This window comes from Lonchura striata, chromosome 6, assembly GCF_050655825.1.
Source record: "Lonchura striata isolate lonStrDom1 chromosome 6, ASM5065582v1, whole genome shotgun sequence".
Classification (NCBI taxonomy): domain Eukaryota; kingdom Metazoa; phylum Chordata; class Aves; order Passeriformes; family Estrildidae; genus Lonchura; species Lonchura striata.
In genome coordinates this window covers 17081352-17225530 of record NC_140708.1, presented here as the reverse complement: position 1 = coordinate 17225530, position 144179 = coordinate 17081352, and the positions used below count along the sequence as shown (strand labels likewise).

The window sequence follows — 144179 nt, the reverse complement described above, 5'->3', positions numbered from 1 at the left end:
CCCTCACTTCCCGCGGGGGCTGCTGCTCTGGGGCAGCCGCGCCTCCAGCTCCATCCTGTGTTTTGCTGGGCGCTCCTCGCGCGGTTCCTTGGAATCCTGCGGGTGTCGGTCTCCCGGGGCGCTGCCTCCTCCTCCAGCCTCGGGCTGCACGTGCAGCGAGGCAGCAAGCTCGAGAGCCGGGTACCAGCTGGCTCCATCCCTACAGATCCTGTCTCTGAAATGCTCGGCCGTGTAAAGAAGGCCTGAAGAGGAAAACGTCTGTAATCCCCCTTCTTAAAATAAAAAAAAAAAGGGCCATGAGCACTGTGTGCCACGTTCTGCACACGAGACCTTAGGGCTGGCATGTGTCTCAGATGGATGGGAAAGGTTCTGTGTTCCAGAACCACGCACTGGAGAACAAATGAAGCTCTCAGGAGCGCTGCCTGCTGAGGGTAGTCAGTGTGGCCTTCTGCCTCCAGCACCCACCTTGGGTCTGTATTTGTAGAATTTTTAAAAAACGTTATTCATCGGAGTGCTCTCTAAAAGAGGCTCCTTTGAGACTAGAGTCCAGTATATTTTTATTTATTGATTGTGTTAGCATATGAATAAATTGGACTGTTCCAGCTCTTGTGCTCTCAGGAGGTAGTGTTTCAGGCAGTCATAGGTAAAAATATTACTCTTCAAGTTCCTTATTCATTAATGAAAATCTGGGTGGTATAAAAAATAGCATTAATGTTCCTGTACTCCTTGTGGTAGCATTTAATGTCTATGTTCAAGTTTTTTAGTGTGCCCAGTTTTCAGAAAATCTGAATGAATTGCAGCATCATTTTGAATTTTTTTTGTTAAGTTGTGGTGATCTTCAGCTGCAAATTATAGTCATCTGAGAAGAGTAGCCTGGGGAAGGAACATTAAGTTCTTATTGCAGACATGCTGTTTCTAGGTGTCTGCTGCTGGTCATTGTCAGGATGTAAAACTTTGGTGTGGCTGGTACAGCCACTTTTATGTCCCTTTTAAGGTTAGTAATAAGATGTACAGTAATCAAAATCAGAAGTTTTCATTGGTTGCAAACATGTATGTAACATCATACATTGTTTTTGATGTTCAATTTCTGCTTTTCTGTTTCCTTTGCCTTTTCTGTCGTTTTCAACTTCTGGTTCTGTGCAGGGAGCGGAGGAGGACTTTGGTCTCTCTAGTTGCATCCAAACTCTGATCTTTGGGGTCCATAGTGAAGGTTCTTCTTAGTTACTGCTCAATTATGTATTGATCAATTAAATCATTAGACACTGCTCAAGTGGCTCTTCATTAAGTGGCTAAAAGTTTCATTGAGGGGGTATTTTTCATTGCTGGCCAAATGCTTGGAAAGTTTTGAGGTATTCATGAAGTTTTTGATGTTTTGTGATTTCACATAACTCGCCACTTTGGGAAGGGGTTTCAGTTGTACCATGTAAATGTCAATCTCCCGTGTAAATGTGTTTCTATGTACATTTGAAAAGTCTGACTTATTAATTTGTCTATTTTTAACAGCTGAAAGCTGATGTGGTCCCAAAGACAGCAGGTGAGGCAACATCTTCAGAATTTCATACTTAATTAGTTAAGCTATATATTGCGATTTGCAGGAATGAGAAGGTTATTTTACCCTTTACAACTGTTTTTCATGTTCCATGTCCATTTATTATATGGAGAAATATGACAGGAAGTATTAGTGAGGAAATGGAATTTGTAATTTTCCAGATAGTTTCATTTTGCAGTTTGCACCAAGATAGTACAGTTCATATATTGGGTTAACAGTGCTGAATAAAGATGTTTAAAACCATACTTGCTGGCATTAAGATCAAACCCCAGAGCAAATGGGGAAGGGCAAACTAAAGGGATGGTCTTTCTTAGAGTTTCCAAAGAGTATGTGGGGTTTTATTTTACTGGTCACTAGTGAATTAATTTTGGAAAGTTCTTGTGGTTTGTCATTTGTTTCCTTCCTTGTCTGATTATTTAAGGGTCCTGAAAAAAACTTGTACTTTTTAGTTCCTAGTAGACAAATATCCTTAAAAAGACATAGTCCTCATAACTGCTATAAAGAACAAAGGCATAAAAGTCAGAAAATGAAACCTGTGACTGCAGGCAAAGGTGGAGGGAGTTAGGGAATTGGAATCACAGCAAAATAAAAGGGAGATGAGATGGAAAAGGCTTATGTTTGTACCCTGTTCTGAGGCCAAATAAGCTTTGTTTTCTTGGCTTTATTACCAGGGTTTTGTTAAAGTATGGAAATAACTAATAGATTGATAATACTTTAAAGATGCAATCAAGTTTTTGAAGTGTATAATCTTGGGATATGGTTAATTTAGTTGTGTTTGTATTGTCACGTCCGATACAAAATGCAATACTTCATACTTTGTTTCTACAGAAAACTTCAGAGCTCTTTGTACTGGTGAGAAAGGATTTGGATATAAAGGATCCACTTTTCACAGAGTGATTCCTTCATTTATGTGCCAGGTAATGTTGGGGATTTAAAAAAGTTTTGTTATTAAATTTATTTTTATATTATTTACATATTTGTATAAACAGACTAGTAGTGACATTTGAAATGGCTCTGCTCTAATCTTTGCTAACAAAACAACAAAGAAGTGATAGCATGACTAGCATTTCTGATGTTTTGCAATGGCTGTTGCTTAGCTCATCTTTTGTACAAATAAATGTAAGTTATGTGTAGGTGGTCAAAGAAGCCTGTCTGAAGGCTTTCTGCTGTAGTAGAGCAGTGTACTTTAGTGTGGGGCAGAGCTGACAACATGGCACTTGCTTGGGAGAAGCACCTTACTGTTCTCTGTGAGCTAAGGAAACGTCTCCATTCCTTATTCCCAGTAGAATAATCTGTTCACAAGAGACAATGTGTTTTAGTATTTTTTTTTATGTCTCTGTAATGTGGAGGAAACAGGGAAACCAAACCAGTTGGTCAGGGTTGTTTTCTGGGGTGATGCACCTCAGATGGATTTTGTTTTGGTTTAAGGAACAGATCTGAAATCCTGGACAACAGCCCATGCATATGAACATTTTTTTTTCTTAAAGAGCAGCAACTAAAATAACAACAATCCTTTTTGAAAGCCTCTTTATCTACTGTGCTTGGCAGATGAGCAGGATGGAGCTGCTGTAGTGCACTGGATGGTGGTGCTCTTACCTTAAAAAATGGCACATTTCAACAACATTGCATTGTTAAATGGCTTTGTAAAAAATCTGAGAAAATTTAAAGAACGTTTGAAGGTTATAAGTAAGCTTGCTTTATTTATTAACTGATGAATGTGATAGTCTCCCATCCTCAATTATTTTTTTAAGCAAGAAACACATCTGTTGGAACAAGAGGCCTTAGCTGTATGACCTATTTTTAAGAAGAAAAAAGAGGGACAGGTGTGCTGTAAAGGACCTATTTTCCTGCCTTTCAAATACAGTCTAAGGGTTTGTGATATTGACAGAGGGATAGAGTTTAGAAGTCTTTCTGGTTTCAGAAACACAGAAAAATGAAAAAAATATAAACCCTACTTTGAATTCTGTCATGAATTTTTGAAGTTCCATGTAAGTCTGTTCTGCTTGCCTGCCCTGCTTTGGCCCCCAAGATGGACTGGAAATCAGGATATGAGATGGTATGGTGAGATAATGAATTGATGTTTAGGAATTACTCAGAGGTCATTGCTGAAGTGGAAATACTGTCATAGGTTTCAGCAATTTTCAAGTGAGAGAAAACAGTAGTGACTTCTGCACTTGTTGGGATGGATTGTTATTGTGATTCAGGCAGTTGGTATGGCCTAATTGAAGGCCATCATATCCGGGACTCGGCAATTCCATGTCTGCACATGGCAGGCAGCACATAGCTCTGGGACTGCGTAGGAGTAGCTGTGACACCACCTGTGGGAGGTTACTCAGGGTGACAAGGGGAAGCTGAAGGTCACATGCACTACCTGTTGGGTATGAGTTCTCTCTGGCACAGGTGGTGTCACTCCTGCAGAGGAGATGGCACGTGGCTGGGAGCAGTGGTTAGGAGCCACCTTCGCGAGTCACCATGGCCATGTTTTTGGTTTGAACTGGTTTTTTGTGTTTAACCTGAGACAGGTGGTCACATCTCTTGGTAAGCAGCATGGAGTCAGCTAACATGAGCTTAACATAGCCCTGGTGTAACAAACAACAAAACCTAGACATAGCAAAGGGTAATAATGGAGATCCTGACCAGTGTTTATACATGTTGGAAGAGAGGAGGGGGAAAAAGGAGCTGGGAGATCTTTCCTGTGGTAATGAGTTAGGTGATTTCGTTTTGGGGCCTTTGAGGTGTTTCTTAAAATTACTGCTGTTTCTTGCATCACTCCTGGGACAAAGACTGGTAACACAGAGAGATGGTTGTAGGAGTTATGGAGAATATCCGCAGTATCTGGAGCAGAAATTTTTAGCCTGACTGTATCTTCATCTGGTTCTAAATTGAGTGGCCATGCTCATCCTTAACCTGAAGAAAATTTCTTAATGTTGTCACTTTTAAATTAGAGCAAGTGTGTGTATTTGCAATAGCATTACTTCTGATACAAAATAGTCCATGTGTGTTAGTAGAGTTAATACCTGTTTCTGTTTCAGGGTGGTGACTTTACAAATCATAATGGAACCGGTGGAAAATCCATTTATGGCAGTAGATTTCCAGATGAAAATTTCATACTTAAGCATGTAGGACCTGGTAAATAGACATATTTTTTTTTTACCTTCTGATGACTATAACCTATAATTAAGCATTGTTTATGAAGATGTGTTTTTAAAAAATAAGGTTTTTTAGATTTGTGGGTCACTTGGTAATTACAGAAGTATCAAAGAAATTTAACAATGTGTTGTCCCTGGCATATGCTTATTTGTGTGGACTGCTCTACAAATATATGCCAGCCCATAAGGGGCTTAAGAATTCTCCAAAGGCATAATTACTGCTTTCATAAGTCATAGACTTCAGTTTTTACTTGAAGATTACTGCAGAAGTAAAACAAAGCGATCTGGAATTTCTTGTTTAGTAGGTAACATAGGTATATTCTTTTAAGCTCAAATTAACACCAGAGAAGCAAAGAAAAAGCCATACAGAAGAATATCTGATTAAATTCTGTAGTATCTCTTTTTTGAATTGTTACTTCCTTGTCCCAGGAGACTGCTGCTGTTGAGCCACAGGAGACGTTAGCTGGTGTTAATTGCATTCAGGGCGTGTACAGTTAATTCCATTGCTAACACTGTTTCTCTGGAATCAAGAGAGGCTGGGCAGGAGGGAATAGTCCATGGCAAGAAGCTGGAATTAGAAATTATTTGGAGATACTGTGAGACTATCACATCTTCTGTCAATCTTTAGTCTAAATGTGCAGAGGAAAATTGTCTTTTCCACTGCATTGCTGTTACACCAATCTAACGAGCTGCTGCTGCTGTTCCAGGTGTTCTTTCAATGGCCAATGCAGGACCCAACACAAATGGATCCCAGTTCTTCATTTGCACTGCAAAAACTGACTGGTAGGTTCTCAGCCCTGCAGATTAACCTCATTCATTGATGCCTGAATCTGGAGGGTTTGGGGTTTTCTTAGGGCCGTTTTTAAGTTGCTTGTGGGTTTATATTTTTTGTTTGTTTGATTGGTTGATTCTTAGTTTTGTTTTTACTTCTGAGTTACTTCATTCCAATGGAAAATAAATAAATTGGTTTTGTTACTTGAGGGAGGAAGGGCTGTGACAGCAACAAGGCTGCTATCCCTCAGAATGTTTCTAAGGTCCATGTTGTAAAGCTTCATGTCACTTAAAGGGCAGTTGAGCCTTTGCCATGGAGTTGGTCAGCAGGTGAGAACTATGAAGATCTGCTAACACTGTCTTTATGCTGTTTTAAGTAAAACTGCCTTTGTGTATTTGTTTTACAGGCTAGATGGAAAGCATGTTGTTTTTGGGCATGTAAAGGAAGGAATGGATGTAGTGAAAAAAATTGAGAGCTTTGGTTCCAAGAGTGGAAAGCCCTCCAAAAAGATTGTCATTACTGACTGTGGCCAGCTGTCCTAACCTTTTGCCCTACCCTTCATGACAACTTGGATGCTGTGAAAAATGAATCATAAAACCAGGCAAACATTTCTTATCTCACAAGTAGCACCTATGGAACAGTGTTTTTTATTTAACTTGGTCCGACTTTTATACTTATATTGAATAATATTGACTGAAATCGTAAAATAGTAACTGAAACATGCTGTAACTTCATCACCATGGTAGTCACACTGGTTTGGTAGAGTCCCCTTGTGTTTTGCAAGAAGTGCTGAAGTCACCCAGGGTATACCTGACTGCAGTGTTGATACTGTCCTTAGAATTTGGACGTTTCAGCTGTTAGAATGGGTGGTAGAGTTGACAGCAGGGGTTCTGCAGTTGAGGGTTAGGTATAAATTGAGAAATGTGATGTTTCCTTTGGTGCTAATAAATGCTTATTCTGTTGTCTCATAATTTTGAAGCCATACTACTGACCAGTGCTCTCAAGGCTGTCTGCAACAGCATTGGCATTTTCTTTGTCTCAGTTCAGTTCAGTAGAGTCAATGAGCAACTGTGGGTTTCTTAAAAATTAATTCTGGTTTAGTCTTTCCTACAGTCTCAGATTACTTTTTAAAAATAAACTGTACCTTACCTGCTTCAGTGGAGCAATTTGACTTTTGGGTTAAGTAAATTGCTTTAGGTTGAGTTAGGTTACTACTGAAGCTCTACCCGCCAATGAGACCTCACCTCAATCCAGCCAAAGGATCTCAGGACTTTTATTATTATGGTACTGTGAACTTGAAGTGTGCTTCTGCTCTGGGGTCTGGTTCTGTGAGGAATACAGCTCAGTTCTCAATATATGGCCTATTTTTGTACTTTGAGAATATAATCAGTATAGTGAGCTTGTTTGAGTGAGAAATAGATTTGATTGCCTTTCTATCGTGTCGATCCTGTGAAGTCAGCCCAACTTGGGTATTACTTGGATTATGATTTCTTATGCATCATCGTCATCATCATCAGTCAAAACTGGTCACCACAGAATCACAAGGCCTAATCAGCGCAGCAAAATCATTATTGTTGGGGTTTATGCATGAGAAGGAAAGAATTCAGTGGATCAGCTCAAGACATTTCATTTGTATAAAGCAGGATGTATGTTCTATGTGGCATGCTTGAGCAGCAGCAAATGCTGGAATCTCACACCATTACCTTTGGAATCACTAAGGCTGTAAGTATCAATGATTGTGGGGAAAAGCACATGATTGTTCTGTGCAATAATCTCATTAGAGATGAGAAAAAATGCAATGGCTTTCTTCAAATGTGAATTTATTTTCATTGCAGGATGATAAGTGGGTTTTAAACTATTTTGAACTGGATGTTTTTTGCACTGGGGGTTGCAATGTAGTATTTAGAATGTAATTTTGCAAAAAATTGAATTGAAAAGCTTTTTATTCTTTCCACTGTAGCTGCTTAATCTCTACTATTTTTTAAATATTAAGTTTTGTTGGTTTGGCTTATTTCACTTTGATACAATAACAATTTTTTTGTGCATTCTCTTAATTTGTATATGAAAATTATTAAATACACTTCTGCCACAAAAAAAAAACAACCAGTCTGTTCTTTCCTTGAAAGCAGGAATATGACAAGCAGAAGCCTCTTGGGATCACCTGCGTTGTCCCACTCCATTCCCTGTCTGTGCCTGTCCTGCGGGGTCACAGCGCTCGGTGTCCCGTTCCATCCCTGTCCTGCGGGCTCACAGCGCTCGGTGTCCCGCTCCGTCCCTGTCCTGCGGGGTCACAGCGCTCGGTGTCCCGTTCCATCCGTCCTGCGGGGTCACAGCGCTCGGTGTCCCGCTCCGTCCCTGTCCTGCGGGGTCACAGCGCTCGGTGTCCCGCTCCGTCCCTGTCCTGCGGGGTCACAGCGCTCGGTGTCCCGTTCCATCCCTGTCCTGCGGGCTCACAGCGCTCGGTGTCCCGCTCCGTCCCTGTCCTGCGGGGTCACAGCGCTCGGTGTCCCGCTCCGTCGCTGTCCTGCGGGGTCACAGCGCTCGGTGTCCCGTTCCGTCCCTGTCCTGCGGGGTCACAGCGCTCGGTGTCCCGCTCCGTCCCTGTCCTGCGGGGTCACAGCGCTCGGTGTCCCGCTCCGTCCCTGTCCTGCGGGGTCACAGCGCTCGGTGTCCCGCTCCGTCCCTGTCCGGCCCCGCTGCCCGGCAGGTGGCGCCCCGCGCCCGCGGCCGCCGTGCGGGTTCGGGGCCGGCTGCCCGCGGGGCCGGGGTCGGGGAATCGGAGTGTATCGTCCAGAACAGTTTTTTGGGGAAGTCGTGTTTAGAAATCCTGCATAACTAATAGGTCACAGAAGACAGAGGTACTTACTACGGAGCTGTGGCTCTGAGAAAAGCAGAGGGATGGCAGGTGTGCTACGGCCAGTTTTCACCTGGATGTTTACCATAAGCATGTGTACACTGTCAGAGAGGTTGGCACATCCAGACTGCTTCTGGAATGAGGCTGGGGCACTCCAGGAAAAGAGCCTGCAGAGAGCTTCACGTGGCTACCACTGATGTGCTTCCAGATGCAACACAAATAAGAAAGCACACCCTTAAGTAAAGTGCAAGTAAATATACACAGAAAAAATGAGTTTATATTTCAAAGTTGTTTCAGCAATCTCACAAATGTTTTTGTTTAGTCTCGTGTTTTAATTATTTGTTCCAGACTTTCTGCTTACATAAATTGCTTTCTTTGGTGCTAGACTGAGACTATGTATCTTTGTTTATAAAGTTTAAATGCTTTGAAGTCAAGACATTTGAGGTACAAAGTTGTTCTCTTTTGTAATGCTGTATACTCTGCTGGTAGTAATATATCAACAATCAGAACCTCAAAGAAGTGAATTACTAAAAGTACAAATCATTTTATGTGGCATTTCAAGGCCAATCTGCATGTCCTGCTGCTAGATGAGAAAATGTAGTTGGACAAGCACATTCTGCCCAATTTAGAAGCGACGAGGCTAAAAATCCATTGCCCTTCAAGTGAAACACTTTCAAATCTTGACCTGCAGATGGACCAGCTGGTCACAGGTGAATTTTTGCCCTGGATCTTCACAGCTCAAAACATCAATTTGTTGCACTATGGAACTGGAAACTGAACCTTGGCAACAATTGTCCCGAGCCTTGACATTACTTCTCCAGTACCAGCTCTGATTTTTCCAGTGCAGCTCTGGATATGCCTTTTCCTTGCTCTCCTGCCTCCATGTGGTCCCTACATCTGTCATGGGGTACTGCAGCCACCCACAGCCTGCACCTTGCATTAGCTGTGGGTGAGCTGCCAGATGTGGAGAGAAAAGAGCTGGAGCATGAGGAAGGCACAAGTGCCTCACCCACAGAACTCCTTCCCCTTGCCCTGGCCGTGGTCTGGGAGCCCCACATCAGGGCCAAGCCATGCCTCAGGCTGGCTGAGCCCCTGTCTCACTCCCCAGTCCTTAATTTCCATCCTTGTGGCAGCAGACTGAGGACACTTTGCTTCTTGTGGGCAAAACTGGTTTCCCAGCAGTAGGCAGCTGGGTGAAGGCAGACAGAGGCACGTGCATATCAGCAGTTGTTTTTACTTCTCCCCAAATACTCCAAGAGAAGGAGCTCCAGCTCCAGCACAGGTCACTCATAGTGCCCTGGCGCACTGGAGAGGAAGGCTTGGGGGAGCTGTAGGACAGAAAGGCTGGTGGTTCACTGCTTTGGGAGGCAAACGGGAGCAAAGAGGTGGTTTTTTCCTTTCATCAGAGCTGAGGCCAAGAGTGTCAGGAACTGGTGCGGGTGTGATTTAAGAGCTGTGGGGTGCAGGAGGACCTTCGCTGTGGGCTATAAATGGTGGAAGAGGAAGGGAGATAACTGTGAGGCAGGAGAGGGATCTGGTTCTGTTACAGTGGATCTGAATGCAGACAAGCTTGTTTGTCTGTAGATGCTATATCTACATGAGAAAGATTTGAGGACCTTGCTGCAGGGGGTTGTCAGCACCTGTTGCTTGCTCTGTCAGTGGTGAAGATGTCCTGCAGCATAGCTGGAAATAAAATTGCTAGTGGTTTTTTGTTGGCTTGAGTTCAGAGCAATCATATCAGAAGATAATGCTGACTCAAAGTGTTTGTTATTTATTAGCTAGTTAAGTGAACAAACCCCAAAATTCAATAATTTTTGGAATTCTTAGATTTTCAGAAGAGTGGAGGATAACTTAGAGGCACAGTTCATCATCTCTCAGCAAAATGGTCAGGTCCCAAAGGTCCTGGGAAAGAGCAGTATAGATGAGCAGGTAACTGAACTTCAGGCTCCAGAACTGCTGCTCCAGTCTACCTCTCACCCCTGAGGAAGCAATTCATCTGGACTGGTAGCACTCCATGCACTTTGCTTGGTGTTAGCCTCCATTCTCTATGCATATATATATGTTTTTGGGAATTAAAACTCAGGTTGTGTGTAAATGTCAGCTCACTTCCAGCATCCATGCTGTGAGTGCTTTGGTGTGTCTGTGTGCTTCAGCAGAGCCCCTGTTTAACCGCAGGGCTCCGAGGGGGTTTCTGCAGGTGTGCTCCCCCCTCCTCGCCAAGCACAGCCGCTGCACCTGTGAGTGAGCAGCTGCAGGGTGGGGGGACAGGCACAGGGACCTCCCTGTGCCACTGCTCCTTGGGGCACCTCCATGCAGAGGCAGGGCATCGCTGGGACCCACGCTGGCACATGCTGGAGAGAAACCCTGCTTCACCTCGTGGGAGGGAGCCATGGCTTCACGGCTCCCTTCATTTCTTATTTATTAGAAAGCCACATTTCTTTTCACAACCACATCCTGCCCCTGCAGGTCTGAGGTATTGTGCAGGTATTGTGAGCAGGTATTGTGTCACTCCATCCTTCCCTGACAGGTCACTATTTTTAACCACCCTTGAGAAACACTGGTGTGAATTTTCATTCCTTTTTGCCAGCCAGGACAAAAACCCACTTAACTAGGGAAAATAACAGACTGTGCCTTTAAGTTGGGATCAAGGGGAAGTTAAAAATGTGCAGATACAGAGGGTTTTTTTTGGGGGGTGAGGGGAAATTTTGTCACCGTTCTCATTTTCACTCACCTCCTACTTAAAATTCATCCAGGAAGGTAGGCAGAAGAACACAACAGCTGCTAAAATTACTAGGTGGGAATCATTTTTAGCAGGCACAAGAGTCTTGTGGTTTTCCTGCTCACGCTCTCCCCTGCGCTCCTAGCTCATCCCCAGCTGCTTGCACTTTCCTGCCGAGAGTCTGTGGTGTCGCTGGTGTCTGTAGCAGCGGCCAGCCCGAGGCGATCTGTCAGCGATGTGTGGCAGCTGCCCCGCCGGGACCGGCCCCGGGAGGAGCCCTGGCCGCGGCTCCAGGGCCCTGGGGGGACTCGCTGCTCCGACCCCACCACTGGCACAGCTGACACGAGATCCTCGGAGATGCAGAGGAGTGCGAGGAGGAGGCAGCAGCTGCTAATGTTTAGGTTTTGCCAAAGCAATAAATTTTGCATTAGTACTAAACAGTGTATGCTCCAAATGATGCAGTATCTTAGGGTTTTTCTTCCCTGACAAAAGTCAGTGTTTGGTTAGAATTTTTTTTTTTTTTTTTTGGAAGCAGCGTTGCTATTAACTTGATGGTTGCCAAGGCCAAACAAAGTGCGAAGTGTCCCTTGAGAAAGCTGCGTGATTCTGTACATTAAGAGCTGGGGCCTGCCAGCACGCAGTCTCAGCCTTGCAGCCTCTCACGTGCTTTTCTGATGTTGCCAGGATCCTATAAACTTTTTTCTGCATTTTTTAAAAGAACATGTCCTTGCCTAAACTGCAGCAGCTCGAGCTTTGCATTCTTTGGTCTGATTCTTGCTTGGTAGGGGACTGCTCATGGGAGGAGTGGCAGCGGCACCGAGGAGGGCTGGCTGGGCAGGGTGGAAGGGTGACAGCTCGGGCCAGCACACACCCGAACACTGGCTGCAGCCCGGGTCCCCAGCCCGAGCTGGCCATGGCTACAGAGCTGCTAACCCACTAACCCTGGCCCCCTGACTCACTGCTGCGTGCAAACGATGGCTGGCCCTGGGCAGTGGGGAACGGTGCCCATTGCTGCCCGGGTGGGTGTCGGCAGCGCTGGTTACCTGGGGCTGACAAGAGTGGTCTTTGGGTCTGTGGAGACACCTCGCATCGAGAGCTGGGACAAATTTTGGAGGGCACACTATGCGTGCTCCAGGTCAAGCAGTTTCTGGCCGGCAGCCGCCTGAAAAATTACCCCTTGGCTTGGATGCCTCCCTCCTTGCTCCCTGCTTGCCACCGCCCTCTCTCCTCTGGGTACAGCCAGTGATGTCAAGCAAGAGAGCAAGGGAGCTGCAGGGCAGAGAACTCTGCCGTGACTCCTGCTCTGAGGCCACACGGATCACACCGTGCCCAGACACCTCCTGCCTCCAGCCCGCGGCAGGAACCTGAGGCAGCTGCTTAGCTCACCGCCAGGAGATGTGCTCCGACTGTGGCTCCCTGCGGCCAGCGCGCTGCGGGCAGAGCTTTGTCGGGCCCTGTGAGGAGAAGGTGTGCTCAGATCTGCTCTCTGAAAGCGTGACCGTCCTCCACCACCTCCGGAGCGGCTCCCAGCCCCGGCACGGCAGCCGAGCGGCTCTGGGCAGGGCTGGATGCAGAGCTGCAGGCTGTGGCCGCTGCTGCCTGTCCTTCCCCGGCTGTGGGCTGGCAGGATGTTACGGTGGCAGTGCTGTCACCGCTGCTGGTTGTCACAGGGAATGGTGAACACATGTGCTGCTCCTTGTGCTGTCCTTACTTGGGCATTGGGACGCCTGCAGATGCGCGGCCAGCTGATACCCGGCTGGACTTGGCCTGTGCTGAAGGAACCCCCCCAGTCTGCAGCAAGAGCACACAATTCCTTTGACTGCCTGTAAATCACCAGCCTGAAATCACATCTTAGTACCATCTTCTTTCCAGTCAGCCCGGCAGCAGTGAGATGCACATGCTGCTGAGAAGCTGAGCTCCCACAAGCACAGTCAGTGTTAGCTGGCCATCGCCAGTCTGTGCCCCTCATGCAGTAGCTGTGCCCTCAGCGGCGCTCAGGGTGTCTGCCCTCAGCCTCTGCAGGGAGTCTCCTGGCACGGCTGCAGCTCCGGGGCTCTTCTCATTGACACATCTTTGGGAGGCAATAGGGGATGCAGCTGCCCTGGCTCTGAGCTGTGCTCCCACATCTCCTTGGGTTGCAGGCATGCTCCCCTCTGTTATAGGGTGGCTTGCCTGTCTGAAAGCAACAATCCCAAATCACTGAAGCTAAAAAAGATGCAAGGATTTAATATATGGAGGAAAAAAACAACCACTCCGAGAGTTAAATGCTTTCCTTTGACTGCAGGGTGAGCAGGATCACACAGAGCTTGAGGACCTGAAGCATGAGACACCAGATGGAAGATCACCAGGGGATTGGCTGTCTCTGGGGTAGCTGCTGTTACAAACTACTTGTTGTGACTCACTATGTCATGTTGGGTCAAAGCAGAGCAGTTAATTTTTCTAGTGCTTTCATCGATTGTGTTTCTTTGGCTGTTGTTTTGAAATTAATTGTAAAATTGGTTTAATGCCCCTGTATTTTGTAAAATAGTATTCATGTGCACAGATGAAGGAGTGCACAAAAAAAGGAAAGCCAGGTATTTATTTTAGTTGTAAAGATGACTTCATTTCTGGGGTGAACTAGAGGATTGTATGGTAGTTACAAAAAGCATAGAAACTGGTATGGAGCAGTGGGCAAGACAATCACATCTTGCGCTTCTCCACCTTTTCAGCACCATTCCCTTCATGACAAAATGAAAGGAAACGTTTTTTTCTCTTCACAATAATATGAAATAATTTTCCAGAAACCATGCTGGCCCAGATCGCCTTAAGCAGAGTTATAAAACTGCATCTGGTTCAGCACACAATTCACAAGAGAGGAGGCCAAACTGTACCCTGACAGCTGGCTGACATGCCCTTCCTGTGGGGTCCTGCTGAATGCAAAGCCAAAGCCCTGGCCAGCCCCTATTTGTACAACCCCCCTTCGTGGCCATGCTCAGAAATGTGACTTTTGCAGTTTGCAGCTAATGCTTCTCTCTGCTGTTATGATCTGACTCCTGACTAAGGTGGAGGAGGCAGAGGGAGGCAGGGGCTGGTTACAGCACAGCAGCATTTCCCAGATGTTGATGATATTTTTACTCCTATTTAATTACTTTCCTCAGTTAATGAAGTTTATGTCATCTCCTTCCAAAGCTGTTTCAGAGGGTGTCTGAAGAGCGGGGTGGGGGGCACAGGAGGGAATGTCCTTTGCTGCCCATGTCACCCCCGAGGTATGTCACAGCACCCTGCATTGTGAGGGCAAAATAACATTTTCCTTCCACCTTCTGTTTCATTGCTTTCTAAACTCAAAACACAAGTGAAAGAGCAAGGGTGTCACATTGAAGAGAAGCAAAGCTGCAGTAACATACACCAGAGTGCCAAGTGGGTCAGTGAAACAAATTTGGAAATGAAGGGTTCAGTATGGATGCAGTACATTAGAATATAGAAGAAAATATTTTGTATCCACAGGAGAAGAGTTGACACATTATTTAAGGAAAAAAAAAATTGAGATAAGCCAAACCTAAATGTACTTCAGGAGCCATGAAAATTAAAAACTGAGAGCAGTGATGTATTAGCCTGGAGATCAGCTGTGTATCTGAACCTGCAGCTGCAGAGGAGACACGAGCAGAGCACACTGCAGGGCTGTAAAACTTCTCATCCCCACGTCCCCATTCCTCCTGCCAGTGCTGGCTCACAGGGGTCTTCACACTGCCTGATCCTGAGCTATCCTGCTTTGCTGCAGCAAGGGGCTCTGCAGATCTGAGTGTAAGCCTTCCCCTTTCTTCTGCCTGCTGGAGTTGGGAGGAAGGCATGGGAATGGGACTCTTCCAGCATGGTTAGGGGTTACTTTGGGAGCTGGCCTGGTGGTTCCCATCCAGCTGACAGTCTTCTACAGTGGTATGTCAGCATTGCCTCCTAAGCCTTGAAATATAACTTAAACTTACAGCGTGAGGGTTCTGCCTTGCTATCAGTGGGATTTTGCAGCCATTCTTATCCCATCTAAGAGAATTCAGTTCCTTCTTTTCCTCCTTTTGGGACATTTGGAGCATGGACCACTCCACCTTTCCAGAAGTTGCTTCCTCAGGAATGAAGCTGGCAGTTTTTCAATGGCTACTTACAGCCTGCAAATAACACAGGTTAGTACCCTGTTGTTCTTTGAGAGCAGGACCCCTCAAAGAGCAGGCTGAACTCTGTATGAAGGAGTCAAAGGGTTAAAATAATATTGCCCAAGTGTGTCATTGCTGACTAAGGCCCTGGGCTTAACAAAACCCCAAATTGTTCCTGTTCCACTGATGTAATTCATTATCCTGAATTTTTCCCTGTTTTATTATTTTAGTACTCCTGTGTCAAAGTCACAGCTTCAACATGTATTCTTTAGTTGTTCTCTCAAAACCTGGCAGAAATATGAGCTGGATGATAAACCAGTTCTGATCTTGTCTCTATTTGACATCATTCACCTGCTGAGCCAGTTTCCTGCTGATCAGAGTTCTGAGGTGGATTCTGTCCCCTCTCCAGGTGGCTCTAGCTCATTCTCCCCATCTAGTCATGTAAGTGGGATGTGCTGGGAAATGGTAGTGGTCCCAAAAGGGGAAAAAAACCGGGAGAAATTACTTGAAATGTCACTGTGAGTGTGGTGAGGCACTGGACCAGGCTGTCCTGGGAAGCTGTGGGTGTGCCATCCTTGAAGATGTTCAAGGCAAAGCTGGATGGGGCCCTGAGCAACCTGGTCCAGCAGAAGATGTCCCTGCCCTTGGCTGGGGGTTTGGAACTGGATGGTCTCTAAGGTCCCTTCCAATCCAAACCATTCTGATCCTATGATTCTCTGACTTACGGCCATGTGGTGTGATCTCTAAGCTGATACAGACCTGCAATAATCAGTGAAATTTGTATTCGATTCCAATCCAGTGTAACTTACTAGGACAAGACTCTCTCCTCCTGGTGAAGCATTTAATATATAAGCAGTTATTTCTTAGCTTTTTTTCAATAGTCTTACAGCTGGGGCATCCCAGTTTTAGGGTCCTAGTGCTGAAGTGGTTTCATTGATACCAACAGACCATTGACATAAATGAAGACAGAGAATATTTTACATGTATTATGTACTCTCTGGCAAAGAGCAATGGAAAACTGGAAAAACAAAACCACAGACTATAGAGCAGAATGAATAAAAACAACAAAAAAACCCCTAGGTCCTTTATTTTAGGAAACTCTCCAACAACCTTTAGTATGCGTTAGTGAGATATCAACTTTCTGCCTTGCAGAAAGAACTATAAAAAATTATATCCTAGCCCTGCACACTCTAAACTTCCTTGTCCTTTATTAGAGCCACTGGTTTATTAAAACTGGAAATGGACCTAGACTAAACCTCTACCCAACTATGTCTGAATGGCTGCATCCAAACCCTGCACCTTTTGAAAACTGGTCTCTAATGTTTAAAACAAACCCAAGCCCAATGCAATAGCAAACAGCTTCTCATTTCTCCTCCCTTAGATTCCTCCCTGAACAAAAATCCCTGCACCTGGACATACAAAGCTGTTAGGCTCATGGGGTAACTCCTTACCCACTAAAAGGCAAAATGCCCAGTTTGCAGTATCTCAGGATTAAAACTCAATGCCACCTGAAACTATTCCCAGGCATATATGATCAATATTGAGTTTGAAAGTATATATGTATATATTTTAGGTCTACTGATGTGATTTATTCTGTTTTTAAGACCAACTGGCAGTAAAAGTTTTTAATTTCCTATCATTTTTTTGCATATTGCCATTCATCTGTCCTTGTACTTTATGGTCTCTATTAAGGAATGTTGTCCTCAGGATCATTTTTATTTACTTTGCTTTTTAAAAATCAGTATTCATGCTTAATATAGCAGTTTTTCTGGTAACAAAATTCATAGATTAAAACACACAAAGCAGTCCCTCTTTTCTTTGGACAGATTTGAAATGCAATTACTTTTATAAGCTATAAATAAAGGCCTAGTAGTTGATGTTTAGTGGGAAACTCTCCCAGTGTATTTCAGAGCCCTGTTTTTCAGTCTCCTCTGATAAGAAAGCTGCTGACTTGGCATTTTGGGGAGCTGTTCCTCGTGCTTTGTGTTCCTGCTGTAGCTGCCAGAGGTTAGCCAAGCTCCAGACTGCAACGTGGCCAAACCAGGAGCTGCCTGTGCTGCTGGGCTGCCTTCTAAGGGTAACACCATGCTGGTGGCTGCTGGGCTCTGCCCACAAGCTGCTGGATCAGGCAAGCTTGGACCATTGTCCCCTGGATCCTGCTGTTGGTGGCATCTCCACCAAGACCTGGGAGGGGGGCTGTGACAGCCTTTCCTGCACCTGGGCACAGCTCACCCCCTCACCATTAGGTCATCCAGGACTGTATGTAATGATGGCTGATTTTTATCTTTACAGCTGCCACAGAGGGTTTGTTCAGAGGAGGTAATGCAGCTCCACACTGTTCCGTGTTGTCATTTTGTCCCATGGTAAGACACTGGCATAAGTGTCAGGCTTCCAGGACGCAGCCCCTGGGTTAGCAGGGACTGGCCAGCCCTTCCTGCAGATACCCTGCTGCTGGCTTCGTCTCCAGGCTGATGCAGGGGTGTTTTGAGGAGAGATAGGAATCCTTAGTGACAAATTAATGGGGAGAGAGAGAATTCTCTAGTAGTAAATGAATGGGATAGAAATCTCTACTGGTGAATGAGTAGCTTCAACTAAAAGCAGCCACTGACAGATATGAATGAATTACTACATTAGTTTTGTAAAGCAAAGTGAAGGGTTTGAAGCAATTGAAATGGCACCTATAAGCCTTGATTTGCAATACCAATGTTTTCTCTTGGCCTCATTTTGCGAGATCCTTTTGTACCAAATCCAAAGAGCATTCATGGACCCAAAGTTTTCCTGAAGGGTTTGTGATTTGGCAAAGGTGCCACTAAATAACCTTGCAGAAGTATTGACTTCTGAGCAAAATGTGCTGTGTTATCGAGGTTCCCTACCAGCCTGTGCTAGTTATTTATTTTTTTTTTTCCTTCCTTCTCCATAATCTGCTCCGGCAGAGAAGTAGCCCAGGATAGTTCAGTGGGGAAGTAAAGGAATCCTTGTCAGATAAAAAAGAGCTGTAAAAGCACTCTGGTTCTAGTGGGTAAGGGCCCAGTAAAAGAGATGATCCAACTCAGAGTCTGTTTCAGTAACTAAAAAGAAACTATAAGGAACCTAGTATTTAAAATTGAATTAATTTTCACTTTGGATTGTGGTCAGATCGGAATCAAGTCTAATTCCTTCAAGCTATGCTTTCCCTCAAACACCATTAGTCTTTAGAAGCTTTCCCAGGGGAAGCCAGTTCATTTGTCTCAGAGCACATCTTGTTGCTGGACTTTGTCTCAGTGGAGAGGGAAGGCTGGGCTGTAACTGCAGTCTCTCCTAATGAGCTCATACTTGTCACACATCCAGGACTAGATGGGCTTGTCTGCCCCTCACACCCACCCAAAATGTAGCTGTGTCCCAGGGAAATGACCTCCACCCTGGGCCCCTCGAGGCCTGGGCGATGCTGAGGTACGCACAGGCTGATGCAGCCCTGCCTCGGGACTGCCCGGCTTGTGTACTCCGAGGCGTTTTACAAGGATTACAACATCTTAACCAGTTCCCAGTCAGTCCTTTTCATCAATACCAACATAAACACACTGCTGACAAAACATATGGACAGAATGATGATAAACAGGTAATGATGATGGCAGGAAAATCCAGGACAATAATGAGAGTGACCTGATGATTTTTACACAGCCAGCTGCAAAGCTGTACTTCTGCAAGCAAGGACTCACCACATCTAGAGCGAGCACAGCATCCTAAAGTCTGCTCATCTGAAAGAGCTAAGGGCTGCTGTGGAGTCAAAACCCAGCATGAACTTCCAAGATGGTGCTGTGGCAAAAGGGCTATTTGAATTTCTGGGAATAGGAAGCAGAAAGAGGGGAAGTTTAAACGGGAGAGACAAACAAAGGTATGCTCTTTGTGGTTCAGGGACTGCTTTCAAAAGCTGTTGAAAAATTAGGCAAATGACAGAAAAGAGCAACAGAAATTATTTGGAGTAAAAGAAAATTACTTAAAGAGACTCTTTAGCTTAAAGGAAAATAAAATGGGAGGGAGGGAAAGAAATACCGGAATGACATAATATAGGTGGAATGTGGGAAAAAATTACCTGGTACTTAATTTGCTGTATGAAAGCACAAAAAGACACACCTGGAATCTGAGGTGTGCAAATTAATATAGGAAATGAGGATAGGTTCTCCTCTTTGAAGATTGCTGGAAGAGGTATTATGCTATGTAATATAAGAATTACTGGCTGAAATATAATGACTTGTAGCATATGAGCTGTCACAATAGATGCTTTAACGCTCCACTGTGGCCTCTGACCACATTTAAACCCTCCTTTCCTGATGTAAATCTTGGCTTCCCAGCACTCCTTATCATTTCTTTCTACTCTTGTTCTCAGCCTGTTCTTGGAGGAGTTTCTCCCTCTCTCTCTTGTCTCTCTCGTGCTTTCCAGTTGTGTTTTTATTATACCACTGCAGACAAAAACTGGCAGTTTGAAAGGTCCTGAAGGGAGTTAGTCTCCCAGCTTCATCTGAATTCAAAGGGAAATGGGTGCCAAACACAGGACTTGTGAAAGCCTTTACCCAGAGCCCTGAAATTTGGTATAGCTTTGAAAACCTCGTAAAAAGCAAGCTTGCTGATAATGGGCTGTCTTGAGTTTTGTTCCTTCATCTTAAGTATTTTTTCTGGTGGGGGTTCTATAAATATACACACTGATGACTAGAAATAAGAAAGTACATGTCTGGCTGTCACACACCAATTTTCTGCAAGGAAAATCACTACAGTTTTTTAACTGGCTCTTTATCTCAAAGCAGCAAGTGTCCAGACAGTTGTCTCCAACTGTTGTTATTAAATTCAGCAGGAAATCCATCCTGTCCAAAAGAATTATTAGTTTCCATTGCTCCTGGAAATGTCCAGAGATGTTAATTTGTGTGTGTTTTTGTTGCCCAAGTAGCTGACCAGTGAGCAGGGCAGTGGTTTGATCTTGTCCTTGAGCTCAGGGAATTGGGTGGCAGCTGTCAAAGTGAACTTAACATCTAAACCAGGGGGTTATTTATGAAGGCAAATCTTCCCAAAACACCCCAATTCCTCCGGCTAAAAATATGTTTCACATCAGAGGGCAGAATTTGAAATTAGTAGTTTAACGTGTCAAAGAGGTGTCCAGATGCCATTAGCTGCATTTTTTGCCATTAAGGGGTTGGTATTTGTCAGCTATTTCTGCCCGGAGTTGTGTGCGATGCCACAGTTTCCCTTTTTACATACAAGAGGAAATAACTGTGGTGGCAATCTGGTCTTTGTCAGAGCTGTAGGTACTCAACCACAGAGCACTCCTTATTCATACCATAAGGCCCATCAGGAGTGGAAATCATCTACCAAAGGAAGAGCCAAGCAAAAGCAGAATGGGAGAGGATTTTGCCCTGGCCAGGTGCCCAGAGCGGAGTCCCCCTCTTGCCAGTGTCACCTGAGTGCCAGCAAAGAGGGAGCACCCTGGGGACCTGTCCCCTTGCTCTGTGGGGTCCTGACCCCTCACTGTGTGGGGTCCTGGCCTCCCAGACCCAGCAGTCCCCTGCAAGGGTGCTGGGGAAGCGCTCCCTGCTGCTCAGGGTGCTGTGCTTCCAGCCACCCCTGCTGCTGCCTCACTGGGAAGGTGACCAGTGACAAGGAAGCCATCAGAGGGAAATCCCGCTGCTCTGCCAGTCTGCAGTACACAGATTTCCCTCTCCTCTTTTCTACAGCACAGGAGGACTTGAAGATATACCCTGAGTTCCCTGGACCCCTTTCCTTGGCCAGCAGACAGCTGATGGGATGGAGAAACTGGCATGCTCAGCCTTGGCAGGACCTTGGCTGCACTGTTACCCCTCGGGTTCTGTCAGCCCTACCAAAATGATGGATGTTATCCTGGCTTAAGCCAGGCAGCCTGTCAGTGTATGTGCAGTACTCAACCACCAGGCTGTTTGTTTTTCAGAAAAAAGAGCTCTAAGCTCTAATGTGTTGAGAAAAGTCCAGAATTATCTTTAAAACTTTGGTTCAGCTTGAAAATCATTGTATTTTTGGCAAACTAAATACATGAATGTTTTTAAGGGGCTCCCGCATGAGGTCTTCATTTAGCTCTCAGTAACACCACAGCCATGTGTAGCCATCTGGCAAAAGTCTTCTGGAGAAATATGACAGACAGCACAGAGACAGCCTTCAGAAATAACCATGCAGCACTGACATAGTTCAGATGTTTGATTTTACCAAAGATCCTCCTGGACATATATAAAATAGGTGTCAGTGAACACACCCCCCCAGAGGCTCAGTGCCAGCAAGGCAGTGAATAACAGCTGCAGTCGGTGGTGCAGGATGTCCCATGACACCCAGGGAGGATGGAAAGGCTGGAAATGCAGCTGGCCAGGGAGCACTGCAGCCCCCCCAGCACCAGTACGAGCTGCTGACACAGTCCTGTGAGAATCATGCTGGGTGCATGACAGTGAGTTTTGCCTCAGAAAGTAGGTGAATTCCTGGGCTGGGTTTGGAGGCAGCAGGTGGAGTTTCTCAGGAATTGTCAACATTCTCTATGTCCTTTCCTTCTTGTCCTGGGTGCACGACAGCACCCCCAAGGAGCAGTCACCTGGCTGGGCTCACCTAAGTCACTGAAATCTGTACAACTTCCTTGCCAGAATAGGACAGGTCTTCAGGACAAAAACAGGGGCTGTATCTGCCCTTCATCTAGGTAGAACATTTGATAGCCAACAAACTGATGTGCTGAGGTTTCAGCTGCATTGAAGCTGACCATCTCATTAAGTTTTAAGGAACAATTTCAAATACAAATGTAATTTTAGATGGGAAGTGGGTTGTTACGCTGCAGTCAGACCCCTGCTTACTTTCTAATCACTACATAAATGTATGACAAACACCAAAGACTGGATTTTATCTGTTGTGCTTTACTGTCACCCTTTCTTAAGGCTGGGATGCCTGTGTCCAAGGAGCCAAGCAGCATTTCTCTAAATGCTAACAAAAAACCTGGTCTGGGATTCTGCAGAGGGTAAGGGCACCTTTCCATGCACTGCCCAAAAGCCTTTCTGGGCACCAAGCTGCCTGCAGGTTGTGCTTCTCTATATATTATTCTGTCAGGTTAGTGGGAATGGCACTGAACCAAAGCAAATTAATTAAACTCATTAAGCCTTCAGATCAAGATTTGACAGGAAGTATATATAGGAAAAAAAACCAGAATACAAAGATTAGAGTATCATCAGTTGATTTCTTCTCCTATTTTCAGGGTCTATTTCTACACTCCAGGAACATTCACATACATTTAGGATTCAGAACTTCATGTTTTTGACCTCATCTTTTCCCTTGTCTCTGACTCCAAGCAGGCATCTTGGCTACCCGGAATTTTGCACACAACCAGCCAGTCAGTGTGGCCAGCACTAGGTCACCTGTGGCTAGTTGGGAACCCCTATGTTTCTAGTCAGATTTTTACCTTCTCTGAGTAGTTTTCTCTCCATTCATAATGTTTTCCATGGCTTTATAGGTTTTCCATTTATAGAACATTACTTACAAACTCACAGACTTTGGTACATTTGGAAATTCTCATGGAGGAATAAGAAAAGGGATTGTGTTGTCCAGCTGTCTCTGGGGCAGCATGCCCTTCCCACCTTCTCTAGCTCTGGGAACTTCACACCATGTGCACTCTTCATCAGGGCCCCACAAATGAGGCAGGGCTTTGGCAATTAGTAACAAAACTAAAATACAGCCATTCAAAGAAACATTACTAGAACCACACATAAAGACTAAAAGAACTTTTCCAGTGATGAATTCAAGATGGATAAAAACCCTTACATGTCACAGGGTTCCAAACAAGGAAGAATTTGAAGAGTCAACACTTAACTTTTCCTATCTTTCCAGTGCTGTGTTTTACTATCTAATTGTTTACTGCTGTCAACTCTTGATTATCTGGTGTAGTGAAGGATTGGGATGACCAAGACAAAGTAAAAACAAAGATAATATGAAGCATATGGCAATTAAATGGTAAGGGAAAAAAACAAAGAGCAGTGTGGAAGTCTGAATAGCACCGACCTGGGCAAGGGTTGATGTGAAGAACAATGTGATGGAAAAAGGGTGCAGCTGACCCAAGCCCTTTTGTAACGCACTTTGGGTTCCCTGTGTTCCCAGAATGATTAATGCCCAGCTTTGTTAACCTGCCTGTCAGTGGTTGAGGACTGTTTTATTTATTTTCCTTCATGGCCACATCACTCCAATAAAGTGTTTTACTCTCTGTGTGTTACCGGGGAATGTTTAAAGCAAGGTCAGCACAGGGGAATGGCGAGCAGTTCACACTGTCAGCCACCCCCGTAGGTCCCTGCCAACCCTGCTAGGAGGAGCTGGCCATCCTGGCCATGGTGATGCCCTCCCAGCCCTGGTCCTGGGTAGGCAGTGTGGGCTGGCTTTCCACAGTAAACTGCTGCAAATGGAGTTCAATGCAGGTGTATGCAGGGAAGTGATTCAGGAATCATTCCCAGATGTTGTAAAATGTCTCCAGCTCCCAGCCAAGCTGCTGGGGGTTTTCAAAACAGCTTACCACTGGCTGGAAGATGTTTATAGGGGGAACCAAAAGGCCAGAACATTCATTCATGTTTGATTGCTCAGTGTAAGACTGAATCCCTTCCTTGGGCTTGGGCTATTTTAGCAGGTAGGCTGCAAGGAAGATGTGCAAAGCTTTATCAGGCAGCTCACTCAGGAGAGCTTATGACTTTCACAGAACTACTTTCTGACCGGCTTCTTTCCAAAGTAACCATCCTCGCTCTCTGCCTCTGGCACTGTGACCCTGGAACAAGCGTATCACAATTTTGGCATGTGTGGGACATGCTACCACAGTACAGCAATATTATATGGCAAGCACAACATATGCTTTGGAAGAGAGTTCAGTTTATTTTAGCTGCTCCAAATTTACTTGACCTGTTTAATCCAGCTTTCACACTACATCATTTCAATGGCTGGGACTGCTTTTAGGTCGTGCCCCACAGAACACATGCAGCCAGTTGGCCTTTCATCTGTATGCTTAATTGTCCAAAATTATTTCCATGTGATTAATATAAACCCCCAACATCCATGATAGGCCAGGCCACTCCATTATCCAAGTTATGTTTGGCAGGTGCAGGGTCTGTCCCACTGAGAAAGGAATAGTGTGAACATGGCATGCTGGGGAGTCCAGACTGCTTCCTAGCTGGGCATTATCTGATTGCTCCCTCTCTGGCTGGGTGTGATTTAATATTGACTCAGACATCTACAGGACACCGGTGAGGAGCAAAGCTCGTGGCATGGGCAGTCCCATCCTGCTCTGGATGCTGAGCCAAGGCATTGCTGTGCTCTTTGCTGCTCTGCAAATGGAAACAGCAGCTCAAGTAGTTCTGGTGTGGGAGCTGCTGCCATCCCCAGTGACACTCGGACACGTCTCCTCTTTTGGGACCTGCCTCTCTGAACGCACAGGGGAACACTGTGGCTGCAAGAGCTGCTGAGGTCCTGAGGCTGAGTGAAGGTGCAGGGCGAGGTGGGTGCCAGGACTGCTGCAGGTGGTTTCTGGCACATGCTGCACTGGGGATGGGACACCCGAGTGTCCTGCTCATGGATCACACCAGAAGCACCACAGGTGTCAACAAGGGATGAACAGCCACAGTGGCTGCACCCTCACCCTGCTTCCCAATGCACCTGTGCTGTGGCTGTAGATGTGTCCTCTGTCTTGCAGGGACCTTAGTGTAGTACCCTGAATGGGCCCATGCCCCATACAAAATGAGGTGATTGCTCTGGCATCATTTCCTTACAAGAAAGCTGCTCTTTCCCCTCTTCTACCCTCTGTTTTTTCCTGTCAACTGCAATAACCCTCACCCTGCCTGGCAGCCACTCCCTCACCAGCCAATTGAATCATCCTGGAGACAGGAGGCTTTTCTGGGTGCTAAAACTTTACAAGGCAAAGACTTACAGAATACACCCATATGCCCTGCCTGGAAACTGGCTCCCACCTCTGTGGAAAAAGCCAGACAGTCTCAATTAGGCATTCGTGGAAAGTGGGGACAAGCTGGGGCTGGAGCCAGAAACTGTAAAATTTTCCACGTTTTGCCAGCACCGATCCTGCAGACCCGTCTGCTCCTTCCATCTCGGCCTCCTTCTCGCTAGGCAACAAAATGTGCTGAAAGGAGAAATCAGGAAGATAATTTCCATACCCAGCATTCTCTGGTTGGGATGGTTTCTGTTGTGCTGCAAAACCATTGCTCTCTGTAACTTGTCTTTGCTAAGGCCAAGGGGAGCAATGTGCCCCCCAGCAGCTTGTGCTCCACCCCAAGGAGCTGTGCAGTGGCTCCACCAAAACAAGCAAAGAGGCTCCAACCAGGCCATTCATAGGGCAGAAAAATCAGATTCCTCCCTGATGGGAAATCCTCCTGGAGCTCTTGCAGTGAGGTTTGACAGAAGGAGCTTCAGGAAGAAGAAAAGGCCGTGATTATTTGGCTGTAACCCAGCTTCAATTGGCCACACCTGGGACGAGTGGAGCAAGCATGAACTCAGCTCACAGCCCTTAGAAAGCCGTGCTGTCTGCCTCATCTGTTTTGGAGAGACTTTTTTGGTTCTCTGCTAAGCCAGTGACTAGGACTGTGTGAGAAAGACCAGAAATCACAATTTTGACTGGAATACAGAGACCTTTATTTCCTTCTTGTGAGGGAAGGGAGATGGCTGTGGTCACTTACCTGCATCCTTCTGCAGAACAAAGGAGTTTTTTAAGAGTGGAGGGCACCAGGATGTTTGCCTGTGTTGCAGGTGGTGTGGGGCAAGGGCTGGAATGTATGTGGCAACACAGTTAAGGATTTTTGGAGGGGACAGCATGTTAATGTAATTCTAAATATGTTTGTGAAAAACTAGAGACAGTGCAAATCATGTAATACAACTTTGGACTTAAAATGGGCAATAACTCTAAAATACAAGTGGTGGGGAGGGGTTGAGAGATGCTAGAGATAGTGGGGAGGTACGAGGCATAGAGGGACTTGAAATTTACAGTTCCATTTATTTTGGGCACAATCACTTACAACCTATATCTATAGATGAAGGAGCCTCTGATGAAGTTCACCAATTTTATGATGTAAACATACATGTCTCATTCTAGTCACTGAACAGACTCTACCCAGCTGAGTTTTTTAGGAAATTAGTTTGGGGGCTTTTTTGTTTGTTTGCTTGCTTGTTTTGGGTAACAGAACACAGCCTTGGAGTGAATTAGTAGCAGATTTCCTTTTCCTTTTCCTTTTCCTTTTCCTTTTCCTTTTCCTTTTCCTTTTCCTTTTCCTTTTCCCTTTCTTTGGTATCCCTGAAAGGGATTGGTTACATGCTGGAGACTAGGCAGTATCTGCGCTAAGAAAAAAGTAACATTTTTAACTCTTAAGAAAACCAGAATATGTGCCAGGGTGAAAGTGGCACAGCCCATCACCACCTGCTGTATTGTCTATCTTTACAAAAAGAACCCAGGTGACAAATTTCCCCTACTTATCATATTTAGAAAGCTGTTTGACATCAGCCAGATTTAACTGGCAAGGTGTTGAAGGGAACATCATGTTTATGAAGTGCATCAAATTATTTTTTTAAAAATCTAAGATTTACTTCACACCTACAGTCCTTGAGAGAGCAAAACATACATACTTCAGGCTGAATTTCCCCTTGGCTGGGTCTGTAAAGCCTTATTTGAGACCCTATTTCTTCTTCTCTTGTGCTAAATTCTTGCAAAGAGGTGCACAGGGTTCAGTGTAGGAAGGAAATCAGGGGAGAAAAAGGTCACTTTCTTCTCTTGGCTACATTTGTTTTACAAAAGCCTCCTGATGTATCTTCTTTGGTTTGAATATTTCTCCCTCAGACTGACATTTCCTCCATGTGTAGAGATACGGACAGAGATATTTATGACAGAAAAGATAAAGGTTTTCTTAACCCAGATCATGCCTTTCCTGCAGCTCCTGGGTGTGAAGCTGCACCCTTGGAGTAAAAGGCATGACTTAAAATGAGTAGATGGGGAAACATGGGTGCAGGCTAACCAACCTCCTTGTTAATTCAGGGCATCCTTGGCTGTGGCCAGTGCTGGCACCACTGTGGGAGCCCAGCACAGCCTGGCTGCCTCCCATCTGACACGGTGCGTGGCTCAGCCAGGGCTATAACCTCATTGTTATGAGCTCCATTTACTGGACCTTCTGGATCCTAAGAGGTGATTAAACACCTCTTAGAAATTTTCCTTGGCACAGTAAATTCTTTTGTGACCCCAGAAAACCATATGGTGAGGCTAATCAAGGGCTAAACCCCGTCCTTGCCACTTGGAGAGCAACAGTGGTGGTGTGGCCCAGCAAAAAGGAATGCAGTGTATAGATGCGTTTAAAATAGCTTTAAACACAGCTAATTAGGAATAGCTTTTTAAAAAATACTGTATGCAAAGAATTTTAAAAAATTAAACCCAAACAAAAAAAAACCATGGTACAGTAGTGTAATATTCTGTTGGAGACTACAAATTATGGTAGTTTTCAATTAGTTCCCTGCCAATTAGCCCAACTAAGCATGAGCATAGGTGAGTTGCAAGATCTTCTTTCAGAGCATGAAGGGTATTTCCCTGGGCATGTCTGAGTCTTCCCCAGCAGCTGTCAGGTGCCTGTTGGGTACCACATATTTCCCTACTTTCGGGGCTGAAGTATGTTTACATTCACATACTGCAGCTCCCAATGTCACACAAAAAAATAATCCTTGGGCCAGGACAACAACCAGACTAGCACCTACTCAGAGATCCTTTCCTACAGCAGTTTAGTGAGGGAAAAGATACGAACCACAGGCAGGCAGCCTCTTGCTGCAGGCAGCTTCTGTGCTTTGAGACTTCCTGGGCAGGGTCACAGCTTCGTGGTTAATAACCCTTGCGGAGTTTAATTTTTTTTAATGTGGTTTAGTGGTTGGTTTTGATCTCATTTATTCTTTTGACAGCTAGAATATCCCATGACTATGCATTTCAGTCTGCCGTGTGAAATTTTTGTTTTAATTATATTACCTCAGATGTTTGTATCCAAAATTCCCTTCCTTGAGGAGAGTTGTAGAAGCAATTAATATTTCTTCCCTTATTTGTGTCATTTATTATATTGTGGGATACTACCACATCTGCCCTTAATGATCTCTTTTCCAGAAGATGGAGTCCCAGTGCACAGTTGCCTTTCACAAGGATATAATTTCTTTCATTTCATCATTTCTGAATTTTTGATTTCAATTTTGTCCTTTGAAAGTGATAAGGATCATATAATGATGTTTTCTCTTTAGTTTCTTGTTCCTACTTCCAAACCATCTGTCTCTTTTTTTAAACTATCATGACTGAGTTGAACAATCCAAAATAACACAATGCACTTATTCCTGATATTACTAACTAATTTAAAATATGTTATTCAATATGCACCATTTGGGGTGTCTTTCACTGAGCATCAGGGACTCTTGTCAGCTGCTACTTGTGTCTGGTTTTGCTTTTGCTACTCTGAACCAGTGCATTACTGTTCACCTCCAAGTTAATAAACCTAGTTTCAGTCCTTCAAATCCTGGAACACGTTGGTGTCAGTGATTGTCTTTATTTAACTCAGACACTTTTGCTTCAGTTTAATTAAACAAATGCAAAAACTTGTAGCCAAGTATCCAAAGAAGTAACCACAGCTTAGTAGCTGGGCAAGGTATTATTTGCTGTGTGTAATTGCTTTGTATTCACAAATTGTCTAAGACATTCAGATGCGTTAGCCAGGCATGTTGGAAAGCAATTTCTATTCAAGATTCTGCCTAGTGAAGTTTACTTGTGTATATCCCTTAGTGAAATTTCTACAGCTGCTGAAGATTTAACTGTGTTGATCTTTCAGTTCCTGTGAACATTAAAATAAGACCTGCCTCCTAGATGTGAACTGAGCTATCCTTCGCCTCCCAGCAGAATGTGAGGATTCCTGTTGGTGGCACTGATGCCTGTGCTCTTTTTTCCTGCCCCACTGTTGGAGAGGGCTCTTGGGTTAGTGCTGCAGCAGGCACAGCCAGGCAGGAAGCCCTTGCACCTGTGGAGGAGCTGGTGCCCACCCCCATTCCCCTCCATCCCTTTCCCACCCCCCACACAGCTGGCCAGCACAGATGGAGCCCTCAGCAATCAGGGCTAGTAGCCAATTTAAGGGAGGCTGAGAAAAAGGAGGCCTTTTCTAGGGGCTGTGGGTTTCAGTTCTCTGAATTTTGACCTGAGGGTACTCAGCAGAAGTTTTTTTTTTTTCCTTGTGCTAGTGGTATTTGTCTATTTATCATTGTTTTATTTGCAAGGAGGGAATTTTGAGGTCTTGCTTTCTATTACTTCTGCAGTGTTTTCCTGTACTATTGCTTCAAGTTTTGCTTGGTGAAATAAAGGGGGTATGTCTGGCTCTTTGGAAATCCTTTGAGTTGTACCTCTTTATGTTGCAAAACTCTAAGGAAAGTTAATGGAAAGCTGGCTAGTGTTAGATTTCCCATACCTGCTGCTTTGATGTGTTCAGAAAATGTGTAAAAGAAAGCTTTCTTATAATGTTCTTTCTTATGGCATTCTCTTCTCTGACCTCAGCTGGTGAACAGGAAACTAGAGTGGCCATTAGAAGAAGATCTTTGGTTTACACCCTACTCCCCTTAAAATGTACATAAAGCATTTGGCTATGATTTGCTTTCTTTGCAGGTGTGGAGTTTGGTTGGGTAACTGGGCACATAAGGGCCCTTTTTACCTCTTACTAAAAAAAAATAAAGGAAAAGCTTAATGACAACTGTATTTTTATTTAGCTAAGCTCGTGGCATTGAAATAAAGCTTTCAAAGAATGCCCAGGGTTACTGCTGCTCCTGGTCTCCTCCTTGGCCCTGGAGCTGTGTGCCTGGGCAATGTTGTACCCAGGGCTGTCTCACAGTGCTCTGTTCTCTTCCACAGCAGGGCTGGCTGCCTCTGCTACCCTGGGTGACATCAGGGATGCTGTGACACCTCACTACTGCAGTTGCCTCTGCTTCAGTCTTGGTCCTTTGGACAAATACCCCATAAAGGCTGACTGAGATAGGTGTTTTTCGGCATGTTCATTTGCAAAATGTCTTACAAAGCTTGCAAAAGGATTGTGAGAGGTATTAAGCTTTTTGAATGAGGTTTTGCAGTTTTGGTATAATGACCAGTTTTCTGGGTTTGGTTGTCTGCAATGTGTTTGAGATACAGATGGTGAGGAAGAGCAATTGTATTACTTTCAATAAAACAGAAGTGCTCTATGAGTAAGAGTGCTGGTTGTCCCCACAAAGGGGACAAATTATTTAAGTCCAGGAGGTGAACGCTAGAGAAAAGCAAACATATGACTGTGTTATATGGTAGTGAATATTCCCCTTCCTAGCTGGGATTTTAGGCCTAGTCTGTACACCTGCTATACAATGGGGGCATCTGAGGAGAAGCTTTTGGTGTGATGTGACTAACATGAGGAGTAGGAGCCTTGGTGTGCTGTTTAAATGGGTTTTCATTAAAGAATAATGAAACAGCTTTTTATTGTGAAGTGTTAGTGTTATATGAAATCCCTGTTAATGAAAGCCCTATTATTTTTCTGTAGTGGGAATCATTTGGCCCTTTCATTGCAAACAGGTTGGGGCATTGTGTCTTGACCTCATTCACAAAGAGCAGGCAGGGGAAATGCTTTGGCTATGAAAAATGTCACAAGAGTAGTTTGATTGTTTTTGTTGATGCCATATTGTGTTCATCTACTTTTTGTTTAAATATGAAAAAGCTATTTCTTTGACGAATCATAGAAAATGTGGTAATAGGGAGCTAAGACTTTGCATTTCTACTCAGCATGTTTTCTTGTCTCAGCTGAGTGCTAAATCTGAGGTGTTTGTGGGTTTTTTGGGAAGCCCCAGGTCTTCTGTAAAAAGAAAGATGTATTTCAGTTCAGAGTTTGGCTTTGTGGCTTGGGTTTGCTATGGGAAAGTGCTGTAGCCAAATTTTAAGTGGAGAGCAGTAAGTTTTATTTTTCAAAAAAAATTTACCAACAAGTTTTGAATATGTGCTTTCCCTTTCCATGGGGCTCAGCTGGCGATCTTTCACCATTTGATGAAATAGTCACTGTTTTCAATGCTTCAGAACTGTACAATTCCTTGTGAACCTCTTCTTCCACCATTGCCTAAAAATGCATAAACATGGATGTGTTTTTGCTCTCTCTCATGTGGACTGAATGAGGACTCAAATCCAGAAATTAGACTTGCTATGTGATAGAAATGGTGTCAATGTGGGGAAGATCTCCAAGTGGCAAATATGCAGTGGATTTCATAGGGATGATCAGGCATAAAAAAACGTGTTGCTTATGTGGCTAATAAAAATTTTCTGCTTGTTTTAAATGAAGGCAATCTCTTGTATTAGAGGCCTAAAATCCAAAGTTAATTTCTTGACACCTTTATTTTAACTTCCAATCACTACAGTATTGTCAGTCTCAGGAGAAAAGTTCTTGCCACCAAACTTTGGTTGGGAGTGTGAGAAGAGCATTGCTAATACACAACAAGCATTTGCTAACTTCTTTTGCTTGCAAAGAACGATGAATGTTATTTTTCACTAAAGCAGCTTTCTGGCACATAAACATTTCTATCCAACCAAAGGCGCTACAAGTGTACTTTGATTTTAGAAGGTTTTCCCTGAAAAGGAATAGGCTGTGAAAACCAGGAGCTGGCACCATTAACCCGAGGTGACTCACCGGCAGTGAAGAGCTGTCACCCTGATGTGACCAGGCTCCCTGCAGCACAGGGACTCACTGCAGGAGAAAGGCTTCTTCCCATGGCTGTGGTAGGGCAGCTTTGCTCCTCAGGACCAGACTGTGGCTGGCCAGGCCATAACCAGGAACCCGCTGCAGCTGGGAGGAAATTGTCCAAGGAAGGAATGTTCAAGAAAACCATGCCACGCTCTTGCTGGTTTTTTTGCAATACTTTAATACAGCATTAAAATGCTAGAATACTAGAGGAAAGCTGTGTACTATCCAGCAAATAAGGCACATGTCGGAATGCCATTTTATGGACAATCCACAACAGAGATTTTACAGTCTTGGTAGCAACAAAGTCACCAGATGAGCAAGCTGTCATCTTGATTGCTGAAACAAAACTGGTACCTCTGAGGCCTTTGTCCATAGGTTTTGTTTGTTTTAGCTGTACAAGTTTATTAACAGTTACAGAAAAAGAAATTACACAATTTGCCAACTGAATCTGACAAGGTCAGTGGGTACAGTTTAACAAATGTAATAATCATTAGGTTAATTTTTTTAAAGCTGAAGAAATTCATAAAATAGTGTTAGTTTTAGCACTATTACACAATGCAGTGAGTGCTGTACTAAATAACCTTTTAAAGGAAACAAGAATCCAGTATAGGGCTGGGCAGACCTCCCATTTTAGCATGGTAAAATATCAAACTAAAAACTCAATCCTTCATAATATAATCAAACTACATGAAATGTAAAGTGTAAAATGCTTCGAGTACGTGCACATGCATATTCTATATTGCTATGAGTTCTAATTAAAATAAACGTAAACCCCTACAATAATCTACTTCAATCCTTTTCTCTTACATCCTTTGATTGATATTATTGCTGTAGATGATACTGCATAGCTGAGCTCACAGTCTGCAAAGAGTTGTGAAAGTCAAGTTAAACAATGTCCCAACCAACTTTCTTCCCCTCTAGCCATGGGGAAGGAAAGAGCCACCATTTGAAACCACCACTTGTGCTTCGGAGTTTCTGAAAGCCGAGTCTCCACGGTGCTTTCAACACCTTTGTGTCTCTCACAAGGCCATAAAGTGACAGTATACTGTTATTTGCTCCTCACTTGCTACATGTCTAGTGATAGCTTTTCTAGCACTCGTTCCCCAAATACACATAAATAAACCATATAAGCATTTTCATATAAGTCTAAGCACTTGAATAATACACTGGTTACTTAATACTGATATTTTCATCCAAGGATAACAAAAACAATATGGCTTAAAGAATCGCAAGGTTTTTTGTCAGAATTATGTACCAACTTTCATATAATATTTTATGTAGACAATATTTCCTTCTTAATGTAGTTCTGTTGCATACTTTATACAGACAAAAGCATTGTAAAAAAAAAAGTAAATTATTTCCATAAATATTTTCTTGAGGATACATCCTTAGTTCTGCAAAATACTTAAGAAAACTCTTACCTCTGTTAGTATCCTAGATGAGAGGAAGGCCCTTCTGAAAGCTTCCCAATTGTAAAAACTTTGCCCAAAAAACAAACAATACTTTTTTAAAAAGGCCCTCAAATATATACAAAAAAGTTACTGCAAAGAGTTTCCAGATAACAATTCAGTATTATAAGAAATATTTGTAACCATTCAAAAATTTTAACATCTAAAAAGGTTTCCAAAATACACACATAGTATTAAAAAAAAAAATTGAAAGAAACTCTATGTCAAGTATAACTCAAGATAAATACACATCTGCAAGTAAAACTGTAAAATACTTCATACAGGGGTAAACATTTATATCAATCATCTATAGCTAGTAACTGCACACGATTGTCCCTTTGAAATTCATCCTAGAAACACAATCCATCATCCCTATATCTAAGATCTCAAACAGCCCTCTGAGCACTTGAGCGATACAGCAAACTCAATGGACAGCACTGGTTTTGCAGATAAGAAAGAGATATGGGTGGAAGCCCAGTTGGGAGTGGAGTGATATCTGAAAGAATGATTTTCCTATGGGGGATAGTTCAATCACATTTTAAAATATGTTGGCAAAAGCAAGTGGAAAATATATGTCTATTGACTTAACTTGAAAAACACGTGTTGATGATTTATTGCTTACTGTTCAGTGGATAACTCTTAGGATCCAGAATAGGACAAAAATAATCTTCTATGTGACTGCAGGACAAAGACCACTAATCTATGAAGTCTGACATTTCCAAAAGCTCTAAACTTTTGATGTTTTAAGTAGGTTTCGGGTTTTTTTTTAAAAACGCTAGTCTCACAGGTATGCAATTCATGTATAATCTAAATTTCATGTTATACAAAAAGGTAAAATGTAGCTAATACTTCTAGGTATGAGGCCTCTCTCAGACATATGTAACTTCACATTTTTTGTTTAAAAACTAAGTCCCATATAATGGGGAACTTCAAAATACACCTATTTTCACAAATAATATATACTCTTGTGTATTTATCTGAAATTAAATAGCAACTTTGAGACAAAAATGCCTCAAATTTTGCTTGTGTGGCATCATTTTACATCTGTAGTAGCAGCAGTAGGAACTGGCTAAATGGGGCCACCCTTTAAACTACTAAGATATTTCTTCATCACCTTTAAATGAAGTACTTGTAATAGCTTCATTGTAGCCTCATTAGGTTAAAGCAGCTAAAAACCTATAACACACATTTCAAATTACTCGAATATTTTTCCAGAAGTGTGCCCATTCCAAATTAGATATGAAATGTTATGACCAACTCATGAAACAAACTGTGGGGTGTTTGATTGGTTTTTGTTGCTTTTAAAGAAATAAATGGAAGATTAAAAAAAATCTGAAAAGGTGCAAATAAAAAAAAAAATTGAATAGGACAGGATCTATTGATGGGCTGTCAACAGCAAGCATTGGGGGTTGAAAATCCAGTTTGCCAAATAAATGCACAGAGCCAAACTGCTCTCAGATACACCCCTAAACAATACTCAGTTTAGGGAGGCCTGTATTGATTTAAAACTCTTTTTATGCTTGCTTCACTCCTGCCAATACTGTCTACTAATGCCTTCAATGATTGCTAGCTGATGCTCTCAATGCAGAGCTAGTTAGAAAACATCAGAAAGCAGTCACTAAAATCTAAAAGATAAATCAGTCCCTCATTTTTCCAGTCAAAAATCTGCACCTTAACAATTTTTTTTTTCTGATTTGGAAAGAGCTGATTACATCTATAGGTGAATTACCTTTGAGTGGGGAGGCAGGGAGCAGAAGTAATCTATATTTTATAATCAATCATTCTTTTTTTCCATTGAAATAAAAATTTAGAAATGTGCCACTAAAAGCCAATGGTCATAAACTGTTCTACACAATTACTTATGTGGATGTGTTTTCCCAGCCACCCCAGCTGCACAGACTCCAGAGTGGAGTGAGTCCTGCGGGGAGGCACAGAGGGATCCCCTGGGCCGAGCTGGGCTCCTGCCTTGCCAAGCCCGGTTTAGGGAGGCGGCTCCAGCCCGGGCAGGGAGGAGGTCCCGGTGCCTCTGCCTTAGGCAGAACAAACAAAACAAAAAAAACCCAACAAAACAAAAACAACAAAAAAAGCATTATTGCTCTTTGCTTTTCCACACGTTCTGTTCTTCATCTGCTTTCCCCCACCGCCAGGGCAGGGGGAAATTTCTCCTCTTTATTAGAGATATGCTAAGTATCACTTAAATACTTGATATGTCTTCTGCCTAGGAACACATCAATAATATGAGCTCTCATAAGTATGCTCTCAAGAATTATGCTACACCTATAGACGTTGTTTTAAGGGAGATCATGTGTATTTTTAGTACAATCTAAAAATCCATAAGCTAAAGGCATTGCTTGGCAGTGTTGAATCTGGATAAACAATTCTTAATAGGGCACTGTCATGAAAATACCAATGCATCTTTTAGTCACCTTTTTGTCAAAGCCTGCTGGTGTGTGATATAGTAATACAGCTATATAAAGACTTGTGCTATTTTACTGGTTTTAGTGGTTTTCATAACAGGGAGATTATTTCAATACTGAACAAAATGTTTGATAGCAACATCTTGGTTTCAGGGAGAAAATAAAATAATGTTTTCCCTTATCTTCATCTAACTGTTTTTTCTACATGTTCTTTAGCTAGATGTAAACCAGCTAGGTGATTTTTTTTTTGTTCCTGTACTATTAAGTGCTCATCTGGTTTAAAATGCTGCTCTTTCAAAATTACTCATGCTTGAAACAATCTATTGAGATTAATCCTAGAGGTCAAGCTTAGAAAATCCACCCCTAGATTTGCTTGTGTATTTTCTTACTTGTACAGAGAGATTAGTATCTTTGCTGAGAGAATTTGTCTCTAAGTTAATTTGTGAATCTGTGCAAAAGAATGTGTTTTCATTTGAAAATGCTAAAACTCCGTATTTTCACTGAGCAAACGGAACTGTTTATTAGTGTTACTTTCAATAATATTTTCACCTATTTTAGTTGGAGTTGCTAACAGGGCAGAAGTAGTCTCCAAGTGATTAATTTAGTTAATTCTATTTTAGCATTACACACCATTTTTCATCTAGTGATGCCAAAATACTTAAGAGATATTAAGTAAACCTCACAACTCTCCTGTGAGGTAGGTATACTAAAGTATTATTACCCCCTTTTTGCAGTTGGGGAAACTGAGGTCCAGAAGGATCTTGTGACTTGCCCAAAATCAGGGAGCTATGGGAGAGCTGTGGTCAGAAGCCATTGCTGTGATCAGCAGGCTGGGTCACTTGGGCTGCCCATAAATAATGGAGTTTGCAAGATATGTACATGCCATCCCCTTGAACAAGCAGATGCAATTTTGCCCTGCTTAGAGCAAAGTGGGGAAATGGCAAGAGTTTGACCCTGCAACAAATTGTCAGAAGCTTCACGTTCCCTAGGTGAATGCTCATGACAGGTTTTCTACTTTCTTTATAAAATCTTGTCTTGACATACTGGTAACATCCTGTTATCACTTGGCATAAATCCCCCACTGTCTTTGCATTACGTTTAGTTCACATCAAGTTATTTAGGATTTAAAGTGTTTTCTCTAAGTATCATTCACACAAATCAATCTCCCTAAAGGAAACTTGATAAAAATGTAAATTGCTGATGTAACCCCCTCAATCTCAAACATTATGCCTCTAATTTTTTTAGTGAACACTACAAATTAATTGCTTGTTGTGTCCTTTTGCCAATGTACTCTCATGTAGACATACAAACAGGATACTGTCTCGAGGTATTTTCAGTTTATATTTGCCAATCCCTAACAAGATGTTCTTTGCAGCAGGCTGTCCCTGTGCAAAGCTCTACCTGAAATGGGACAACGAAATATAATTCCAAAATTTCTCCCCAGGTATGTAGGTCTTCTTCAGGAAGACATAAAGAAAGAGAGTTATGTAGAGTGCTCTCCATGCCTTAAAACACCCCTATGGCTAACATGTTTCATATTATAACAAATTTCTATAGTAGAAAACAGGACATAAAAATATTTCCAGAAAGTGTCTTTTAAACTACTATAAATAGTAAGTTTGGCTAATCTTTCAGTTAAGGGCATTGGGGTCAGTTTAAAGTATTCTTATCCCCTTATTCATAGTAAATTTAGTGTGCTTGTTGTCTAATGAACACACCATGCACATAGAAGGGGCCATGTCAGTGGGATTATATGACAAGAGAAGGATCTGGTAGTTGCATAAGCAAGCCAATTTTGTCTCTTCCAAAAACCTCTTGGAATCTTATGGCATTCCCTTCCTACCCAACCCACACCCCTCAAACAATTATTAACTTTTTTTCCATGTCCTTTAAAAATTTTTTGCCTGAGCCCTGCCCAAGGGATGGTAACAAATAGAAAAAAGTCCAAGAAATCAGCAGCACAAAACTCTTAAGACTTTCTATAACTGGGAAAGCAGTAATTCCCCTTTTATGCTGTGACTTGTTTCATCTTCCTTTGTCTTGTCATATAATAAGAACAGTGTTCGTGTTGTGGGTGAGTGCTTACAATTAGTGGCCCCACAGCTACTGAACCTCTGCAAAAGCCATGCATGTAACAAATATTCCTCGTGCATATCATTCCTTGCCTTTTGAAAAGTACTTCATTTCACCTGGCTGTGATATAGAGTCTGTGTAAACAATCAGCAGAACCTGTAACTGTAGTTCTGTTGTGAACATCATCAGTAACACTTTATGTGTGTACATATATAAATTTACATATATATGTATACAAATCATAGTCCTGTAAATACCTATTGCATGCATACACATGCACAGGAGAAATGTTACATTCTATTAATGGTAAGGCATATTATTAGATAGGCAATATTGGCAATTATTTTAGCTTTTATCTTGATCTGTTGTGCTGCTGTTGATCGCATGCTGCCAGAGAATCTCTCGGGATGATGGGGATGGGAAGAGGCCACTTGGAAGGTTTATTGCACACGGCGGCAGTAGTAGCCCAAAACTTTGCACTTCTCACACAGATGCTGAGGATGTTCTTTGCTCTGGTCTGACACATCCAGGCCATCCGGCTTTTCCAGGGGTCTCTGCAGTGGCGGGAAGGAAATCAGATTAGATCCAAGGTTTTGTCCTTGTTACTTTTTATTAAGCATGTGAAGTCTACTTTTATGCCCCAATTGAGCTTTCTACTGGTAATTAAAAAGGTATTATGTTTCTTTCCTGAAGGTATGAAGTGATTTTTTCAGCCCTTCAACTCTACATTGGTTCAGAGTGGCCTCACAACTTAATTTCACCTTTGTGAAGAATGGCATTAACTTTGTTGCAGTCAAATTATAAAAATACTACATTGAGGACTTCATTTCATAAAAGCAATAACAAAAGAGTTCATTTGCTTAGCTCCAGTAACTTAGATATCCCAAAGGCATTACCATCTAAAGCATGAGAGTCCCATTACCCAGCAATGCAGAGCAGGGATTATCAATGTTAGGACTAGCTGCTGCATGAAGAAAGCTGTCTTAACTATGCACAGATACTGCATAGCTAAATGGTGCTTTTCCAATAGGTAGTCCCATGTTTTTGAGGCTCAAAGTTTTGAAACAGAGCAGCTGCAAAGCTTTTATTAAAATAAAAAAAAAAATTCCAGACTTATACAAAACCAAAACAAGATCCAACCTCATGACACAATCCTTTGTACTGAATCTGAGTAATAAATTATGTATTTTTAATAATATTCATGAAATCACAGTATTGGAGGAAATTAAGCTGATTCACTGTTAGTAGATATTTGTGCTTTCACTTTCCATGGTATGTAAAAGGCTTCACAATCATTCTGAAAATAAAACATCCACGTTAAATATTGTGATAAAGTTAAAGGTTTGGGAAGTCTAATAGGTAGGGAAGTGATAGAGATGTGAGGTAGAACTTAATAAAGTGCACCATTTGCTTGGAAAACACTCCCAAGTTCCCTAACCCATAATTGATCTGAAATGTTTTCATGAAATGTGTCTGAAAGGCTGTTTCATTGCACAGTGCCATGAAGGCAGAAGTTCTTCCATGGGACTGTGGTAGACACAGCATGTGGTGTGAAATCTGAAAACTAGCCATAAGCTTCTCACTGTTTTTACAGGGATATTAGACCCTTGTTTATATCTTCAAAATGTGATTCTTGGAGCAGTGGGTGGTTAAATAAAAATTACACCATCTTGGCCATTTATCTCTTAACACTTTTCTTAAAGACTTTTCTTTATCTGTAAGGTCTTAAAGTACACCTGATCATCTAAGATTTCATTTATAAGTTCTTCATTAAGCTGCCTACCTGAAATTCTGTGGACAGGAACAGAGATTTTGTGCATCTTTTTTTCTGGCTATGTAATATTGCACTATTGCAATTTTCATAAATCAGGGAGTAGAAAAGTTTCTCTCTTTGAATAGCTAAAATGACACAAAATATATTCAATCATCTTGAACGAGGGATGTCTGTAAATTCTTGCTTGATTGTACTGGATTATAAGTGCAACACTCTTATTTTGTTGCACAGCTAGTCAAAACAATATAAAGGAGTGACTCAGTAGTGACACATGGCTTCTTTCTGAGTCAGCGTTTAGAACCATGCACCACATACGTCTTTGAGTCTTCCTTCATCTACATTTCAACTGCAAAGTGGATTTCCTGTGTTAGATGAGGAAGGCAGATGGACTCTTCAAACACCCTGCAACCCTCCTGAGCTTTAAATGTTTGATGTCACTATGTTGAGATTTAAGATCAGAACCAGCAATTCTGTTTCTAGGCTTGCAGTCCAAGCACTGCTTATTCCACAAGACAGGCAAATTGAATAAGTGTGTTTGGTCAGAAAAATTTCCTTTCTACCTCATCTACCACTTATTCAACCAACATCTGCCCACAAATATTCTCCAAAACTTTGCATTACATAAATATACAAAGATGAAGTGCAGGTTCTGGAGTCCCAGGGGTTAATTTACACTCTTCAACAGCGAATGAGAGTTTTGAAATGCTACACTTGAAACAGGCTATTTGACTCAGCTCTGATTGCTTCTACATGCTAGCTGTGCTCTGATTAAAGAGAAAAATACAGCAGTTATCATGTTTATTGATATAAGCCAGATTTTTTTTTTTTTTTTTTTTTTTTTAATATGCAAGGCCTTGGGAATAATTTTTCCTGGAAATAGTGCAAAGGACATTGGGAATGCCTTGAAGCGCCAAGAGTTTTTGGATGGTTTTCAGAAACAATAGCTCTCCCTAGTTTGCTTTCCCCCTGTGTTGATTGAGCTCAGCTTTTTGGCCTGCAAAGCATTTTGATTTCAGAACTGTTATTGTTACCAGTGTGTTACGACACAGGCTGGGGAGAGAGGGGTTACAAATGCAGGAAAGCAGGTTACCAAGGGCCAGCTGGAAGGAACCAAGCCGTGCAGAGCCCAGACTGCATTTCTGGTGAGGTGGTGGAGGGCTGAGGCTTTGAAACTGGTAGTGTACTTGTCTGGTTTGTGTCTCAAAACTATTTCAACCCAACTTCTGCATAAAAGGAAATCCCAGCTTATCTCCATTTGCCTTTTTCTCTTCATGGCTTTCTTGTAAAGGCAAAAAAGAACACTTTAATCACCCTGAGTAGCAAGTGTTCTTGTCCTGCTGCTGTCTGTTACTAATTGAGGAGAACCTGAAAGTAATGACCTTATACTCTTGGAACCATTCTTATACCATGCTAGAAGTGTAGGATGTTAGTCACAGAGCTGTGTGTCCATCGGGGCTGGGCAGCTCTGGTGGTGGAAGGAGAGGCCCCTGGCACAAGAGGAGTGCAGCAGGGCCTGGCTGTTGCCCACTGTGTCAGCTCTGGAGACTGCCTGAATTCTGCAGGAGACATCAGGAACTGAGGAGGCTGCAAGAGCTCTGCACTGCTGCTGAGGACTCAGCCATGCACTGGGACAGGGTGTGGAGAAGGGGGCAGGCTATTTGGCTGAAAAGTTAACTCTTTTCCTTAAAAAGCAGTGAAATGGACCTTGTAGAACAACAGTAAATCTTGCTATGTTCCTCAGGGGAAAGGTATCCCTTTTTCATTAAATGGAGAGTTTAACTGGAAAAGTTAAATCTTGTCTCTTTTTTTTCTTCTTTTCTTTCTTTTTTTTAATGCAAGCATCCACAGTTGCATTCTTCCGGACTTCACTTTTGTGCATCTTTGTTTAATTTTCTCCTGGTAGTTGCAGGGTGGAAATAATCTTGTGCAGCTCCACCAGGAAAGCATTTGGTGGTGTTGAATAAAGATATCACCACAGGGGAATGAAACTGTCAGAAATCCAAATATATGTATCAATTCCTGACCTGTGAATTAGCTTTTAATTGTGAGTTATTGCTGTCCCCATCTACATGTACTGCATTACCTCTGCATTCCCCAACAGTCAGCTGAAACCCCAAACCCCTCAAACAAACATCTCACCCTTATGAAATGCTAGGTGTTAAAGAAAGCATCACTAGGACATCTTGAGGGAAATTGCTTCCACTAAGGTGTAGAATGGAATAATGTCTCTGCTTCTGTTTGTATTTTCTGCTGTGGAATGGAACAATTTAATTGCACCACTGAAGGATAGAGGATCACATCAGAATTCAAATGGCAGAAAACAATTAAAAATAATTTCCTGGGCATCAAGTCTTAATGCAGCAAATGAGACGATTAAATGTCAGATTAGGAATGTGAATAGAAAGATTCTGCAGCTATTGCTGGCAGGATAATTGTTAGGGTAACAGTCTTAAGGAGCCATGCTTCTCCCAAGAAAAACACATGCTATCATGAATTTGTAGATTTTTAGTCCAATTAAAAAAACTGGGCAGTGGGTAAGAAAAGATTAAATGCACTGTCCATTCTTGAGCAGCAGACCCTCTGCTTTTCTCTGCCTGGGGAAAGAGGGACATTACCAAGGCCCTGGGCTGTTGCCATGAATCCAAGAGACAGTGATAAGAAGGCAGCAGATCAGAGGCAGGATGCTTAGAGAGAGCAAGCAGCCTCTGTCAGCAGCATGCCTCTGGGGCAGGCCAGCTAGAAATGACTGATAACAGCATGAGGTAAATGGTGAAAATCTCTTTTTTAAGTGTTCAGAAAAGCAGCAGTCTGAGGGGAACTGTATTCCCATAGCTGGAGTACACAAGTGTGGGCATGCTGGGGTGGGTTTATTAAATCTAAACAGTCAAAAGATCATACTTGTAGGCTTGAAACTGTTGAGAAGTTTATTGGGCTTGAGTGATCATACCCACCCTTCCCCATACTGAGGGAAGTGAGGTGGCAGTGGTTGCACTCAGATATGGGAATTACGATGAGACCACTGAATTGCCCATGAAAGTAATAACTTGAGTATCATGAGGTATGTATTTACATACCAAATTATTTCCAGTCCAACAGTAAATTCCTGACAGCTGGAAGAAAATAATGTCCAAGAGGACAAGTCAGTCACCAGATGGCTGGTTCTGCACCAGAGCAACAGCTGTCATCACAAACAGCACCGGCCTTAGCCACAAAGTCGGAGAAGAAGCCTTGATAAGAGGCCAGCCAGGAAATAACCATGGGCGCAGATGTTGCTGCTATAGTGAACAGGGGAAGAAAATGAGAATTCAGAGCTTGGCATCTGGGCTGTTACACTGCCAAGAATGCTGGTGAATGACTATAAGGACTGGCTCAATTGCTGAAGCAGAGTCAGAAGGAGCATAAACAACCACAAAATCCAAATTTCTTGGATGAATAGGAAAGGTTTAAGTCTTTCTGAGATTCCTGTTTATGTTTAGAGTAGCTAAAGTAACTATCTGGGAAACACCTTTTGAAATTTCCATAGAGCAGATTTGTCTGGGTGCTTCTTTAGCATTCAGTAAGGCATGATCAAGCTCAATGGGCCTATGGTTTTGCCCCATGTTCTGTTTATTCCTGTAAGCACTCCCATGAGAAGATTTGTACTTGAGGGAAATGCAGAAGGAGGAACACAGTGGAATAATTTAGCAAAGCTTGCCTGAGGAGCAGTTTTTCAGCTCTGGTGTGACAACCACCTGATTCCCTACTTGGTGGACGAGCTGGGGAATGAATGGCAGCAGCCCTCCTGTCAGGTCCTTGTGTTATTTCTTGTAATGCTCCACCATCTCTTTTAAATACAGAGATTTAGATCTGTATTTATAGAGCACTCTAAAGTATATACGCAGCTGTAAAAGTGCTGAGAAGACTTTTCCTGCCCCAGAGAGATTAAAAGCTCATTCTCACAGCTAGGCCATATGGACTAAGAGCATAGGGCTGAATTGAGACATTCTTTGTGGGGAACTGGCCTGGGATAGTTTCCTGGAGTGAAATGAGCCTCCAGGAACAATGAGCAGGTGGCAGGAAAGTGTGGCTGCTCTCCTCTCCAGGGACTCACTAACGAAAGGTATGCATAGGAAATCAAGATTTGAGCATAGCTGCACAAGCCATTCACAGAGCCAACATACGTGCATGAATGGCTACCCCAGAGCTATCCAGAGCGGAGATTATTATCTTCACTACTCTGATATTATTGCCTGAGCCAGTTACATGGGAGTACTTCAGCACCAAACCATTCTTTGTGAGACATGGACAAACCTTACAGTACTGGGAAGTCCATGGATTTGGGAAAGTGGCTGGGGAAAATGAAATAGAGCTATGGAGATGAGGATGGGAGAAAAGGGCGAGCTTGGCAATTGAGAAGAAATGCCTAATTCACTGCAATGAATATTGAGCAATCCTGAAATAAGGTTTCCAAATTTTTGTCCTAAATTGGACACAAGCATCCTACTCTCCTACAGTGACACAGCAAGGCTTGGTGGCCCATGTAGTCTGATTTCTGCTATTTAATAGACTCTGCAAGGTTTGATCTGTTTGGTGACAAACTGGGAGAATGCAGAGATATTCATTAGCCCATACAAGAGGTTGGGGAAGTATCCTCAGAGGTGATTATTTTGTCTATATAATCTATACACACCTTTCTGGAAGTGTCTGCCACTGCCTAGGACGAGGTGTGGAACAGGGGCATTTGATTTGATCTGGCGTGAGTTTTCATGATGAATACACTATGGTGAATGGAAACTTTCTATCATATGCCCTCACCAGGGAACTGTGGTCCCTGGCTGTTTTAGATATGGGCTGTTTTGCAACTCTGATGACACCTGTTCAGATTTCCAGAGCTGAGAAAGCTTATCTGGGAAACATTCTCTGCGGGGTGTTGTAGTCCATGTCAAGTTCTTTCTATCTTACCCACGCTTTACAAAGCCAACAGCATTCCTAGCTCCAAGCCTGTTGCCATCAGGTCTGCACTTCTCTTACCTGTTTGTGAGGATAAACATTAATGTGGCACTTGATACATTCTTGTCCCATGTTAGCCCAGGAGTTTCCACTCATCCATTTTCTCTTGCACTTGGGGCACTTATATTCACCAAAGCAGCGTTTCTTGCCCTGGTATGGTGTCAGGCCTTCTCCTTTTGGACGAGCCTACAAAACAAAGGGAAGTAGCAATGAATGACTGAAAATGGGTGGGTGGGTGTAGTAGAAAAATAAATATTTTTTTTTAATTAGGAAACTTTGCGAAGAAGATATTGGAGGCAAGCATGAAGGACATCTCCCGTTAATGAAGAGTTCAAATGTTGAAGCTAGAGTTTAACAGTTCTGAGAGTGGTCTCTGTAAGAAGTATTCAAAAGTTCAAGAAAGCATCATACTTGTTAGTGACATTGAGTATTTAGAAATATGCATTTTCACTTTTTGAGTAAATAGTTTTAATATTAGTTTCATTATGATAAAATCATTTCTATTGAGTATATATTGCTAGCAATATATATAGTATCAGGAGGAGTAGCTCATTAGTAATAAAAGACTACTTTTTAACTAGAAATTCCAGTTTAGAAATCAAGTCTATTTTCCACTAAAAAAATGTAGTTAAGATGATTTTTAATAGTTCTGCTTTTCACAGCCTATATATTATCATATGGGTGTGCACCAACTGGGACTGAGTATGAAGGAAAGACATTCTGACTAGTGGAAATAATAACTTTTATTAACTTTATCTGGTTTCTGGGTCTTGGCAAATGGTTTCTCTATTTCTGCCTTTGAAGGAAAGGATTCTCAACTGGTGTGTTGTGATGTCTGAATGTTAAATGTCCCTTAAAGAAAGCCTTTTTATCTAGGGAAGCCAGTAGAGTTGACAATGACTGTACGCAAATACCAGGTTTATTTTTTGTACATCTATTCACTCACTAAAACTGTGTGTTGTACTTAACAAAATATGGTGAGGTATGTGAATTTGAGGGTTCATGAGAGTGTTGTATCCAGCTGTGCTAAGATAGCTGTAAAGATGAAGCTGTTTTCCCAGAGTCCCTAGCAGGTGTTGAAACACTGTCTGTGTCACTGTGTTTAGTTCGCTGCTGCCCAGAGGGAGACACTTTGCCTGTATAGTGGCAGTATACTATGATCACCTATCAAAGGGTTCTTTGTCACTTACTTACATGTCAGGCCTAAGCAGCTTTTCTTTTTTAAGGCTTCCAGATAAAGTTTGCAAAAGCGAAATGAGCCATCATGCTGGGAAGGCATTTGTTTTTGTTTTGGGAGCTTGTGTGATTTCTCAGTGTGTAGGTCCAAATTGCTTTCTATGTGAAAACAAGGGTTGCAAAAGCAGGTGGTTGGCAGAAGACCTGAGCTTGGCAGGAGCTCTGAGACTCAGGCTCCAGTGGCTGATGGAGATGGTGAACACTGTGTTGCCTCCTGGGTCACATGTGGGAGCAAGAAGGGAAAGGAACATTGAGTGCACTCTCCCCTGCATGCTGTGGGTGGAAGAGCAGGGGACACCAAACCTACTCCAGCCTTTTTTTTTTCTTTCTGCAGTGTGTCAGTAAACAACATTCTCTGTTTTTTTAATGCTTATTCCTCAGCATTGCAATATTCTTTAGAAGACAGGATCAGTAGCAACCTCCATTACAAACAGGCAAACATCTATAGTAATTTGCTTCTGACAAGCCACTGTAAATATTCTGGCTGATAGCACAGATAAAGCTGACCAGGACACACATATATCCAGTAGTATAGCACAGAAGAAAAAACCAGTGCATTGGTATAGTGAGAAACATTCAGACTTCCACAACTGAGTGCTGGCAGGCATGCAGTGTAGCTCTCCGACCCATGGTGTCCCTTGATAAAGATGAGAGATTGCAACTGAATGTAGTGCAGGAAAATGTCAATTTATGGAGACATCCTTATCCTAATTCATACTTAATTTGGTTCTGCCTCTGAGAAGCTCATAGCACAACTCAGTGTAAGAAGAAGCCACATGCTCTTTTAATTTAGAAATTCTTATGGGATTGAGTCCTTATGGAATTTTTTCTCTGTTCCAGAGAGCTCCTGTGTTTGAGAGACCTTCCCTCTCCTTCTGAAGCATCAGAAATTCAATCAAATAAAACAGATTGTTTTATTTGCAGTTTCTATTGGGGGGGGTGTTATTGAATGGAAGACAAATGATTTTTGACACTCTGATTAAGTCACCCTCTACTTAAACTCCTCCTGCAGCCACACTTGAAAATGCCGCTCAGTGCCCCTACCAAGCAGTAGTCCTTTCAGCAAACGTGCAGTTCACAAGTTTCATTATTTCCAAAAGTAATAGCACTGACTTTGGAGACAGAGTGCATCTTGGAAGTCTTGTAAATGTTTACAAAGAGTTTTTGAACATAACACTCCCACAGCAATATGTTATGTCAGCCATAAAGAGCATTTAAACATCAGACTCCCACAGCAATATGTTGTGCCAGCCACAATTCCCAAATGGGAAACTTTCAGAGACGGCCACTTGGGCGGGCCAGTGACTGTGGCTTTGTCCAGGTCACATATGTGACTTCAGAGACACCAATGCCCTGAAATGCTCTGCCCTCACAAATGCACAGGGAGAACTGAAGATACTGGTCTGTGGAGTCCTCTGTGTGTACAGCTAGGCATCAGAAATGGAGGCTTTCCAAATTAGAAGCTACTTTTAAAATCTGGCTTCTCCAACTTTCTCGGTAAATCGGAAGCAGAACCAGGAAAAGAATGTAGGAGCCCTGACTCTGTTGGTAATTTCCTGTTATAATTGCTAGATTAAACTTTCAATTTATTTTTATTTTAACTTTTTTTGACAGTCACAGCTCTCTCCTCAGTCAGTGACTCTTATTAGTTTGTTGGCAAACTTACAACATTCTCTGTAGGTGTTTTACTATTCTGTTTTATGGATGTTTACGCGTTGCCCTAATAGATATTATTTTCCTTCCCTTATCTTCAGTTCCCCAAGCAGTGCCCCACAGGGAATTTGGACTAGCAAACAAGTAAGCTCATTTTCTCTAGTGGGAAACATCAATAGGAACCATTGACAGCAGTGAAGGCAGCCCTCCAACTCCCTCCACCCTGCAGAACCAAACAAAACAGGTATTTGATAGTATTTGGTAGAAGGCGAAACCTGAGTGAGATACACTAATGGCCTGGGAGATCTGAGGTTGGGTGTTCTGGTTTGTTTGTTGTTGGGTTTTTTTTTTTTGTTTGTTTTTGTTTTTTTAGCTGTTGGGTTTTGTTTTTTTTTTAACTTAAAGTGTCTGGCTCTAGTAGGAGCACAGCTGAATTGCATAAACATTTCCAAGAAACAGCCTGCTCCTTGGCACAGAAGCAGCCAGCCCTGCCCACAGGGTGCTCGAGCACCCGGCCACTCTGCAGCTGGGGTATCTCAGCGCTCATTCTGGAGGGCAAGAAATATTTTCACCAGAGGTTTTGCCTTAACTAAATGCCAAAAGAGAGCAAGACACATTTTGTCATTTGGTATTAACCGAAAAATCCTTACTTTACAGAATGTGGGATTTACCTTGTCTAGACCATTAGCCTCCTATCCTCTCCTCATCCCAGCTCCATTTGAATGGTGGTTAATAATAGACTTTGGTTGGTGTTTAGGTCCTGCAATTCCTGCCGGAGCATTCTCTTCTTACTCTTTCTGCAAATAGGGATTTATTTATGTGTGGAGTTAATCCGACAGTTATGTTCTTATTCATAATGGCACAGTATTTTGTTGTTGCCATATTAACATACACTGTCCCATTGCCTGTAGGACCAGGTGGGTGTTTGGCCTGGCTTTTGTCCTTGGCTGCAAAAACCTTGTCTTCATTCAGATATTTCAAGGATTTACTGCATCCTGGACAGGTGGGCCTTTGGAGGATCAAAATGCAACAGGTTTTGCTACAAGGACCAGAAACTAGCCATTGCTTGAAGTATGCCTCAATGTCAGGATCTAGGTATTAGGGAGTTCTGTGATGTTTTGACTTTGGACAAGCAGTGACACAACTGCCATCACCTTTGCAGGTGTACCTAGTCAGTATGTATGTTTGCCTTAGCTGGAAACGACCAATGTACAAAGCCAGTGAATTTGGTGTGGCACAGTAACAAAAATTACCTCAATATTCCATCCCTCACTGACACCCAGCTGTCCCTATTTTTCATCTTCTTTCTTTCTTGAGCCAAAACCACAAATTGGCCATCATAAGATTTTAAAAGTGTTTAACTTGAGCTTTTCTGCTGGTAACTGGCCAGTCCAGCTCTCTGTCAACCTATCAGAAAGTGCATCTCATGAGGGATCTGCCAAATCACTTGGCAATGATGTACATAATAAAGGACTCTCTGCTTTCCCTAAACAATTCCCTCAAAAGTATCAGTTTGCAGAGTCAGCAAAAACAAAACACACCCCCCTCCCCCAACATGCCCTGCTTATAACTAGATTCATTGTAAACAACACAAGGCTGAGTTTCCTCAAAGCAAAATGCAGAGACAAAATTTAATGCTTTTCTTCCTCTCATCTCCCCCCAAGTTTGTTTCACACAGGTGAAAGGGCTCTGTACAGCGCAGGAAAAGATGAAATCAGGCTAACATTGGTAGGTGGATCCCCTTCATAGAAGAACTCTGAGGGTCTGCTTGTAAGCATGCTTTATCAAATAAAGAGAAAAGGGTAACAGCTAACAGCTTGATGTCTGACAGGCTCCCGAGTGGTTTGTAGGAGTGGGAGGCTCAGAGCTATATTTTGTAATGTGAAGCCTCCAACACTCTCAACTGAAAGTCAGCACAACTGGGAGATGACATTAAAAATGCCTTATTACTGTCATTGTGTACTACTATATGCATATCATATCTTTTAATAAAGATATAATAACGCATCCCCAAAAAGTCCAATTAGAAAATAAAAAAAAAGTATAAGGACTGATTCTGTGTACTGGGTGTTGTGGCATTCTAGTCTTGAGGCTGCAGTAAGTTACAGAGTGTTGGGAAATTCACAGAAGTGCTCTCACCTGTCTCAGCTCTGTGCATACTGTGTAGAAAATGAGGACACACCTGCACACTTATGCCAAAAGTTTAGCAGTTTGTTACTAATAACATGTATATTGTTTCTGAAGATGGTTAAATCAATAGGCTTAGTTGTCATGGACATGTTTCTCAAAGTCTAGAAAGCCAAGAAGCTGCCTGGCAAACATTGCACCAGTTAAATCAAATCTGGTTTCACAGATGTTTCAGTCCTAGCCATGCTGTCAGGAGCAAAGATATGGTATCATTACTATACTAAATTAGTTTGAAGCTAGATAGTTGCTAATTGGCAATTCTGCAATTATCTGATGTGTCAATTACCCAACACTGAATGGTCTGAAAGGTTGATAGTATGAGTTTTCTTTGCCAGTCCTACTTATCATTCCACAGTTAATATAGATATAGGAAATATGTAAATGCTCAGTGCCATCCAGTTTGAGTGAACAAATCTGTTCACGAGTAGCATGCTGCTTTCACAGGCCTCTGTTCAGAAAAAAAAGGACTTGGTTATATTGATGCAAGCAAACAGGAAAAGACAAAAGTATTTGGTAGAATGATAACATGTTGATGGGACTGGTATTAGATTTCCAGCACATGGATTGAGTATAGAGCCTTAAGAAATTTTCTCTCTGTTTGTGGTGAGATTGTACCTCAGCTCTTCATCTACAGTGGGGAAAGGTCCTTTTGCTGTTTCCTGCTACTTCTGCAGTTCTTGTGGCATTGTATAAATCACTTTGGGCTACCTATGGTAATGTAGCTTGTGCAGCATAGTGGAACCTTGACCTTCATCTCACTTACATAAGTGCTGTTATGAAAAAAACAAGCAAATAACACTCAATTCTTTTCAGTCAGTCCTTTTCATGGAAGAACATTTGAGTGCATACTGTATTGCACAGAAACCTGTTGTCCCTATAGTGGAGCCTTAATAGAAGTGTAAACTCCCCTTGCATTCACAATTCTAACTAATGTCAGATATACTTCTGCATTTCCTCAATGTTCGTGTGAATTTTCCAGGTATGCTTATATATTGAGTATATCATGTGTTATATACAGGGCAACAGGCAGCAATCAAACATTTAATGTGTTTGGTAGATTTTCAGAGCCACAGAGCTCTGCCAACCCTACCCAAATCTTCTGTTAAGAAAAGCTGCAAATCATTATCTTGGTTGACTGTATTTCAAGGATTTATTTTACCTGCACATGCTACTCTTTGCTTGTTGAATGACCATGAAAGAGTTCCCACAGGGGCTATCTATGCTTGCAGCAAATCACAGCTTTAATACGCTTGTTCCTGTAGGACTTTGAAAACAATTATATGACTTGAGCATATAAATAGCTGCCTAATGAATCTTCTTTTGAAAGTATTGCATAACTCTGTCTAACCCAGAAACTAAAGTTTCAAGATCAGGTCCTTATGCGTGTGAAGGTAACCATTAAAATTTGAACTAAATGTTAAATTGTGCAACAAAGCAAGCAAACTGAAAACATTCACTTAGGAAACTGCATAGTGAAAATTGTTTTCAAGGTAATGTTTAATGCAGTACAAAATAAAAAAGGGGGTGGGACTAGAAAGTGGGGATGGAGCCTGCCTAAGCAAACCTGGGTCTTTGCTGTGTAATTTAAGAATTGTATGGCATACAGAAAATAGGGATTTGCATATCAAATTAGGCATGTAGAAGAGTTTAAATTACACTCGCCTGCTGGGACACAGTGAGGCACTTATTTTCAGCATTACAATATCATATTCTGCCAAACAGCTTGAGATAAAAGGAAGTGGTCGAAATCTTTCCTTTCCCTTCTCTGATACAAAATTGGACATGCTGAATTAATTATGAAGAAACTAGGAATGTATTCATTTTAATAGTTTCCTGATGTTTGGACTCTTTTGTTCCTCTTCATCCGTTGCTTGAGAACATACAATAGCAGTACTCTCCTCCTCTCCCTCCCCTCTGGTGGCACACTATATTTAATATGTTCATATTTATTTAGTATTTGGAATCAGGGTTTTGGAGAAGGGAGGGTCAAACCCTTACTATAATCAAGCATTACCTCTTCCAAGCTGAGGTCAAGACTCATATTTTTGGACTTGTTTAACTGGTTCACCTCAGATGCCTTCATGTGGATTTCACAATTCTCCTAGGGCTAATGTGGCACACCTGGGGCACTGACCTAGTGAAAAACTGCCAGGCCTAAGGATTGTGAACTGTCCTTTACAAAGCAGTGGAGCAGTTCTGATAGACCCCTTGCTTCCCCATAGGTCATGAGACTGTTCAGAACAGATGGGAAGGCAGACAGATATCATTGAAGGCAATTCTATTCCAAATTTGAGTAGCAGGTGCTTTTGGAGACAAATTCAACCACTGGGATGCTGCCTTCTGCTTCATTGCTGTTCTGAGATGTGTTTATGCAAAGTTTCTACCTGAAGAAAAGATGTGGATTAATTTATGACAATGAGATAAGGTTACATTTGATTCTCTGATGGCATTTCTTTCCTTATTAAGTGTCCAGGTAAAGAAGCTGCTTGGGAAGACTAGGGTCCAGAAATGGACATAGAAATATCCAGGCTAGACTGGGCACACCACTATTTGATCAAAGCATATTTTCAAGAGTATTTGGATCAGAGACTTTTTTAATTTATGGGGTGACCATAGAGATTATATTGTTTTTTATTGTATTACAGCTGAGAATTTGAGGCTTTTCTCTCATCCAACATTTAGTACTTGCTCTTCATGAACTACTGTACCTTAATCTTATACTGGGTGCAGCTTGATATAACTTTGGTGTCAATTTACTGAGGGGAGTAGAGAAAACACCTTTGTTAAAGAGCTCTGTAGATGCTAAGGGGAGAGAGGTTTTTCTGCTGCTTGAGTGGCACTGTAAAATCCTGCTGTCTGACAAGCTATAGCCTTTGGTGCCTTTAACCTTTTGTAAATCTAGACCTGTTGTGGATTTCCTCCAAGCTAAATATCTGCTGCACTACACTTGCTGAAAGTACTTGGGGAGAGATTTTAATGTATCAGTGATCTTAAGAAGAAATGTCAACTAGGGAATCTGCCACTTTCACTTGCTCTTTATAAACACAGTGCGTTGATGTACCAAGGATGTCAGGGGAGACAACTTCTTTATGTTCATGTACTTCTTAATTGGAGAAATAGTTGTTTTAGGATTTGGATGACATTAACAAGACTATTACAATGAATAAGAATTTAATTCCAATTAGTATCTTTGATGTTCATATATATAAAAATAGCATTAATTTCTTGCTTAGTTTTTAAATTAGACTGCATCATCCCAAAATATTGTTTTTCCCATACTCACTGTTTGTAGCCACCAAGTTTAAACTCATACAACAGATACTTTAATATTATTACTTAAGTAATTTAAAAAAATTTAATAACTATATCCAGTTTGTATGCAGTTTCCTGCATAATCATTGTCCTCACCTGACAGTGACCAAAGGATGCGTGCTTTGTACTTACTCCACGGGCTGGGCAAAGGGTGTGCAGGGGAAAGCATTGCATTGGGAGGTAGGGAGGAGAAGGAGGTGGCAAAGCAGACAATATTTTAATTCAATGCAATACAAAATGCAACTTCAGCATTTTTCCACTCAGGAAATGGCTTGTTTTGCTCTGATTTTTTTATGTTGCTTGTTGCACCCTCTAGACCAGCACATTTTTTTTTGTTCCATTCATATGTGTATGAATTATTATAATGCTGGGTCTCTTTTAGCCTGAATTAGAAATGCTTTTGCTCATGTAAAGGTTTTATCTCTTCAAAACAGCTCTTGGAAAGCAAAGGAAATATTGTTAAGATGATAAGGGCAAGGATGTTTCTAGGAGAACTCAGCCTTCTTCCTTCCTTCTGTTCTGAAAGGCACAGGATCTGTTTCAACTACCCACTAAATCCTTAAGGCTTCAAGACCTGGTTCATGCCATATCACACACACTGCATGAGAATAGGTGTAACTAGAGTAAGAAAATTCCAGCAGGGGAGTGCAGGATCATGAGGGTAATGTGATCTTGTGGTTAAAGCACAGGACTGGGCCTCTGCAAGCCCAGGGTTTTATTCCTGGCTTGACTACAGCCTCTTTCTGTTGGTTTTGAACAAGTTACTTGATCTCTGCATGTCTGAATTTTCATCTGGAGTATGGGCAGAGCTAGTGTACCTCACATTCTGAGAATTTAATCAATGTTTGTTGCTACAAAAGGGAGCAGTATGCATGAATCTTATTATACAAAACAAGGACTATTATAGGCCTGTCACTGGTGACCCTGGCCTCACCCCTTTGAGCCATTTTTTTAAAAGTCTCTGCTTATGGATGGTTTTGGTCAGTTTGTTTTCTCTACAACCTGACTAGTTAAAACAGTCAGACCTGTCGTTGTCAATTATGTGCTTATGGCATCTCTATTGATATATTACTTTAAAAAAAAAAAAAAACAAACCAGAAGGTAAGACAAGTGCTTACACAGTTGTAAGGATTTCCAGCTAGGAAATTCTTTATGCAAAAGATGAAGCTTGGGCCCTCTTAGAAAGCTTCCCCCTGTACCAAATGCAGTATAAGGACCACCTGCCCCCTGTAACCTCTCAGACCCCACAGAATGCAATGGTACAGGCTCCCAGGACACCAGCACACAGGGCAAGCTGTGGTCTGTCCTCCTCCAAGATTAAATACCACAGCAAGGGTGTCATTGCTTCTGGCTGGAATGAGCCCTTTGCTTGAACTATTAAGAAACAGGGAAAGGAAATAAAGACCAGATGAGCAACCACCCTCCTTTTCTCCACCTCAGCCTCCTTCCTCCACCTTCCCCCCTGCCATGCTGCCTACGAGATGACATACAAAAACACCAATTGAGTCAGCCTGCTTTAAATTACAGCATTCTTTCTCAGCCTGGAAAAAAACATGCTATGCTTAGCCCAAAAATGAAATATGACTTCAGATGCTGATATGTAAACTGCATGAATGTGAAGGGGACTTTTTCTTATCCCAGTATTCTTCCCTCTAGAAATATTGTGCTGGGCCATACATGAGTATATTGCATTGAAGTCTTAGAAACTCACCCTTTCTGCCCAGAGCAACTGTGTGTTTGTTCATCTACCTCAAGAGCCACCAAATCCCAGCTTCCTGACGTGGTTCATGTGCATGACACTGCTTGCTCTTCGCTTGCTCTGGCCACCTGTGCATGTACAGGTGACAGGGAGGAACTCCCAGGTAGTTTTCTTCTACAGTAGGCTTGTTCTCCCCCTTGTGAAAAAGGAAGCTTTGAACATCTCATCTGAAGTGCATCAGAAAGTCTCAGTGTTTTAAATGCAGCCATAGGATTGCAGTGAAAGCTCATAGGCATATACATCCACACTGTTAGATGACCCAAAAGCAACCATCCTTTGCTGTGCATTTTGTGATAATACAGTAGGAATCTGTACCTCTAATCTCTTCCATCCTTCCCTTCTCAGTGCCTCGTGTTCCTGCAGTTGTATTTGTATTTTCCACTGGGCTTCTTGACTGTTTTTTTTTCCACTCTGTGCAAAGCTAACTTGAATCATCTAAAGAATCACCTGTCATTCCCCAAGAACAGTATTAGCAGCTGTCAGACTTCATCAACCATTCTGTAAGATTCATAGTTCATGTTTGTAGTGTTACAAGAACTTTGAGCATTTTACTGAAATTCTCATGAAAACAAGCTGAAGCAAACTGGTTCCCTCTGTGATGTCTTCCTTAATCACATGCAGACATATGTAGTACCTTGAAAGTGAGGAAGGATGGAGTGCAACCAGGAAGTACAGAGTGAGAATACTAATAGGTATGTAAGGGGTAAGAGGACAAGATAGGTAGTGTTGGGTGAAAAGCACTTCTCACATCAGAGTTCTTGCTAGAATGAACGGGGAAAGTGGAATCTAGGAGGTGACTGTTACACAGCAAAAAGGAATTAAATTTACAGCCTTTTCAACTGTTCAGATTCTGCCCTCTTTTAGTTAACTGACTCTTTGTCTTTTCATAACTAATGATTTTGCTGTTCTACTCAGTCATAAAATAAGCCAGGACAACGTTTATCTGAAAATTCCTGGGGAACAAAAAGGTCATAGATTGACTCAGGCCATGGATGTTGTGTGAGTTTTTGAGATAAATAAAATCTTTTCTGTGTTGAAATAGGAATATATCTAACTCATCAGGCTACTTGCCTGTACTGAAAGTACAGTAAGTACTTTGTAAGTCTTTTGAACACCGATGTGTTAGGCCCATTCTGTATAAGATAGTCACTGCTGTTAAACATTTGGAATTATATTCTGTTTTGACCAGAATATAATCAGAAAACTGAAACAAAATGGGAACTATCTAAACAAGTGAGTTGTAAGCACCATTTCCTTTCCTGCAAGTAGATGACATTTCTATTCCAAATTTTTTGCCTTGTCCTTCTTCAAAAAGCAAAATTAATCAACCATTTGCAATCTTCACAATATGTTTGTCCAGTGGCACCAATGGCATTTCCTAGTTTTAAGAATTTATTGTCAAAGACACTCACAGCATTTCCTTATCCTCATGGATACCTAAAGTCTCACTTCCTGAAAGGCAACACTTTCTTGCCTGTGTACACAGCAGTAGCTGTCACCATAGGACAATTTCACCATAATCTCACACTGGACAGCTTGGAGTATATGATATTGGCAGTGCCCCAGACCTGTTGCTAGCAGCTGAACCAAAATAGGAGAGTGGCCTGACGCCAACTGGTAGTTCCATATTCTGCAGCATGGACTGGCATATGAACATGACTTACAGAGTAAATCTTTCTACCCAAAGGAAGATTTTTTTTTTTTTCCAAGAAAAAAGAAGCCAGCACCAGACCCTACTACAAAGTTAGGTACCTCTTTTACTTGTGAAAAACACTAGGGCACTGCAAAGCACATGGGAAGGACAGAGGTTCAGCTACTCTACATGACTAGGAACAATTTTTTCCTGAAGTTGTAGCTCTATTTTAGAAATTCATCACCCTGTTCAAAATATCTGATCCCACTTTTGTACTTCTGTAGTGGATAGTTTCAATACCCACAAGCCAGTGAAATTAAAAGCTCATTATTAAACAATAGAAAGGAAGAATAAAAGTTCTAATTGAAATCTCATGGGACCAGAGGATCCACCAAAGGGCTGTAGGGCATAGAAGGCATGGCTAAGTTCTGTGCTCTGTTCAGTTCCTGTCATGGGAACACATTTGTGACCAAGGCCATCTTTAGTGTTCCTTAAGTCTAAGGCAGTCTTCTTTACACAATGAACAGCCCACAGGAAAATATCTTTACTAGATGCTATCTCACTGTTGTTTGCTCAAGGCTAAGAAATTTTTGATTTTTAAAAAGGTATTGTGCAAGAAGCATCTGGTGTAAAATGCGTGTCATGGTGTTTGCCACAGATGATGATTGGAGAGGTTGGATGAAGATTTCAGGAAAGGACATGTGCAGTTCTTTATGCCTTTTGCTACTGTTTCCCCTTTCCTGTTTTGTGCCCATGCCCTTTCCATTGACAGATGCTAGTCTAAGGATAGATTTATGCCTGCTCTGCTTTCCAGAACGTAGTGCAAGTGAATTTGCCTTGATCTTGGAGGGGAAAAAAAATTAAAACATTGAGAAAACCTTATCAGGAGTCCTTGATTTTGTTTTTCTTATTAAGGTACTCCTCTCTGTTGTGTGGCAATCTCACACTGGACAGCTTCAGCAGCATTACTGATTTAAGAAAAAAAAATCAACAAGAAGTCATAAAATAGAACACGAACAAAAACAAGTCAGCAACACCTGATGCATAATAAGGTCCCTGTTGTTTTTTCCAAATCAACAAGTGTTGTTTAAGGGGTTGCTGTTCTGGTAAGCTGTGGATTCAGACTCTTGTGAGGAGATTGGCACAACGGCAAAAGTCTTCTACTCCTTGATTTATTTTTTTTTTTTCAGTCTTTCCAAGGACCAGTCACTTCTATCCATTCTGCATTTAGGGGGGATGTGCAGTTCAGTGTGTGCCTGGTGAGAGGCTCATTATCCTCCTCAGGCTCAGAACAAACCCTCGATTTTGGAAAGGCAACAAAAGAGGTGGCTGGGCCTGGTTTCCGGCGGCCCCGGCGCAGCTGGCTCTTTGTGCGCCGGGGCACAATGAGGAGGGCTCGGGAGGAAGCCGCCACAGGTGTGCCACCAGGCCGGGACTTGGCAGGGGACGCTGCCCCGGCTGTGCGCGCACGGCTCCCCACACACGGCTCCTGTGTTCCGCCTCGGCCGCGGCCCTCAAGGGCCTCCTTGTCAGCACAAACAGCGGCGTGGCGCGGCCTCCCTCGTGCGCCGCATCCCGGCCCGGGCAGCCCGGAATAATCCCCTTTCTCAGCCCTAATGCCACGGCAGAAATGTCATCCTTATTCTGCGGTGCTGGCATTTGTCAACTTGGTGGGTACAAAGACAGCATTCATTGAGCAGGAGACAGGCACAGGGCCCCAGGAAAAGCCCTTCGAGGGGACAGAAAATGGGCTTCTGTCGAACTTGGAACTCTACAGGAGCTGCTGTTTGTCTTCAGGTCTGGCAGGACTGGAGAAAGGGCTGTCTTGTGTTGACCACGTCTTCAGCTGGGGTTGTGGGGCGAGTTCAGGTTTAGTTTTTAGGACAGCTGACTAGCAACAAATGGCCTTTCTTCTGGGACAGTGTCATCTTTAGCAATTGTACAATCTACTATGCTCAGCTCTGTTCACTCTTGGACAAATTAAACCTACAAGAAATGGATTTATCTTCACACTTCCTTTATGCATAGATGCAGCTCTTCTCCTATCAGGTACTTTTGTCTCTTGTGCAGCACTTAGAATTAAAAGGTTCTTGCTAGCCCTAGGGGACACCTTGAGCTCTCCAAAAGGTACCAGTGAGAGGCAGCAGCACAAAGGAGGGGAAGCCTGCTCTTCCTTGGGCAGCCTCAGCCCTGAAATACGCTGAGGGACAGCAGACATTTCCACTGGTGACAAATACATCAACAACTGACAGAAGAGCTAGAGCCTTTTAGACAGTTTGCTCAATGAGACAGCAGACTCCTCACAAATAGCATTGGTTTCTCTTGCCCTCGCTGTTGAGTTAAAGTAGATGGCTCAGGATAGCATGATGTAACCAAGAATATTCCACTTTATTGAAAACAGATCCACTGTTTTTGTAAATATCATATTACACACTATCTGAACACAAGCACTGAGCTCACTTAAAACTCTCTATACTCAGGGCAATGAACAGAGGTTATTAACCCTGGAGTATTTGTGTTACGAGGCCAGATGCAATGCAGGTCTTGGAAGACTTGATTTCAGGCCATCTTATTTTTCTATTTTAAATTGTCCTCTAATGAGATTGTTAAAACATACCTCACTGAAAAAGTTGCTGTGTTTTAGTGAAAAGTTAAACTAATTTTGTCAGCCATTAAAAACATGTCCTGGGCTATTTCCTAATTGCTCCCATTACAGAGCACTCTAAAATTATACAGTGTATATGCTGGTATGGAAATGCACCTTTGGGGTGGAGACCAGTTCCAGGCTGTGCTTTGCATTTTGCTAACTCTTCACGGTAGTAAATCATCTGTGTGAAAGTTCTGGGGTACACTCAGTAGGTCTTCAGGAAGAGAAGGTACCAAATAGCTTCCAATATGTGAGGTATTGGAAAAGACAATGGGGTTTGAATCAGTTTTGAGAAACTGAAACAATTTCATCATAATACATAATTACTCTAAATGTGGAGTTAATGACAGCAGCAATAGGAGAAGGATACAAGAAGAGAAGAATATTTATTAGGCATTTAACTTCCATGGGTAAACAGAAATAAAAGAGTTATGTGTTATGTATATTTAGCATGAGGCATACAATTCACTCAGCAAATATAGGTAATTTTCCTTATAATGGTGAACATTACAGTTCACTTTGATGTTAGTGTTAGAGGGCTCATCTGTAAAGCTCCATACTAAATCCCGAGAGACAATGGAAGCTGACAGAGAAGACTGGGACAGCAGGGTAGTGCCTCAGGTGGCCCCTTTCTAAATGCTGGAGTAGCCAAGCCAGCTTTGAGGAGGAATTGTGTTCTAAGGCATTCCAATTCCTCCTTGAAAATAAAAGGAAGAAATACATGTCAAGCATGTCACTGTTAATCCATTCTGATGGTTGTGGGGGATGCTTGTACAGGAAGATGCTACAGCTGTTGGACTGGGCTGTGGGCAGCACATTCTGTGCTGCCAGGAGGCAGTCAGGGAAATATGTGCAAGAAATCATTTTAGAGACTGCCCACTACGCCTTTCTTTTTAAGGATGTTGTTCTGCACATGAAATTGGGATATAAACAGGAAAGGCCTCCTCACTCTTCTTGTCACCTGAATAAGCAGTATAAAAGGAATTTCTCTAAATTATCTATGGATAAGTGCTTTATCCATAATCATCTCTTAGGACTTGAGTTTAAACAGCATAAACTAAAGTCATGCCTTTAAAATCAGCTAAAGGAATATTTAAAAACCCCTTACCTTGCCTGTCCTTTATTCCTCACCAGGTATAAAACAGTGGAACAGATATATTTCTGCTTGGAAATATGCCAAGAAATGGGTAAGGAGAGCTCTCCAGAGTGTGTGGACAGACAATTTAAAGACTATAAAATAATCTGTAGTTAACAGACACAGTGAACTAAAGTAGAAACATAACAGGAGAATCTATGTAGGAAAGGGATATAGAAAAACAGCATTCACTGTAATTTGCAGTGTAGCAAGGAAGTGTTAATACCAAATAAACCTGCAGACATAGATGTGCCCAGCAGTAAGAAATTGGTATCTGTGCTATCTCAGCAGCTTCTCCAACAGTCAATATTGTTTCCTGCTCTTTCACTAATTTTTTCAATGGGCAATATTCTTAAAATATTCCATATCAAAATAGTCATCTTCTCTAGAAGGGGGGTGGGACCACAGTGTTTTAAAGCTAAAATAGTAGTTGTGATGTTGTTTTAATGCTCTGCTTTTTTTTTTGATTTGTGAAATGGCAAAAAATTCATTGTGTTGTATCATGTGACATTAGTAAACTGAAACATATTAATACTTCTGAAAAAACTTTAAGAACAGCCTCCAGAATTTATTTCTTTGCCATCATTTATCACACAGTGTTGTTCAATTTAGGTTCATTATCTAGTAGCAGGTTCAGAATATCAGGGTAGATGCATGTGAGCTGGAATGGAGCTTATTTTTTACTATGTCTTTTTGCTGTTTGCCTCAGGCTTTATCAAATTATTCAATACAGTGCCATTTTATATAAAACTTATAAAGCTTAAAGCATGTAGCTATTTCCTGTAAGTAGGGGTAGGTAGGGAAATACAAAAGAACTTACCTGAACTTTTTATTTTAAAAAAATGAGTTGGAATTGCCCCCCAAATAACTTCTCTCTATGACACCTTGCAGTTTGTGTCAGTTAAATGATCTGTTATGAGTAAATTTGTCAAACCAAAGGTGTTAAAAAAAGCTCTTAATATCAAAAAATTATAACACATAGGGACTATCAGTTCTCTTATGAGACTGCTCTTTCATTGCTTCACTTAGAGGAAATGAAGGTCAGCTGATTACCTCACAGGTTGGCCTGAGACTGAGCGTGTTTCTCCCCATCACTGTGAGAAATGTTTTAGAAATGCATGGTTTGACTTGGGAAAAGGGCAGCAGTGAATAACCAGCTTGGAGTGGTACTTGGCAAGAAGGTTGTGATGACAGCATATTTTTGAAGGCACTGTGAAACAAAGAAATGTTCCCAAAAAGGAGATATGCACAACAAATTCCAGAGCAGAACAACAGCTGCAAAAATCTCTTCTGCCTTTGAACTCTGCTTTTAAACTGAACTGCTTTGTTTCACAGCGCCTGCAAACAACTGGAGCACTTCCAATGTCAGTATTCATACCTGTTAGTAGAAAAGTTGCAGCTATTTGCAGCCATCTTGGGGTGCAGATGGATCTGCATTGAACAACATTTTTTTAACCAAGGAGGAGAGCTATTTGGAGTTGTTAGTTCAGATTTTACAATCGTGATCTCTGCAGGCTGCACAGGCACTGCCAGTGGGCAGAAGGGCTCACCAGGGCTGGCTTGGTGCATACGGGCATCATGCAGGACACAAGATCAGTGGTGCTGCTGTTAGGTGCCTGTACACATCTGCCACTGGGGTAACTTGCAAGTGACTATCTGCCTTGACTGCAGGTCCTGACATGTTCCTGGATATGTCCCCATGTCCCCTGGGAAGCAGAGAGTGGCCCTGCTTGCTGGGTGCTGCTCTCCTGCAGGCAGCCAGGAAGGAGCACACGCTGCAGCTTCTGCTCAGGTGACTGCTCTGGCCGTCCTCAAGTGGTCTCATAAATTTGGGTGGTCTGCCCCGGCTAACACAATCATAACTCTGCAGATTTTTGCTTAGGATGTTGCTTTGGAAAACATTCTCACTGTCTGTATTCACTGGAAGCTGTTTTGGGACTCTGTTCAAGCATACATTTAACACTGCATATGGAGAGCTATGCTGAAAATGTAAGGCAGCGCTGTTACAGCAAAGTCATGTTTGTAAACTCACAGAAGGAATTGGTTTCAACCACAACTTAACAATAGTCTGCTGAAGTGTGTGGGGCCAATTTAGGCTTTGCATTTCTCTCTTTCAAACAATTAATTCAGCTAAAAGTAGATTATGCTACAAATGTTTAACCAAGAAAAAACAGGTAATGCCTCTTCTGTTAACCAGCATTATAGATGAACAAAGGACAGAAGTGGAATTGCACATGAAGCTCCTGCTCAGCAGTGAGTTTTTCAAACTACAGTTCAAAACTTCTCCCTAGAAAAGCAGTGATCAAGATTGCTTGGATTTGATCCTGTAGTGCCTGTGTTGTGCACAGTAACAGCTGTTCACTCCTGGCAGGGGGAAGGGGACAGTGTGAGGCTTCCAACAGCTGGGAGCAGGTTGTTTTAGTATTTGCACTAGTAAATAGGAAGGACAAAAGGAAAAAGTTGAATCTTGCCAGTAAGAGGGCATATAAATAATGGAGAACTTTTATTTTGTCCAAGCAATAGAGACTATTCACAAACCTGTTTACTACAATAAATAAATAAAAGCCTTAAAGTACTGAGTTTTGCACTAATTTGAATATGGTAATTCTCTTCAGACCATTCAGATAGAGACTAATAGCCCCACAAGCAAAGGATATTTTCATTCCCTTAGATGGAGAGAGCCAAACAGCCCCTTAGACTGAAAACATGGTAGAGTTTTCAGAACAAAGAACCCGAGGCATACTGATGTTCTATAGCTGGCTTGAAATTCCTGAACTAATGGTGTACTACCATAGAAAGATTTTGAGTGGGAGGAAAGGGCCATGCTGACCAGAGTGCAAATGAACTTCTCTTCGCAGCATCTGTACTGTCTGCACATTTGCTTTCCCTAGGCCAAGTTCTCAGTCATGTAAACAGTTATTTGTAAACAAACAAGCCCAGATGTTAGTTGAACCAGAGTTGCCAGGTGGCACTGTCTAAACCAAGACCCAAAATCCCAGTATGTTGTGGTACCTGACTACAGAAGCAGCAAACTGAATGCATATTACATACATATTACATACATATTCCTTTGGTCCCTTCTTAATAGGAATTTTAGTGTGCAGCATCAGATTTTGAAAGGAATACTCTGACAACTTGTGTTGCAGACCTGATGTCACAAAATAGACATCACACTTGTAGATGGTTGGAAACTTGGTGAGGTAAATGGAAGTAAAAAAGTTTGTGTATTACATCTGAATGAGAATTAGCTTCCAAAATGCTGACTAGTGCTGAAGGCAGGTATGGCTTTGGTGCCCTGTTTTCCCTCAGCAGACATGCTGTGAGCAATACAATCAGTTCTTCCAACCTTGCCTACATGCACATCCTTCTTGATGATCAACAGCCTGAAATCTGTTCTCTTTTGAACACAGGGGACTAAATGAGATGCAATGACCATCATAGAGTCTGATTCACTGGTAGTTAATCAGAGTTCTCTATTTTCATGGTTTTCTCTTTTCAGCTGTAAGTTTCATGCTCTTCTGTATTATTTTCTTCTTTTCTTCTTTATTTCTCTTAGAATCCCTGTTAATGTTTAAAAACTTGAACAGTGGAGGAAAAACAGGATGTGTAAAATCTCCTCCAAGTAATTCATCTCTGTAGAAAAGCAGTGCTCTGTCATCTACAAATGAAGCTTTCTTTCCAGTTACACCTCTCCCTCCCCAGCACTCTTCTCCACCCTGACTACTTGTTCTTTTTAGTCACATTATGATAAACAGACTCATCTCTGTGGAGCTCAGTGGTTAGTAATAACTCAGCCACATGAGGCAGAAATATAACTTTATAGTCTGTGATCTGTCAGAAGTGGTGATATGTAAGATTGTACTGTAAAGAGTTGCAGGAAATGTGGCTTATGGGCCTATTTATTAAAATCTATTGTAGAAACAGATGCACAAGCTGTAGCAATTAATGAAAAAAGTCACAGAAATCTGACTGTATACAACTTGCAAATTATTTTTAAACACAAAATTGCACTAGTAAACTTTCTTCAATTAATGATTTGCCAGTTCCATTTTAAAATGAGCAGATCACAACAGAGTATAGAAATTGCAAGAGGTGGAACAATATTGCACATTGGCTTGGGCTTTTCTGTATTTCAAGCCAAAAATGAGCATAGATAATGGTTTTAGTTTTACTTCTAACAACTTTCTGCAAACTTGAAGATTTGCCTTTTTATCTCTTGTACAACATCAGAATTGCAATTGCTTTCCTACACTTGACTGGAAATAAAAATGCTCTTGACCGGTGGAAAAAGAGGTTCCCTTAAATAGAGAGCAACCACAGACAAACATTAACTCATTTTAAACATGCTACTTAATACATTGAAAGAGATCACAAGAGCTGAAGTGTTCTGCATGCTGTGCTGATTCAAAGCTGGCAATAAGATATGCATCCTTTAGATTCACAGAAAGATGGAAGAAAGTATCCCAAAAAGTTTGTTATTCCAGTATAATCAGCTTAAAGACCAAAGCACTTCATCTCTCTCCCTTTCCTTTAGTGCAGGGGAAATCTTGTTCTAAACAGGACTTCTAGTTTTTAAATATATTGTAAACATATATATTTCAGTACATGTTTACTTGAACATAAGCTTAAAATGTGCACACCATGTACTTTGGGAGGCTTGTGGGAATCCTCAATTCCTGAGTTGCCCTTGTTCCTGAAGATAAAGGAAACTTTCCATTGAAAAGGTTTTTGCCCTTTGGTGACAAGTGCTCATTGAATTCTTGGTGATACTAATATGTGGGTACCCTCAGATAACATGGCCCAGTTCATGAAACAACTTGAAGATGAGGATTTTTTAGATCAAATAATCAAAGCTGTTTAGAATATCTCATGAACTTGTTGCAAATGTCTGTAGGATCAGAGGGTGTGATTCAGCCTGTACTTCTGTTCTGTGGAAAGCTACAGAAGAGAAGTTCTGACTCCTGAATTGCTGGAGATATGTGCACTATACTTGATTGCCTTCAGCTTCTTCCTAAGAGATGTAGACAGCATAATCAGGTTGACAGGATTGCACTAGAGCAGTAAAGCACCCTCAGCAGAGAGTGGACAACTGCAGCATTTTGGGGAGACAGAAAAACGTTCCTTGAGAATTAGGACAAGTTAGATTTGGGGAGTAATACCACAATAGCCATAAAGAGTGACTAAATTTGATCAATCTTCAGATTGCACTAGTTCTAAAACATTTCCAAAAGCTCTGTCCTCTGGCTGCCAGTGTCAGCTCTTGCTCTTGTTCACCTTCAAGCAGCTGTTTTTCATCCCTGAATTCAACTTGCCCCACTGAACACAGGCTCACTACATAGGAGTGATAGATTTAGAGGCAGTGAAAACCAGCTTGTGCTCTGTGTGTCACACACAGACATATTGCTGGCATTTAAATGCAACTTTCCTACGTAGTAAATGCAAACACACAAATTCTGTAAGAGACCAGAGGGAAACTGATTCTTGTGGAATGTCACAACACTGAGCTGGGAAAGGGGAACAAATATTGGAAGTGCTGTTCCTGTTGAAAAAGACTGAAACCATCTTAACACATCACTCTGGCTGTCTGTCACCTCTTCCTGGTGGAACAGCTATATCTCATGGACAGTTATGACAAATGTAAAGAGGTGCAGGATGAAGAGAATGGATGTGTTCTCTCCTCATTACCAGAACAAGGTCATCCATCAGTACCATTACAGTGGTTTCATTTGTGTCCTGGCTTGCACCCAAGTTGTACTGGGACTGCTTCAGTTAGTTAAGGAAGGCTCCCTTAACTCTTGTATTATATATTTCTTGCTTTAGGCAGACCCTTCTTTAAAGAACTGTATCTATACTTCTGTGAATATCTGTCAGCCAGACAAGAAGCTGTCCAAGATGCCCACATAGGGAAGTAGTAAATTGATTTGAACTTTTGCCATACATTTAACCAACTCTTTCATAAATATTAAAAGATTAAGCATGTACTGTGCTATTTAAGTTGCTACTTTCCTCTTCCCCCTACCACTTCTGCCCTTTCAGTATCACATTAATCAATTCTGCAGACATTTGGGATCAAAAAGTACTGTCAGAAAAGGGGAAAAAGTTTCCCTAGTATTACTGCTGAGCTGTAAGCTGGACCTGGGATTACAAAACTTCATATTAATACTACTAGCTTCATATTAATACTACTAGCTACAAAATGGCTAAATTCTTAGATCCTGCAGTAGAAATTCCTTCATCAAATCCATTTAATGATTCATCATCATCTCTTTTAAAAGAAATGTAAGTTAAAAGTATACACAATATATATATTACACTTTATGGAAAGGGGAGGAACAAGATTCCACCAATTCCAGGCATCCATCTCGTTAGTTTTAGGCTCAGCAGTGTATCTTTAACAAGCTTGCTGGTAAGGTTTTAAAGCATTCTTTGCTTATTTAGCCTATCCAAGCCATTTCCTAGTTTGTCTGCCTTTTAAGTTTAAAATTGTCAGTATTAGAATTGTCAGCTTTCATGATTATTGTTGGTCTCTGCAGCTCACAGCAGATAGATACATATTATTATAAATAGATATATTTGTGTTAGTTATGTTTTAATGTGAGGCCATTACAGTGAAAAAGTTTTATATATATATCCAAAGAGGCTGAAAAAATTTATAAAGGAACTCCAGTGCTTGCTCTAAATGGAAATAAACTGAAAGAGTCCAAAGCTTCTGCAGAATGCTGTAACCTTAATGAAAATTATCCAGTACAGTCCCACACAGCAACCTAGAAATGAATAAAGTGTGTATAGTGCTCCGTGCATAGCCAGGATATCAGGACTTGACCAGAGAAGCCCTAGAAAAGCCCTCCTGTACCCAGAGGCAAGGCCAGCCTCACCAAGCAGCCTGTGGAGAAAGGCTGGACCCAGGCAGTGTGACAGCCCTGTCACTCTGGGATACAGATCTGATGGCATTAGCTGCCTCTGTGACTTGGTTACCCTGCACAAGGCTCCTGACTCCACTGGTGCCAACTCCTCGACCTTTACAAACTAACAGAGATGCCTTTGCACAGCAGATAAGCAATCACCTGTTTGAGGTCAGAAGCTGAGGCTGAGTCCCAGAATACAGGTAACGCCACATCTCTGAGTGGACTTCCACTGTGAGGATCCAACTGCATGGCACATCCTTGTTTTTTTCCTGTCTTTTTGGCATATCATTGAACATGTACTTATCTTTCTCCCAGAAATCAAACTGTCAGTCTAGGAGCATGAATAGTTGATTATTTATACATGAAATGTCAGCTGCTTTTATGTAGTGTGTGCTAGGGATGTTCAGCAACTTCAAAGGTGAAATCCTAAATCTCTTGCACAAGTTCATTCCATTCAACATGCCCCTTCATTGAAGAAAGTTAATGAAAGTAAACCACACATTTAAGTTGATACATTCTAAATGCAGTACAGAAGTCCTGGCTTGTGTGTGGTCAGTAACACTGCACTGTTTCCCTCAGTTCAAAGATTGTCTTTTGAAACAGAAGGCTGGGAAGAATAGGATCCCATCAGCCTCTGCTTTGTGACCACCAGCTTTAGTGCTGGAGCAAGTATGGCTATCCAGAGCAATCCAGAGCAAAGTTTATTTCACAGCACTAGAAGGGGGTGGCCCCCTCAACAGCCTTTGGCTTTGAGATGACTTTAGCTCTTTGCAGTTGCCAATACAGCACCTGCACTAGGAACAAATTTTAAAAAGTAGGTCACAACTGCACATGCAATTACTGATTGCACAAAACAGGCAGGCTATAAAAGTGTCTTGGTGTATCTGCTTTAAGTCCTGGCAGGCAATGTCAGGAAACCCAGAAAACACAGGACCACCTGTGGAGTCCTCACTGCAGTATGATGCTGTTAAGTTAATACTCTTGAGCCTCTCTGCTGACTAATACAGGCAAACATTACAGCCAGCCAGGATTTTAATAAGCGGGACACTTCTACCTAGGGTACGTGCCAACCCCAAGCTTGCTGCAGAAAGCAAGCACAAAAGTAAGCAAGAGGTTAAAAAAGAAAACGTCTGGCTTTTTCAACAGCTGGGTTCCATTGTGAAAGGGTCATGTGGTGCCAAGGAAAACAGAAAATAGGAAGGCACACAGATTTGTTAGTTTGAAGTAATTGACCACATGGTGTCCAATGGTTTGTGTTCTCATGTTCTCCAGAGTGAAGTCCCACGGGAGCTGAGGCAGGGGTTCCAGTTCCTAGCACTCTATTGTTTACCCTGATGGTTTCCAGATGCTGGAGACAAGGACAGTGAAATCTTTGGGATGCTGCCAAAGAATGAAAAAGACTAAAGAAAACAGTGTATTTTTTAAATTTTATTTTTAAAGAGACAGTACTTAGTGAAAACGCCACCTTCTTTTACAGTTCCTTGCTCCCTCAAACACACATGCCCACACTGTTTCTCTCTTTTTCTGCCCCTTCTCCCCGTCTGTTTTTTCTTTCTTTCTTTTTTTTTTTTTCCTCATTTAAACAGCTCTGTAACTAACCAAGGGAAAACAATGTAGGGTTTTGTTTTTTGGTTGTTTTTTTTTCCCTTGCTATCCATATCTCATTCAGCTGTTCCACAGTGGATGTGCAGAAATGGTCAGAATACCCTAGCAAAAACTTCATAGCAGGCAGATCACCAAGAGAGTGTCAGCAGTGATGGGAAAGCCTCAGAAGGCTGTGAGTTCAAGTTTGCTTTGGCATAGCTGGAAGAAGCTTGCAGAATTCAATGTTTTCAAACATCTGAACCATGGAAATCAGGGAAGGGGAGCAAGAGTGGGAGAGCAGTACACATTTTCACCAGCAAAGCCAGAAAACAGAGAGGAGCAAGGGTATGTAAAATAAGGGAAAAAAGTCCCAAACCCCTCCTAGTAATTAATTCTTCCAGAAGGATGAGATCCAAGAGCAGGGCTTCAGTGTTTGGAGGCATATATTTTATTGGAGTTTGGCTGCCAGCACTCTGAGTTAGAGGCAGTTTCTACATTGCACCTACGTGTGTGCATGTACATGGGGCTAGGCAGAGACTGGGGAAATCTACAAAAGAGTTCCTGTTGTTGCCATCAAAAGGTGATAGAAGAGATAGTTCTCCTGTTCACACGTGAGAAATACCAGGTTGTGCCTTGCCTTTTATTTTATTGAGGGGTATCTGCTAAAGTAATTTCTTTGCTACAGTCTTCATGTCTCATGAGAGGGGTGAAGTGGTGTTTTGCAGACAAAAATCCTCCTCTAAAGTAGTCTTGGTGGAGTTTAATTTGCTACAATAAAACTTTAGCAAAATCTGCTGTTCAAGAAGAAGCAAACAAGCTTTATTCTACATTCACTACAAAGTGTAAAATTTACTCATATCATAGTTCAAAATTCATCTACACTCAAAATCTTAGGCAATCTGCTGGCCAGATTTCATATCCTCTGTTATGGCCTTCTCTGCTTATTCATTATCTTTGAAGAAGACTCTGACCAAACCCAGTGATGCTGAAACCTGGTGTTCTAAGGAATTATAAAAAGGCACAAGTGCCTTTGCTTTTTCTCCTTCCTGTCTCCTGGACAGGCTCAAAGAGTCCTTATGTCTTTTCCCTTTGTGATTTAGCAGCCTATATGTAGGACTGATAAAAATGCACCATTCACATAAGAACATTGGTCTGTTTGTACTTTACATTTAAAAGATTTTTAATGCTAAATTACTCCTATATTTTTCTTACTGTATATATTAACATTAACACAGAAGAGCTGAATTTAGACAGCACTGAAATTATAAAGAGCTTAAGAATGACTTCTCATGAGATGCTGTAAACAGGACTTTCAGCATGAGCCTATACTTCAGAAAGTGATGCAGGGTGTGTTTGTACACTGACCTGTATGTGCCCAGACATTCTATATGTTGGACAAATAAAGGATGGTGCTGACATGCACACACCTGGTAAATCCAGTCAGAAACAAAATGAAGATATGACGTTTCAGTTTATGTATCTGTTTGATGACATGCTAAAAATATTAACTGTGTTATTTTGACACACAATTGTGCTGCTTTCCAACTCCAAAACCAGATCAGACCAAGCTGAATGCTAAAATGATGCAATATTTTTATCACTCTTGAAGTGATGAAGCACAGACTCAACTTTAATTTTTTATGTCTTTAAAAAAAGCTATAAAATCGAATCTGTGTTTGAAAATAAAAGATTCCCTGTGATTTTCTAATTCATCTCTTCCCTTGAAGAAGAATATGTAATAATCAAGTTGCAAGCCTATTTTCCTCTCCACAAACTGCAGAGACTTTCTAAGGCTGTTACTACCTAGTACTTGAATCACATCCTGAATGGTGCCTGACATCAGTAGTCGGGTGGTTCTGTGTCAAGATCTGGTTTTATTGTATAGCATGCCCAATACTTAAAATTTTGTAAATGAAGATCTAATAGTAGCTATTGTAACTGTATTGCTGTCTCTGAAGTTGGGCCTTTTTCATTTTTATTGTCACTAAAGGTGGTTATTTCCTTCACCAAATGCTATCATTTCATATAGGCACGTGCATGCCAGAATGGTGGAACTGGGCCAGACAGAATACTAGCCCAGTCCTTGGCAGGTCCATCCATAGATGTCAGAGGAGACTACAAAACCAAGCTAAACATAAAATATTTTTACCCCAGTAAGGTTCTCCAGACCCCACCAATTTACAACTGAGGGAGGCCCTGAGCCAGTGGTGGTATCTTTACCCAATCTCTGTTCTGATCTTGCTGCTCAGAAGTATAGTCTGAGAGTACTGTATCTGATAGAGCAGAGCTGATTAAAGAATGAGTTAACCCTGTCATCAATGTGCTAACCAAGTGGCAGTGCTGGATCATAATTCACTTCCACTGAAGAATTCACATGAGACAAAATGTTCTGTATTTCTTATTTTGAGTCGAGATGATGAACAATGATACTGTCAAATGTTCTATGTTCCCCACACTTTGCTTCTACCTTGAAAGACACAGAATCAAAATTACTTACAGTGAGCCTATGAAAGACATGTTTTCTTTCAGACTGGTACTTTTTGGAGGCTCAAATGGTATCAAGTAGATTAGCAAGAATGTTTTTTTAAAAGGCTCTATTTTCCCTGTTGAAGTGTCTTGGTTCAAACCCGGTGCTTGTTTTGGACTTACCATGACATGTTTTTCAGTCCAGCTCCTGAAAGACAAACTCCTGCAGACCAAAGCCATTACCCCATGCTCTTCCTGTGTGCTGAGCTCACAAGGGCAGAGAGAGCACTGCAGACAGGGCTGAGTTTGCACTGGCTCCCCTGCACCTGCGCTCAGCAGGGATTGTATGGTCTCTGCAGGCCAGCAGAAGAGCTTTCCCCAGGGGCTGTTCAATGAAAATTTAAACCTCAACCAATTTTTGATCTTTCTACCATGATGTAAACAGAAAAAATATGGGAAATACTTTGAGATGGAAAATATAATTATTATTGCACTACGTTTATTTATTGCAGTACTTACTTTTCTTGCAAGACTTTTTTTATTGCAAAGACAGACTTAGAGAGTCCTATAGCCTGCATCAATCTCTGAGTGTACATTGCCTCCCTTATGTTTTCTGTCAGCAGACTTGAAAAGAATAGGTGCAAAACTGAAATTAGTTCTTGGTATACATGGAAAGAATAAAGTGTATTGGATGACAGAATGTAAAGTGGACAGAGCTTTAAAGAATCCTTAATAGATGATGATTTTTCCTACTTATTTTCATAACATTAGATCTGGTGGAGAGGAGCAGGGACAGAACCTTGGCTAAACAAGTATCAATATATGGATAAATGCTGCTTGGTGGCTTTATACTGGCTGTGAATCCAGCTCCTGGCAATTCCCTCCTAAAGTCTGTTAAAGAGATGAGCTGTAGAGAAGGATTTTTACTGCAATTCCCTAGATACAGGTCCTGCAATTTTGACTGGCTTTTAGGTACTCTCTGAGGGGTATGCTACCAATATCCTTGTACCTTCTGCTTTTCCAGGCACCTGAATAAGAGTTTCAAAAGCTTTGTAGAAATTAGTACCTTTGGGGCTGCAGGTCTGTGTCACAGCACTGTGAATATCTAACATGCTGTGTTAAAGCTTAGCAGTGAGATGGAAACCTTTCAATTCCATTGCACTTTCAACTGCTGCCAAGCTGGCACTCCAGTGTGCAAGTTTTGAATCAAGCCTGGTGTATTTTTTTTCCAGGCAGATTTTTTTTCCTTACTGTAAACTGGCTGTTCTATTTCCGAGTAACACTTCATTTAGGGCAGAAAAGGTGGCTTGAAGGAACTCTAGAACAAGCCTTTGCTGACTTAAAAAGAAGAAATAATTCCTTACTAACTGCATTTTTCCTGAATGTACATTTTTGTTATTGGAGAGATGAACACAAATACTGGATATTTATCTGCCTTTTTCTTACTTCTGTTACTGAAATGTTTTAAATAATGAATATAAGAAGGGGCACCAAGTGCTTCATAAGGAGCAAATGCTTTAGACAGTCTCTGGATCTGAATCTTAAGTTTCAGCCATCAAGAGGAGTTTTGTTTTCACAAAGTATAGTTCATCCATCTGTTTTTCAGGTATCCAACACAGTAAATTAGGGGCTTTTTTGTATCTTCTGTGATTTTTCAGGAAGTTAGGAGTACCACATAGGGAAAACTCAACACCTAGCAGCAGAAGTGAAGGGAGTAATATTTTGTTTTGTGATTTTTTTTTTCTGTAATTATTCTAGCTGAATTTTCAAACATTTAAGAGCTCACATTCTTTAGTTAATACTCTGTATTGTACTGGAGACAGATCTCTGATCAAGACAAGAAAATTTAAATACAATATGTATATATACGTGATTCTGTGTTCGTTAGAAAGATGGAGAGAGAGAGACCCTCAGCATTTGTCTGGGACTCAGTGTGCTAATAATGTGCTGGCTGCAAGCAGCTGATTCTCTTCAAGTATGTCTGACCTAGCAGATGTCTTGAAGTTAGGGAGCTATGACCTCAAGCACTGGCTCATGGAGAGGCTGGCTCCCAAAGAGGAGCTCCCAATGAGGCAGTCAGAGAGAAAATAAGAAAGAAAAAACGGTTTTATTTGTTGCATCCGGTTAACCAGTAACAAAACAAGCAGAAAAATATACAAAATTATACCCTGAGTTTCAAGAGCTTCAGCTCCAAACTTTGTTTGACCTGGTTACTCTGGGCTGGCTTTAGAAAATGAAATGCTGTCTTTCCTCCTTAGACTTGAAGACTGTTTCCTGCCTGGGATTTATGGCTAGTGGTGGACCTCAGAGCACTGCATAATGTTCAGTATCAGAGGAAGTGAAGTAGATTTAGCTGTGAACACAAACTGAAAAGGGGATTATCAGCAGATTTCTGCAGTACTTGTGTGTATTATGTGTAGCAGGCGCCAAGGAGCTTTCTCCCTTCTTCTTCTGGCTTGTTTATACTCAGTAAATTGCATATCTGGCATTGTATGCTGTGGTCAAAATGTCATCAGTTAAAATCTGAGTGGTTTTAAGCTGGTTATATTGCTCTAAAATATTCCACATTGATACCATCTTGTTCCTCTACAAAATACGGACATTGGCTATTTCTGCTGCAACTGTTTAATGTTTTGGGAGTTTTGCTGTTTTGGTTTGGTTTAGGTTTTTTTCTTAGCTTTGGGACTAAAATAGTGCTTTCTGTTATAGGCATTCTGAGTTTTTTCTTGTCAGAATGTGTGAATGGATTAATTATGGTACAGACAAAACCCACTGCTCATAATCCACAAGAAAATCAGATAGCAGAGCACTGAAAGACCCGTGTGGTCTCAAATTGGGCTTAACTAATGGCAGCAGATATTGTGCTGAAGGAGGCACTGGGAATAAAACACTATCAGCGGGATTAATGTAAATAGGGGAGTGGTAACATTTTTTCTCTTGCAATTGGTGTCTGATTTGAGAATTGAATATAAAGTGCTAAAAGATTATGACTTTTAAAATTTCTTTTACTGAGAGCCTCACAGCTGATGCAGAACTTATGACAACCAGTATTATTTTGCATTTGTTGTTATTGTGCTTTCCATGAAGTACTATACAGATATCACTTTGAATACCCAATTCTCCTGTGCACACTGGAATAAGCCTGAATGCCAGTGCTTTCCCTCCCAGGCACCCTGTTTTCACCCCGCTGAAAGCCTGATTAATTTTTGAAAATCACTGAGCCACCTTAAATATAGGCCACCTTACATCTATATACATCAGGTCACTTTGCAACAATCACTGGGAAATTTTGGTCCCTGTACATTTTTAAGATGCTGGCTGCTGCCAGGAAGGAAAATGCACAGCTGATGCACTGCAGTTGCTTGGGCAGAACCCCACAGAGGACTCCAAGCCTTTTAGATTCTCCAGAAAAGTTGTGCCTATGGTCTCGTTACATCTTGAGCACTGTGGTTGCCTCTTTCTTTCATTTTTGTATACTCCATAGGAATAGGAAGCCATGATTCCTCAGGTTACACCACAAAACAAAAGCCAAACTTCTAGTAAGAAAATATTTACACAAAATTCTGGGTAGGCATAATTTTCTGGTTCTCATAGTAAGTCTCTGCCTACTGTGGTTTTTGGATATAAAACACAAAATATGGCTGAAGAAGAACCTGTGTTATGGGGGAAAAAAAACTTTTCCAGATCTAGAACAGGACCTCAAGGGGAAGAAGGTTTACTTCCAAATGCCTCCTAGGACATGTCATTGCCCTTCTTATTCCTCACACTTCCCCAAGGATTTCTAGATACACTTACCTTAAAAGGAAGGTGACAAGGCAAAGTGAGTAATTTTAGACTCTTATTATAGCAATGTGGGTAAAACAGAATAAAAAAAGTGTAAGAAGAAAAATGGATCAAGTTTTATTACTGATTATGAAAAGCTCTCTTTGAACTTTAAGATTGCAGAATATGGTAAAATGTTTGAGAATGTAAAGATTGTGTCTTTGGCACTTTTTCATACCTAAAGCTCTCAGCATGATAACTAAGATTATAGAATCCCCAAATTCAGGTGTTTGCCTAAATCTTCTGTCACAAGCCTAATCACCTAAGCAAGCAAGTTCTTAAATATATATTTAAGTTCAAAAACACATAAAAATTTATACTGAAATCAGGTATATTTTGCTGGATTGTGGTCTTATGATTCCAATAATAAACCTAATTTGAAGGAACCTGAACTTTACCTGGGTTTTTCCTTAGAGAGGAAAAAAAAATAGTCTTATCTCAACCCACTTTCATTCCTCTGTGTGAGTAATGTATGTGGGGAAAAGTTCAGTGCTTGTTACTCTTCCTAACACTTAGACTATTTTAGAGCAGACAAAAAGAGAAAAGAACCATGGCTGAATGAGACTCTCTGTCTGTTGCTTAGCATGGATCTCCTCTTGCTGTGCAAATACGTGTGAAAGCAAAAGAGACATCTGCGCAAAAGAGCCCAGTAACCCAGAAATTTCCTGTCCCATTCTTTCCTATGGAGAATGCAGGGATTTGGGAACTCTCAAGACAGACATTCATCTATATTCCCATGTAAGACAACTGTACAGCTGCCAGGATTGCAAGATGCCACAGAGTGTAATTTTTTTTTTTTGTCAAACTATGCTGTCTTTTATTTATACATTAAAATATATATATTTGAAAAAAAAATCCATTAGTATATCTATTAGATAGATGTAAACAAACATGTAGTAAATAAACATATAAATGGCTAATTCCTTGGCTTTATGATTGTTTCATTGAAACAAAGAATTTGTAACAGTTTTTGATGTAGAGATTTATAATGCTTGCTCACATGCACCAGAAAGACTATGAGAAAAGACTGATTGGTGAGAGGTGGGTGTTTTCTTTTTCTTCTGGTGATGATACAGGATTACATAAAACTGGAAGAAAACAGTTTTCTATCACTCAGGACAAAGATGTTTTTCTGATGAGTTGACTTCAGATGCAATTAAAACCAGAGCTGTGATACAGACAGGGATGAATGGTTGTAGGAGACCTATGGAATTACTGATGTAACACATACTTTCCTGGCAGCTGTGGAAGTTACAGACTGTATACCTATGGCTTTGCTCCATTCACTTTGAGAACTGGCAGACATCCCACTTTTGTCCTGCACAGCACCCTGATGCCAACTATGGGTTGTCCTCTAGTGCAGCCACTGCTTTTCCTTGGGAGCATTGCTCTCTGGAAACTGCCTGTGCAAAACCCAACCAATTTACTCTATCTTATTTCTTCAGCTGTAAAAAAATAACAGCAAGTACAGAAAGGCTGTACCAAGTGACATTTACCCTTTTACTGGGACATTGCTTTCTGGACCCTGACTAGAGGTAAAATCTTATATGCAAGGTTTGCCAGAAGAACTCTTAGAATGCACCTTGTTGGACTAGCCAAGGAAATGCACTCCTTTCTCTTCTCTTCCTTCCCCTGCACCTCTTTCCTTGTATGGCAATGTTGGAAGGAAGAGAAGTAAAAGACAGGAATAAAAATAAAAGATCAAGGAAGTTGATATGATCAGACTAAGCAACTGATTATTCCTATTGTATTTAAAATCTGTGCATTAAAAAATGTTGAAAGTGTAGATGTGCAAACACTATGTGGCTGCATTGATGTGAACTGAGCCACTCTGCTGTGACCTGCTGCCAATGTCTGCATGAGAACACTCCATCACTAGAATCAGATCAGTAGCTAGTTCTGAGGAAACAGTGTTTTAAGTAGCACCTTATTAATACCTTATCTTCATAGTTTGGTCTTTTCTTTTCTTGGCAATAGATCTGCACATATTTTTTGTTAAATGATGGAACTGTACCCTCTTACCAAAGTTGAAATCAGTCAGCTAGACTTTTTGTGTGGAAAAAATAATAATCTTAGGTTCCAGTCTTACAACTGGATTCATGCAGGATGACCTGTGGCACAGTTGGAAATTCCCAAAAGTTTAAGGAAGGTCTTTACGCAAACAAGTATCTTACTGAAAATTCAAGACCTTGTATGCTTTGTCACTTACTCTAAGACCAGAGCTGTGCTCAAATGTCTTGCTATTTGAAAATGAGCATATTAAAAATTCAGTCATTTATACTTAATGGAATATCTACTTTTTAAAATTAGAATTAGATATCAGCCTTTCTTCATATAAATACTGAAGCAAACACATATGTTCAGAAAGACAAAAACAGGATAAGAAATTTGCTGTATATTGGCTTGGGATCATTTGTATCAGTTGAAGTACAAGTAAAAAGATTCCTTCTGCCATGTCTCCAAGAAGCAAGCATGAATCCGATAGAAACATCTGTGACTGGAAAATGTGCTATGCTCTGGCCAAGCCGTCACTGAAGAGTGAAATATGGGGTAAGTGAAAGTACTGCCCGGAAAAACAAGTAGTAGTAAAGCTATACAGATGTGAGAGAAAGGCTTCTCTTCTGCTCAGTGATACCTCGTGCCAGGGTAGGCCAGGGAAAGAGAGGACAGGACAATAAATGCTCAGGGGCTGAAAGGAAAATAAGGAGGAAAGAGAAGGAAATCAAGTGGCAAGTGAGGGACTGCAAAAAACACTGGAAAAATTGTTTTGTCAGCTTTCAGGTTTCTTTCTTACATTTCTCACAACACATTGCTAACTCACCCTGATATGTCAGCCAGCCAGCTGGCACCCTGTCCTGCAGTATGCTAGCTGACAAAACAAGGAGAGCAATGCATTTCAGGAACAGCTGAACCAAGCATAGTGTCTGTATGCAAAACTGTAAGGTCACCTCCAAGAGCCCATTTAGTCTACAAGCTAAACAAATGTAACTGGTGTTCCTTCAGATGTATGACTGTTTGAGATGTCCAGCACAGATTTCCCTGTAATCTGACAATGTATTTCTGACCAACTCATTCTGAGAGGGCTAAACGTTACATTGGTTATTCTGCTTGTGTAGATAAGATCCTGCAAAGACCCTGCTACCTGTTTAGATTTGGACTGTGAGAAGCTCAAAAGGGAAATAAAGGCTGGTCAGCCTCTCTTAACAAAATTTCCCTGTTTTTACACAGTATGTGAATGAGTACATGGTAGAAGTGCAGAGTGGGTAAACTGGAAGTTCTGGCTCTCACACAGATGGAGATATTGAACTGAATTAGAAAATAGCACACTGAAAAGATATGCATTATACAGTGCATAATTCCAGTCTTTGGCACTCACTGAGACTGGGGACCAAACTGCATTCAAAACCAGGATCAAGGATTTATAAAGAGTGAGAACATTAAGTTAGGCATGGCAAAAACTTATCTGCAATTAATAAAAGAACAGTATTCAGCAGGACATGTGGCAACTGCAACTCAAAATAATGCGACAAAGATGCACTTCAAGATTTTACATCCATTAGAAGAATTTAAAAAATAACTTGAAGTATCTGTTTAGTCATTGTTTACTAGGAGAGATCTCTTTTTTGAGGCTGTTTCTGTCCAACAGTCTGAGTAAAGGTGCTGGTTAACTCCGGACTCTGCAATATTGGTAGAATACTTACACAGGCATTGTTACTGTGATGTGGCAGAGGATGACTCTATGGAGAGGGCTGGAAACATGAATCAAGAGCGCAGGATTCCATGGGAGCATAGCAGGCAAAGATGAGCTAGTGAAGGGCTTGGTGAAAACCAAGATGCTCACGGGAAGAGGACACTGACAATTATGCTACTGTTGGGGGAGAAACAGAAGAGGATTGAACCAGAATAAGGGAGAGATCTGAACTTAAGTGGCATTGTGCTGCAGGCATGCTGCTATTTTAGTCAACCTCCTGGAACTGCAGGGTTATTTACTGGAAATCTAGTCTGAAAATGCATTCTTTGTGTAATGCTCCGAGTAGGAAGCCACCCCAAGGGATGTGAATTACCAAATAGTGTGACATGATGGTGTAGAAGATAAATCCAAACAAACCATTACTCTCAAAGGCATATAGCTAAATATTTATTTCAGAGTCAATTGAAAAAAAAAAAAAAAAAAAAAAAGGATTTTCATCCAGCAAGAACACACAGTATAACTGCAGGTCTAACTTGGCTCTGCTGTCTGCTCATGCATTATTCCCAGGCAGGACAGATTCAATGTTCATAGACTTGGGGTCTGCAGTGGGGTCAGTCCTGCCTGAGGCAGGTAACAGAAAGGGCACTTTCCACAGCACCTAAGAGTGCAACACCTATTCAATACACAGTATGGAAATCACAACCCAAGTTCATTAAAAAATTCGGTGGAACAGACAGGATTTATAATTTGCACTAGATTTACACAGATGTTTAATAATTGAAATACCATTTAATTCTTCAACCAGTTGCAAATTAAAGTTTCCTGGAATTCATCCAGTAGTTGTATGGCAAACTTGCCTTTCATGAATTTGAGAGTGTCCACAAATGAATCTGTTACTGACAAACTGAACATTTGGGTTTCTTCAGGGAAGTTTTGTGAACATTTATTCCTCTCACTGAATATTTTCATTCATGAATAACCACAAAGATGCAAATGTGATTATTTTTTGAGCATGTGGTCCTCCTGAATGAATAAATGTATCTTCATCTGTGGACACCTAGATAACTGGTCTTTCCATTTTATTTTTTTTATACATCACAGAAACTTTTTGTGTTAGATAACAGGCTATAACAGCCTAATAGATGAATTAAAATTCTTTAATTTAAAAGGAACAGTAGTGCAAACTTCTATTTGTGTAACTTGCTATTTACACATGTAGAATTACTGCTAAAAAAGACTAATTTTTTTGGCATAGCAGTTCAAAGATGAGTAGATTTTATGAATTTAACCATGGAAGTGTGTTACCAATTTTCTACACAAAAATTAAAAGGAGATACTAGGATCAGAGTCAGTTCCTCAACACTGGCTTTGAGTTTTTGGTCACAGGCTTAATCTGTTTAACTAGCTGCCAAGGCAAGTCCGGTGTAAGTAGCAGTTACCAAGTTTCAGTAATTTTGATTTTGAAGAAAATCTTTAGAAAGGTATGGTTGAGAGGATGGTGTATGGAAAAGGTTTTTTAATTGGTCTTATGAATTTACAGAGACACACAGGCTTTAGAGTGATGAATGTCATGATCCCCACTTTACAGATGAGAAACAAGTCGCTGCTTTTGCATATGCTGTCATTGTTAATGCAACCCTGAGGCACAACAATTTAGTGCAAAAAGGATGTTTCTAGAAGTCTCCTAGGTTTGGGGCCTGATTCATTCACTGTGAGGCAATCACTTCTGTCTTCCTGTTAGGAGTGCTGCCATAGGGCCCCTGATGCTGCTGAATCATCCCCTCATGCTCATACACACTGGTAATATTTATTAAATGAAACACTTATGTCAACAATCATTGCTTGGCAGTGGAGAATTCATGGCAGGACATATCTTTAGTATCAAAAGGGTTGTTACCCAGCAGGATACATCTCTGCTTGAAAACAGAAGTTTATGGCTGTTGAGCTGGCTGTTTACTGATTGGCATCTAGAGAAAAAAACTGGATTACTGATAAAGGGTGTGTTAACATCCCACTCTACCCTACTTCTTTTAAATTCTGCAGTTTGTTGCAATACTATCTAGAACTACAAAGTTCTGATATAAAATCAGAAGCAACTGCAAAACTACATGTACTGTTTTGGTTACTAATAAGACTAGGGCAGTACTAGAAAATAAAGAACTATTGGTGAACACAAAGAATAAGACACAGATGTGGTGTGCCTGTAAACCAAAAGAACTGCAAGTTGAAAGCAAGACAGGCTTTGTCAGAAACAGTGGGACTCAAGTGTTCAGTTTCCTAAGGCTCCTTTGAACTTTAGCAAAGAATGGAAAGTTTATTGCACTCACGTACTCCTTCTGAGACCCAGCATCTCTTGGAGACTTTGTGGGGAATAAGGAGTGCTCAGGTGTCTAAAAACCAAGAGCTATGGGATTTGGATCAGGATCTGTTTTTCAATCTTGTTGTCTAGGGAAAAAGAAAGGGCCACAAACCACATCACTATCAACATTATAAATGGCAGTAGGTGAAGTTTCCTCTGGAAGCTCTGCCCTGTGCCATTAACCAATAGGACTTCCTGCTCAAAATTCCTTCTTTTCAAGAAGCCAAGAAGCAGAGACTGGAGAGAGAGAAAAGGCTATTTTTGCTACTTTAGGGCTTGGGTTTCCATGAGGGAATTGGACCATTCTAGAAAAGAAATGCTTTGTTTGAAGAGGGAAAAAAGAAATCCCCACAACTCTCTTGGAATCCCACTCTGTGAACATGAAGCTTTTCTGTTCTTGTCATAATGAGCTTCAGTTTCAGTTTTGCAGTCCTTGAGTCACCAAGTGACCAGAGTCCAAGCTCTTCCACACACATTCACATACTTCTTCTGCTCTGTTTGCCTCCCTCTTTGCTCAGCTGGGATAAAGAATTCCTATTTTGCTGGGAGTGAAGAATGTCATTGATTATGTGCAAGATGAATTCAGAACTTGCTATACTGGAGGTGCATGCTTTAAATATAATTTTATAATTACAAGTCTCAGAACAGTTTTGGTTTTTTTTGTTTGTTTGTTTGTGTTTTTTTTTTTTTTTTTTTTTTTTACCCTGCACTTGGAATTTGTGGAGGGAATCTCTGCGTACTCTAATCCAGGCTTACAACTCAGAGCTTTGCATTACAAATGTTTAATAGCATCTTGGCAGTATAAGTGCATGTGAGAAAAAAAACCCAGCCAAACTAACCAAAAGATTCAGAGGTGTCTTGTATAAATAACTAGGAGAGAGTTCAGGATGAAAAAAAAAAACAACCCACAAAAACCAAACAAACCAGAAATACAGAATGTTCAAGAGCTTATGAGCATCCAGGTCCATGGTTTGGATTTGCCATGGTTTGGATTCGTCTGTTTCATAGCTGCAAATCCAATGTTGGGCTGGGCTCAGACACTGAACGGTTTGCTTAGGAAGGTTCAAAGATTCTCTGGTCTGGAGCTGGGATCCAAATTACTTCCAAGAATAACTTGTATTTACATTTTTTCCTCTTGTCCTTCAAGGTCCTAACTATTTTCCTCTTGGCTTATGAAATGTGAATGGACATCAAAGGGGATCTTCTATATTAAGACAATGTGTATCAGACCCTACATAAAAACAGGGAAGAAAAAAGTTCTTTGTAAGTTTTGCAATGATGAACTAAACTTTGGAGCAAATTCTCTGGATGTCATGGGCTGGTGCTACTTACTGCTCCATGTAGTAATGAAAAATGAATGACTGTTGTGTTATGTTTTCTCTGTCCTTATGTACCATAATTCATGGTTTCAAACATTATTTCCTGGAGCTGGAAACCTAGCAGAATGGATGGGAAAAAATCCAGAAACAACATATCAGCCATTATGAGCCATAGCTTTCTCTCAACATACCTACATTTCTTTGGTCTTTATTCTAATTTTTAGTTTAGCCAGTCTGAGGTGACAGTGGTGAAGTATTGTGAGACCGCAGAATTATTTTTCTTAGCTGCTAAGATATGGTGGATATGTGTTAGGTAGAACATATATTCTTCCAGGCATGTCTCAAAGGGCCTGGTCATAGAAGTGTTTACGTGGAAACCACTACTCCCTGAGGAAAACAAAATTAGGGAGGAAAATTTTTGTCCACTTGCTAGAATTTACTATAACCTCTGGCACCAGCTTATGTTCCAGAGAGAGAGTGATTCTTTTTTTTTTTATGATATATTACAAGCTACAGAAAGGTGTGCATTGAAAGTACATAATCCTGTGCTTACCAGGGTTTCAGCTAGACTGCAGAAGGAGTGTTCTGTTGGAATATATCCAAAAGATTTTTATCCCGTGGGAGTATAGCTAACTGAAAGAAGACAGATAATGAAGGCAGCAAAAAAAAAATACTCCAGTGAAGATGCATTTTAGCTGAAGATGCCAGCCATCCTGTAGACATAAGTCAGGGCTATGCAGCTGCTCAAAGGATGCTTGGGTTAGCTGTCTTTGCACAAGGGAGGCATCAAAAACTAGCTACACCAGTTAGTTTTTTCCACACTGTGAAAAGACAGGAAGAGAGAGAGGAAATCTCTTCCTTTTTCCTTCTCTCACTGGATGATGTGCGTGGGATGAAACAATTCTCTCTGGGACTGGTAGGAAAGCACAGGCAGGAGCAGATGTTCCTGAGAAGGTCCTGGATTTTAGGGAAGAGAGTGGTGAAGTGTAGTTCAGGTGCATCTAATGCCTCCCCATCCCAAGAGAAGAAGAAATAAAAAGATTGAGCAAAGCTGTGTACTGGTAGAACACCAATGGCTCGATGGCAGTGACAGCATTTCAAATAGTGAGCAGCAAAGAGCTCGACTGCAGTTACAGGAGGGTTACACACTCAAATTTCACTCGGGCACTTTGTGTGTCCTGTACCCATGGCATGTTGTTTGCTGTCTCCCATTTTCGCCTCTGCCACAAAAAGAGTGCCCAATTCAGTTGGGCACTCTTGTAATAAATTTACATACGTCCACATCCAAAGTGATGGGAAAGGGCTCAAAGCCTGCTACAGAGGACTAAACTGAGATTCCTCTCCCAAGAGCCCAAGGAACACGCTGTGAACAGCACATCTCACCAAGCTTAGCCTGCTGATCTTCCAGGGCTCTGAAACCCAAGCCTGGGTGAGCTACAGTAAGATTTAGAGCCTGTGTGCTGAACAAGGACCTGCTCTCCTTAAACTCTTTCTTTCTCTCCTGGTTTTAATACATTTTCAGTTCTAGTTACAATTAGAGCCCTCTTTTTCTTCTTGTCATGTTCTCCACCTCAATACACACAGATTGGTTTTAGTTCTTAATGCCTAGAAATGCACAGTCAAATCTGTATCTTTAGATAGACAGGAGAGAAAAGGCCTAAATAATAAAGCCCAGATTTTGGTTGAAAGATCAATTTCAACCAAATTAGTGGTTTGTCCATTAATAATGAGATCCTTTAGTTAGAAAATTTATATCAAGGTGAGAGCCATTGTTCTTATTTTGTAAGAACACATGAATAATTTGAGTGGAGGTTCCATTCTTACAGAGAGTTTTAAAAAAATTCAGGACAGTATATTTCCTCATGACATGGTATAAAAGATTTTTTAATTAAAAAATCAACAGGAGAGAAGTCTTTAGAGGCGAAGGTATAAACTTCATCTCAACATGCAGAGTTCTGTGTTCCAAGTCTTCATCTGAGTGCTACAATCATAATGATAAAATAAGACCCAGAAAGTCCTCATTATATGAAAGAAACATTGTAGAATGCTGTTTCCTGGAGCTGGCTCAAAACCAGAATCTCTTGTGTGGGTGAGACTTTAAGGATTCCTTTAAACATGACTTGGATTGCAAGGCATCTGCAGAACATTACTGCTCAGATCCCTGGACCATCACTTCTGCATATGGATAGCTTCAATGCATCTATTGGCTTTTTGAGGGTTTTCTTTTCCACTGAGTTAATGTTGTACCATCTTCTCCTCACCAAGGGAGTGGTTTCCTCATTTGTGATGTGGTAGCTTTTGCTACTTTTGGAATTCCATCTTGGAAAAAACCACATCAGCATCTACAACATGCTGTTACAATTATGTCTGAACCAAAAATCATTTGCATTATCTAGTCAGAGGGGAGTTACTACTCTGATCTGTCACTGAACTTTACAACTTGACTGCCTGCTTTTTTATGCTGTTTTCTTATGCTAAGAGCTTCTAGGAGGACTAAAAGTTACCTGACATGGGATTAATGTTGGTGGAGCTGACTGTATGCAAATTGGTATTAGCAATTTATTTAAATGCACTTTTGGTCTTGACTCAGCCCCAGTAAAATGAGGCATTAAGCTGCCCACACCACCACGTTCAGCTGCACATTTGCAAGCAGGCTTCCTTTCCTAGGGTGTCTGCACAAGCTGTGGAAAGAATTCCCTGGCTGGCAGCAGGAAAACACAGGCCAGAGGCACTCTCAGCTGCACAGCCCAGGCAAGGGCTGGCTGTTCATCACAGAGTTAAAGTTCAGAGCCACGGGGTTTCGCAACCGGGTTCACAGTGGGGACTGCTCTTGTTTACTCGAGGGAAGATGGAGGCATGCAAGGGAGGAGGGAGTCACTCCCCCATGTGCTCCCAACTGCTCGACACCCCGCTGCAGCCCTGTTCCCAATGATTGATGCAGCTGCTGGACGGGGTCTGGTTTCAGGGGATGTGAGCTGCAGGAGCAGGTGGGACTCCCAGGCAAAAACTCCAGACCCGGGACAAAACAGAAAGAGAAATCCGTCCTCTTCCCAGGCTGGTGAGGAGTCTGACAAGGAAGTACTTTGTGAGCTTAACTTTCCCCTATGACAGCAGCCCCAAGGATCTCTGAAAAGCCACCTGCCACTTCCAAGGAAATAGGAGCCTCCGTAAAAATTCAGGACAACTAGTCCAAAGTATAAGAGCAAATGTTGCTGCACTACTCATCTACAGCCACTAAGTGCAGTAATTTTTCTGTGTGTTAGAAGTTTTTTCTTTGGGTCTGTGTACATGCACATCCTTTCAACTCATCAACTCTGACATGCAGCACTTGCCAAGCTAGGATTTTAAACTACCTCCCATATTAGCTGTGGCATAAAGAGGGACAGGATGCTCTTTATTTACTGCCATTCTGGGGATTCTTCTCCAGGGCTTGCTGTGGATGTTTTTACAATTTAAAGTAATTTGTAATTTAAAGCCACAATACTCAGGCCAACGATAACAACAGTTTTTCTTTTGAGCTCTGTGGAAGTTCACATCCTCTGCTTTGTATTCCCTTTCTCCCTTGCCTGCAATTGATGTGTTCTGCCAGTAGGCTGACATCAGATGTAATTTTCAAAGAACAGAAACTTCTGAGATATTAATTTCAAATGCTGTTTTTTCACATTGAAGTGTGTACACAGGGAGGTCATTCTGGGGCAAAAAGCTGTGTGGTTGAGGACAGGCCTGGGAAGAGCTGCCTGGGACTGAATCTAGCTTTTTTCAGTTCATGCCTTATTCCTCTGTGTGCCATTTAATAGCCTGTGGCAGGGATGATATGCTGCCCACCTCAGGCAGGGGCTGTGATGAAGGTTATCACAGATGGAAAGCCCTGTGCCTCAGCTTGGCTGGGGTTAGTGGGACCCTCATACACATTCCAGGCTTATAAAAAGATCTGTTGGTATCAGTTTCATCTCTTTAGAAGAAATATGTCATTATTCATTTTCCAGTTGGGTTATAACCTTTATGTATCATATATTCCTTTAAAGATGGAGGTCATGACTGTTTCTCTTGGAAGATGAAAGGTTATTGGAAGGAAGTCTGGAGTCACAAGAGGAGAAAGAGGGGGAGAAAGGTTTTAGGCCATAGAAAGTTTTTAGACCATTTAGAATTTCAGTGATCACATTAGCCTCTCTAAGTGAGCAGCTCTCTGAGTCATGGCAGTGACAGACCATAAGACACTCCTACATATCAGGCCTGCCTGGCCTCCTGCATGCTAGGATATGTTTTTCCCATGGTCTTCTTTGCACTCTTGCCAGGCCAAGATTCATGTCTGTGAAAAGTTCTCGGGACAGCTGGAGTCTCCTCTAGTCCAGCCTTGAGCTCCTCTCTGCTCTGTTAGTTTTGCTGATGCAGATGCTGGAGCAAAGCTGGTGTGAATTTACTGAATGAACCTTGTGAAAGGAGAGGGGGACACTGAGCAATCTTCACATGTGTATGAACAGAAGGTGTAGCTCCTTTGGCTGCACTGTATATTGAGGACAGAGAAAACTGTCAACTTTATGTATTCATTTTTCTCAACTATATGCACAGGTACAGGTTGGTTTCCCACTCTAAACCACTTCAAAGAACTGAAACTCTTTTTTTCTCATAGGTGATGCACACTTGGTAACTGGTCTCTATCTGTGTTTAAGAACTGCAACAGAGCTTGGAAAACTCTGTTTTGAAAACCATGTGTACATGTCATTCTGTTTTGTCACTCCCTGCTAGGATGCTGATCTCTTGCGAAAGGGATATGTCTGTAGCAGAGCCTGCAAAACTGTGCTCGGCCCTGAGCTGTCCACAGGAATCTACATATCTCCATGCCCACATTTCTCTGTTCTGTACAAGTGAACTAAACTCCTGTCTCTTCTTGACAATACCTCAAAGAACCCAGTTCCAAAGAAGACCTGAAGGGGATGTGTCTGGGCTTTGTTTTCCAGTATAAGAAACACCTTTTGGAAACTTAGGTTTGTGTTTGCATGCTGTCCACATCATGACTTTTTGCCCTTTGTTATCCTTCCAAAGTCAGGCAATTCTACAAAAAGTAGAAGTGTAGGAATTATCTGTGGGATAGGTGATTGAGTTGAATCAGTTCTTTGCATGCATCTGGATTTCCCAGTAGAATGCTAATTTTCAGGTTGTGTTTTTTGGGAAGGGAATATATAGCAACAGTCAATTAATAGTTATTTCAATGAAATAAGCACCTACCTTGAAATTTCAGTACTTAGTTACATCATGTGTAAGTAAACAGTTTTGAGATTATATTTCTAAACAGGCTGAGCAGTGTGTAAGCCTGGTTGCTGAAAATGTCCTTAGTTCAGTTCCATGACCCTCAACAGCAGTTTTTGTTATTCTGGTCTGTATGGTAATTATATTTTTCCTGCTGAATTTGAAGTCCTTAGCATTCAGTTTGAAGAGGATAGAAATGTCTGTTTAAAGGACAGTCTCCTCAAAAACAGATGAAAGAAAACAGCAAAGAGTGGTGATTATCTAAAGACTTTACAGACTTGGGCCTTTGTCATTCTATGTCTAATTCCCATTTCTATATATGCACTGGCAGAAACACCATTTGAAAATTTAAAAATGTTACTACGTGGGAAATTCAAGGATAATATCTTAATTGAACACTCCAAAAAATGATGGATTGCTTTATAGCTTAATTCTGTTTTAGTTTTCCTGTCAAGAAACAGACAAATCTGTTTTTCCTGTTTGCCAGGAAGAAAACAAAAATCTATAACATCACCTTTATAGAAAACCCTCCACACATCTTCTCCTTCCATGTAGCACAAGCCACTTGAACTCCTCTGATCAGTAATATAAAAATAGTGCTAGATTCATCCCAAAAGCATCTCTCCCTGGATTAATTCTTACTTTTCCTTTAGTGCCCGTCCACCTGCTGGCCAGCCTGCTGCCTCCCTATCTGCTCTGCACATCAAATGGGGCAGAGCCCCACTGGCCACTGGCTGGTGTCAGCTTGGCATGGCACTGACCTGGGCAGGCAGGGAGGATATTAGTGCTGGAGGACAAAGCTATATGTCTTTTTATAACTTGTTTTTTAGTACACTGAAAGCTAGGATTAATAAGGGTTTAATTCTCCCCCTTGCTATATTCTGCATATAGCCAGTGATCTTGTGCCTTTCTGGTGATTTTTGCTATCTCTTGACATATACATGATCTCTGCAGTTGATCATCTTCATATCTTCTCTTGAAGCCTCATCATGCTAACTCTGTATTTCAGGATTTTCTTCAAGAAAAACACAAAAAGCAGGTCATATCTCCTGCTACCTACATGTATTTTAGTTCTGCAATTAAGCTTGTTCTCACCATTACTTGCTTAGACCAAGATGAACAGCACAACCTTCTGCTGTAGCTGAAGCCAAAGTATAAACAGAATGAATATTTCCAAGATTCCTAAGATTATGGGCTAAACAATATGACCAATCAGGTCATTTCCAAATGATTTATTTCCCATTTTTATGGCTTTTCAGAATTTTCTTCCTTAACACAGTAGAAATCTTGCTCTTGTTAGCTAGGCCATGCTTCAAAGAAATGCAAAGGTACAGATTAATCTAAATGTTTTTAAACCAACTCTTGTAAGTGTTAGCAGAGAAGTCCAGCTATGATGAATGGACTGTGCTCCAGTGCCAGCAGGAAGAGCACAACAGCACTGTTTAAAGGCAGGTGCTCATCAGCTTTAGCTGGCAACCAACACCCTCATTCTACTTACAGTTTCCTTTGAAATTCAGGGATCAGGTGTGCTGAGACACACAAACAGAATGAACATGAGTAGTACTGATAGCAGTAAGCACCAAGCATTTTAGTTGAGGACACATGCCAAACACAGCCCCAGAAGCATAGCCCAGGGTAACTTTAATAATATCTCAGCCTGTATAAAACAGCTCTTCATTCAGATCCAATTCTGAATTGAAAACATTTAGGTCTGATATTTATACATAAAGCATGTGACTAACACAAGTTGAGAGAAAGAGCTGGTAAGGTTCTTCAGTATGCTGCCAAAAGAGTATTTCACTCTGGATCACTGAGACTCACAGTCTTCCTGAAGTGGTTCTAGGGAATGTGGACTGTGGCTCTTTCAGCTCACCAGAAATGCACAAGCAGTTTAGTGAGCATTTACGGGGAGAAAAGGGAGTGAGGCATACCTGGAGAATCACTGTTAAAATGGCAGCTTCCAATTTATTGCAGCATTTTTCTTTTATGCTAATTAATTTTATTTAAATAAAATCTAATGTTAGACTCAGGGATGATATAACAAGCTCCTTAAGTTCTTTTGACAACACCAGCATAACCCTATATTTATCTATCATCATTCAGACAGTATGGCTTTCAAATAATCTATAACTTAACATTAGGAGGTAAACTCTAAATTTTTGTGTTGAAGTTGACATGCTTTATTTATAGAAAGGTAATTTCTCACTTTTTTTTAGTGTTTTATCTGTGATACTGAGCTGAATCTTTATAGCATTCAAGCCTTAAGAATATTGATTGTTTTTAAATAGCTAAAACAACAGATTTGTAAGGGCAAACATGATGAATAGAAGTAATTTATTTTATGTACTTAACTTATACCTAGAGTATTTGAACATAGTATTTTACGTCTTGCAACACTGGTCACTGAAGTATGACTGTATTATAACAAACACACATGCAAAAATTCTGTAGGTCTGACTCAGGCTCATTTCAAAGCTTGGTGGAAGACAATGGAATTTCCACTGACCTCAGTTAGACTTGGGCTTATTCATTACTGGTCATTTAGTGGAGTATGTGACTATGTTTGCACACATGGTAAGAAGTAAACTCCATGGGTGCTGCTTTATAATGACAAACCAACACATTTCGGATAACAGGGATTAGGATTACATCCTTTCTGGTAAATCAACAACACTGATCCTGATTTATGTGTTTCCTTAGAGTGGGTCTTTGGCTAAATACATTGTCTCAATCCTTCTAGGTGGCACCAGCTAATTAAGTGCAATTTTCCTTTCTTCCAAGAAAGCCTGATAGTTAACTCTTTCCTGTCTAATTTCAAATTGACTATTGTATTCCTGAACTCCAAATGGAGCTGCTGCATAGCTGATAACCTGTGCAGTGCTTTCAGGGTCAGATGGGAGTGTTTCTGCAGACATGGCCTGTAATAAACCCTGAGGGTCTGTCCTGTAGTGGTGTCCCCCCATATGGACATCTCCTGATGGACTCTTGCACACACTGAGCCAGCAAAGCCTGCTGGTCAGCCAGACCTCTTCTGTTTGTAGCAAAAGAAAAAGGGGAAGCCTCTACATGTGCTTTCCTGTTACCCTTTTATAACTTGCCAGATGAATATTAGCAGCTGAGGAAATCGTGGTCAGATCCATGACCCAGGGAGGGATCTTGTACACTACTGAAACACACCTTGAAGTGGGATTACTGCTAAAGTGGAGATGGGTGGAGACAAACATGCTCCAAAATGCTGTGCCATCTTGAAACTGCAAGTTTCTCACAGATTCTGGTTTTCACTTGTTGTTTGCTCTTTATACAAATGAAAGAAGAAATATCTGTACACAGTGGTGAGACTTGCAATGTCTGTATTCAAGATCCAAAGACTTGTTTGCCTGATGATGCCTAGAAGAAGAAGCTCTCTCATACTCCCAGCTTTGATGTCACAACCCACATCACTAGATTTAGAAGACAGTTTGTTGAGCTGTATGCAGGGAATTATTATGATATAAGAACACAAGTGGCTGCTTTGGGCTTCATAGTTTTGGGGACTTTACAGAATGGGCTGGGGAGCCCGTTCAGTTTGCTGACAACAGTGCTCTAAGCAGAAGTAGCTGCTCCCCAGACCTCTGCAAATTGAAAGGCCAGACTTAGCCATGCTATTTCTTAAAAGTGACATATCCACAGGAATGGATTTGTGACAAGATGGCAAAAGAACAAATCCCACCATAAAAGAACAACAATGAAAGGCCATAAGGGGTTGTGGGGGGGGAAATTAATTCCAGAGTGGGCTGATGTGCTTACGCAAGACAATTTACACAATCACAGCATTGTACAAAGAAACAAAGATATGGCCTTGGGGAAGCCACTGCCATTTTGTAAGTAATAGTTAAAAAATGCTTGCACTGACTGTACCAAGAAATGCCTGTAGAGGCAGGGGCCCTAATAAGGAGCAGCAGGCAGCACCCCAGTGGGTAAACAAAAAGACATGGCTCCCGGAGCAAGAGACTGGCCCCTCATAAACACAAGTGGCTTTATGCAGAGTTGCATGTGCTGGCTGCAGCTCAGAGCTGGGCAGCCTCACACCCATCTTCACGTAAATTCTTCTGGGCTGGTCATATTCTTAGAGATGCAGGAGAACAAGCCAGGCTTCCATCCTCACTTTACATTATTTTTTGTGTCTCCGGTGCTTTGGGAACTCAGCATGCTCAGCTGTGTTTTTAGAGCAAGTTCCTCCAGCATGGCTTCTTTGTTCCTGTTCTGCTCCAGTCTGCTTGTATTTAGGCTTCCCCAGCAGGGTGGGAAAACTCCACAAGTGTCAGTAAAAATTAGGTTTTGTTTTTGTCTTTTGAGCTAAGAATCCAGCAAGTGATAAAAAGTGCTTCAGCAACCAAATATTGTGTGGAAAAGGTCTTTTTGCAGCTAGAAATATAAATTATTGGTGCCTGATTTGGAAATTTGGTAGCTGACATTTAATAAAAGCAGTACCTCCCCAAGGTCATCAAAGCAGACTGCTTGACTGGATGAGGCAGTTTTAAAGTTCTGACCAAGTTTCCAAAATGTTGGAGATGAGGAATTCATGGGAATTCTAGTTTGCTGAGGTGACTTATGTTTGTGTAAGCATAGATTAAGATGTAAGCAGAAAGTTATTTTTATAAAGTAGCAAATAAAACTTAGGAAAATAGTCCATAAGGAAAAAACCAAATGCATCAAGTTTTCTAAAAGAGCCTTAGTGTATCCAGTACTCAGCTTCACAAAACTGCAGTAAGATTTGGTGGCAAAATCCCAATCTTGATGACATTTTGCTAGTAAATATGTAAATGTCCTACAGATTTCAGAAGCAGAATGATGCTTCTATAGATACATGAAACACAAGTTCCAAAGGAGTAAAGAATTACTGTGAGAAGATTTAAGTGAAGATTGTCAGGCTCTTATAAAGTAAGTTGTGGGAGGTGTTGCTACTCATCTGCTTCCTAGTATTAGATGTGAGACCTCAGTTTAAATGTCTAAGAAGAAAATTCCTAGCAGTAAGGAATAGCTGTCAGGTTAGGAAATTGCAGACATGTCATATCACTCTTCCAGTTATTTCAAGTCCAACTGCAGAGAACGCTTGAGAATATACAGACTGAAAGGCATCAGCATCAGCTGAGGAAATGTGAGGCTAACTCAACAGGCTGTTCCATTTTGGGCAGTGATTGCTGCTTCCTCCAAGCTTCCAACACTATCCTTCCTCTCCATTTTCCTCAGATTTTCACTTGTAGTTAGAACTATGTAAATATTTACTACAGTCACCTAGTGTGTATTTTCATGTGTCTCTACCTTCTGATCTCTTCATTTTCTATTCAGAATAGACAAAGAATTGCCAAAGATGGCAAAACAATCCTTCTCATGTCCCTAGCTGGACAGGCTGGACAGCTGTGCTTCAGTTTCCATGTCAGTAGGTGCAGGTTAGGTGAGATTTAGGTCTGTGGCAATGTAAAAGGGACCATTACTTTAATGCTACCTACAGCATTTCAGGTCGGTATACTCATGGATTTTTAGGTGTCTATGCAGTTTTCCAACAGCTCTCAATTTAGCAAGTGTCTAAATTTAAGCCACCACTTTGCCACAGTGTCATCTTCAGCAAAGAATTTGCTGGCAGAGTGCACTACATGAGGAAGAGCATTACTCTCTCAGTGCTTTGATGTCACTATCTTTAGATTCTTCTGTACTAATAGGATAACATTTCCTTTCAAATAGATTTAGCCAAAACTTGGAAAGTTTCTTCTCTTCCACTGTGTTTTTTTCTAAATAGTATGGTAGACAGATATTCCTGTATGTGTGTCTGTGAGGTTATGCCAATTTGTTATTAGCCTGCCTGATAAGATACTCCAAATTGTACTAGTGACCAATGATTACAGCTGGTTGTTTTGTCTCAGTTTTTGTTTCAGCTGAATGTAAATCTTCTAGGATCAAAGGGCTCTATAATCAGAAAGATGTTATGGAAGAAAAGTTTCCATCTCCTCCTGCCACGTGCCTTAAGGCTACAAAAGCAGCTCTCTTTTAATCCTGAAAAGAAATAGCAATAAGAAAAGCAAACAATCAATTAGAATGTGGAATTATCTTCAGTGTGAAACTCCATTGCTGAGTCATGTAAAATGGGACAGCAAGAGTGGGAAAACACTGCTTTAGGGAAAGACTGTGCTAGTCTAGATGACTGAGGTGTTCTCTGGCAGAATTTCTAGGGGTCTGCTGCACAGCAGTCCAGCAGTAAATCCAGGAGGCTGTTGCACCAGCTGAACCATGAATACGTTGAAACAGATTATGTCCTAACAGATTGCAATGAATGTTTTTGGGGGTTGTTTGTAGTTCTGTAATGAGAGTTTCAGGTTTTTATATAAATGGGGGAAAGTGAACTAAGCAATGCAAACCAATATTCTACTTATTTTTGAGAAGTCTTTTGTAAAACTTGATGTTTACATGACAGTTAGCACTGTCCTCCTGCCAGAAGATATTGAAAAGGAAGGAAATGAACTGTGCAGTCATTTACCCCCCATGAAAAGACATTTGATAGCTTAGAAAGATTTCTTGGTTTCTCTAGTGACTTGTTTCTAGTGAAAGCTTGCTGTCTTTATATTCTGGTCATGTACAGAGTCAAGCAAAAGCAGCACTGGGGAAAAAAAATGTAGAGCCAAATCCATTCCAATGTATCTTCACCACAGCTGGTGGAGTTAAGCCAGGAGATAATTTGTCCCAAAGATTTTGAAGCAATGAAGTATTAAACTGAAGCTTAATAGAGCACTAGAGCTGACAGGAGTAGCAAGAATTTATTTGCAATTAATTTTCACTCAGAATATAAAGAAAAATGGTAAAAGGAAAATTTTCCAAAGCTGTAATGATCATGCACAACCTCTGTCTTCTCTGAAAAGGAAGCAGGACTTTCCCATAGGTTTCCATAAACATATCTCCCTATAAATATACACTGTTATCTCCTGGTTTTGATCTGCTCACTTGTCCAGTTAGGTCCACACAACCACTAACTTTTAAAGCTGAGTCCTTGCCAAAGCTGTCTGTGCTCTCAAAGTGAAACAAAACATTGCACATAGGAAGGAAAAAAAAAGGGTGTTGCTGATGAAGACAACGATAGGCATGACCTGCTAGGACAGATGCACACCACATCACATAATAAATACATTGTTACTGCATATGGTATGGCATCACAGATGTGCCTGAACACACTTGATGATTTAGCACCTTTTGCTGTGAGATAAAGCTGTGCCAGATGATGGCAGAAAACAATCCAGGCAGCTGAACTATGAAATGCTTTCACAAAGACCATAAGTAAATAATGTAATAAAGTGTTCTGCTCTTTTCAGTATTGCATGTTTGATTCTAAAGGACAACAGGTGTTCCATGATCAAAGATTTCCAATTACCAAGATGCATAGGACAGAGAAGCAACACTCTGGGGTGGTGGCAGTTGTGTGATTTTTTCCTCTGTTTTTCTTTTTTCTGTAGTATCCTATCAAGGGGCTCTGGGTATTTAGTATAATTCCTCTCAACACAATCCAAGCCATTTTCTTTTCCACAGTAAGGATCCCAGAAACCTTCGGTTAAGCCCATTCAAGGCTAGTAGTTAACCTGATAGTCTTCACTTTCATCTGGGTTACATTATTTCTCTTTTCTAATTGTTTTTGATAAAGGCAGAATTCTTGGAGTTTCAGATAAACTTTCCCAGGTTTGTATTCCTATCAAAAACATTCTAGGCCTGCTAAAGTGAATTGGATAAATCTAGATTAAAGACCAGTCCAATGACATCTAAAGGGAGTAACAACTGTACTAGCTAGAGATATTTGAGATCAAGTATAGTACTGCTAGTGGAACTAAAAGACATCTGAAATCTTAATTTCAACATATTTTTTTAAAGGTATTAATAACGAAAGATTTCTAAAACAGTATAAAAATGTTTGTAAGGATATTTTTGTGTAAAGAAAATTCATCAGTACTGAACTAAGAGGCCACTATAAAGAGCATTTCTCTCTCCTCTGAGGGTAGATGATATGTGCCCTTCAGACTTCATTAACTTCTGTCCAGACTTAACACTCTTGTTACAGTGCAGTACCAGACTATGGAATTTCTCTCCATCCTATTACTTTCCAGTTCTGTCCATTGTGAACCTGACTCTGAATGTGTGGAAGCTCTTTTGATCTTGCTTGGTACAATAATTTGAGAGAAGCACAGGCTTTGAGAGTGCCACCAACAGCATCAGTGAAAGGGACTTCTTTGGCAAGTCCACCTGAAGCCAAACACAGTGATCACTTTCTGGTAACTGCTGCCCACACCTGATTCCAGTCCTTAATTCCTTCTTTGGCATGCTGATAGAGATCAAGAACTATGCAGTACTATTTTGTGCTTGTCACAGGAACAAGCAAGGATCAACTGTTGACTTCACCCAGGGTAATGTTTAATTATGTCAAGTATCTTTCTTCTACTAATATATATACAACAAACTGAAGTGCTAAGAAAGCTGCAGTGTTGCGTTCTTACCCAGTGTAATTTGCAAACTCTAGGAAAGGCTTTAAAAATAACTAAACAGGAATTGTCTGTTTCTTGCTTGTTTATTTTCCTCTCCCTTTCCCCAAAACTTTGCTAGAAAGAAAACTTTGTTTTACCCTTCCCTTATTCTGGATCATATGGATCAGAACAGGATCTTGTTGCCCATCTTGTTTTAATCAAAATAGGCAGTGATAGCACTAGCACAGGAGCCTATTTTTATCATCTGAGAAACAGCTGTAGTTGAATCAAGAAATAAATTCCAGCCTACATGAAATTTCAGTGGTCCAGAGTACAGTTATCACCTGTCCCCAGAACACAGTTCAAGAACATGTGCTAGGTCCTAATACACATGCAGGTCTGGAGGGAGATTGATTAGATGAGGACAGTTGCTCTGAGACACACTGAAGAATGACTGAAATGCTCAGTTCATCCACCTTCTATTCCCTACTCTAGAAAAAAACACAGGGTGTGTTACTACAAATCCCCCAAATTTCAGCTTTTTGTTTTGGTAGATGGTTGCATTGAAAAAATGTTTGCAGATAAACAGGGTGAGAGACAAACCAGGCTGGCATGCTGGCACAAATGACCCTGTGTTTAGAGTAATGCTGCAAATAGACATAAACAGGTTAGTTAAGAAGTTCATTGAAATAGTGTCATCTGAAAAATTAAGGGGAGGGGCAAGTGTGAATTTAACTTTTTTTCTGATTGCTATCCACAGTCAAGATCATCTCTTTTGTCAAAGGGAGGCTGCAGAGACCCTCTGTTCATTTGAGTAGAAGAAAAGCTTCCAAGTAAGAGGGCTAGAGAGATCCTTTCCTATTAACCCTTGCTTATTCTATGATTCACTACTTGATATGGAGGATAAGTGCTCCAAAGAAGAAAGGCCTGGTAGTGCCAGTATAATTCACTATTTGTGGGAAGTTGTCTGTCAAACAGACCTGGTAGAAACTCAAGGATAGGGTCAGTCTCTGCCCCAGTGAGTCTGTCCATTGGATGATGACATTGATTGAAAAACAATGTAGGATTTCTTTTGGGTTGAGGGTATGTGGAGTACATTCTATGAGCTCTTATAGTCTTGTCAATGACTACAGTGGCTACATCAAGTCCCCACTCAAGTGAGCCCCAATATTCTGACATCAAGTGGGGAAGTTCTGGGGGAAGGTAGACAGTGCTGTTAAGGTAGTTAGAAAGTTGGCTTCAAGGACAGCACATTCTTCTCCTTAATTCAGTCATCTCTTTTAAGAAAGAGACTTAATTTTATGCTTTCAGTTTCTTATGGTGACAAAGCTGTATGTCAGGCTGCAAGTTTACAGCAGCAAAAGAAGGAGGTATGAGTTAAAAACATTTAAACCTGAAATTAACAGCTGGACACAGATAAAGTATGAGAACATGACTCTTTCAGGCTGTAGCTGAAGATCAAACACACTGAGAAAAGTTGCTTTTTCCCTCAGTATGTTCACATGGCTCTGCCTCCATGCTTCAGGCAAGACCAGAAGCAAAAGTGCCAAAATATCATGAGAAAAGCTGCTCTTGCAAAATTTCTGGCCTGACCAGAAGTAGGAAAATCTCATGAAACATTGTTCTCATTTGCTTTCCAGCTCTGCTTGGCACGTCCAGGAGGCTAAACCAGGTTCCCCTTGGTTTTGAACCATATTTGAATTCTTCTTTGGTTTCTCATGTCTTTTGTAAATAGTACTCTGTAAGCCTGTGGTATGTCAGCTGTGCTGACTTGACACATTGATCCCCAGACCGGTGCAGACCAGCAGTAATTAAGTGTTTTTCGACCTTGTCTAAAAATTATTTATCATTTACTACTAAGTGGAGATGCTGAGTCTATTGCAGTAGGAGCTATACAAAATGACAGAAAAAATACTTTGGCCAAAAGAACTGACTCTAGTGGGTAAGATGGGATTTTGCCACAGTTCCTCACCCAAAAAACATGGACATATAGTATTGCTAATATCACTAATACAAGTGTAAATAACTAATCAGCATTCAACCTACATGTTTTTGAATCTTAGTCCAGATCTTAAACCACAAGACCATTCTCTCACTTGCAAATTAATGTGTTACACATTACAAGAAGTATAAATGCAAACAAAAGTATCTGAAAAGCATGTTGTGCAGGAAATTGGCTGGGATTCAGTGAGTTCACAGTCAGCCTGACTCTGACCATGAAAGCTTGTATGTTCTGTTGCTGTGCCTGTAGACAGTAAGCAGAACAGAATTTAAGGTCAATATGCACAACATCTGTGCTTACTGAAAAAAAAATCTAACTCCTACATTCTTCAACTAGTAAAACTAATGATGATCTACAGAAGAAAAAGACACATTTTTAAAATACATGATTTAGAGAACACATTACTGTAAAGTTGAGTACTATAACCACCAAAGGAAAGAAAGTTGGGAGAGCTTGCTGACTCAGCAAGCTTCTGTGGAATCAAGTTCTCTAGGAATTTTTCCATTAATTTAGTGTCATTTGCTAAAAGCCATATACTTCTGCTCACTTTAGAGATTGCTATTTTAGTTGCTACAGGGTAATTGAAGTAAGAATGTACTTCTCATTAAACAATCCCCTTCCTCCATGAAATAAGCAATATGATTGATTTCAATGAACTACAGGCACGTAGTCCAGTTTCTCCTTGAGACAGAACTCCCATGCTGTTTTCAACCTATGTTTTACAGTTATGACATGTAGCCAATAGCAACATGCTGCACTCAAGGTCTGAGGACACACACATTTACCAAAGAGGACCTGGCTAGGATTTCCAAAAGCATGAATTCCCTGGGGAGAATCTGTGGGGTAGTGCAGTGCCTCAGGGCAGACTGGTACAGCCAGAGAATATGTCTGACTGTGCTAGAAAGATGCCCCATGCAAAGTCCATTAGGCAGAACAAACACAGCTCTGTTTTACATGATACCAATGGATTCTAAGGGCACATTACTGCCTTCTTGTAAAAAAGGATCTTCTTTGTGACTGAAATTCCTGAGCATAGTGCACACTGCAGCTAAACTGGGGAGGTCTGTACACAATCTCTCTGTTGTATTTCTGTTGTGAGTGTGTGGTACTGCAGAAGACAATAGCAGATGGGACAGTTCAGTCCTCACTGAACAATGCATGGGGTTATATTTTGACTTGTAATATTTTTATAATTTAGCAGAATTGAACTGTCTAGGATTTAATACATGAAGCATTATCAAAGAGCAGCTTCTGGACCAAAAGTATTTAGAAGTAGACCATTATTTGGCCTAAAGATGCTGTGGCACAGAGCTTCACACTGATCCAGTAGAAAGACAAAGCATTACTAGTGGATATTGTATGCAAGATGCCATAAGAGCAGTGTCTGTCATAGAAAACCTGATGTATTTTAGGAAGATTTCCAACTTTTGTTTTCTGTATTTATTTTGCATAAAGTAGTTGTCTCTCCCACTAATAATATTATTTATTAAATAGTAGCTGAGAAAACTCACTTTTTAATTTTCCCATCCCTGTAAAACCAGACATCTTTGTGACTATGTAGAGGAACAATGCCTAGCAGAGTGAATCCAAGACAAGTGACCATACTATAAATGACTAATAGTATTGCTCCACTTCTAGATAAAAGAGGACAGTGGCTGCAACTTGTTTTAAAAAAAATTATTCTATTCTATTAGCTGATGAGTGCATTCCTCAGGGTACCACTACGTTTTTCATTTCATCTAGTGCCTGACAATTACAACTTTCCTCCAAAGAAGTAACAAATTATGATTTAACTTTGATTGCAAAATAACAAACCACTACCTCCCAGAATTTCTCTTCTCTGTTGGTTAACCATCCCCAAGTGTTTTAAGCACATATTCTTTGAACTAGCAGAGTTTTGACTGAGGAATACTTTCCATAGACCCATCATGGTTATCTGCCAGCTGTGCTGGTTTTCTTTCCAGAAGTACACCAATAATGAAAACTACATCATCACTGCAAAAACAAATTACTATTTGCTATATGTTTAATTTCTCTTTCTTGAGTAACTTTCTCCAGAGTGAACAGTGTTAGTTAAAGATGAGAAAATGATAAAGACATAAATAATCTCATAAATGGCTCTAGAAGGAATCACCACCATGATACAACTCTCTCACTGAAATGATGAGCCAAAAGCATGGATGTACTGTATAACTAGTACTTAGTCTTTTCTAGACCTTAGTTTCTCTCTTGACTAGCTTAAGCAACAGCTCTAAAAAGACAAAGTTGAAAGGGAAATCAATGCTGGGTTGATTTAATAGTGAGACAGAAATTAGAGCAGTGACAACAACTTATGTTGGCATTTAGGAACCATTAGTTTGTGTGATGATGTATGTTTATGCATGTAGAAGGTGTTCAGGATTGATTTGTAGGCCTTAAAAATTAGTCACTGTCCCTAGAGCAAGCCCATAAAGTGTGATTGAAAGTGTAAGAAGCAAATGGGGAGAGAGAAAAAATATTTCTGAGAAACTTCTGTACCAGAACCGCAAAATCACAAATTCAAACATCATTGAGCAATCATGAAAGCCAGTTAGATAACTTTTCTCCAAAATTATATGAATAAAACAAAGTTTAGAAAATAATATTTGAATTTATTTCAAAGCTTTTATCAGTTTGATAAAACAGAAGCTATGCTGTTTGAACTGGGGTATTTTTAATGTTTTGTGATTTTCATTGGCACACAAAAAAATTGTAATTTTTCATCAAATATAACTTTGAAGTGCTGTTCTTCCAAAACCTTTTTTGCAGAAGTCTTCTAGGATTTTTATCGATTATTCTTTATAGATAAACATTTAAGATGTGATATTAAGTGCTTGTAATTATACAATGTTTCCACAGGCCAAGGGACCATAATTACACCAATACAAACAATTATATAGATAGGGTCAAAGCCAAATCCAAATTAGAATTTCTTTTATATTTTGGAAAAATATTAGAACAGCATTGACTCTTACTCATAGTGATGACTTAGTAATCCAGTGTCACAAATTACCATAGTTGAATTGGTTGTAATGAGTGTTTTTCAGTATCAAAAGCAGTTTAAGAGTTAGTTGAATCTGAAAATAAAAATTCATTATTCTTAATATGTGGATACTGAATCAAACCTATCTTTTGTTTCGCTTTGCTATTATTACATGAAGATGTAGCTAGAAAGAGGAACATAGGTAATAATCCCAGAGTGCCTGGGATGTGGTAAATAATGGAGAGATCAGCTAACTGATACAGTGATCTCAGTCACTGCATCAGTGGCACAGGACCATGTTTTACTATAGACAAATGTAAAACCAAAGGGCTACAACTTGTTACTATAAGTAGAGGTTTCTTCTCAGGAGAACTTCTCAGCTAAACTTGAGTTTCCAGTACGACACTGCAAAAAGAATTAGCCTTTTCTTCATCACTGATGATCTTGTGCACTACAGCACTGGTTTTTGGTTGTTTATTTTTTTGTTGTTGTTGGTTTTGTTTTGTTTTTCTGGGTTTTTTGGGGGGTTTTTTTGGTTTTTTTTTTTTGTTTTGTTTTGTTTTGTTTTGTTTTTTGGTTTGGTTGTTTTTAATCAAGGCTAGTCATTAAAAAGAAAAAGAAAAGCCTACTCTGATTTAGTTCTCTGAGCAATTAGGTCAGCTGTGCAAAAACAAGCAGAAAGCTTACTACTTCCAAGGATCTAAGTGGGTAGTAAAATGCTGGGAACAGAGTGTGCATCTGCCACAGGCCAGCTCTGCAGCACTGCCCCATATCTGAGCCAAGGGTCTTGGAGGCAGCTGAGATGCAGGTATTCAAAACTTGCCTTAGATCAGAAAGAAGCAGATAGATTTCTAGGGAGTGCCATTGGACAAAAGGAGAAATATTTGGTTTTATCTGGAAATGTATGGTAAAGTAAAAGGTACAGTAATTGGTCAAGGAAGTTGCCTTGCCCCTCCTGACAACTCAAGATTTGCACAATCACTGTGATTTGAGTCCTTTCCATCACATGAACACACCAGCTATGTCAAGTCAGAGTGCTGTGCTGACTGAAACTCTCAGCTAACAGCATCTTCTGGCTTTTCCTCTTTGATACTGTGGAGCAGAAAATCCAGTATTACAAACTGATGCACCCTAACAGACTTGAACAGGATCATGCTCATTTGTCTTTGAGGGATGACCATGTTGGGCTTGCCTGCCTTGACCTTTAAGTCTAACATACAAAACACTGCTGCAAGTTCAGGAGTGGTGGTGAGGTAAAACTCATCAAAGTTGGAGAAGGAGTGAAGATCTTGAAAATCCTGGTCCTATAGTTATGTTTAAAATGGAGAACTAATAGCAAACTGTCTCACTGCAACACAAAATCTGCAGTGCAAAGAATATTCTTTGTCAATAAGTTGATGACAGTAGTAAAGTTAGTGCAGATATTCTGATTTAAAATTAAGTTCTGCTTTAGTTTCTCATTTTTTCCATTGTCATCAAATTGGAACAGAGAAAATGGTATTTGAGGCAATCAAAATGTGTACTCTATATCATTGTTTTTGCATGTGTTAATCCAATGCATTCAGAGATTCATTGCCCCCAGCATCTGAAATGCACTGCCTGCCTCAAGAGAAGTTTCCATGTCAACTACTTAGATGGGCAAAATTCTCACAATTCATTGACTTGACTGTTTTGTTTTTTTTTTTTCTCCAGAGTGTATTTGAGGGGAAAAATGACTTTTCCTAGTCATGATTATCTGTCATGACTATACCTCTTAGTTTGTATTTTATGGGACTGGTAGGATGGTAGCTCTGAAGAAGCTACTTCCAGAAGTGGAAATTGCATATTGCAATACATGCAACCCTAATTCTCTCCATGACAGTGCATTGTGGCATGGAAAGTGCAACTGTTTTAAGCACAACCAGAGTTTAGGTTCAAGTGACTTCTAACATCCTATGAATCAAATATTTTAGCATCCACCTTGTTAGACTTTGCATCTCAGTTGGCACAAAGGTGGCCACCCCATCTTCCCTCGCAGTGAAAACCTGTTCAGGGTGACTAATGTTTAATTCGAAAGGCTCCCCATATTTTGTGTTGTGTAGCTGATATGTAGCACAGGAGAGATTAAAGCAGACAGAGGTAGACACTTTTCACTGGTATTGAGTGGCAGAGGAGATCTGATCCAAAAGGCAATGGGCACAAATTGAAATACCAGAAATTCCTTTTAAATATAACAAGAGCTGTTTTAGGGTGAGGGTGACTGAGCACTGAGACAGGATGTCCAAGGAGGTTGTGGTGCCTTTATCCTTGGAGATACTCAACACCTGAGTACTGGGCAGGGGGCTGGATTAGCTGATCTCCCCAGATACCTGCCAGCCTCAGCAGGTTTATTGTTTTTGTGATTTAATATTCTGGAGTCATGTGGAAGGTCTCCTGTAAAGCACCTGTGTTTTGAAGAGTAACAGGGAGAATAAAAGTGGTATTTAGTATGAAAAGTGTGGGGAGGTTTGCAAACACCAGGGCATTTTCAGCTTTAGAAGTTTAATATGGATGTGCTGAGCACCTCATTTCTTGATTTATATATGAATGCAAAAGTACATTAGACTACATTTTGAAGAGGACTGAGTGCACGACAATATCTTTTTAAAATACCTATGGATCTTCAGTGGATTGTTTTCACTTTTTACAAAAATTTGAACAAAGATATTTCCTGGTCCCATACTTCTGGAAAACTAAAAATGCTATTTTTGTTGTAAAGAACAGTATCATAGCAATTTAGTAAACAGCCATAGTTAAGCAAAAAAACCTGAATATCAGAATACTGGTAACCCATCTGCAGGTCAAAACTGTACTAGACTGTTCATATCCAACTAAAACCAGACTCCTTTCCCACAAATTAACCATAAATATAATGAAAATAGAATATTTTGTTCTATAGGCTAGATGTTTAGTTCTACCTGTATGAAGTGAGACTACATTAGCAGAAAAGGCTCAGCTTATATGCAGTGGAAGACCAGTTCTTCCATTTCTGTGTTCTGTTGGATGTTTATCTGATCAGTCCACATGATTTTCCCCAACAGTAAATCATAGACTCAGGGGGGGCTTAAAAGAAAAATCAGCTGACAGGTGATCTCTCTTATGTACATGTACAGTATGGTACTTTTTACAGTGTCCAAATTCACTTATTTATCTCTACCTTAAGTAAGAAGGAATGAGGATTTTTTTTTTTAAGAATCAGTATGGAATAAATCAACTTTACAAGGAGGCAGTGAATATTTATTGCTGGTTATTCAACTGCTAGCTAAGTCTGACATGGAGTCCTACTAAAATGTAATCTGGACTTTTTCAAGAACTTTAAATTGCTTTTTCACAGATCTGAATCTATACATTTAACTAGTTATGCTCACTGCACTTGGGCTGTGTTCCTTGCTGTAACATAACCACCCAAGGTATGTTCAAATATCCAGAGAAGAAACCACTGTATCTTAACTTGCAAGATATGCTAAGCAGATAAACAACATCTTTTCTAGAGTGATTAATAAAATGACAGTGATGAATGACATGACAGCCACTGGAAATTAAAAGAGAAAGTAATAGAAAAAGGTGAGTTTGGAAAAGCTAGATAAGGCTTGTGTTTCTGGGAACTGTATACAAGGAATATGAGAGCTGTGCTTTCCATTCCTCATCTGTTTTGGTGCGCTAAATATCCATTCTTCAGCCTTAATTCTCTCACACCAATGGAAGGCACCTTGGAAAGAGGACAGAATGGGTCAAAACATTGATCTTAGATACTCTGGAAAATAAATAAGGGATTTACCATTAGCAGCTGGATAAGGTGACTAATTGATTGGGAAAGAATCTCAAGAATGGAGGTGAGATAAAGAGAAGGTATGACATGATGCAGAACATGGGGTCAGTAGGGTCAGACCCTCTGTATGTGCTCCAATAATTCTGCTGGAGTGAGACGACAGCCTGTTTCTGAGGGCTGACCATCCGAAGGTGCTTCTATCTGTCCTCAGTTCCTACTGAAACAAGCAGGTTTTTTTGCACAGAGATCACAGCTAAAGTCCTTATTTAATTTACCTTAGGGTGATGCTCTATAGTGTCCTCTGATTGTTTTTTAACAGCTGGCAGTCTTCAGGCAACAGCTGTCTTCTCACTTCTCTCACTTCCCTGGCTCTTATCTCTATAGCTTCTGCTTTTGGCCCTTATCAGACATCAAATGTATCAGGCTTGTAACAGAGACGACTATGAGGCAGAAAGAAAAGATTTGATAAGAAATGTTTATGAAGAGTGATGCTTTCATAAGATACTGCTCTTCCTCATGTAAAAGAATGGCAAGGTCCAAGGGATTGCACTGAGGTGGTTTGTATCCTTCATGAAAGGATCATTTAGCCTGCCCCCTCAAGAGCAGAGACTCTGCCACTGGTCCTCACTGTGGTTTCTGTGCACAGTCATCCTGTTGAATCCCTGTGTTCAACTACCAGAGGAACTGGTTAAAACAACACAGGCTCTAATGCAAAGTCTGCACACTGGAACCAGCTCCGAACCATCCATCATCACAAGTTATGACCGTTGTGAGCTGCAGTTCAGATAAGAGCAGCTCATGAATAATGAACAGCTTGATAACCTGGGCCAAATACACAGTAGTGAATGTGTTCTTTGAAGGGCCTGTAGTTACAGAGCAGTTCCCTTTGTAGGAGGCACAGGCTTCAACAGCTCTGTTCAGTCTGACAGCAGAGAGCTCTGGAGGTTGTGCAGATACTAAACTACTACTGAGCAGTGTCCATGAGTAACTGTGTCATTTGACAGTTGCAAGATTTACCTCTATCATAACAGCTTTAATCACAGTGTTCCATGGAAAAGAGTGCAATACTGAATGTGAAGCTGTGGCATTTAAAAATTCTAAATCTACAGATTACATCTCAACAAATAGGGTTACAGGACTTATGTATCAGAAGTAGCCAGGCCAGTGGCCTACAGCAGAGGCAGAACGTGCCCAGGTCTGCAAGCACCATGGTCAGACAGACCTGGGAGAGGTGTAGCCACTGAGAGGAGCCCGCTGCTGTTGACCACTCTGTTTTCAGTCACAAAGGAAACTTCTTGCAGCAAAGCAGCACTTTGTGACTTGGCTTAGGTCAAATATAGCTGAAATGAGGAAAACTTGCAATGCCTCACATGTGCCTACAGATAGACACCTCTCAAATTCAAAACAACCCTGATGCATCCTACTGTTATTGGAACAGTATTGTTATTACTGTTATTACACCACTTATTAATTAATGGATTATGTCATTATCCAGTAATTCTTCAGTAGTAGCACTGGCTTTGGGATATACGAGATCTGTTTAGGGCTCAGAGTAATCAATTTTTTCTCACGTTTGTACCAAGAATCCTGACTTGCTAACAATTTTACCTTCAAACCATCCCCCTGCTGCCCTCTGCTCTCTGAACACACACTGAAATCTAAAGTTTCAGACATTCTAGGAATCTTTCCTGATTCTTTTTTTTTTCCATTCTCTGAGAAACCCGATCCACCAGAAGGGTGGGAGAGCTTATTGTTTTTTCGTCTGACATCTGGATTTCATTAGCAGACTCATGCGTGCTGAATCAGGAATGGGAGCCCAGAAGAAAGCAGATGAGAGTTAAAATTACGTTAATGTTGAAAAAAAACGCCCTTTCTCTTCTCCAGCTTTGCAAACAAACACAACATGTGAGTCACATTGTGAGCTCAGCACAAGCACTACAGCCATATTAGCTGTACCCACTAATATTGGATATGCTCTACCTCAAGCACCTATAGAGGAGAACATTGTATTATTTACTTCTATATGTCAGTATGAAAAAGACCCCAACCAAACCTTTCCAGCAGTTTCATGTTAATACCACTACTTTGTAGTTTTGTAGCGGCTCCTACTTTCTATTTAAACAAATTCAATAGAGTATGAAAGGAAAAAATTTATCACAAACCAACCATAAAACTACAGTTAAGACTTGCTGCTTAGGAGACTTCTATAAACAACGGCAGCAAGAGAGATCACTTTTTTAAAAGTTTAACAGGAGTGTTAGCAGTGGCTGGAAAGTCAGACTGTTATTAATAAGCATAGCTTTCACTGCAGAACAGCAGAAATAGCAATAGAAACACTAACTCTGTCACTGCTGTACATGGTGCTATGCCAGCAGCTTCTGGATGACTGAAAGAGCTCATCATATTTGCTCAGGCTGATAGTTGCTGGCATAAAATATCCACCTTCACAACCTGCTTTATCCTTCTTCTTCCTCCCAGTGCAGGACATCTGGCTCCCAGACCTCGAGTGCCACGCTATCTAGTCAGACAGTCCTGTCTTCTATGGGCTCTAAGAAAATGAGGAGACTCTAATTATCATTTGTGTCTGGGTCACACAGAGAAAGGGGGATTGACAAGAAGCTTTTGGTCATGTTTTAGAAGATCAGGTGAGTCTAAGATAAGGAAATTAGCAAAATTACAAAATGGTAAAAAGCTGAGAGGGCAGTGTGATTACAGATACTGGAGAAAAGCTGAAAGAAAAGAAGCAGCAGAAAAACATGGAAGTCAGGTTTTGACACTCCCCTGCAAGTCACCTCAAGAAAACTTAATATAGCATTGAGACAGGTCTCTATCCCCTCTTGAGGGCTTCACCTACACATTTGAGGACCACATGACATCACATAGGATGCAACTGTGTAATATACTTAAATGAGCTAAAAATTGATAGAAATTTTCAGTCACTAGTGCAAAAACTACTAGCATTCTGTAAAACCACAGTTCAGTGCTGTTTGTGTAATGGCACTCTATGCTGCCTCAGGAGATATGGATACCACTTTTCCAGAGAAAGGTACATATCTGTGGCAGGTGATACACAGGTAATAAGTACTTCTTTGTCACACACCTCAGGATAGGGATGAGGCCTTTTATTTATACATACAAGTAATTTTTTTCAAGGACACTGAACAATTCATGGGCTTGATTTGATTTTCCTCTTTCTCATGTTTTGTGCAAACACTTTGACCAGTGGCAAGTGCAGCCCAAAAGCCACTGCAACCATTTTGGTGCTGGTTTGTCCTCACATAAAGTGTACAGATAATCTGGCCTTGAGACAGCTGACATAACAGGAGGATTTTTTTCATTCTTTCTTTCATGATTTTTGAGAAAACTTATGAAGACAGCAGTGTTTTTGTATTCTATTTATTGAATCTCCTTAACTAGAGTTTACAGAAGTCTGTTTTAAGTAGCAGAGCTCCAACTTGCTATAGAAGAAATAGAAAAAAGAGGAAATATAAAATGCAGGTCTGGAATGACTAGTATTACATTCTGATTTTTAAAACTATTTAAATCAAAGGCACCTTTCTACTTAAATGATCAATCTCCTTTGATCTTCTAGGAAAGCCTTCTTGTTTGCCATTTATTTGAAAGGAGCCTTTCTCTTTTCCACTTTTCGCTCTTCAAAATTTTTTCAACTGTGTAATCAGGAATAAGAGAAACACGACTTCTATATAAAATAATCTCAGAAGCTATCTCTGCTCTCATAAAGCCTTTTGAGGGTCTCCTTTCCTTAAAGTGTAGGACTGACAGGGCAGTGTTTGGGAGGGCTGAGTGTGCACCTGGGCTGGAGTTTTTGGCTGCCAGGTGCTGTGGGCAGCCTGGCTCAGCTGAAAGTATTCATTTGCCTGGGCTGTTGCAGAGCTTTAACTATAGTTGCACACCTGCACTGTGGTTTAAAATTAGAAATTTACTTGAAACCAGTATTTTGTATGTGAGCCTGGGAAATGTTCAGGGTTACCCTGAATTCATTTCCAAGACTATAGCTTGAGACTGTGTTGAAAACTAGTTGAAATGTGTTCTTTCTCTCAGAAATGAAAAAAAGTCATTATTTACAAGATTCAATAACACAGAAGATCTCAGAAGGTGCTGCTGTACTCCTATGCACATTTCTACACAGAGAGGGAACGAGTTAGAAACAAAGAGTAGCAAGTTTCCTTTGGAAAATCAGTCAGAAATCTGAGGACAAACTAGTTATCAATATTATTTCATTTCCAAAATGTCTGCTGCTGCTGCTAAAATCCCCAAATGTTTCAATTTAAGTGCCTGTATATAGGCTTTATTGCTTTAGCTAATAGTTTGGCACTGACCAGGCTCTGAAATAAAAGACTTATTCATTGTTCTCTCTAATTACTATACAAACATTTTAGCGCTCCTGCCAAATGAAGGACATTTGGGAAAAAAAAAGTCTTAAAACCTTTTTTCTCTTTATTTTTCTCTTCAAAAAAAAAAAAAAAACTTCTACAAACGTGCAAAATGTCTCTTTAAATAACAATATTCCATCAGAGACAGGACTGATAAATTATAGTATAAAATATGAAATGTTAAGGAATGAAGTTTGCACTAAGTTTACCCCAAGCCTCATGTCTATGAAGCTGACATTCCCTGGATCAGTACAGCAGAGTCTTGTGTTCCTGACCCATGCAGTGCTGCCTTCTGTCTCTCTCAGGCAGTCTGAAGGATATCTACAATCCCACCAGGCACAGATGAAAACAGTTACCTGAGAAACTCTGTTCACATCTCATAGCAGACCTTTCTATAGCTATGAAAGGAGACATATCCAAAGATGTAAGGCTCTTTCTACATTTATTGATAAAAGCCAGATACAGTAGAATGCCACCAGTATTTGTGCTATAGCAGGGAAATGGAATAGGGATTAACTTCCATTTAGTATCTTAATTTCTTGAAGGAAGTGATACAATGGGAGGGCCAGGCAGGACTGTGTGGTACATGCTGACAGCAGGAAAATGAGAGGGGCCCCCTGGGTTGGATTTGTGCCTTCCCAATCCCCTGACTGTCCTGGGGCAGCCAGGGAAGCGAGGAGGGGCTGAGTGCACTGCTGGCTGTTGCCAGCAGAAACTGCTGATCTGCCTTCAGCCATTTGCTCCTGCTCACTGCTTTTGCTGTTTGCCAGCTTCCTCCTCTGGACAGTAACTCAAAAGAAAAGGGAGGGAGAGGCACAGCAGCTGACACTCACTTTCTCCTCAACAGCCAGAGCTTTTCCCATTTCCATGACACCATCCCAGCCTCTGCTCAGGCCCTGGAGGCCTTCTCTAATTGGGCATGTAGTTTATCAGAAAACACATTTTCATTTTTGAGAAACAGGGAAACAAGGTTCTGTTTAAACTGGGAAAAGGAGTTGAAATATTTATACATTTGGCAGATGTGCAAATTTTTGGAATTTCAAACCAGAAACACCAAGAAATAGATGTTCATTTTGGGTAAATTAAGCTTTTGAAACATTTCCAAACAGCCATTGCTAAGTGAAAAGCTTCCACTTCAGGTGTTTGCTTCAACTTTTGCTTTTTCAGCTGAACAGCTTGTTGAAGCACATTTTCCTGGAGAAAATTCCTTTGGAAAAAAATGTTATTTGATTTGTTTTTAAAATATAGATTAAATGAAGCTATCTTTTTATAGAAAGTGTTTGTGCAAGGACATTTTGACAGGTGGCAAGTTTAGGGGGGGGCTTTATTTGTATTTGATGTTGTAATAAATTCCTGTTTTCTTCTACTTTTATACTTTTATTTAAAAGCATAGTGAGGAAGGATTATGGTAGGTATTAGAACTGGGAGACAGAGATCTTGAAGAATAGTGATGTTTTATTGTGGAGCATGAAAATTTAGTTAATTTTCATAAATAACCCTCTGATTAAATTTGATGGGGACGTTGGGAAGTCGCCAAGTCCAACCTCCTGCTCGAAGAAGTACCAACACTGAGGTCAGGTCAGGTTTACTACAATTTTGTCCAGTCAGATCTCAAACTTCCAAGCATGAATGGAAATTCCACAACTTGTATTTCACACTAAACCAAAATACTTTTATGAAGTGAGAAAAAATGTTTCACTTAATTTTCCATTATTCACGTCTTATCAGTGCAAACGAGGAATTGATAAATTATTGTGGTTTGACCTGGTAGCTCTCTCTTTACCTTATCTATAAATCAGCTGGTGGAGGGCTGGGAACCCTTACTTTCTTCCTCAAAAGGAATGCTCTCAGTACTAATTTCAAAGCTAAACACCTAATTATGGTTTATCAGGATTTTTACTGCAAAATAATCAAATAATAAATTGTTAGTAACAGAGTTCACATTTAGACCAGTGCAATAGCTATGTTCAGTCTACTTCAAATGAGTTTACAAAAGTCTCTCAGTGACTTGCATAAGATTTGGATCTGGTTTATTGTGCATGGGTTTTAAATATAAATTATGCATGTTTAAGATAGTGAACTGTAATATTAGCATGCAGATATGCAGAAACAGAAGGCTGGGAGGTGCTTTGGGATGTTCTCAGTTGTCTCTGGACAGGATCACCAGTGCAAATCTTGGTTTATGTTCACCTACACTGTTCTGAAAGTCCTCCCGTGATCAAAAGCACTCAACTTTGAAGCCTCACAGTTAGAGCAGCCTAGCTGGAGGCCACTACTGGGCTCATTAGCTGTGGCTGTGGAGAACAAACTGTGCCCTTCATATGAGGCTTTCTACATATTTGCAAATTTTTAATGTGATTTTTTTGTGGGAACAAACAACACTGGTTCTTCAGCCTTTCAACACAAGTCATGTTTCAGAGACCCAAAACTGATTTTTCTCCTCTCCACTTTACCCTGAATTTCTGTGCCCAACCTGGAGCCAGAGGAGGCTTCATCCTCAGAGGAGTTGTCATCCACAGAGGAGTGCTAAAACCTTAATCAGTTTAAATGCTGGGTATTGTTATGGTTTTGCATTTAAACACTATTTTTTTCCTGATATCTACCTTGTTGCTAGTTGCCAGTTGGCTTGAAATTATCTAGATAGTGAATATGCAAATGAGATTCAAAGGTGAATACAAAGTATTTGGAAAACCTCAACGAAATGAAGCCCCATTCTGTGGTGGATGATCCTACCTGTCACCCAGCCCATTGGTAACTATCACACAGGACCTGAGACTCCACTCCAAGACCACTGCAAAGACCAAGCAAGCACTGCTCTCTTAGAGTATTTGCCTTTATCACCTCTGTCTGCATTGCAACTCCCACAGGGATAAAAACCCATTTGAACTGGTATTAGTATACAAAGACCGAAGCGCAGCAATAATGGCTCAGTCATGGGCCTGAAGGAGTAATGTAATGTCAAGTAGTGTGCTAGACAGGAAAGGGGCACAGACAAAGCTTACTAGGTATGTTCTGTTTCTTTTTCACTATCCAACCGTTCTTACTTCGGTACATTAGGGTTCAGTGTCTTCTTTTCAAGCACACAGTTTATCAAAAAACTGGACATAAATGCTGCATGCTATAGACACAGCTTTAACACAAGAACTTTGGGAACATTCTCTCAAAACAGGGCTCTCAGATCCCCTCTACTCCTGTACAGCTCTCTGAGTTATTTGCCTCTGATAAATGGTTTGAATCCATGACGTGCACAGCTCATTGAGAATGTCCAAAAGAGTGCACAATGGGTATTTTTTGATCTTTCAGACTCTTAAATAGCTTACATTTTCAGACGTAAAATGGTTGTGGACAATTTATAGCCCACTATATCTTGGTTGCAAGATTTTTGCATGTCCTCATAATAAAAGTAGAAATTATCTGAAAAAATATATTCAGCTAATCTCAGAAATGCTGAGAAAACTTGGCACAGCTAAGTTCAAGCATATGAGAACAAAAAATAAAAGCCTGCAATAAATTTTGTACTATATTTAATATCATGGAGTTGTCAAAGTGGCTCCATATGACAAAAAAAATTTAAAAATCTAAGCAAAGTCCAAATTATCTACAACAGTTTAATGCAGGTTCTCAATGAAAAAATAGGAATAAATGAAATCAGCATGTTGTATAAAAAGAACTCTTCAGAGCCTCACATTCATCCAGTATTTTGTAATGTGGCATTTTAGTATGTGCATTCATTTGCAGAATGAATACCTGAAAGCTACAATTTCTTATAGAACTATGTGTAGGTGAAGAAATGCGCATACCTAAATGTATTTCAAAGCTAGAGTATGAACGGGCTAGACATACAGACTTTTTTCTGAGTGCCACACATAGTTTGAAAGCAATTACATACAGCAGAGATTTAACACCTTTGCCTCCCTTGTAATACAGGTTCTGTCTCAGCACTGATCTTACTAACACCATTAACTTACCAAATGTAAGTTTAGCTATTGTTTTCTTTTAATGTGTGTTGCATATTTTCATCTTTACCTCTGCAAGAAGAATACTCATTTTGGTGATTCAAATACTGCTTTATTTGTATCAGGGGTACTTCAGTAACTCTCTAGGCCAACAGAATTGAAGAATAAGTAGGAGAGGCCTGTACAGCACCAGATTAAATGTCACCAATATATACTCTGACCAAAAACTTTTGTGTAACCTGAAAAATTGAGCCCATACAGGGTGTCTAATTCCTCCAAGAATGGAGAGGTTAACCTCTCATCTTGTAACTGAGTAAAAGTAATGATATCTCACTCAGTTCAATAGAGAAAAGACACATTTATTTGGATTCTATCACACAATGCCCAAAACCTACTACAAAATGTAAAATGTAGCAACTGTCAAAAACATTTTCAGAGTGAATGTTAGGATTTTATAAGGTCTGTGATCTCCTTTAATTCCAGAGCTCTTTGAAATTACACTTTTACTTTAAAAGGAAGATCAATTCCAAGAAGTGTTTAATTTGCTATTTTTAAAAAAATTAAGATTTCTGAGCTAAAAAACAGAAAGCTAAATTTTTTCCAACTTTGCAAAGATGCTAGTTTGTTCCTCATTGCCATCTTAGTCAGCCTTTGCTACCTGGAGAAATCGCAGCTGTGAATTCCTTAAATGTTATGCACCTTTGAGATCCTTGCACAACCATAAGGCACAAGTCAAATCAGATGAATGTTTCAGGCATGAGAGTTGCTCCAGTCTTGCAGCCAAATAGCTGCCTGCTGGGGCAGCTCCACTGCCAAAGATCCTCTGTATCTGACCACAGGGAGGGACAGCTTCAGGCCAGCGTGATCTGGCAGGCCAAGCTATGGACTAAGAAGAAAGGACTAAACTCAGCTTGACACTGATTCCTTCCACATCCTGCATGAAACCACAAAAGCAAATCTATGCAAACTCAAGCAGCCACAGCAATTACCTACTGCTCCCATTGACTTGAATTTATGCTCTCAAGGCACTTGAGTTTTACAGGATCTGCTTCAAAGATCACTGTTGGCAGTGGAAAGACTCCCACTGTCGGCCACATTAATATGGACCATGCCATGCATGTCAGCCACAGGTTTAAACATGCAGTGCAGAAAGACCCTGACAGCTTCCCATGACATATATGTCTGCAGCAGTGTCTGCCCTCCTGTGACCATGCACATGGCATTCTCCTCTGTAAGTACAATGTAAAATTGGGAAACACACTGTGCAACATTCCTCTGTCTCCCAGAAACTGGGATAAATAGTGGCAGTGCGTGGGAATTTGACTACAGAACAGTGGTATTTCCCAATTTTCTTTCCCCATCACATCAACATGAACTTAGGGTTCCTTGTCTGTACAGAAATTTACAGGAATTGTCAGAAAGGTTTTTTCAATGAGCTTGGCACTGGCACAATATTTGAATACAGTTAGGACAGAGACACCAGTGGATGGAACTGGTGCTTGGCAGAAAAACCAGGTAGAGCAGTTTGAAAATTCTGAATACAGACATGCTTTGCTGGAGCTCCAAGCTTGGGCTTCTGTTGCTGCTTATTAAATTAACAAATGCAATGACATAAGCAATAAATGAGGTCTAGGATTTGTGTATTTACTTTCCTAAGTAGATTTTTGAAAAATGGCAGAGGTTCATTCACTCAGCAACATCTTAGAATGTGAACTAGGTGCTTTATTTACAAATGTCTACATAGACAATCTAGACACAGACACCATACCCATTATTCTATACTTTTTGCATAATAAACTTCTATGATATGTCCGAGCTTAGGTTGATGACATCATGGAAGAGTATTCATGTCAATAATATTCCTACAATTTGAAGGAGCAAGATTGATTTTGTACAGGCCACACTTGGTACAAAGGAACTTACTGTTTATATTTTATAGGATTTAAAAATAAAGATATAGTGATAATGCGTAAAAAGAGACAATGTAACTTTTTTTAAAAGGTCTTCTAATAATTTCTATACCTGCTATATAAAAAAATATCACATAGAATAATATATCTTTAATATCTCTGGTCCAGAACTCATTGGATCACCAGGCATAGGTACACTACCTTTGAGTACACAATAAGTATACAAAGTTTAGGCAGATCTAAATATATATACTTATATATATATTTATATATCATGCAATCAACTGCTTGTAAACTAGATAGGAAAAGTACTCTCATTCCTTACCTTCCTTGCTATTTAAAGAGAAAGATCTTGTTTATTTTTTATGGCACTGTCAATGATAATTTAAGAGCAGTGCTACATTAAGAACACTGCTTTTAATCTTTATTTTCTACACATTTTTCACTTTATTCAAGTCAATGAGAATTCTGTATGTGAAGAACATCAGAGAGGTATGAGTAAGATGTTATTGTCTAAGCCACAGAAACTCACAAATTAGTTCTGGAAGAAGCGTAGATATGCTAGAATGATGATACTAAAGATTAGTGCCAGCTTTTTTATGGACATAATTATTGCAACAAACAGCTTTTTGCAAATGTAGGCAAATTGGAATGATGGAATCTCAATCATAACATTGCTCTTATTTCTGGTAGTTTCTCAAACAGAAAAGAACAATTTCTATCACCGTGTATGGCACAATCTACATGGTAAAATAATAGAAGTCTGCTAAATCTTATCTCAGTTTTTAAACAGATAGTTGTGGGCACAATATTAGACAAATTGCAGGTAGCTGAGCTACTTAAATACTAAAGCTGGCAATTTTTGTTTACAATTATTTTACCTCCTTGAATATGATCATCACTTAAGCTATAAATCTGAACTGATACATGTGTTTTCATCAACTTTTACAACAGAAAAAGAACATATATTTTCAGTGGTAGTAACAGGCAGAATTAAGGGAATATATTAAGTCCTAAAGTTGTTACACAATTTCTTTGCTATGCAGAAAAAACTTCATTGAACACCCCATTTCAAAATGTGTTTCTTATTAGGCAATTTCATAAAAGAAAAATACTGTATCATTTACTGATACACATTTTGTCCAGATCAGATTAGTTTATCTCTTTCCTTTATCCAGGTTTAAGGACTTTAAAAACACACAGCTACAGCCCTTTTCTTGGTAGGATTTGCTAACCAACTTTTATTTTTGACAGTACTAGCAAAACTAAGCATCAAAACCCAGGATATTAAGTAGTGCATATAATGTTCAAATTAAGAAACCAGTTATTGTCAAAAGCAGTGGTAACAAATGGGGACTTTATGACAAAAGCCTGATCCTGCCGTTGGTGCTCTGTTCTTGTGCACAATGTTTTCAAGGTTTTGAACATAACTGGTGAACACAGGGTCATCCTCTTTAGAGCTGTCCTCAAACTCAGATAACGTAAGGAAAGTGTGTATGTTTCTGTGAATGCTTACCTCTGCTTTTGCTCAAGAAAGCACTTGCTGATTAAACCAGAAAGAACTTGCCTGTGTTAGAAGAAATCTCCAGTTTAGCAGAATCATTTTCATATCACCTGTCCCTTAAGTAATGTAAACAGCAACGTGCACACACAGCAGAAGGCACTGACAGGCTCTGCTCTGGGATGCCACATGCACGTGTAGTCATCAATGTGCAAGGAGATGAAAAGCACGAGAGAACAGCCTTGAGAAGGCCAGGGGGAGAGTGGCTCTGTATACTTTTTGTGAAGAAACTGAGAAAACCTGGCTGGGTTAGTCCTACAGAACAAATGCTGAGAGAGGATATGATTGAATGCTGAGAGAGGATATGATTGCAGTCTATTAATACATCCTGAGATAAACACCAGGGAGGGAAAAGAGCTATTTCAGTGGAGGACAATGTTGGCAGGAGAACAAATGACTATAAAGTGACTGTGAGTTACACTCCATCCTAGAAACTGGAAGATTTCTACTTAGGAGAGGACTGAGGTTCTGGAGCAGATTCCCACACCAGCAGTAGCAAAGGTAAAATACTGAAATGCTTCCCAAGTAAAACCTGAATAGTTTTTAAAAGGGGCTGTATGATATGGCTGCCTGTAACCATAAACTGCATGTGATGAGCGAGCAGATGTTTCCCTGTCTTCTGTTCCTTTACTCATTCCTCCCAAACTCACAGCATAGTCACTGAGTATGCCAGTAGGAAGTCTTTCCACTTCCTGGTTCACAGAGAAATTGAAGACTTTACAAATGAAATCTGAAAAAAATTACACACTATGTGGAATTTAAGAGAATTAATGCTCCTATACAATCCTTAATTGTTCGTATCTCCTGGATTTATGTATGTCTTCAATTTTCACTAACATGTTTAAGCCCTAGTGCCTCAAAGCATAAAAATACCTATGAAATAAATAATGCATTACTGCTCCAACACTGACACACTCACTTGGGACCATCTGTGTGAGCTGTAGCTCGCACATACTGATTTTCAAGAGACCTGTTGATTTCATTTTGTTTCTCACACAGCATGGCAAAGCACAGTCCAGCAGTTTCTCACTCTGCCACATATTTATGTAGTAGCTGGAGTTTCAATCCTCTTAAGTAATGTATGCTATTACATGGTTCTATCTTTACATTATTCTGTAACATGCTAAATTAAGTAGATTAAACACTGAAGTGTATAAACCAGAGTACTTTTGATCTCCTAGTAAAGAAAATTTCATAGTTTCCTAAAGAAAATTCTTACTCAACCTAGATCAAAATAAGAAGCAAAACTATTTTCAAGTGCCACACCCAAGACGGCAAACATACTTTAATTCCATAGCTTTCATTAGAATTAATGAAAAATATGTAGTGAAAGTGATAAAGTTCATCTGTGCATAACAGCAAGAGGAATACACTCAAAGCTCATCTGACTTTCATGGTCTCCTTCCTCTGCTGGCAGATGTTTTTCTGCCTGTGTTTTGGTTTATAAATGTCTGACATCCTCAATAGCAAATTAACTGTAGTTAATATTCATGCAGATTAATTCTGCTGAAAGTCAAACAATAAGAGGCTAGGAGGTTAAAGTCATAATGAAGTGGATGCTGGTAATGTCCAGATCTGTGTTTTTAGAGTATTGGCAGCATTTTAGTTTTCTTGGGACTTTACATAGGATGTTGTTGAAATTGTGAAAGTTTAAGCCAGCAACACAACTGCATCCACCTGAAACAAGAAAATTAAGAAACCTGGTGCACTGTGCTTGGGAACCTCAGGGAAAAAAAACAAAACTGTATATTGGCAAGTGCTTTTAGTACACACTGATTTTTTTTTTTTTTTTTTTTGAAGGAAATAAATATTGCCAGCTTTGCCACTACAGAAAAGTTCTAGGAGTCAAAGACCATTACATTTTGTGAAGTACAGCAAACCTTTTCTGTAGGACCAAAAAGGCTTTGCACCCAAAATATCTGGAGCCTGTGTTACTGCAACACTGATTCAAAGTTCTCTTCAAATGTAACAATGTCTTCTCCTTTAGCATATGTAACTTGTTGTATTAAGTGCCATTGCCAAACTGACTACACAGAGTGCTGCCCGATAGAAAATTACAAAGTATACATTTTTCAAGTTACCAGAATCTATTTAGCCAAGTGCTTAGATTAATGTCTTCTGTAATACTTACAAGGCAAATGAAATAGTGTACTTTGTCCATCGGCATTGTGATAAAGAATAGGTTAAAAGAACGCATGGCTTGTGTGGCACTTTGTCAAGATACCTCCTTTTGAAGTATTACAGTCAAATTCTGTGTCGCCAAACCAAGGACTGAAGAAAATCTTGATGTGTATTTTTTCAGAATATTATACATTACTTACCTGGGGGCAGTCTTTGATGTAGTGTCCCTTGTTAAAGCAGAGGTGGCACAGGTAGTTAGGAGGTGGCCTCTTGCTGGGTTTTCTGGCTTCTGAAGAAAGGGACAGGTCAGAGAAATGCTCAGTGAGGGAGCTTAACCCATCCACAATGTTATTAAGAGAGCCATAAGGTGATGCACTCTTGTAGAGACTGCTGCTCAGAGCCTGCAAAAGAAAACAAATAAGTCAGATGCAACACAGTACTGTATTAAGAACTGTTCTGAGGGAGATTTGAATAGGGGATAAATAAAAATAGCAGGAAAAACAAAGTGGTTCTTTTTTTCTTAGGAACACAGCTACACATTTGAGGGAAGCAATATACAGGCTATTAGTAAAGAGGTTTCACAATGGCAGTGCAATGGAGCTGGTCACCCCACTGTTGAGGAAACTACTGAGCTTGCCATGGTTCTTTTAGCCCAACCTTTCTGCTAAGCCATGATTGCTTTCTTGTGTTTGACCATAATGCATTCATAGTACAGTTAGATTATGCAGGCAAAAAGCTGAAAGAACAACTCACAAAACAGAACCCTTTTGTGTTCAAAACCACTTACACAAAGAATACTGAAGTCAGGGAAAGAACACCAAGAAAAATGCAAAGTAACTTCCAATTTCCAATCTGGCTAATCAGACAGTCAACACAGAGTCCCACGTTCAAAAAATAACAAGAAGCATTGAGAACAACATCTGGTTTGGATTTTCTAATGGAGAACCTGCTGTGATTTAAACATTTCCTGATAAACAGTAAATAGCTAGGTTTTGTACTTCACCTCAATAGGATCTTCACTCTCAATCTGTAAATCAAAATCAGTAGATCCTAATTTGCTATTCAGTAGTTTTAGAACAGCAGGAAACCCATCAACACCTAAATAGGTATTCTCCCTAATGGAGATAACAAGGATTAATTCGCTTCAACCGCTTAAGGTCCAATAGAAACTGCATAGTGGAGTTCAAAAGGAAAATTAAAACACTTAAAAATTAACATAATAATGAATAACTGTAGAAATAGGACCACCTACTGAGTGTCCTTTCCATCCTCAGATGATGGGACACATTTCATATGGTGTTTCCACCTTAGGTCTTTAATGCTATGCTCATGTAATTCTCCTGCCATCAGAGAATTACTGCTGGCTCATGGGAAGGTGAGGTAAGAAGAAGTCCAATCTGTGACTCTGTGCTTTAATTCTACTGAATTCAAATATTTCAATGGAGTCTTTATATGTGCTTTCATATGTTTATTCATGTTATATATATTTTGAAGACATGCACTGATATTGATTTAGAGTTTGTGAAATTAATCTGAAATTGAAATTAATTAATTTCTGAGATCTCAAACATTCAGGGTGCCTGCATAATGAGTGCTTTTTGGGTCACAGCTGCATATGAAAAAAATCATATTAAAGCTCTGTCACAAATACCTGGGTGAGCCCCAACTATCCCTGAATTCCATCCCTCCACAGATGGTGTACACTATACAGAAAAATTCAGCCTAATAATCTGCTTCACCCACTTGCACTGTAGTCAAACATAACATGCTGAACTCCACTGACCCCTCTTCCAAAGCTGAAGCTGGTGCACAGCAGCAGGATCAATTCAAGAGGTCCCAGAGTGGAATCTGATCTCACATGGGACTTCACATATGCCCTGGAACTAAAACATCCTGTGTAGCATAGTTCTGTGCTGTGCAAGATGACGTGGCTGAGAGGAAAATCAGCCACTTTGTTTCAGGGGTTAAAGCCACAGATTTTAAAAAGAAAAGGTATTTTAAAAATTAATAAAAATATTTTAGCTGCTTTAGCCATCAAGCAACCAAAGATACCTCCTATGGTCACTGGAATTTACTTCTAAGATTTATTGGATGCTATTAGAATGAGAAATTCTTGGCATCAAATTTTGAAAAGGAAAAGGAAGTGCTGTGGATGCCAAAATAGTATTAATTAAGGGTCTTCAAGAAGTTCTTGTCTCCCTAGGAGCCACTTTCTCTTATATACTCTTGGAAAAATATAAAATCTTTCTTTTTAAGAGATCCTCTTGTCAAGAGATTCTTAAAGTACTTCACCTGCATTGCACCCATTAGTAACTTTGCAAATTCTTTATTATCTGATTTTATAGAAGTGTGAAAGTATGGGCACAGAATGTGTGAAGTTGCAAATTCTTTACCTATTGCCAAAATCTGGATTATCTTCTGGGGATGCAGAATAACTCCTGCCCATCAGAAGGTTGTTATTTTTTCCTCCGGGGCCAACTCAGTAACAAACCAAAACCTATCTATCTGCTGCCTACCGTGGCTTTGAATTGGACATATGGCATGCAGTGATGAGTGTTTTCTTTGCTACACATCCTTTACACTGAGCTATTGCCCTCAATAAAAGGGAGCAATTTGGAACCACAGCTGGGTATTATGTAACTCACTCGTCCACCAACCCTTCCTGGCATGTTTCAGGTCAATACTGAAAAACAAGGTGCCTCTCTCTGGCAGCAAACCTTCACAAAGTTTTGCTTCAACCGTGGCAGCCAGAGGCTGTGCCAAGGCTGGGATCCCATAGGAATATGGGCTGCACTGGCACTAAATCATCCCCTTAGCAGCCACCAGTGGTTCTGTGGCCAAAGAGTGGCACACTGCTCTAGAAGTGGCCACCTGGTTCAGCTGGCAGGGCACTCGTGCAATGAATGCCACAGCTGGACACGGCAAAACATTCAGTCCACACACGGCACTGTGAAACACTGCCCTATAATCATCTTGAGGCACAGTGTTAAAAAAGGAAGAAACAAATATAACATCCCAGAACATGACAGTAAAGGAGAAGATGGACATTGCTGATGACACTGGTACTTTAAAGAACAATGCATTCATTTGGAAAATGCCTAGACAACCCCAAGATGCTGCCCATCCCTCTGGGTATAGCCAGGCGAACCAACTCAGCAGTTCCTGCCCATCTAACCTGGAAAGTGGCCTTGAATCTGTTTGGCTCCAGGTCGATGTGAAAAACACATCACTCTGGCACTTGAAAGTTGCTATAAAGAGCACCAGCACAAATGGTGCTACATCCCGTTTCTAGCTCTATTTCTTCAGAAAGAGATGAGGAAATAAACCATTCCACAAAGCCAAGTTATATAATAAGGGTGGTAATGGGAAAGCTCCTCCTGGCCCCTGGAATTAAATAGTGAAAGCTTAGGACTTGTAACAAATGTGATGAAATGGTGATTGACTCCATTTTGTCATTGTAAAAGACAAGGGGTGAATGAATATTGCTGAGATACATAAAACAGTTTTGGTTTGGTTTCTTTTCTTTCTTTCTGGGGCACTCAATTGAGCAGAACAGCAATTCAGCCCTTACTAAGTATTTGCACTGCTACAAAGAAGATTTTTAAGAAGGGTTTTGAATAAAAATTTTGAATTAGCTTCACATCAAAAGGGGATGTCTGGGGGGGGGCGGGGGGGGGTGTGTGGTGGTGATTAGAGTGCCAGGGAGAATGCTGATGGCCCCAGACATAAAACAGAGATGAAGAAACAAATGCATTCTGACTCACTCTGGTCTCAAGTGTATTAGTAGTCATCTGGGAGGTGGCAGGGAGATTGCTCCTCTCATGATTTCCAGCAAAAGCAATGACTTGCTCTGTGTTCACATTGCAACACTAGCAAAGCCAACCTATTTTTTTAAATGGTATACCTCTCAAACAGTCTCATTTTGAGCTTGAACAGGCGAGACAGGATTTGGCAGTGAAAGGGTTAATGCTCTGAAGGTGCCTGAAAGACCACACTGCATGTCCTAATTACAAGGCTCATCAGCCCAGCTGCAATGAATTCAGGATTTCCTTATCTTGCCATACTGGGGGGATGGGGATCCTGGTGGTAAAACTCAGAAACTGCCTTGGTGGGAGGTTTGAGCTGATAATGTAAGTTTGTCTATTTGTTTGTTTCTTCCTTCCTATGAAATTTGTTGATTTAATTGAGTATGAGCCAAACTGAAAATCTTGTATTGTGTTTTCCAAAAGTAACCTCACTGCTGGGTAGATTTTTAAACTGTACCTATTGGTGGTGTTGGGAGGCAAAGTTCCCTTTGTTATTTGTTTGCTCAGTGTTTCCAGTTAAAGGGTACATAATCTGTAAGGTTGCAGTGTGGTCCTTTGTGAAAGCCAGCTATTGTCTTCTATAGCTTCCTCACTCTGATTTCCAGTTGGGTAACAGACGTGAGTGACTCAAGAATTCCAGTACCTAATTCACCTCACAGATATGGCTAGTTACATGATTGGCTAATGCTCTTGATTCCCTTGGCTGGGTCTCTGCCTTTCAGAAACATCCTCTGGGATTGATGTGCCAAGAGGTAGAAAAGGAAACCCTGAAACCCTGGCTTTATCTCTTCAGTTTCTTTTTTAGCAATGGTATAATGTTGAGAGGAAAGACAACTGTTGTGAATATGCAATGAATATTAAAAGATAAATAAGAGACAAGTCTTATTTTCCAAATTTTCCATTGGTATGTATAGCTACTGTTTTACTTATAAAGGTTTGTTTTTTAAAGGGACTAGAAAGCACAGAGAACACAAGAGTATCTCAATTATGACATTTATGTCTGAGAATCTACCATACCAGCTGGTATTAATAAGCAATAGCAACTTGTTCATGTGGGAATGGTATCTTCTTATTAGGCATGGACTGGAAAACTAGAGGTATATCTGGAAAAACCAGTTTCTGCCCCAAGTTCAGTTTGTGGTTGCTGGACCTTTAAGGCAGTGATCAAGATTAACATATCCACCATTACATAAAGCTAGAATTACTTCTGCTGGTTGATGGGTGCTGTATCTGGCCAGTGCATCTGTCTGATGCTCTAGAAGTTAGTATGATTTGTGCTTATGGTTCTCTCCACAACTGTAGTAACTGCACACACTGAAGTTAGGTCCTGCAGCACTTCAATGGTCCTACAATCTAGTCCAATCATCAACCCTTCCACAACATGAAATAGTCTATAATTGAAAAGCAAAGAGCAAAGAATTTTTGATGACTTATTTTTCCTGCTGACCTAATAAAGCTAACACAAATAAAGCAGTCTTAATGGACAAAGTTTAAGTCAGCAGATGCCATGACTGTTTGTAGGAAAAGAGAGTTGGATTGCCCTGTCATCAGTATGGAAAAAGTAAGGTTTTCATACACTGTAAATTGTAAGTATTTTCCAGCCTGTATGGCAGTAACCAGACTAGCCATGCTAATCATTAGCCCTGCACCAAAATATCAAAAGGTGCTAAAGTTATCAGCTTGGATTTTCACAAAGATAAGAACTGAGTGGTCCCTGTGCTGTGTCATGGATAAAACAGTAGGATAGACAAGTCACTGCCCTCACTGCTACTTTCATGTTGGAGGAGAGGGAAGTCTGAGCTACCCAAACAGTAATTCAGTGGCTTGTATGTGTGATATACAAAACTTAACCCCAGGGCCTATAGCTGTTTTCCTTTCTAGTGTCCTAAGGCTTGCTTTTGATGTGGGCTTTAACCACAGGGCCGTGCAATAGGTGTGAAAGCACAAGAGTTGCACCAGAAGACAGCCATGTTTGGAGAAGAGCACCTCAAATATTTGACTTCTCTGTGCTTCAGCTCTTCATAAGTGGTTAAAACAATTCCCTGTTTTTGTCCCCAAAGAAAACATCCAATGCAGAATCACAGAATAGAATAATAGAATTGTTTAGATTGGAAAAGACCTTTAAGATCATCATCAATGTTTATGGCCAACCCCAAAGCCTTCTGAAAACAGAGGGATTAAATAAAAATACTGTAATAAATTTAGTTGTATTAATTTGAGCCAGAAGAAATAGAGACATTTAATTACCAAGGCTGAACTGGAAAACCTCAAAAACTGCTCCTGTATGGCTTGTGTCTACTTTAGCTCCTCTGATAAATTGGATACTTTTACAAAAAAACAGCTTAAGAGTTTGTTCAGTAACATTTTATCACTGGAAAACTAAAAACCAAGCTCATCACTCAGTAAAGAAAATGTTTGCCTGGAGCAAGAAAAAAAAGACTCAGGTTTCTGTTTTTTTCTGCAGTCAACTTTTAAGTCAGCTGTCAAAAAAATCTGGTCTTTGACCTGACTTTTAGTAACATCTGAATTACTCAAGTTCTCATATAAAACCACAGATAAATGTAGATTAGCCAAACAAACTTTAATGCATTCCTGGCTAGTTAGACTAGCCAAGTATACCTTAAATCATCTTTCTTCTGCAGGAGGTTTTAGACTAATACATGTTTATGTTAAACTGCTAACACTAATGTCTGCTTCTAAATATTTTCAGATAGATGGCACTAGGCCTTTCCTTCTGCAGAAACAGTATCTTAAGGAGACAGCTATAAATGCAGTGTGACCTGCCAGTGGCTGTGAAGTGAGTCATTGAAGGGCAATGAATCTTCAATCCAGCATATAGATCTCTCTAATCTAGTTATTCCAAATCTGACAGCTCAGCTGGCTGTGGCTTCTCAGGTTGTAATTGCTGAGACTCTGCAGAACAGCAAGTGGGTGTAACACACTCCTCTGAGCATGACTGGCGTGTCCCTTCAATCTCAGCAAGGCTGGAGGGCAACACATGCCACCACCTCGCCTTCCTTTGGCTGGTGGACTTTAACACTTGGATCCAAAGCTTTCAATGAGTTTCTCAGGTCTTAAAAGAATCCTGCTCCCTCTGTACTATACAGTGGTAAAATGCTGACAGTTCAGGAATTGTTCAGTCACATCTCCGGGCTTGCTGGAGCTTTTGGCTTTCTGCTAGTAGTGTGATCCTCCTTATTTCAGCCTCAGAGAAGGGTTTGCTGTGGATATCAACGAGGACACTCATTTTTCACAATGTAGAGGGACCTCACAAAAGGTCTTTAAAGACAGATGTGGGAGAGGACCTAGATTTGCTCTGGTCAGAGGCATGCAGTCTTGAAGGAACTTTCTAAATCTTCCTCCAAGTTCTGCAGGGTTCCTTTTCATCTGCTGAATGCCCAACTTATGTTCCAGAGAAGCTCTACCACACGAGCACTCTCTTAGGGACAAGGGAGACCATTCATGTTGGGAACTGCTTTAACACATCCCCCAGGAGCTCTGGATCCCGGGCTGTCCCCTGCCTGCCTGGCCACCAACCTCCCTGAGCTGTGGGGAGAGGCCATGAGGAGCCCCTGCCCAGAAACAAGTCCTTTTGGTCGAGACAGGGGTCTCCAGCGAGGAGAAGGTCATGAGGGCTGGACAGCATGAAGTGAGGGGAGAAACGGATGGACATGTTTTGATCCCTGCACTTTCTGTTAACATCTCTGCTTCCTGCAGGAAATCTTGTCTCAATCTGACCTGCAGTCTGAAAAACAAGAGTCGAGTTTCCTCTCATTTGGTAGGTCTTTTGACACTCCGAACGCAAGAAAAATAACACCCGGAAATAGATATGTGCCTGTTCAAGACACACTTAGGAAAGCATTCACCTCCTGTGCAGCTCTTGCGTGATGAAAGGTTTTGCTAAGAAATGTCCATTTTGGGTTAAACAGAACTCTAAGTCTGAGACAGTTTTGTTTATATCATTTACATCCAGTAATGCCTTCTTGGCACAGAAACTTCTGCGATGGCTGCCAAAGTTTAGAAGAGGCAAAGCTAAGGTCGCTGTCAGAGGTAGAAACAATACATCATCTGCCCAGAGCGGGCCCCTCGCAATGCGCCCGGGGCCTCCGCTCCTGCACTCATGGGAAGATAAAAACTTTTATTAAATTGAATTTAGTGAGGAAAATAAATTATTTCTATTACTAAATGACAGGCTGGAATGTCATTTTGCGACTCCAGCTTTTAGATAATTTTATCTACATTTAAAGTTACTCTCCTAATCAACTGTGATACAGCACAGCTTGAATTGTGATTTCAGCAAGCAAACCTAAAACATCACAATCTGCTTCAGATAAATTATAAAATAACAACTGAGAAATCTGGTTTCAAAGTAGATTTGAGGGTTTTTTCCCTTCCTTTGCTGTGACTGTTAAGAGAAATTATTCTATTATTCTACTAATTTCAGTTGCAATGTATGTTAGACAAAGATGGTTATATAAGAACACCTCTGTATTTCAAGGATCACTGATGTTCAAACCCTCTTAAAAACTCTTGCTAGTCCTCTATTTTCAGGGTGCAATGACTGTGCAATAGATCATTTGCTTTCCTTCCAACCACAAGTATCCACAGCCCTAATGACTACTTAGAAAATAGTTGCCTAGCAGACTCCCTTAGTGTGAGGAAATACAGATTGCAACTCCCCTGCAAAGATTACTGAGATACCTGGAGCTCCTAGAAGGAAATCTGTGAGACCAAGCTGATCCCCAAGCTGATGTGTTTGCTTGGTTGGCATTTAGCTAGATGAGCTGTAAATACAGATTTCCAGGTACCCACAATCCTTCTATGTAGGGTATTGCACTTGTGTTCATTGAAAAGGGACACCAAATCCTGCCACATGCATGGAGTAGGTGTGGGTGGCCAGTTAATACAGCAGGAATTTATCTTTGCTTTGCATATGAGCTCAAGTCATGGGTCATGAGGGCACCTGCTAATCTTCAAACTAAATTTGCTGAAACACAAAATGTACTTCTTAAGAAACAGGTTTGGAAGACCAGGCAGCGGTTGTCCCATCAGCAGCAGTTAAAATAGCTAAGAAAAAGGGTATACATGAGGTTCCTTAAAACTCCTCTTCGTTAAAAGTAATGGATTTGTTACTAGTTGCTTACACCAAAACATAGGACAGAAAGTAAGGGGCTAGGCCTGTGATATGTTAACATTTAAAACCCACCAAAACTTCCCACAGCTATGCTGGCCTGGCTAGACAATGAGGGACAGGGAGAAAGGACTGGTAACCCTGCATTTATTCTGCTTTCCTCAAGTGAATCTGTCTATAATTTCAGATTCCACTTTTAGCAGATCACAAATCATTTGCTATGGTTCTGAGAATAAGAACCAACCTGCAAGAAAAACTAAGTGATCCAAGCTTTTACACTTAGGAAATACTTTCTGTCTGAATTATGTCAGTAAGATTTGAATGCTTTGTAAAAGTTAATTAATTGCTTTGATCTATTGTAATTACTCTGGAATCCACACAAAACCTAAGTAAACCATGAGAAAAAGACTTATATTCTCTCCATTTAATTTAGTAATTTTATTGTGGCTTTCTAAAAGAGGAAGAACAATTCCAGAGGGTAGCAAAATAGGCATCAGGCCATTGCCAATTTTTCTGGAGAAGACAAAATGGGGAGAGGTATGGGTTGGTATGGGTATTAATTGTGACATTTCATTAATCTGTTCAGAAAATGCAAGGTTATACCCAGTACTACTTTTTAGGTAGCATTTTTATGTATGCATCTAATTTGGGTAAGAGGATACAGTCGCTTTTGTTTCTATGCAAATAGATACTATCATAATTGCATGATCTGTGCCTGCACCTTTTGGCAACTGCACTGTGTCATTATTTTTCATGCTTCTTAAAGCAGCATGGAAAAGATTCTCTGCTCTTAGATTTAAATTTCACTTAAATTGTGTTTCAAAGTCCTTTTATGGTGCACTTAAACTCTGAGCTAGAAAACTTTCCTTGGCATTAATCCTCACTTAGCATCTGTCAGTAAAATGCAATCTTTTCTTCTAGCTGTCCATTACCAAACTAACAGGACCATCTCTACAAGTTATCTATCTTGTACAAGTAGACAAAATCCCCCAAACATAACCAAAAATGCCTGGGTTGGGGGGAAGAGTGGGATTGGCTTTGGGATAAAAGCAGTTTACTACACAATCTATCTAATTCATTCCCTACACTTCATGAATTAATATATTGGTTCAAGTCAGACTCGGTTGTCTGATCATTTGTGCAGTTCACTGGAGAAGGATCTTCCTTTTCTCTTCTGAATAACTGAGTCTGTGTCTGCAGAGCAAAAGAGGAGTGGATGAAAAATCATTACCCAACACACAGTTACATCACCCCTTTGTTTGGGTGCTTTGGCATGGAAGACACTGTAAACACATAAAATAACTGTAAGTGAAAGCTCTGTGTATAAAATATAACTGTAACAAGAATTCTACATCCTTTTGCCTCCAATTATAGGTTGGTGTGTTTTTCTTTTCTATATACTGCCTGACAGGTTTTTTCCAAGATGTGAATGTATTTGTGAAGCAGAAAAAGCATGCCAGTGCTTCTCTCAATGAGGAGTTTGCATAGATACAAAATCCTGAGCAATTTAAAAGAATTGACAATGATTTTCAGCTAATCAGGAATAATAAATATAACTGGTCTCTCTTCTGTTTCTTGATTTTATTTTTCTTTTCAAGCTATCAAAAAGAAATCAATAGTAAAGCAGAAAGTGCATATTCCTCTTCTTGAAGACTTGATTTACTTTCAGCAATTAATATTTTAGTTCTTGCCAGCTTTCCAAGCATGGTTCTGATTGTGATGTGAAAGCAAGTATCTGCAGATTTACTATGGTGGGTAATACTTTCTCTGTAAATAAACTGAAGCCCAGGTGTAAGTCATGTTTGAATTAAAGTTGGAGGTAGGGCAGGTGTGTTGCAGAGCTACAGCAGCATTTCCTGGGGGCAGGGGCAGTTTGTGGGTAAGGATGCAACACAAAAGGCTCTGGATGTTGGAGTAAATTCAACACATTTTCTTCTAACTTCTAGGAATTTTCTGCTGTTCTTAGGTAAGGAAGCCAGAGTAAAAGCAACGTAATTGTATTTAGAACACTTTCTTTGGTGAACCAAATTTGGTTCTTGTGCGTTTCTTCCTGCAATCAGAATTAGGTAATTCATCCTAAGTGTTAAGAGTAAGGAGAGTATCTGCTACATGCAGTACTACATACAGCCCACTTACAAAAACACACACAAACAAAACACTTAATCCTAAAGCCATACCAAGGTGATACAAACAGTGTAAATTGGATAATAATTTGAGTTTCACACTTTTTATACAAGATATAGGTCTTATTTTCTGACTCCACTTCCTATAGTACATTCACATGTGGGGTTTTTATTTCCCTGGTAAAAGTGGGTGCTTTCCAAAGGCTACAGAAGTAGCAACGAAGCAAAGCAGGAGGCCATGGCTACAGAGATAAGAACAGATAAGAACCCCTAAATTTTTGGATTTTAAAGCATATGTCCAATTGGAATTAAGAACTGAATAGTTATTAGCTCAAATACATGTAATAGGATCTAAGATTTTGAGACCAGTGTACAGTGGGCTGTGAGAGCTGCACTTTGTGTGCTGAGGCAGCGTCCTGAAAAGGGCTCTGGAGCTGGCTGTGCTGAGAGAATAGAGGCTGGTCTTGCCAAGATCTCCAAATGCATGTTGTCCTCTGAGATTCAGCTCTCTGGATTCTCTTATGAGGTCTGATGTGAGAATTGACATTCAACTTCCTGAAAAGCATTTTGGAATTACTTGTCTGGCACTTTAAGTTGCCATAAACTATTGGTAGTGTACAATCATCCTGAGGCAGAGAACACAAGTTCCTGCAACACAGGAATTGTTATCCTAGTGCACTTTCAATAAAATTTGGAGAAGGTTAAGGGCACTCCAATGCTGGTACTGAAATAAAGAATAGTGAGAAAAAATTAAAATTAGGAAATAAATCAAATAATAATCATTATTATTAAAGGACATATTCAGGGACTGTAGACTGCTGCTATATCAGTCTGTAGCTGAGAAAGCAAGAAGTCCTCACTTGAGTGCCTAGCACATTCACCCTGTGGATCAAAAACATGCTGTGTGTTAGAATAACTGATAATGTTACACAAAATTAAACAAACTAGACCTGTTTTGGAACATATGACAATTTCTGCTAACCTGCATCTCTTCAGACCATACTGGTTGTGAGTAGCCTCTTAAAAGGCATTTGCTTTTCTCTTTTAAATCCTTTAATCACGACTGTTCTCAAAAATACTGCATTTAATTCAGGGAACCAAGGCTGATGTGATATAGCAATCCTTGTATTCTTCTGATACCAAGCGAATTGAGTTTTTTCAAATCTTATAATTATCCTCCAAATTACTTTATCTAGGCCAAATAACAGATCTTTCTTCATCAAATATCAGCCTAGTATGTTCACCCCTAATTCTATGAAAGACAGATGGACAACAAGTTTGTCTGATAGAACCACCAATTTCCTTCCCTACATTTTTGTTCTTCCAGTGTTTCATCAGTTTTCATTGTTAACTTATGAATGTCACTATCTTCTTTGGGAAGTTACCTAATCTTTCCCAGTGCTTTAGACTTGCTTCTTTCACAGAGATTGAATGTTATTTTCCACAGCACACTCTGAACTTTTTTTAACTCCACACATTTTTCTTTCCAAGCAAGTGATCCATACTTTACTGAGCAAACTGAACTAGCTGGTGTGCTCTCATTCCCAGTTAGTTCCCCTCTTGCCTATGAGGACTGGATCTGGAAGTCTCCAAGTCAGAAACATGAAAATGGTGATTATTTTCTCATCTAGTATGTGCAGTTATTTGTGCTTAAATAAAATCTGGTTTAGATCCAGAAAGTGTCTGCCATGGAGGTTTCTAGAAGGAATTTTGCTCTTGAAAGACACGGAGTAGAGAAAAAAAAAAACTATTATATTATAATAATTTCTAGTTACTGCTTGCTGTCTCTTCTTGGCCAAAGACAGCATTACCTGGTAGGATGCCTCCTGTTGGTATAGAAAAATACCATATGAGTCTCTTGCCCCTGTACTCTAGATTTTTCAATTATAACCCTCAAGGACAAAGCCACAGATACCTGGATGTATCTCAAAGGCGTCAAATTCCGTGTAACCAGCCTCACAACAAAGTGTCAAATACTTGGCTCTGATGGATGGTGTTATAATGAGGGTGGAGCTCAGTTCAGTGGCCAATTTATTGCATCTTAATGGTCTAATGTGCTTTTATTTCATATCTAGGACAACAAATGCTGCCATAAGTTTGGTTTAAAGCAGGTCTGTTTTGCAAAACGAGTCTTGCATACAGAACAAAACACTCATTGTTGCTTTACTGTTTAAACCTTTATTATTGTGGTTTTTTTCTTGGTACAATGGGCTTTTATGCACCAAACAGCTGTGTTCATCATGTTTATTTAGAAGGCATCCATTGTAGTGGAAAAAGTCTGGAGGACAAAAATCTTGAAGTACAAGACTACTCTGTGGGTGCTGGCACTTTTATTTTTTTTCTGTCCTGTTCCTTTGGTCAGTATGCAAGTCACATACACAGGCAGTGCCATGCAGACTTGCAAACCCTGTATAATAGCAACTTTTTACAAATGCTGTCTTTTATTCCAAGTGTTCTTCTCCAGAAATTTTCAATTACACAGCAACATACAGGACACACAACTATTTTACACCCTATGATCCTATCATTTTTCAATCTGTTGCTATTTTGGACGCTCATTAGGTCACTTTCCAAATATTGTGTACAGCTATGTGTCAATCATTGTCACAGCTCGGCTCCAGGCTAAGCCAACCCAGGACAAAAACGTGAGGGGGGAAAAAAAATGTCAACCAAAGCAGGCACTGTGTAGAAAACAGTCAACAGTTTGACTGTGGAAAGCTATGTGTTGTTCCAAAGATAGCACAAGCCCACTTGCTGCAGAAACAGCACCCAGTACTAATGCTCTCCAAAATAATTGTATGTGGTTGAAATATGTACTGTATACCCAATGGCATTTGCAAATAAACAGATGTTAGAATCTCAAGAATTAAGAGCATGGCATTGTCGGAAACTCTTGGGTGACTCCTGCCAAAAAGCAGCCTAGTTTCCCGTTTCTGGAAAGAACAGAGCATCTAGCATATTGACAGAACTTCTTTTGAGCAACAGTGTCTCTAGCACCTTCTAAATCCTTGAATGAAAGATGCTGTATAAGCAGGCAATGTTAGCCTGGGAAATTAGAGGGTTCCCTACTTCCTACAGGGTATATCCAACAGTGCATTCCCATGCCATAGGAGATAGCTGTGCTCTTTTCCCTCTTTTCAGGTTACCTTGTAACATAGTTCAGGTGAATGCTGGAAACACAGAAGTGTCTCCATCGAAAATGAATGGTAACAAACTAACATACTTTATCTTTTAAAAATAGTAAAATATATGTATAGAACGAAATGGCTTCTTATTTCCTGAATGGTGAATGTTTTTGGCTTTCTACAGAGCTGGAATTCTCAGTTGCTGCTGCTGTTCATGTGCCTCAGGAAACTATAATGAGGTTAAAAAGAGCAGAATAAAGTTACAGTTTGTGGATGATAGGAATCCACATGGAAGGTGACTTCTGGGATCTGAAAACAGCACAGCTGGGGGGAGGCTGCACGGGGACTGACTGCTTGGAGGTGGGGCAGAGACAGGGGCCTGAGGAAGGCCCGGCATAGCAGGGAAATTATTTTCCAGAAGAAAGGTTAGGGGGGCAAATGGAAAGAACTATGAGCCAAGTGGAAAGGGAGTGTGACAAAAGGATTAGCCCCTTCTTGCACAGAGTATAGTAGAAGCCGAAAATGAACTTAGGGACCTGTCAGGAAGAGAAAACTGTTTCTCAGAGACTGTTTCAAAGGCCTCCTGAATGCAGACTCGATTTACTTGTTTCTTCCCTTTTCTCCCAAAAAATAAAGGACCTGCTGTGAGCAGAATGTATCCCAACTTCAACAAACACGGGCCTGAACAGAGTCCCAGTCTGGAATCCATGCTGGCTGAACTCCTGGAGTCTTGCTGGTACCTGGCTACCATAAAGCTTGTAATCCAAGCAGGAAGGGGTAAAATCTACAATTTGCCATCATCAGGTAGGTAGCTAATAATTTAAACTGCACTGCCTGCTAATCTTTTTGCAAAATCAGTCTGCTTGTTAGGTCTATATGCTGTTGAACTGCCCATGTCATATCATGCTTAATAAGACTTAATTAGGTTGAATGGGTTTCGAACTACATACTCTCAAAAATAGTACCTATTTTGAGATTGGATGTGCTTTGTTAAATTCTTAAAGAAGAAAGAATTTCTAATTAAAGGAAAAGGGATAACTTGGCTCTCAACTGTTAGCAGCTCTATTACAAGAGCACTTGGGAAATTTGATTTAGTTTTAATTAACTCCATAAGTTTTGTGAGAGAACAGAAGGGTGTACTTTGAGAATACATTTTAAGTTGACATTTAACATAAAAGGTGCTGGAAGGACTTTGAAATATCGTTCTGTGGGAAGTGCCAGAGCAGGTTGGGATGTATAGTCCATCTGACCATATCAAACAAAGCCGCTGTTGAATGCCTCCGGCAAGAGTCCCACAGTAGGGTGCCAAACTGTAGCTGGGTCTTTTCTGGAGAGGCTGGGAGCTGTGGTGTGTGAGGTGCCACCTTGCAGTACCGCCACACATGTGAAACCCCTCCAATGCAGAAGTGCTTGACCTCAACAACTTCCTGTGACAGGGAGTTCCACAGCGAATTGTCTTTGCATATCCCAGTTTTTTAGCTTCCTTCCCTTTGGTTACATTTAGCCTTGTTTTGCATTATGAAACGTGCACAAAACATTTTTGCTGGTTTTATCACGTTCCTGTTTATATTCCTTCCTTTCAAATAGTGCCTGCCTTTGATCTCTCATAAGCCATATATTGTCTTATATCAAGCTTTTAAAGTAACGTTTTAGGGGAAAAAAAAGAAAAGTGGGGGTGGCGGCGGCGGCAGTGCTGGTATTTTTGCACGTTATGACGGATGTAGCACTTTTCGCGTGTCCTGCCCCCCGTCCCTCCGGCTGCGCACGGGAAATCCGTGTAACCATTGACCAGACTGTCAACACGGGCGCCCCGCGCCGCTGGCGGGCGCGGGAGGCGGCGGCGGCCGCGCCAATGCCGCGGCGGCGCCTGGCCCCGGCCCGCTAGCGGGACGGGCAGCGAGGCAGCGGCGGGCGGGAAGGGGCCGGCCGGGCGGCAGGACGGGGAGCCCGCGCGGGCGGCCGAGCCGCCCCGGCGTGCGCGGCGGGCGCTGCCCCGCTCCGGGCGGGCTCGGGCCCGGGCCCGGCCCGGGGAAGGGGCAGGAGGCTGCCGCGGCATCATGGCGGTTGTGGCCCGGGGGGGCCGGGGGCTCCGCGCCGGGCGCGGCGGACTCACCTCGCTCCGCTGGAGCTGGAAGAAGCTGTTGAGATAGCTGGAGCTGAGCGAGGAGCCCAGCTCCGGGGTGCTCTTGGTGTAGCCGAGGTCGGGGTGCTGGGACGAGGAGGGCTCGGGTCTGAAGGCATCGAAGGCGCTGGCCTGGTGCGTGTCTTGCAGCGAGAGATAGACCCAGTTGAGGAGCTGGGCGGGCTGGTACACGGGCGCGGCGCTGGTGTCGATGGTTGACAACAAGCTCATCTTTCCCCCCGGCTCCGCCGGCGCGGCTGGCCCCGCGGTGCCGGTCCCCCTCCCCGCGCTCCGGCAGTGCCGCTCCCCCGTCCCTGCCCGCGGCGCTTCCTCCCGGCCGCCCGGAGGCGAGGACGGGCCGGGGGCTCGCTGCGCGCCCCGCGCCGCTCTCGCTCCCTAAGGCCGGCGGCGCCCGCGCAGCCCCAGCGCTCCGCGCAGCACGGGCATCGCTGCCGCCGCCCGCGGGCTCCGCAGGAAACTTTGTGCGCGCTCCGTCCCGCCCGGCCGGTGCCTGCCCCGCTATCTGTCTTTATTCCCACTCCCGCAGGCAGCGGCGGGGAGGGGCTGCCGGCGCTCCGGCGGCGGCGCCGCGCCCCCATAGGCCTCCCGGCCGCCGCGGGGGTGCAGGGGCGTCCCGGCGCCGCTCCGCCCCCGCCCTGCCCGCCCGAGCGCGGCCGGAGCGCCGTGTGCGGCGGCGGTCCCGGGGCTGCTGGCCGCGGGTGTCCGGGACCGCTGGCCACTCGCCCGCCGGGGTCGGGCCGGCTCCCTCGCTCACTCCCCGGCCTCCCTTTTCCTCCTTCCTGAAGATTTTTGGGCTAAACACGCGCAAAGCCCTCCCGAGGGCTCCTCGCTGGGCACTTTTGGGCTTGTTTTTAACTCGACAGCTTTCGCTGGGCTCTTGTCAGCCCGCCCTCTCTTTTTATTCTCGCTTCTGTTTCTTGCTGGTGCTGGGAGTTCATTGCAATCTGAGGATCTTTCTCGTTAAATCTCTGTCAGAGCTCCAGGTTCATGGAGCCCTGCGCGGCCGCTGAGGTTGTGCCAAGCCGTGCAGAGTTGGGGTTTTCCAAATAAGGCAGGCAAGCGGCTCGATGTTCCCTTTGAAATCCATCTAGGTAACCCTGGCGTGGGCTCTTGGGGAGCCTGGCTGTGGTGGGATACCCGGGAGTTAAAGCTGAGTAGGCCTTTTAAGGAATCGGTAGCACAAAAGAGGATGATGAATGATTCCTGCTTTAGGAAGGAGCCTGAGTGGGTAAGCTGGTAATTACAATTCATAAACTCTTCCCTGCTGCCTTCCCTTCGATAGTGGAACAGGGCAGCTATTCCTCGCTTTTGTACAAACATCATAGTAATCAAACTAGGAGTTTTCAAAGGAGCTCCCAGGAGGGAACTTAAAAACTTGATCATAGCTCCTTGTGCTCTTTGCCGAGTGACAGAAGTGTAAAAATTAATGTGTCTTCCCAATATGGTTTTGGAAAAAAAAAAAAAAGCCTTCTTTACTTAGATAACAGAAAAAAAAAAATCTGACCTTTGAAACATCAAAGTTGGTTTGCTGTAATGAGCCATATGTCTCTGCCAAGATAGGAGAAAAGTCACTCTTCTGAAAAGGCCTGGTTACAAGCAACAGAAAATGAGGGTTGGTGTACACACAGAAGAAAATGCTGTTCAGTTGTCAGCTGCAAACACCAAAGGTGGATGTCTTCAACTTTTGAGAGCTGCCAGTTAAGGCAGCACAACTATCTGCTTGCAGGAATTTAAATGCAGGTGAAGATTCTAACTTTCCAGAATTGCAAGGTCAAGCTTAGAATCGCTGAATCAAATTGAATTCCTGTAGTGATGCTACTTTTTTTTTTCCTTCTTTTTTCCTTTTCTTTAGTGACAAAGGCCCTGGAGTACAAATGCAGTTCTCTTTTTTGTACACTCTCTTGGTTTAGAAACCCTTTGGGGCACATTTAAATATGTGTGCATCAGCATGAGAACGAACATACTTCTGCCAGTGTAAAGAGTCTTTCTTTATACTCTGTCTGCAGCAGAGATCATTAACGGAAGAATTCAATTAAATTGCATCCCATACTCAAACAGTTACATAGTGTTTTAAAGGAAAAGGTGGATGAAACTTAGTGATTTAAATTGTGGAGGAGGATTTTCCATGATTTTCTGTTAAATGAAGAAAACCCCCCAAGAAAGAAAGAGATATCACATCTGAGGAACTTGCCTTTCTGGCAGATGGTATTTAAAATGTCAGGATATGGTAGAAAGTCTAGAAGGGGGAACTAGGCTGAAGCTGCTTGTTTTGTTGTTGTGGAGTTGTTTGGATTTTTTTTTTTTTTTGTAGGATGCTAATTCCTTCCTTAAAGACAATTTCTATTCTTACCACTTCCCTCTTTTACTTGCTAAGTTAAATACATGTATTTGTATTTGGCAGCTCCACTGTCCACTGTTTAGTAAGATGCTGTGAAAGAAATAGGAATTCTGAACAGGCAGAAAAAATAACACAACAGGATTCTTGTAGCAATAGGGGTCAAAATAAAAAGTGGTGAAGGTGATGCAATGTTTTGTATGGAGAGTTTTTGGTATAATTTGACACTTTTTTCTCCCTAAATTGAATATAGCTCTTATTGTAGGTGGTTGGATTGCTGTAGTTAGGCAACACATTAGAGATTTCTAATGTGTTGTCTAATTAAATGTTGGGGCAACGGAAGGTGGGGTTAGGGTTCATTTATTGCAGCAGATGCATTCATAAATGCAGCAACACCTTATGATGTAAGGGGTACTCTGTGCTCCACTAGATGCATTTGAACACTGAGAGCTTTTGGCTGTCCTTGCCCCTTGACAGTAGCCCTGGTGGCTTCTAGTAACCATGTAAAGGAATGAGTAAATTGAGTAGATGCTTTGTTTGGCATATCAGGGAAGGGAAAGGCTGCAAATGCATGGGTTATGAGGAGCTTAACTGAAAAGCACCCACTCTTTGAGGTTCAGTTGTCATCCTGGTCTCCTGTGCAATTTCTTCTGGAAAACAGTTTCAGGTAGTTCCTTCCCATTTCTGGATTTAATACTGCTCTTAGCTGAGCAAAATTTGCTGCCACACTTGTTACAGTCCACTTAGGTTCAAGACTAAGTGGTTCAAGCAATTCTTTCATTGAAAGTCCGCTCTTCACCTGTAGGAGTCATAAATGAGTGAGGAGAAGATGGATACAAATGGTGTGTTTAGCAGAGACATGACAGTACAGAAAAAGGTGCTAAGGTAAATTGCATCTATTCTTCTCAGAAATACTTGAGACAGAAGTCCCCAACAAGGTAATCAGATGGCTTTGAACTACCTTCCTTTTGATTATTTTGGGACAGAGTATAAGTAACATCAAGTACATAGATTTTATATCAGCCTTATGTTGCCAAAACATCTATTAATCCTCTTGGTTTTATTTGAGTACTGCTAATGAAGTAAAAAAACAGCTGGAACTTTAACATCAAACTTTGAATAAATGGAATGGCATAAGTGACTTGGAAAATAGAAGCCTTGAAACTAGTCAAAGGCAAACACAGGGACAGGATTCAGCTGCTTCAGTCCTATTGTTTAAGTGATTATGTAATTTATCCAAAATCTCCTTTTAACTGCTCACTCAGCCTGTCCCCTTAGTGATCTGGACATCTTGTGGCTGCACCCTTCCCACAACATCTTTGCAAGAGTGAGCAACATAATTTTCCACTTCTGGCCAGGACTTATTTCATGATCAAATGTATTTATGTTCTTGCTTGCAATGTTCATACCTTTGATGATGTCAGCTTTTAAACTATATATGTGATTAAAATCTATTTTTTTTTAAATTAGTTTTTTATTAACCATTATTAATATGGTCCTCCATATTTTAAAAATGAATGTGCCCTACTACAAATATCCTGGATTCCTGTGCTTTTAAATTTGTCTTGGTCTGAATTGCTGTCTTCTTAGTCATCTTTAGATTAGATGGGGATCCAGTAGAAAAATAGAATGAATACCCAAAACTGCCAATAAGACCAGAGAACATGGGTAACTTGATCCCACTGTATTCTCCAGTTTCTGTAATCAGGATATACATAATGCAATAGGCCATTCATCTGCAGTGTAGCTGAACTATTCCAAACAAATGTTTTTCATCTGCTGCAGCAGAGATTCTTATCTTATTATGAAATAATTTTGCTATGCGGTGGAAACTGTGTGAGCACTCTTCAGATTATGAGAAGGCAATTCAGCAGAGTTGTAAACTGTGAAAGCACATCTGCATGTGGCATTTTATGAGTTATGGATGTTAAAACCACTTGTGCTGGCTGTGTAGGTACAACAGTTCCACTGCCAGCAATGAAACGTAGCATAAACCAAAGTTAGTCAAAGTGAGTCTGGGAAGTCCTTGTGCTTGGATATGGAACTCCATGGATTTTTGCAACTGTCTAAAGGATCAGCTGCAACCCAGTGCTTAGGTACAAAAGCAAAGATTCCCGTTTTCTTCCTCCTATAGTTTTGACATAGAAAATCCTGGAAATATATGGATATAAAGGTATAGTTCATCCATATGTAGAATGTTAGTAAATAGATACCATATGCAGTAATGATTTGCTGTGGATAGTGTGTGAAGCACAATTCCTGCAAGACTGTCTCTAACCACCAAGTAGGTAATTGGTGTAACAGATCCTCTCGGAGCACACGGATTCTGCACCTGGCCAGTTTGCGGTTTCGAGTCCTGGGGCCTCCTTGCTTGCACTCTGTTAAGATGTCAGTAGACTGCTGAGTAATTGCATGAAATAAGCACTGGATCTGAGTAGCTGTGTTAAGAAATAGTGGTTTGATTTTTCTGTATCGTTTTACAAAGCTTCCTGTACCTGCTTCAGCTTCAGTAATCTCAATTGTTCCATTATATCAGTTTTGAAAGGCAGTATCTCCTTGTTTCTAGTACAGATCTAAAAGTTCAGCATCCACATCCAAAACAGTAGCTGGGGTATATTGTTCCTTCTCCTTAGTCCATCCTGACCCCTTCCACATGCTTGACCCAGGAATCCAAGAGAGGGAGTCCAAGGAGAAGGCAGATGACAAGAGCAGTAGCAGTTAGGGAGAAGTGGGTGCAGGGAGCCCATCTGCCTTACCTGGAAGTGTCTGTGTTGGGAGAGCTGCTGATGGTTGCTTCTGCAGCCAGAGAAATGGCAGGCAAGTGGGTAGGCCCAGGGATTTTGTGTCACCTGGGGATCCCTCTAATCTGCTTTATGCTGTAGGAGACCCCTTACAGAGGGTTAAGAGGCCTCACTGCTTTGTAACTGGTTCCCAGCTAAGTCAGATGCTATTTCTGGAGCCCCTTAAAGACCTTGTTATTAAAGAATGCAATAAAAATCCTCAAGCAACTACCCAAGGAGGGAAAGGAGGATTCTTTACTTGCTCCTTTTGAAAATGCATGGAGGGTTTAATTTGCATTTTTTCTGTGTATCCCTTAGTCCATATAGTATCTCTGCCCATCTACTTCTCTCACCAATTCCATGGTACTGCAAGGAGACAGAGATAGTGCCTAATTGTTTGCCACTTCTCTGTTTTTCCCTAGGAGCTCCACCAGATTTTTTCTTCCAATACCTATAAACCCTTGAGTTAGAGCAACTTCAGGAGACAAAAAAGAATGCCAGAGATAAAGGTACATGAAATGGTGATTAGTGGAAGGCACAGGCCATAGTAGTAAATAGAAATGAAAATTACAAGGGGGAACTGTTGGGACCTGCAAACAGCGTGGCTGTGGTGGGATTGGAAGCTGGGATTGTATCTACAATTATATTTTGATTAATGGAGTATTTGACTGCTTTTTGGAGTTGTCCTGAAGTCAGATCAGGTCTGGAAGCAGTATTTTATTCATGGTATGGGAATCTGCTGGTATCCCAGCTATCACAGAGCATACTGCTACTACTTGTGTCAGTGTTGCACTCTCACTAATCTCTCTCCTTACATACCCAGGATTGTTGGTGGGTTTGCTTTTTCTGTTTTATCCCTTCTTTCTGTTAGTCTGGATAGCAGAATGATTTATTTGTTCATTAGTGTAAATATCCATGCTGATCTGTGATGTTAATTCTAGAGCAGGCTAGAATTAGTTGCCAATTTTAATTGGTACTAACTGTGTTGCAGGGAAGTTTGTTTCCTAGGTACTTTGAGTCAGCACAATATTTATATCAGACTTGAAAACTCTCAAGCAGGTTTCAGGTAATTCTTCATATAAAAGGAATGAACTGCAGATGACTGAAGACACGAGGTATTTTTTCTGAAACTTGGACCTCTATCTCACACAAGGGCTCAATTCTTGCCTCAGTCAGCACACCTCGCACACCTACAGAATTTGCCAGGACCATCTGCTTTTGAGCTGTGTGATGCAGGCAGTGGAATGGCAGTAAGTCCTGATCCTTTTATAGCTCTGTGCAGGAAGAAGCTGTTGCCTGCTACTGTAATACCAAGGGCCTAAAAGTCATCAGCTTTTATAACACATATGTGCTGTACAGGGTTTGGATTAGATTTGCTGCATCGGTCCTGGTATATGGTTTTATGAGAACAGTGATATTGGTGCAGATATAAATATGGACTAAACAATTAGAGTTAAAAAATCCCTTTCCATATATATATACACACACATCTGTCAATCATAGATAAAAGTCACAGTGATATTACATAAGTTAGCACTGCTATGGAACACTAGAACTACTTCAAAACATTAAAAACTATCCTCTTCTGTTTTAATCCAGGCTATTTTTCACCTCAATTGATGCAAATGACAGACATCATTCTCTCTCACATGTCTTGTTTAGTAGAAGCACTACATTCCATCACTCATCAAGAAAAAGGAAATATTCAAAAGGTAAAAAGTGTTCTTTTAAAGCCTGTGTAAAAACAATTATTGTTATAAAGTTACTTATCCCTACTCAAGTCTCTATTCATGTTAGCCCAGTTTAATTCAACTGAAGGCAAAACAGGAATTTCTAGCAAGACATTTTCTTTGTTTCTTCAATGCAATCCTTAATAAGAAAAATTAAGTTATAGTGAAGATTACAGTAAATAAATGAACCAGAAGGGTATGGGCACGTATGTCTTAGGGAAAAGTATGCCACACTCCTTAGTGTAAAACTGGAATATTTTGAATTCTTACAGTAATTTTTCTTGCCTGCTAACCTGAAACTTTATTTTTACTCTCTGTGTTGGCCTAAACACTACTGCAGACCCTTACAATGAACTCTTAAGTTAAGACTGGTGCCAGCTCATGAGTACTGACTTGACCCTGTCCGATGCAGTGAGACAAGTAACTTCTTCTCCTGTAAAGGGCTGAACAAGCCTACCACTGTCTCTATCTGAAACACAGCTGTTAATTTGGAAGTGTTAACATGTACCACCTGGTCCTGTGAGGATGGGATTAGCCAAGGGTATAATTAACACTAATAACTTGTTGAATGAAAAATAAAAGTGAAAGCTGAGGAAGTATGCAAGGGTGTAATTGCTCCAAAATTAACTTTCCAATATTCTAACTTTTGGAATGTCATATTTGCTCAGAAATGTAGCCAGCCAATGAACAGATAGTATGTTTATTGATGAACAAGTAAAAAAAGTGTAGTGCTTATTTTCCCACCGTTAGTATTGATTACACCTTGTTTTCTTCCACTTGTCTCAGCTCAAGCTGTAGGCCAGGGCCAGCTACAGAGTGTGTGACTGTGTAGCTACAGAAATACATTCTCCAGCTGATGTGTCCACCTCACTGTTTCTGCTTTCACTGAGTGAGAAACATTCATCCCAATCAGCACTGTCAGAGACATTGCTTAGAAGTGTCAAAAGTGAATTGCTAGGTAAATAAGGACATGAAGGAATGGGTGGATGTCCCAGTGTAATCTTAGTTCTCACCTTACAAACCATAGCAAAAGGTCTTGCACTTTTTAACCCTGGGAAATATAAAGGGTAAGTGTAGAAAATCATAGTTTAAATCTTTTCTTGATGGCTTACTCCTGTGCTTGTTGCCTTTCATGCCTTCAGGTGAAACATCTTTCAGGAAAGATGCTTCAGCTCAGTAGCATTAATATCGGAGCAGTCAAAGGTACTGTGTGCTCCTGCCATTGCCAAATTTAAGCTTTGCTAATGGCACAGTTATATGCTGCATTCACAAAAATAATTTTTTCCCCATCTCTGAATATTTTAATTAAATAATGCTACAATAAAATTATATTCAACATGAACGTATCCAGTTCTCTAGCAAAATGGGACGCTACTTGAGCAAACTGAGCTGGTTTTGTTACATTGTTTTTGAGTTAGTGAAATTTCTACTAAAAAACTGTTCATTGATAAAATTGTCACAGAAAAACCTAAATTAAAATCATACATGTTGAGTCTGTGGGTCCCCAAACCACCTAGATTTTTTAAAAAACAAGAAATGTTAAAATTTTAGATAGTAATTATGTGTTTATTTTACATATGTGGAGTTTGTTTGCTAACACTTCTAGTGGTACAGATGAAATTACTGAACATATGAAACTGCTGAACCTTTTTTCTGACAGTTTAGCTTGTTTTTGTTTAGTTGCTAATGTATTTTGAATCAAGGACATGGCAGTGAATAGGTGTTCAACTGCTAGTCTGTGTTCATCTTGCTGTCTTAAGGTCAGAGAAAAGAAGAACTAATTTTCAAAACCCTTCAAAAAAGTCTGCTTCCAGATGTCAGAAATGGGTTCTTATCTACCATTTTAAGAATTAGAACACTGTCATGTACAGATTACTTCCAAAGAAACAGATGCAAATTGTTTTTTATGGTCTAAAAGTTGGGGAGCAGGGTATTGCCCCTCATTAATGAGAACCAGAGGGGTCCAGAGCACAGCTGAGTGCTCTGCAGGAAAAAAGTTCATGTTCAGCTTTATCACTGGTGTAATGTTATGTGTGCTTGTCATTTTGCCTCTGGTGTAAGCATGTGTGTTTTGGCTGTATCTATATCAAAATATAGCAAAGTGGGGGTGACAAATAGCAACATCCCAAAGGAGGCACAGCACAAGAAAGGATCATGCTTTTCAGCCTGTTTCTTTCTAGGTCATGAATGACTTGCATGAAGATGTTGGTATCCTGCATCTGTTTCCCTGTTTTGCCAGAT

At 40.9% G+C, this 144179-nt stretch overlaps 2 protein-coding genes across 2 annotated transcripts in view; one reads left to right on the top strand and one right to left on the bottom strand.

The window, feature by feature from the left end:
* PPIF (peptidylprolyl isomerase F) overlaps positions 1–7573 on the top strand; it is an 8329-nt gene extending 756 nt beyond the window's left edge. The window contains exons 2-6 of the mRNA XM_021526676.3: positions 1504–1534; positions 2378–2466; positions 4582–4678; positions 5406–5481; positions 5877–7573. Of these exons, the coding sequence (XP_021382351.1) occupies positions 1504–1534; positions 2378–2466; positions 4582–4678; positions 5406–5481; positions 5877–6012 (429 nt within the window). The 3' untranslated portion in view covers positions 6013–7573. The remainder of the gene's footprint in view (positions 1–1503; positions 1535–2377; positions 2467–4581; positions 4679–5405; positions 5482–5876) is intronic.
* Positions 7574–32061: 24488 nt separating this feature from the next.
* Positions 32062–135441, bottom strand: ZCCHC24 (zinc finger CCHC-type containing 24). Its single transcript, XM_021526675.4, has 4 exons — positions 135064–135441; positions 118966–119166; positions 44626–44790; positions 32062–38395 (listed from the first exon to the last, which is right to left on the bottom strand). The coding sequence occupies exons 1-4, from the start codon at positions 135301–135303 to the stop codon at positions 38282–38284; spliced, it is 720 nt and encodes a 239-aa protein (XP_021382350.1). The 5' UTR covers positions 135304–135441; the 3' UTR covers positions 32062–38281.
* Between the last annotated feature and the right edge of the window lie 8738 nt (positions 135442–144179).

Coding starts and splice junctions, on each gene's coding strand:
- ZCCHC24 (XM_021526675.4), bottom strand. CDS start 135,303: ATGAGCTTGTTGTCAACCATCGACACCAGCGCCGCGCCCGTGTACCAG. Junction 44,791..118,965: donor ACATCAAAGACTGCCCCCAG/GTAAGTAATGTA, acceptor TTTGTTTTGTAG/GCTCGTCCAAAAGGAGAAGG. Junction 38,396..44,625: donor ATGTTTATCCTCACAAACAG/GTAAGAGAAGTG, acceptor CCGCCACTGCAG/AGACCCCTGGAAAAGCCGGA.